Below are 125,168 nucleotides of genomic sequence, written 5' to 3'. Positions count from 1 at the left end.
TCTCTGGACACGACCAGCACTTTGAGAGTCAGAATAGAAGGCAGCTCCTCCAAAGTCCACTGTGGGAGGCCACACTTGGATCCTACTGTTTCGACTCCACTGGGATTGTTGTCCAGTTGCTCAGTCGCATCTGACTCTGTGACTCCATGGACTGCGGCATGCCAGGCTTCTCTGTCCATCACCAACTCCTGGAGCTTGCTCAAACACATATCCATTGAGTCAGTGATGCCATCCAACCATCTCATCCTCTGTCATCCCCTTCTCCTCCTGCCCTCAATCTTTCCCAGTATCAGGGTCTTTTCCAATGAGTCAGTTCTTCGCATTAGGTGGCCAAAGTATTGGAGCTTCAGCTTCAGCAGCAGTCCTACCAATGAATATTCAGGATTGATTTCCTTTAGGATGGACTGGTTGGATCTCCTTGCAGTCCAAGGGACTCTCAAGAGTCTTCTCCAACACCACAGTTCAAAAGCACCAGTTCTCTGGCACTCAGCCTTCTTTATGGTCCAGCTCTCACATCTATACATGACTACTGGAAAAACCATAACTTTGACTAGACAGACCTTTGTTGGCAAAGTAACATCTCTAATTTTTAATATGCTGTCTAGGTTTGTCATAGCTTTTCTTCCAAGGAGCAAGTATCTTTTATTTCATGGTAGCAGTCACCATCTGCAGTGATTTTGGAGCTCAGGAAAATAAAGTCTGTCACTGTTTCCATTGTTTCCCCATCTATTTGCCAGGAAGTGATAGGACTGGATGCTGGTCTTCTTTTTTTGAATGTTGAGTTTTAAACCAGCTTTTTCACTCTCCTCTTTCACCTTCATCAAGAGGCTCTTTAGTTCCTCTTTGCTTTCTTCCATAAGGGTGGTGTCATCTGTATATCTGAGGTTATTGATACGTGTTCCAGCAGTCTTGATTCCAGCTTGTGCTTCATCCAGTCCAGCATTTCTCACGATGTACTCTGATGCTGCTGCTAAGTCGCTTCAGTCGTGTCCGACTCCTAGTGACCCCGTGGACTGAAGCCTATCAGGCTCCTCCGTCCATGGGATTTGCCAGGCAAGAGTATTGGAGTGGGTTGCCATTGCCTTCTCCACTATGTACTGTGCATATAAGTTAAACAAGCAAGGTGACAATATGTAGCCTTGATGTACCCCTTTCCCAATTTGGAACTAGTTCATTGTTCCGTGTCTGTTTCTAACTGTTGCCTCTGTAGCGGGTCCTGTTTGTGCCCCACACCACATCCTGTGCCTCATCTGACTTTGAATAGAACTCTGCAGCTTTTGGTCTTCAGGGCCTTCTCCAAAGCCACTTTTCCCCACACAGACATTGCAGCCCAGAAGTGCAGAGGGAAGAGGAGATGTTGACAACCTCAAGGACAATCCTCAACCAATGCAAGAATGCAGGATTTGGAAGATAAATTAATATCCTAGCCTCCCAAGCTGTGGAGGAACAATTCTGAATCAAGTTTCTTGCAGAATCAATAGAAAGTCTGAGTCCTCATGTAGGGCTAGTCTTTCGCAATCCTGAAAGTAAGGGCCTCCTTACCTTTCTACTTAGGTGACTCTGTGGTCTCACCCTGACCCTGCCCTGCCCAGCTGCCCACAGCACTAACCAGCTTTGAGGGGAATTTCTCCATTCCTTAGCTAATTGTCTCTCTGCTTCTTTACTTTTGCCTCCTGGAATCACCTTGGAATGCCTCCTAAGCAACGCACTCCAATATTCTTGCCTAGAGAATTCCATGGAAGGAGGAGCATGGGGGGCTACAGTCCATGGAGTCGCAGAGTCGGACACGACTGAGTGACTAACACACACACCCAAATCCTTGTCTCAGCTCCTGATTTGGGGGAATACAAATTATGACAAACTCCCAGATAGCCCCCTGCTCAGAGTTAGGAAGCTGTTTTCTCATGCTGTCCACATATCCATCATCCCGTCTGCAGGCTTTTTATATATTGCTGCTGGACCAAGGTCTGCAGGAAAGGAATCACTTCCTCAAGGTTATATGAGGTGTGCAAAGGGTCCCACCCAGAAGTGAGATTGTCATCTCTTCTCGTAGCTCTCTACTCATCACCCAGCTGCTTCTGACTGATGAGATGGTTAAAGCTCCTATTCCCTATTCAATAGTGCTCTGAAGCACTATTGAAGATTTGATTGGTGATAACTGTCCTAAGACCAAGTAGATCCTTGCCTCTGCTTCAAAATTGTTCTATGATGAATAGAAGTTTAATTACAAGCTTGAGTTTCAGTTTCCCACCACATCTTATAAACGGACAAAGATTCCTGACAAGTCTACAACCTTTTATGGCCCCCTTTTCCATCGGTTTATTGTATTAGGCTACTTTGGCATTCCACTATTTGCAATAAGACTCTCCAAACTGGGACTTTACCCAGAAGTTGTCATGGTGCCTTTTTCTGGCACACAGCATTATACTAAGTGACCGTCAGTTAACAAGGAACTCAGCTGGTGCCACTCAGAGCAACAGAGAACTATGGGAGAAACTTCCTGGATTCCCCCTTGTTGTCTGCCCCAGAAAGAAATCAATGAGCAGCCAAAGCTGTCTCCAGAACACTGACAAATAAGGAGTCAGACTGGTGGCTTCATTCCAGTGGCATCGTGTATGTGGACTGTGGTGCTCACCTGAGTCACCCATTGTGCACTGTGGACTGGGTGACTTCTCTGGACTGAGCCTGCACCATGTTTTACCTTGGTCTAAATGTCTCTGGATAGAGATCTCTTTGAGGATAATAGTGAGCACTTCTACATATGTTTATTCGGCCAGTTGCAACACTTCCTGCAGCCACTAGTTCTCAAAATCCCTCCCAGGATCTCTCCCAAAGAGAACTTACAGACGAAGACAGACTTCACCCACAACACTCTGCCACGGTGTGGAAAGGATTACTGTGCCCATCCTGGTCCCCCAAGAGCTGATGTCCAGTCAGAACTAGACATGCAAGGGATTGATCAGGAGAAACATTAATGATGAATAAAAGGGAAGGAGCAGGAGTCAGGAGAGACAGCCATAGGCTGTGATGCAGGTCTCCCACTGTGAAAGGAGAGAGGGAAGGAAGGAAGATGAGACAAGAAGAACCTCAGACCATACTGCAGCTCTGAGAAAGTCACAGTCAAGTTGGAGGAGACTCCCAGGAAAAAGACTGCCCAGTGGAGGACTCTGTTGGGCAAGAATTACCCAGCTCTTGTTCCTGCCTCCTTATCTTTAGTCATGCATGGGAGCAGCACAGGAAGAGCATAGCTTCTGCATGAACATTGCCATAGATCATGAAGATGCTACAGCTGGAGGTCACTAGAGCACATTTTCCGAATATATTGTCTAAGAATCCTGAGCTATATTGGACCATAAGAGATGTTTTCTGGTTAGATCTAGCAACACCTCCTCCCTGAGTCCCCACGGTCATCATGGATTGCTCTGAAGCAGAGGCCCCATTCAAGAAGACTCCACACAATAATTTTTATATTTTCCAGATCAGTACAGAGGAGGAAGCTTACCTCCTCCCCTCCTGCAGGGATGGTCCCTTCTCTTCTAGTACCGTCTACCAGGGCAGGGACTAGAGTGAGGAAAGCAAGGTGTCCTGGGCAGAAAATTTCAGGAAATCACTCATTTTCAAGTGCTGATCTTGCACTTGCATAAAACCAAGAGTTAAATTTTGCATCCTGACACCTTTCTGGCCTCATCTGGGTTTGTCCCATGACCACTGATTCTAATTCATCAACTGAACTCTGGAGTATCATCAGCAATATCATCGGCCGGAGGTTATTCTCCACCACTCAGCCATGCCACAGCCTCTGGCTCACTGTCCACAACCCTATTCCTGTCCTCAGTTCCAGAGTGATTGGCCCAATACACAGGTTTCTCAGATCCAGTGATCATATCCCTCACCCTGCATTCGCTACTGAGACAGTGGTCTATCCCGAACCTTGTCATCACTATCAACACCACACTTTGGCCAACTGTCCCCTCACCAGTACACTTACCTTATTACCTCCACTGAAATATAATTCTCCAAAGGCTGTAGGTCTTCCATCCTTTGCCTTTTCATCACTCCCACTCTCCCCTTGCCCACTCTGATGTCATGGTCTAGCTTGATAATCACATGCTTCAAAACACTTTCAAATCTTTTGCCACCTTCCCCTTGTCTATGTCCAGTAAATCCTTAAACAGACTTCCCTGGTGGCTCAGATGGTAAAGTGTCTGCCTACAATGTGGGAGACCAGGGTTCAATCCTTGAGTCAGGAAGATCCCCTGCAGAAGGAAATGGCAACCCACTCCAGTATTTTTATTTGGAAAATCCCATGGTCAGAGGTGCTTGGTAGGCTACAGTCCATGGGGTCGCAAAGAGTCGGACATGACTGAGTGACTTCACTTTCACTTTCACTCCAATTAAACCCAAATCTCTACCCTCTCTGTTCCTACTCCAGACAGTTGCTGGCCTTACTTCAGTTTCATAACCACAAACCTTAGATGGGCTCTAAATATTGTCCAATGACCCTGTTGCATTTCCCTAGAAAGTTCATTTTCCTACCCACCAAAATGACGCTTTTGTGTCTCTTCTCAAGCCTCCAACCCTTCTAACCCCTGACTTCTCCCCTCATTCATTCTCAGTTTATGCTCCCAACTCTTACTTCCTTGTTCAGTGATGCAGCTTCATTTTTGCTGTTCACTGTTTCATAAATTTCTATTTTTTATTGAAGTGTAGTTGATGCACAATATTATATGTTACAGGTATAAAATATAGTGATTCAAAAATTTTAAGGGTTTATCCTCCATTTATATTTACTGCAAGATATTGGCTATATCCCCTGTGTTGTACAATATATCCTTATACTTTATTTTATACATAATAGTTTGCACCTCTTAATCCCCCACCCTAATATTTCCCCTCTTCCCTTAACTCTCTCTACTGGTAACCACTAGTTTGTTTTCTATATCTGGTGAGTCTGCTTCTTTTTTGTGAGATTCACTAATTCGTTGTAATTTTTAGACTCCATAGATAAGAGATATTACACAGTCTTTGTCTGACTTCCTTCACATAGCATAATGACCTTCCATGTTGCTCCAAATGAGAAAATTTCATTCCTTTTCTTATGGCTGAGTAGTAGTCCAATGTACGTGTGTGTGTGTGTGTGTGTGTGCATGCACACACACACCACATCTTCTCTATCCATTCACCTGTTGATAGAGACTTGGGTTGCTCCCATATCTTGGCATTTGTAAATAATGTTGCTATGAACAGTGAGTACATGCATGTTTTTGAATATGTGTTTTTTCTTTTTCACATACATACCCAGAAGTGGAGTTGCTGGGTCATATAGTAGTTCTAGTTTTAGTTTTTTGAGAAACCTCCATACTGTTTTCCACAGTGGTTGCATCAATTTACAACCCCAGCAACAGAGTACGAGAGTCCCCTTTTCTTGACATCCTCGCCAACAATTTTTGTGTTCTTTTTGATGACAGCCATTCTGACAGGAGTGTGATGATATCTCATTGTGGTTTTGATTTGCATTTCCTTGACTATTAGCGATGTCGAACATCTTTCAAGCACCCGTTGGCTATCTGCATTTCCTCTTGGGAATACAAGATGGAACACTTCTGAATGAAATCTTGGATTATCCCAGAACTTTTCTAACTACTCTTATGTAATAAGAAGTCCATTGGTCACTTTAAGTCCCCAGCTGATGTGATACTTGGCGTGTCAGTCCTGTGTAACAGCCGAAGTTTCCAACTTCATTCAAGGTTCTGGCTCTCCCTCCTCCTCAGCTAGGGCGGGCTGCAGCAGGCTGCCGGCTTCCTGGGAAGGGGTGTTGGTCATGTCGAATGCTTTCTCCCTCACTTGCCTGCTCCTGCTCTCCTAGGTGCTGTCTCTGATTCCAACAGGGTTTGGCGGTTGGAGAGAGAAGGGCACTGGAAAATTCTCCCGCTTTCTGAGCCAGGCCAACATTTAAAGATAACTCTCTGGGAGTTTTTGTGAATTCATAAAAGCTCTGATTCCTGGAGATCTCTCACCTGCAGGTCCTTTGTTTGGAGTAATACCCTCCCCTCCAGCTCATCCTCCTACTCACTTCCTTCTGTAGCCCTGAGAAGCCCTGAGGTGGTCCACCTCCAGGTGCTGTCTGCTGAGGGGCCCTGATAGATTCATAGACTCACTCTTTTTTTCTCTCTCTCTCATACCCCACATCTGGTGCCTGGGAACAGTCACAGGTCTGACAAATAGTCTGCCAAATTCTGGGAGGGCATCTCCATCACAACAAAGCCTCCTCTCCTTCAGCTTCTCTGCCAACAGCTAGGTCAGCCCACTTTTAGCTGATTAATGTCCCAGGCAGGAGCAAACACCAACCACTGCATCTCCCATTTGCAAGGATCCCAAAGCTGGCCTCTTAAAATCCTCCTCACAGGGTTCGGATATAAAGGCAGGCACCCCACCCACAATACCTCACCAGTGGATGTGGGGATGGGTCTCTGTACACTGTCTCAGCCCACTCTTGCCCCTTCCATCAAGAATCATCCTTAAAAATCCTTCTACCTTCAGGCAGATTGCCTATCTCCACTTCACTTAGTTTTCTTCTGGATTTCGCCTTGTTCCTTCCTCTGAATATATATATTTTATGGTGTCTAACTTTCTGTGTTTGCGGTCTCCATTCTGCAGGCTGCAGGGCTATAGCTCCTCTCACTTCTGGTGTCTACCCTCAGGTGGGTGGGGTTGGTCCAGGGGCCTGTGCAGGCTTCCTGGTGGGAGGGCCGGTTGCCTGTCCCCTGGAGGGTAGAGCTGGGTTTGTCTTCCTGGTGGGCAAGGCCACGTCAAGGGGTGTGTGTGTTTAGAGGTGGCTGTGGGCAGACTGTCTGCTGGTGGGTGGGCCTGCATTCCACCCTGTTGGCTGTTTGGCCTGAGAGGTCCCAATACTGGAGCTTGTGGGCTATTGGGTGGGGTCAAGTCTTGGCACCAAAAGGGCAGCCTTCGGGAGAGCTTGCAGAGAGGACTATTCGCTGAGGCGAATAGTGAGGCCCCCAGTGAGAGCTACAGCCGCCCCCACCTTCCCAGGAGACCCACCAAGACATGCAGGTGGGTCTGGCCCAGGCTCCTACAGAGTCACTGCCCTGCCCCGAGTCCCAGTGCTGTGGCATCTCGTGTGCGCCCTCCAGCAGTGGAGTCTCTGTTTCTCCCAGTCCTGAGCAGCTCCTGCACTCAAGTCCCGCTGGCCTTCAAAGCCAGATGCTCTGGGGGCTCCTCCTCCCTATGCCAGACCCCAAGCTGGGGAGCCTGATGTGGGGTTCAGAACTCTCACTCCTGTGGGAGAACCCCTGTGCAGAATTACTTACCAGTTTGTGGGAGACAGTGGGTATGGAAATTGATTATATACCAAAAGCTCCCATCCTACCATTTCGCTGTGGCTTCTTCTTTAACTTCGAATGTATAATATCTTTTTTGGTAGGTTCAAGTCTTTTTTGTCAATAGTTGTTCAGCAGTTAGTTGTGATTTTGGTATTTTCGAGAGAGACAGTAAGCTCAAATCCTTCTACTCTGCCATCTTGTCTCCTCTGTCTCTGAAGTGTTGGCATAGGTCTGTTCAACAATATGTTCAACTTTTAGGGTAGTTGCAGGGCTTCCAGGGGAAAAAAAAAAAAAAAGCATGTCTCATAGCATATATAGGTGATCCACGGTTTCAGGATTCCTCTAGCCCCAAGGATGGAGAAGGTGATGGCACCCCACTCCAGTACTCTTGCCTGGAAAATCCCATGGATGGAGGAGCCTGGTAGGCTGCAGTCCATGGGGTCGCTGAGGGTCGGACACGACTGAGCGACTTCACTTTCACTTTTCACTTTCATGCATTGGAGAAAGAAATGGCAACCCACTCCAGTGTTCTTGCCTGGAGAATCCCAGGGACAGTGGAGCCTGGTGGGCTGCGGTCCGTGGGGTTGCACAGAGTCGGACACAACTGAAGCGACTTAGTAGCAGCAGCAGCAGCAGCCCCAAGGAATCCTGGAAGACTCTCACCCAGGATTCAGGTGGCCCTTTCTCACCTGGACCTCGAAAAATCCTTCCATCATCATCCTGACAGTCTTACTCCTGCATCCCTCAGTGTAGGTGGAGTTTTAAGAGTCATGTCAGTATTTCTTCAAAAATTTGCATCTTGGTCTAGCACCTTACTTTAACATGTCAGATGTATTATATTTTGGTGTCTCAATCAACACTTACAATTTAACATCCTTTTACACTTCATTGAAAGAATAAAGTTATCAGACAACTTCCCACCAGCAAATAGACCAATTCACCCGCCTCAGTGAGTATATTCTCTGTGTTCCCTACTCCTAAAATGGAAAAACGTTTCTGCTGAAATCAAAAGTCAGTCTGTCCTCCGGACCACATACATCCTCATCCACCCTCCTTCTTTATCGTCAATGTCTTCATTCCCATCAGCCTTCAAATATGTTCTTTATCCCCCACCTTAAAACACACATACCTCCTTCCCCCTCCTCCTGAGGTCTTCCTCCTGTCCATCTCCCTGCTCTCCTTCACTGCAAAACTTGACTGAACAATGATCTAGACTCTCTCCACTCACTTAACTCTTGTTTGTTGATTTATTTGGTTTGAATAGAATTTCTTTCTTGCTAATTTTTATTCTAACTTTAAAATAAAGAGAAAAGCAGAAAAGGACAATTCCACGAGCAAACCCTCATTGAGCCATTACCTAGGGGTTAAGGGTATTGAACATCTTTTCATGTCCTTATTTGTCATCTGTAAATCCTCTTCAGTGAAACATCTGTTCATGTCTTTGGTCCATTTTTCAATGTTATTGTTTGGGTTAGTGTTACTGTTGAGATTAGAGAATTTTGTGTATATTCTAGATAGGAGTCCTTTGTCAGGTATGTGGGCTGCAAGTATCTTGTCCCTGACTGTAGCTTGTCTTTTCATACTTTTAACAGTATCTTTTGCAGAGCAAAAGTTTTTTAATTTTGGTGAGATGCAGTTGGCCAAGTTTTCCTTTTATGGATCATGTTTTTTATGTCAGGTTTAAATCCTGAAATCTTTCACCTACATATTTTTCTAAAAGTTTTTTAGTTTTACGTTTACATTTACGTATGTGATCTATTTTGAGTTAACTTTGAGGTTTGGGTTTCGGTTCATATTTTTGCCTGGAGATATCCAGTTGCTCCTACACCATTTATTCAAAAGTCTTGGGCTTCCCTGCAATCCGCCTGCAATGCAGGAGACCTGGGTTCGATCCCTGGGTTGGGAAGATCCCCTGGAGAAGGGAAAGACTCCCCACTCCAGTATTCTGGCATGGAGAATTCCATGGACTGTGTAGTCCATGGGGTCACAAAGAGTCAGACATGACTGAGCAAGTTTCACTTCACTTTCATCCTTACTCTATTGAATTGCTTTTGCACCTCTGTCAAAAATCAGCGGGACATTTTGTGTGGGTTTTTTCTGGGTTCTCTCTTCCATTCCAGGGATTTTTGTGCTTAGCCCCTCATTGGTGCTCCACTGTCTTGATTGCTGTGGATATGTAGTAAGCCTGAACATTGAGGAGAGTGATTCCTCCCACTTTTTATTTTCAAAATTATTTTAGCTATTGTAAATCCTGGGCCTTTCCATATAGAATTTAGAATAAGCTTGTCAATGTCTCCAAAAACTATTACTGAGATTTTTGACAAGAATTGCAATAACTCTGTAGGTTAATTTGGGAAGAATTGACATAGTCACTATAATGAGTCTTACAATTCATTAACATGGTATGTATCTCTATTTATTTAGGTATTCTTGAATTTTTAAAATCCACATCTTTTAATTTTTAGCATTTAGATCCTAATCATGTTTTACTAGCTTTACATGTCAGTATTTCATTTTCCCTGGAGTAATTATAATGATAGTTGTGTTTTAATTTTGGCTCACTGTTAGTATATAGAAATGTGATTATATTTTGTGTGTTGATCTTGTATCCTGGGATCTTGCTCAACTCATCAGTTAGTTATAGGAGTTTGCTTTTGTAGATTCCTTGGGATTTTCTAATAGATAATGTTATCTGCAGATAGGGAGCTTTCTTTCTTTTTAATAGGTATGCTTTTACTTATTTTTCTACTTGCCTGGCTAGAACTTCCAGTACTATGGTGAATAAGACTGATGAGAATAGTCATCCTTGCCTTGCTTCCCAGTCTTAGAGGGAAAGCATCCTGTTTTTCACCATTAAATATGATGTCAGTTGTAGGTTTTTTATAGATGCTCTTTCTCAAGTTGAGGAAGTTCCCCTCTATTCCTAACCGAGTGAGAGGTTGTATCATGATAGGTGCTGGGTTTGCCAAATGCTTTATTCTGTATCAGTTAATATGGACTGAATATAGCATGGGCTGCTTTAGCAGCAGCTTAGACAGTCAGAGGTTCATTACTCTGTCACATAAAAGTCCAGATGAGAAGTCTAGGACTGAAAAGCAGCTCCAGAACCATCCTTCTATTGAGCTACTCTGACAGCTTCACCATGAAGCTTTTATCTCATGGTTCAAGAGGGCTTTCCTGACTCCCACTGCTGTACCCATATTCTAGCCAGTAGGAAGTGGGAAAGGGGAGGGCGCATTCTTTCTTTCTGAAGGTATGAGTGGAAGTTGCCCACATTTCTTTTCTCACAGCCCCCCTCATGACTAGGTGTTTCCACGTGACTAAGTTCTAACAAGAACACAATCCCTTCTAGGTTCTGGTCCTCCACTCTAACTATGCACACAGCTTTGGCTGCACCCTCAGGGAATGGCACACCACCCACCATGGAAAGGGTTCTCTTTCCACCTTTTCAGTTACCTAATTGACAACTTAATACCTCATTAACAATCTTTATGCTAAATTACTCTCTATCTAAATAAGTGATAAGGACTTCTAGAAGGCAATGGCACCCCACTCCAGTACTCTTGCCTGGAAAATCCCATGGACGAAGGAGCCTGGTAGGCTGCAGACCATGGGGTCGCGAAGAGTCGGACATGACTGAGCGACTTCACTTTCACTTTTCCTTTTCATGCATTGGAGAAGGAAATGGCAACCCACTCCAGTGTTCTTGCCTGGAGAATCCCAGGGATGGGGGAGCCTGGTGGGCCGCCGTCTATGGGGTCACACAGAGTCAGACACGACTGAAGCGACTTAGCAGCAGCAGCAGCAGCAGCTTCAGCTTGGAGATACAGATAGCTAAAAGCTGAAGCCTAGCTCCCTGGGAAGCAAGGCTGATCTGGTGCCTGACACTCCTTTCCAGTATGGGGGCCTCTGGGATCCTGTTCTCTGCACCTCTCAGAAATTACGAATCCAGAGCAGCTCCATACTCCCACAGTGCACATTGAAGATGCCAGGGCCCCAGATTCACCCCTAGGAACCCCAGCAACAACAGCCACTGCCACTTCCAGGCCTGAGGCAGGCCACTCCTTGTCCCGGGACCATCCCCTCCCTTGAGAGCAGTGATGGAGCTGGCATGGTTGATGTCCCCACCCCGGCAGCCCCGATGCTATGAGCGGGCGAGAGTGGGAGGCAGCTCCTCTGTTCTCCTGTCAGCCTTCTCTTGAGAAGCCTGCACTCCAGCCCCTGCCTCTTATCTCTTCAAAAGCTGATATACTCGCAGACAAGAGGCGGCTTTTGTCAGCTGCTGCCAGTTCTAAGCATTTTCTGGCCCAAAGCAATGACTTGCAGTGAAAAAACCAATTTCCCTACAAAGTCTTCTGAAGTCTCTTGTCAGGCCTGGGCACCCTGGTTCACCCTCTTCTCTCAGGAGTGTGAAGGTGGGGGAGAGGGGGTTGGGTGATCTGCCAGCCATGGCGCCCCAGGACACATGTCAGCGTGTGGACAGAGTCCTTCCTTGGGTGCCTGTGGCCTTGTGGGCTTCCTTCCTTCATTGCTACAGCACTCTTGCGAAATGTCAGAGAATATCATAATCCCCACAGGCTTTTTGTCTTAGAGATGGGGAAACTGAGGCCCAGAGGATTCTGGGAGTTGGTCTGCCCAGCACCAGGGCTTGAGTCACTGGGGCTGCTGACCCCATATTCTCTTTCTGTATCTGTGACGCTTTTCCTCTTAGGACGCTGTGGATGCTGGAGAGGGGCAGGAGCTGAGAAAGCTCCGAGGCTCTCTAGGTGTGGAGCCAGGACTCACTCACTGGCCCCCTCCCTTGCTCTCTACCATGGCAGCACTAGGGAGGAAGTGTCTGGAAAAAAAAAAAAGAACCAACAAACAAACCAAAAAAAAAAATCCAGGCTTTCGTTTTAAAGTCCACAACCCCTGTTTCTGGGCAACCAGAGCCTTCGATTCAAGCTCACATACAGAGCAGTGGAGAGTGAATGCCTGCAGTCCGCAGACCCTGTTCTCCAGCTCTCTGGGGCCCGGAACAGCAGCTCTGACCATTGTCTCTTCAAGAACCACACACACCTCTTCTTTCTCTTCCACACACACCCACACCCACACCCACACGCTCACACATTCCTGAAGGAAATACCACTTCTGTTCAAAAAGGTAAAGATGCCTCCTTTTTTCTTTTTAAATTTTGTATTTATATTTTAATTTACATTCAGGCAAACCCATCCCTTTTAGTGCACAGTTCTGAGTTTTTGCCAAGTGCAGAGTCATGTAACCACCACCACGGTCACGACCCAGACCTTGAAACACTCCCTCCCTCATGCTGCCCTCCAACGCCACACCTCCCTCCACACCAGCCCCTGGCGACCCCACATCTGCTTCCTGTTCCTTTAATTTTGCCTTCCCCAGAATGCCGTATAGATGGAATCTTCCAGTATATGTAACCTCTTGAGGCTGACTCCCTTCACCCAGCGTGACACATTTGAGATTCACTCAAGTTATGCGTATCAATAAAAATGCTTCACGAAGGCAGAAAAATCAAACCGTGATAGGAGCTCTGTGAGTAAGCATGGTGCCCATCTGGCGGGGGCCTCTGGCTCTGAGCACAGCTCCCCAGCTCCCCTGTAACCAGCCTCACCCTCCATCAGCCTCATTCCATTCCTGCCCTGAACCGCTTCCCTACCCAGAGTCCAGAATTTCCATCCCTCCCATCAGCACCCACCTACTTCTGATCCTCGTTCACGTGACCACATGGGGTGCTCCAGAGTCCTCGTGGGGTGCTGGGCCCTCATCCAGAAGAGGAGAACCCTCTTCTTGTATTGTATTATAATATTGTATTATATATTGTATTATAATACATAATAGAACGTAAAACATGATAGAGAAAGAAATGGTGGGAACCAAAGAGGACAGTGCATGTCCTCCCTAAAGACATTTGTAGCACCACAAACTGTCAGACACGCTGAGCTGCCCCTCAACATCCCCTCCCACAAGCACACCTGTGGGCTGCACTCAGGAGCCCAGACTCTGGTTCCCAGCCTCGAGTCTCTCATACTGAACCTCTTCCTCGAATCCACGACTGTGTTGATACAAGCTGTGGCACAGGGCAACCACGTCACAGTTACGAAGGTGGCAGGACTCGGGGTGACCACGTGTCCTTTGTGGAGTGGGACAGAACAGGAAGCAGGCTGCCCTATGTGGACCTGGGATGCACCTATGGAATATGCTTCACACAGGTGAAGCTGGGAGCAAGGGCAGCTGAGCGGAAGAAACAAAGCCCGGGAGATCTGACCCTGGCCACAGCAGGCTAGTGCTTCTTATTCTACAAAACCCAGACCCAGGACGGTTCTTCTGTGCACAGAATCCATCTTTGGCTCTTTTCCAGCACCTGCCATATCACATCTGCTGAGACCAACACCCTCCCCCACATATACGACCCAGGGAAGGGGGATGCTGCGGCAAATTGCCCAGAGCCCCTCTTAGGATCGAGGTACCGTTGTTCCTCCAGCTGCCGGGAGTATGGCTGCTGACAGCTCAAAGCTGCACCCACTCTGAGCACTGCCCCTGCCTTGCAGGAGCTGCCTCACCATGATACCACCGATGGCTGAAGTTCAGGTAGAAAAGGTTGCTCACTCTCCCCAGTCTCAACTGGGGACAGCTCCACGGGATCACCCCGCTCCAGAGTCTCCTGTGGCCTTTGGCTGAAGCCTCTGTTGCAGCTGCATTGGAGATCAATGTCTCCTCTGCCCAAAGCTGCTCCCTCACATCCTCACAGACATTGAACCCCAGTCCGCTCCCTAGAAACCTCATACATGAAAACCTCCATCTCAGAGTGTTTCCAGGGAACCCAACTGAAGGCAAAGGGTGAACAGGCTTCAGTCAGTACGAATGCCAAGTTCAGCCTGTAAAATATTTATTGTAGTTCTCACGTGTTATTTCATTTGATCCTCTCAACGACTCAGTCAGGTGGGTATATAGTTATTCCACTCTGTATATGAGTAAAGTCTGGAAAGGCTATATGTGTCATCCAAGTTCACGTGGACAATAGTAATTGATCCCATCTGAGCTTCCCACCCTCCAAGCCTGGATCTCTACTTCACTACACTGGTCAGAGATGATGTGTGAGGGACAACAGTTTATGAGGAAGAGATGGTCGAGGTGAAGGCAGGAGCAGTCAGCCACATACAGCTGTGCTTCACACAATTTGGGGGCAAAATGCACATTCTTAGCCATCAGAGATTTACATCTATTTTCTCTCAACTCTCCAGCAGATGGCAGTCGAGTGTCTGGAGGAAGGGGTGGCTCTTCATTTGAAGACCGGCATCATTTGTGCTGGGAGCTGGCAGAGGTAAGGGGTTGGGTGTGACTAGGGCTGAAGGTGCATATAGGACACAGCAGGTCCCAGCTGGCAATGGTCCCTCAATAAGTGTTAGCCTGTCCTTCATCTAGGTATAAAGGGGGCATCAGGTCACCATCCCCTGGTAGCTCAACTGGTAAAGAATCTGCCTGCAATGCAGGAGACCCCCGTTCGATTTCTGGATCAGGAAGATGCCCTGGAGAAGGGATAGGCTACCCACTCCAGTATACTTGGGCTTCCCTGGTGGCTAAGACGGTAAAGAATCTCCCTGCAATGTGGTAGACCTGGGTTCGATCCCTGGGTCGGGAAGACCCCCTGGAGAAGGGAACGGCAAGCCACTCCAGTATTCTTGTCTGGAGAATCCCCATGGACAGAGGAGCCTGGTGGGCTGCAGTCCATGGAGCTGCCAAGTGTCAGACATGACTAAGCAACTTAGCACACATGTCCTTGGCCTTGACCATGAGCAAAGCCCCCTCTGAGGAGAACACTGACAACCCACAAGGGTACCGTGTGATTGCTACTTAAACTTACCTGGAGGAGAAACTGATATGGAGGACTTCCTTCAAAATATAGTGGACTGAAGACAACTCTTAAAATTTCACTAAAATTATACCAAAACAAGACATAAACCCTCCCTACAAGGACAAAACGTCTGGAAGAGGAAGCAACAGTAGATATGATGACAACTTTTTGAAAGTTTGAATGGTAACTGACTTCAGAGCGGGGAAGGTTGGATTCAAAGAGCCCACCGAGGGACGTGTGCCAAGGAGTGCAAAGAACTCCTCCACCTCAAAACCCCAGGACATTTCTGGAACTCAGACACTGGGTACCTCTGGAAGTGGGGAGGCAAGGTGAGGCCAAAAACAAGAGAGCTGGTGTACAGTTTGTATTAGAGCACCTGGGTTTCCAGACCCCTCCCCATCCAACACCACCTGGTTGCAAATAACAGAGAATCTGGTTTCGTCTGTTTGCACGAGGGGTGAAAGAAAGTATGAAGGGGGGGCTCTGGGGATCATGGTCATTGGGGCCAACCCTCCAAATCTCCTGGCCTTCCCTGCATGGCCACGTGATGGCTTCATCAGCTCCAAGCATCGTGCCCTCATTCAAGGCAGGAGGAAGGGGAAGAAGGAAGACAGCTCACCCCACTGCTCCTGTCCTCTTTTATCAGGAGAGGAAATGCTTTCCCAGAATCCACCCTTCCCCAGCAAAGCTTTGCTTATGACTCCAGGCCGTTCAAGAATCACGTGGCCAGCCCCAGCTACAGGGAAAATTGGACAGGCAAATACTCAGCTTGTCCAGCCTCCAGAGGGGAGCAGACAAAGGAGAAATAAGATGGCAATGCATGTGGAGGGAGCACAGTTCCCAGGCGGCAGGGCTTCCAGTGGACAAGACTGGGTAGGTGCCCAGGATCAGAGGTCTTTTCTCTTGGGCTGGTCATTTTCTCCACGCAGAATTCCTCAGTCTTTTGCCAGAGTTATGGCACCTACAGAGAGAACCAGAGCTCTCAGTAGATCCCTTTACTCACAGGAAGTCTTCCCACTCCTGCCAGATGCCCGCTCCCAGAGCCAGAGGTAGTCGAGTAGATGGGGAAGGACCGGCCCTTAGCTTGGGGAGGTAGGGAGGAGGCATCTGCCTGGGGCTGTGGGTTTTTATGTGCGGTTTTCCCCACACCTCCTGTTTTTAGCCCCAACCTGCACCTCTACCTTCTAAGATGCCTGGTGCTCAGTGCCAGTGGATTCTGAACCCTGAATCAGCTTGCTTCTTCACCTCCCCCCACCCCGCCTCAGGCATCAGCAGAATGAAGCCAACAGAAACACAAGCCAGTTACTACTCTTCCATCCTCAACCCTACCTAGCATCCCTCTCGAGGGGACTGGATAAATAAAACTCGGTGGGTGCATAACACAGAACACTCTGCAGCTATCAGAAGCCAAGAACTAGCTGCCCACACCAAAACATGGATAGAGCTCAAAATCACAGCACTAAGGGAGAAACATAAGAAAAAGAATGCAAGTTAGAACAATGCCCATTTTATATAAATGGAAAGCACATACACACAAATGGCCAATAAACCATGAAAAACGCTCTGTTTCATTAGTCATCAGGGGAATGCCAATTAAAACCACAATATGAAACCTCTTCTCCACCCACTCAAGTGGCTAAAATGAAAAAGACAAAAATACCAAGTGCTAGAGGATGCAGATGAACCAGAATTCTCTATACATTCATCACTGGTGGAGTATGTTGGTAGAACCACTTTGGAAAACTATTTGGCCGTGCCTTCTAAAAGTGAGCACACTCCCTCCCATGGCCCAGCAACGCCACTCCCAGGTATGCCCCTGGCAGAAACACACACAGATGGCCACTGAAATTCACACCCCGGCACGGTCATAGCAGTGCTAGTCATAGTAACCCCCAGCTAGAACCAGCAAATGCCCGTCAGCCAAAGAATAGATAAATAAAGTGTGAGGTATTCACACAGTGGAACTCTATGCAATGACGACAAATGAATTCTATATATATGACTACAAGCAGCCACAGGGATGAGGCTCACAAACCTAATCAGAAGAACCAGACACAAGCATTTGTACTATCTGATGCTAGTTAAATAAATATCAGAACTGGACAAAACTAACCTAGGGAGTTGGCTGTGAGTGTAGTAGTTAATCCCAGGGGAGAAGTGCTGGTGACAGGAAGAGGGCAGGAAGGGGAGGTCTGGGTGCCGTTGCCGTTTAGTTTCTTGACCTGTGTGCTGGCTATAGGGATGGGTTCAACTAACAGGGTTAAACAACTCTTGCACTGAACACTTCGGGTTTGTGCACTTTTCCGTATGTAGTTTCAATAGAAGTAAAACAACAACAACAAAAATGCTGGGGCAGTAAACACACATATGAAAATCCATAGGCACAAACAACAATACTGCATATTTTACAAAGATGTGTACATATTTAAAGACCTGCCTATAAGGAAGGGCTCCTGTGTGGGGAGGGAGCTGGCAGCAAGGTGGTGGTAGCAGGGAGGAGAAATAAAAGGAAGTAATACAGGAGGGGGAGGAATCCTCTGTGCATGCACAAAGCGCTTAACCCAACTGCGAACCTCAGCTAGGGGGAAGAGCAGAAAAAAGGCAACAGTTTTTAAAACCTTGGATGTTCCAGCTTTCATTAAATGGGGTCTGACAAAGAGAAGGGAGTCTCCCAGATCTTGACAAGGGCTCCTTGTGGGAGGTGCCCTGTCTCTGGTCCATTAACCTTTCCCGCCCTCTGCCGCCACTCTCAGACCACCAGATATGTTTGCTGAATCTCTGAATCCGAACCGAATCAGAGCTTTTGTTCCTCCTTCTAATGAGCTTCTTTGCCCTTGTTTAAATCTGGGGTGCATACCTCTCCTGTGAGCAAAATCCAGGTGCCCACCATAAGGAGTGTGAGAAGCCCACCTCTGCTAGATGTAGATGAAGCACAAAGTCTCTCTGAGCCCGCCCACCCCTCCCCCAGAAGCCTCCGTTCTGAGTCTCCTTCTTGGCCCGACGTTCGTTTGCAAGTTTGAATCTTCATTCTGGGGCTCCAGAAGCCTGGTGGAAAACCTCAGGGAGAACCTAGGTTCTGCTGCTCTCTCCTCCCACCTAAGAGGCATGGGGTCAGGTGGTGCTAAAAATGGACATTGCCTGCACTTCCCTCTCTGGCCGCTAGTGGGAGATGCTGGCCTACCTGAGACCCATCAGGGGACCAGAAGCAGGAGGCGGGAATGTGGTTTATCTGGCGCCAGCCACTCTATCAGACCCCGGGCCAGAAAGGGTCCTGTGTCCTGAACTTTCCTACAGACTGGCCTTCTGTAGGGACAGATAGCTCCTCAGTATATAGGTAAGGCACCCAGTGATCCCTGGAGCGCCACACCCAGGTCCCAAATGGAGGATGGCCCCCTGGTGATGTCTCCAAGATCCCGAAAAAGGAGAGGCAAGTCACAGCTTCCAAACTGCCAAACACAGCACCTGGGTGCCCTCTGAAAGCGCTATTTACATTTAGGAGCGTTGAAAAAAAATGTCAGGAGAGATTAGAAGGCTGCAGGGGAAGAAGACAAAGGCTGTGTATCCCTGTGTGTGTTTTTATGTGTGTGCTCCTGTGTTGACTCTGGGCAATAGCCCATCCCTTCCAAAGATGTTTCTGGCCTGTGGGCAAAAACTGGTGGCCTGTTTCTTTTAAAGAAGGATGTGTGTTCCTGGGTATGTCTCCCAGTGGGTCAGCCTGTGTGTGAATGACTGTACCAGTCAGTGTGCGGGTCTCTGCATCCGTGTGTCAGAGACAGTCTGTTCCAGGGCCAGCAGGTGAGTGCCTACGGGTGTGTCAAGGTGTAAGTTTCCTGTAGATCAACAGGGTGAAGTGAGTGTGTATGTTTCAATGTGGGTGTCCCCGTGTTGGTTGTGTCTGTTGTGTTGGTTGTTTCTGGTCTGGGTGTGTTTCTGTCAGTACCAATGTGTCAGTATGAAAGTGTCCACCATTGTGCAGACTTCTGTGCTGTGTGTGTGCATGTGTCTCTAGGAGACAGTGGTTTTCTGTGCGTGTGTCTCTGTGTCAGTGTGTCAGTGGATGTGTGTCTCTGAGTCATGTAGGTGTCCCTGAGTTTGTCACAGTATGTCTGCCTCAGTGTGTGTGTGTGTCAGTGATGTGTCTGCCTGTGTCCGTGTGGGTGTCTGTGTGTGTCTATGACAGCAGGTGTCTGCGAATGTCAGTGTTTGTCCGTGTCCACAGAGGTGAGGGCTGTGGTAGGGTCCCCAAGTCAGTGAGCATGTGTGAGTGTGTACCCCGCGTGTGCCAGGGTGTTTGCCTGTCCGCGTAGGCGTAGGTGGCTGTAGCAAAGCTTCTCCGGGTGGCTATGTGTGTACCCCCGCGTATGCCGGGTCTGCGCGCGTCTGTCGTGTCCGCGTGGGCCGCTTTCTGTGGCGGGGCGCCCCCAGGTCAGCGCGGGGGTGTGCGCCCCGGCGGGTGCCCAGGACTTCACCCTGAGAGCGGGCGGAGCGCCACGTGCGGAGTCCGGGGCGCGTCGCTCTGGGGCGGAGCCAGCCTGGGGCCCCAAGCCCCAGGCCGAGCCCAGGCGGGGCCCGCCCCCGACCCCGCCCCCAGCCCGAGCCCGCGCCGCCCGCCGAGCCCCGGAGCCCGAGCCGAGCGGCGGAGCCGAGACGGCGGCGGAGCCCGTGGGATGCGGGGATCGCGCCCCCGGGGCCGCTGAGCCTGCGCCCGGTGCCCGGAGCCCCGCGCGGAGCCAATCCGTGCCGAGCCGCTGCTGCCCATCCCGGGACCCGGGCCGGGGGACCAGCAGGTGAGCGAGCGCCTTCTTCAGCAGCCCCGGCCCGGCCGGAATCCCCTCTGCCTGCCGCCGCCCAACTTTCCTCCCCGAGGGTTGGAGCCTCCAACCCCTGCGCGCCCCCTCCCCAGCCCCGGGTCCACCCGCAGGCTCCCTCCCCCATCTCTGCCCCCGAGGGTAGGGGAGGGAGAGGAGGGGGCGCAGAGCTGCCTGGCTGGAGGGTATCCCCGGGAGGGGGGGCGTCTCTAGCCGGCGCGCGCCCCCTCCCCTTCCCTTTCCTTCCGGGTTTCCCAGTTCGCTGTCGAGGGCCGGGGGAGGGGGAGCTGCGGCCCCGGCTTCCCGGCCGATCCTGGCGCAGACTCGGGGAGGGTCTGGGGTTGGGACCCGGATACCGGAGGCCGGAGACCCCAAGGTCAGAACAGCGACTAGGAGCGCAGTGAGTGTGACTCCAGAGAGCGGGGGAACTGACCGAGCAGGGCTGGGAATGAAGGGGCCATGCACCCTCCTTTCTCTGGGCCCTGTGGAGCAGTCCGCCGGGGCTGTCCTCTCTGGGGTGAGATCTCTGCGTGTCCTGACCGGGGATAGATCTCTGTGCACCCCGAAAGGAAAAGATGTATGTCGTGTGTCCTGTCTCTGCGCGCTCCGACCATAAAGAGAGCTCTGTGCCCTCTTGACGTCCTAACGGGGACACATCTGGTCTCTGTGAGCCCTGGCTGCGGAGGGATCTCCGTGGGCTCTCTCCAGGGGAGACTGTGCGCTGAGATCAGGCGAGTTCTTTGCCCTCTTCGCTCTGACGGGGCAGATCCAAGCGCCCTGACGAAGGCCGTTTTCTACTTGTTATTTGATCGCCTTTGGTGGCGCCCTGGGAGGAAGCAGAGGTTCCTAACCTTGTGGGGGCTGGATATGTGGAGAGTGCTCGTGGTGAGGGGAATGCTGGGGACCAGGCGCTGGCCTTAGGCCCGCCTTGCAAACACCTGTTGGAGGTCAGCGCACAGCCGAATCCGGAAGCCATGGTCGAGGTTGTGGCAGGAGTCATCTTCTCTCCTTAGTGCTTAAGACCAGTGGGAGTGATGGGATCAGTCTCCTCTTGGGGTTCTGGGCTGGTATTCCATTCCCCCAGCTGTATCCTCCCAATCCTGCTGAGACCCCAGGCATCTCCACAGACAGCTTAGACATTGTGATGGAGACAGGCGCTGCATATGAGCCCACTATGCAGCAGCACGGCTCCCCTTCTCCCTGATTCCCACAGCCCTTCAGGATCCAGAGGGTCCCTGAGTGGCAGAGGCCCCGCCATCAGAAGCCCAGGCCCCTACTGCTGCCATCAGCCTTTCGCCTTAGAACTGGGCAGGTGCAGGAGAGTGGGCCGTAATGGAGCTGGAAGGTGGGCTGAGAGTGGCATGGGCTGATGGCTCAAGCATTGCTGCACTCACAGGAGTGAGGGTCGGGTTGGGTCAGAGAACTGCCAGAGTCGGGAACATAGCTTTTATACCAGAATGTCCAGTCCTGTGCTGAAATGAACCTCAGTGAATTTTTAATCCAACCCTATCATCATCACCACATCATGCCAGGGTGGGGAGAAACTGAGGCTGAGAGTGGGTCAAGGACTAATCCAAGGTCACCTGAGAAGTCAGTGGATTGGGGGCCCCACTCAGGGTGAAGATGCTTTGAGATCTACTTTCTGAGAGCTGAATTGACCTAGGACTTATCCCAGAGAACCTGAGCAGAAAGGGAACTGGCCCTGGGGTGCCAAGAGCCAGCATTCAGCCCAGTGTGGTACAGCCAGCTGCTGTGCCTTTGGGGGACTTGGTACAGACTCTGTGGTGCTTGAAGGTCCTCTAGAAGATTTCCGGGATTGACTCACTCAACATGAAGATGGAACTCGGAGTAGTGGTGGGGAGCGCCAGAGAGGGCTGGGAGTTGGGGAGCACAGGAGCTGGTGTTTAGGGAATCCAAGGAGAAGGGAGTTCTGGGGCCAGCCTGGGACAGTGGTAAACAGCAGACTCAGTTCTGTTCATAGGAAGCTGATTCCTGCTGACCCTTGGGAAGCTTATTGGAAAAGTGTGCAGCCGTAGAAGCGTATCCCCACTCCACTCAAAAGAGGAGTGATTATCTTTGGCCAGCAAAGTCAAGAGTATCTATCTAACAAAAATAACTTTCCTGCTGGATTTTGAAGGATGAATAGGAGTTTTCTAGGTGGGGAAGGTGCAGCCTAGCCATCAGGTCTAGCAGGTACAAAAGCATAGAGATGTGAAACAGTACAATTGTTCAGTGACCCGACGGGTCCCATGGTATGAGGAAGAGAAGAGTGGAAGCTAAAGCCAAGGTCACAGTCACGGGGGCCCTTGTGAGCTCCGCTCAGGAATTGGGAATTTATCCTCAGTAATGGTACTAAAAATAGCGAACATTCACTGAGTGCTTTCTGCCAGCCAGGCACAGCACTAAGCACTTTATAAGACTCATCTTGCTGAATCGTTGAGCCAACCCTGGAGGCAGAGACCATAATAAGGTCCAATTTGCAGATGGTGAAACTGAAGGCCCAGAAAGGTTAAGTAACTTGCACACCATCACACATCTACCAAGTAGCAGGACTTGAGTGTGAGCCCAGGTGTCAATCTAACAGCTTTGCATTGTACTACCTGTCCAGTGCAGACCATGGGCTCCGCCAGAAGTTTTTCAGCTGAAGGAGAGGGACAGGGAGATGACCACAGGTGATAGAACTTGTGGTGTTCCCACTTCCTTCCCTGTTAAGGGATATGCCACTCCTCCACCCCTAGCTTCAGTTGCTCACTAGTGAGGTTCACTGCTGCCATATCACACTGTGAGGGGAGGATGGACGAGTGGAATCTGGGTTGATCAGCTTGATGTAGAACCAAGGAGAAGTTGATGAATGTTTCAGGGTCCTGATCTGAACCTGTAGTACTTCCAGGGAGATGCCAACACCTTACAGTCAGTTGGAGGGAAAGGTCGAGGGTCTAGGAAGGAGATTTGGGCTGGAGGCAGAAACTTTGAATCATCCACAGAGGCTGGTCGTTGGGGCCATGACTGTATTAATTATATTTTGTTCAATGAGAATGCAGAACAGTGGTTCTTAACCCTGATGATATTAGCATCACTTTGAAAGCTTTTTAAACAAAATCAATCTATGCCCAGGCTCCACCCCCAGAAATTTTAGTTCATTCGACTTAGAGGTGAGGCCCAGGCATCAGTAGTTTTGGAAGCACCAGGGCAATCCTAATGTGGAGAAGAGGGTGGGAGAAAAGAGAGTTGAGTCCAGAGAGCCCTGAGACACTGCAACAGTTGAGGCTGGAGAAGTCTGCAGAGAAGGCTGGGACGGAGCAGTCAGAGAGGTGGGAGGAGAGCCAGCAGTGGGAGGTGTCACAGAAAGCACGGAGGGCACATGTCCCGGGAGTCTCCTGATTCTTCCAGGGAGAGTTAAGATACATTCTGAGAAGCTCGTGGATAGATGAAAAAGAATGCATAATTTTAAAACGAGTGTCCATTGGATTGAACGACTGTGAGTGTGCTGGTGACCTTGACCACAGAAATTTCCCTCTTGACACCCACCGAATATGGTGCTGGGTGTGTTGTTGAATGAATGAATGAATGAATGAATTGGTGAGAATGGAATTTCAGTCTGGAGTAGGTTAAGGAGCAAGCAGAAGGTGAGGACGTGCAGAGAGCATGTGTAGACAGCTCTTTCAAAGAGTTTGATGGTTTAAGAGGGAGGAGATAGAGGGGAGCTGGCCAGGGGGAGGTGGGCTCAAGGGGGTGCTGTAGGAGGGCCTGGGGTGGACAGGCAGGCGTGTGTGTCCGTGCGGTATGTCCACATGCGCGAGCTTATGGGGAAGATGCCTCTCCCTCCCAGGGAGGGCGGGAGATCTGGGAGGTGAAAGCGTGCCCATGGTGTTCTCAGATGCTCTGGTTTGTCCAGTGGGCTGGTCAGAAAGGCCTAGGGTGAAGTGACTCTTCCCATGCAGCTCTGAGAGGGTGATTTTGATGGCAGGAACTGTGATTCCTGCTGGGGGCGAGGGGCAGGAAGGAGAGGAAGATTTGCTCTGAGGAGAGAAAAGGGTTCCAGAAAGCCGATGTCTGGGGGATAAGATGAGGTTGTCAAGAGCAGGTTTCCAGAAGTAGAGGGGCTGGGCCAAAAGTCCTATGGCTAAATGCACAAAGGAGACAGAGTCAAGAAGATGAAGCCAGGGCAGCCCGTGGAGAGAGGCTGGATGATGCAGGGACACCCGGGCTTCGATGCCCACTGCCCTCTGCCAGCCCAGACTTGCCTGTGGTGGTGGTCTGAGGCTGAATTCAGCCTTAGGTGGTTGGAGAGCACCTGGTTTGGGTGTCCAACACATAATCTCTGCCAGGGAACATTCTAGAAGCTGTACAGCTCAGATATAATACCTGCTCTCATAAAATTTACATACTGTTGGAAAAGACAGGCTAGGTGCCATGAAACAAATAGACACCAAAGAGAACTTTAGATTTTGACCAGTGCTGTGTGTGTGTGTTAGTCACTCAGTCGTGTCCAATTCTTTGCAACCCTATGGGTTAGTCGTTCAGTTGTGTCTGATTTTTTGTGACCCTATGGAGCCCGCCAGGCTCCTCTGTCCATGGAATTCTCTAGGCGAGAATACTGGAGTGGGGAGTCATTCCTTTTTCCAGGGGATCTTCCCAACTCAAGGATCGAACCCAGGTCCCCTGCATTGCAGGCAGATTCTTTACTGTCTGAGCCACCAGGGAAGCCCAACCAGCGCTACAAAGGAAATAAAACAGGATGAAGTGGTGGAGAGATGGGAGTGACTCTAGACGGGCTGGTCAGGGAAGGCATCTTGAAGGAGGAGACTAAACTGAGACCTGAATAACACGAAAGAAGCAATCCTGAGGAGATCTGGGGCAAGAGTGTCTTGTAAAGAGAAGACTCCCAGGGCAAAGGCCTGGGGCAGGACCAAACTTCTGAGCAGGGTTGGCTGCTGTGCTGGAGCAGAGGGACTGGTGTGGGGATGGAGAGGTCCCTTGTGTCTGTACCCCACCTCCCAGTTCTCAGCCCCCTCAGACCACCCTTCGCTTATGTACTGCTTATACCACTCACCTCAGACAGGCAGCAGTTCCTGGGGATGACACTATATTTAGACTTTTCTCCTCTCTGTGGGCCTGGAACATACTGTGTGTTTTTAAGATGATCAATATGGGATGGGTGCTATTTATAGAGACCCCAAGTCAATTCCGGGGACCTGGGGCCCTTAAACGGTGGAGGAAATCCAGGACTAGGCTTTTTAGGGGCAGCCGCCACAGCTGGCAGAGCGCTGGAGCCATCTGATCCACGGACTCGGAAAGTGGCATCACCTCTCCTGGCAGGCCCGCCTCACCCTTCTCTGCAGAGTCACCACGGCCTTGGTGTGGGGAGCTGGGATGTCCATAGTCTATCCATCTCCAACTCTGTTTTCTTAAAAAAAAAAAAAAAAGGAACGCTTCATGAATTTGGGTGTCATCCTTGGGCAGGGGCCATGCTAATTTTCTCTGTAGCATTCCAATTTTAGTATGTGTGCTACCGAAGCAAGCACTCCACCTCTGTTTTCTGGAGGGGTACCTGGTGTGCCCCAGGCCCAGCAGAAAATTTCATTGTGATTGTCGAAACCAGAGTCTGGTGGGACAGCCTGTCCATCTCTTGTTCATTCCTCACTCTGTTTACTACTCTGGGAGAGCAGAAAAGGACCTCAGGGCCTCCCAGGTTCACCCCACAAGCCAGAGAGAGGTCTGCCCAGGAGTAAATGCGAGGTTAGAGTTGGGAGCTTAGTCTCTCCAGCCGGAGGTCATTGTGGCCAGGAACAGCCAGGGGAGGCTGCCTGGAGGAGGTGGAATGGGAGCCCAGCCATGGAAAGCACACAGCATTTGGAGAGGCAAAAGAGAGCAGGTCAAGTTTTCAGCCTGTTTTTGGAAGAATGTTTATGATCTGAGGCTGGAGTTCTTTCTCTTTCTCTCCTCTTCCGTTCTTCTGATTAAATCTCCCAGGGAGACAGTGGAAAGTCACGTCCCCACAGAGATATTAGCTGAGTAGAAGGACAAAGGTGCTCTCACGGAGTCTGTGTGGGCTCGAGAAGATGCCTCACCCACTTGGAGATCCCGCTGCCCGTCATCTCCAAGGGCATTCACTTCCCTCCTGAGAGCCCCAGGAGGCCAGGGCCGCTGCTGGTTGCCCCCTAGACTCAAGGTCACACGGGCACGCAACTGGCACTAGGCCCAGAGCGGTGTCTCCCTGGCCCCACCCAGGCCTTGCCCAGGCAGTCCCCGGGCTTTCTGGGAATGGATTTTGAACAGTAGAAAGGCTCTTGCTGGCATCAGGAGGGTAGTAAACACCTTTCTGGCTGGTATTGATTCCTCGAAGGCCTGTGTAAAGGAAGAACCTGGCTCAGGAGGCAGTTTTCAGAGGGACAGCAGGGTGGGGGGCAGGGTAATCTGGCTTGAAGTACCAACTCAGTTCTCAGGCTACATTAGCATCCCTCCATCTGGACTGGGAGGTGCCCAAGAGGATCTAAGATGGGGGCAGGGGGCGATCAGACCATGGGAGGGACCAGCCCATCCCATTCAATACCTCTCGTGCGGCCATCAAAGCCCCATCCTCATCGACCTGGGCTGAGAGCAGGGAAGTGGTCCAGAGAGCCTCTAAGAGCCAAGGTGCCTGCTCTCTGCTGCCCAGCACTGCTGCCTGCTTCTGGGCCTCTTCCTGGGAAAAATCCCAGCCCTGGGCCCATTCCCTTTAGGGCCCAGGGCCCCACCCATGGGACACCCAACTGGTGTAGTAGTGCAGAGAGGGTGAACAACAGAGGCCTGCCCACCATGGCCAGACTTGAGCAGGAGAAGGCCCAGGAGCTCAGAAGCCCATTCCGGTGCCAACCCTGCCACCGTACTGGGTCACAGGCAGTGCAGACTGCCAGTTACATAAAGCGACAGCTAGTTGATAACGAAACTGGAAATGCAGGGGAAACCCCCACTCACTTGCTGGGCCTGGGTGCCTATTAGATGTATAATTGCTGAGCTTCCATTTCAGGAAATGTCTGAGGGAAGAAGGAAAAAAAAAAACTCCATAAGAATCCCCCGGGGCCGATCGTCCCCAGAGACGGCTGGACTTCGGGTCCCTTCCAGCCCTGTGCTTTATGATTGAATTAAGGACTTGTCCCCAGATGGGTCACTTGTGTTCCTGTGAATTGCACAAGTAATTTAAATGGCACTCACCAACAAATAAAACATAGAAGTCTCAAAAGCATTATGTTAAGCAAGAACACAACACACAAGAGCCCATACGTTGTGATTCCATGTATAAGAGGTTCTAGAACAGGCAAAGCTAATCTGCGGTGATAGAAGTCAGAGAAGTTGACTGGAAAGGGACAGTGGGGAGCCATCATAATTGGGGTAGTCGTTACATGCGCATGCCTGCTAACTCTCTTCAGTCGTGTCTGACTTTACAACTCTATGGACTGTAGCCCGCCAGGCTCCTCTGTTCATGGGATTCTCCAGGCAAGAATCCTGGAGTGGGTTGCCATTTCCTTCTCCAAGGGATCTTCCTGACCAAGGGATCAAACCCAGGTCTCCTGCGTTGGAGAAAGATTCTTTACCACTAGCGCCACCCGGGAAGCCCCAGTAGTTACACAGACGTATATATACATTTGTTAAAACTCAACCAACTGTACACCTAAAATCTGTGCATTTTTAGGTGTACATTATGCCTCAATTTAAAAGAGTGTTAAGGCTCAAGGGCCCCACATTTGGCTCTGCTGTGTTCTGGACAGTTCTGTGGCGTGAACTCTGTGGATTAGTGGACTGGCTTCTCCCTCTGTGGACTGCTAGGTTTCTCGGGGGGATCTGTGTCTTCAGTGCACACAGTAGGTGCCCCCATAAATGCCTCGGTTGCCATGGCATCTGTACACAGTTCCCCTGTGGAGGCTTTTTTTTGACCCAGGGATTGAGGAAAGTGAGTCGGAAGGAACCGGGTCAGAGAAAGACTTGGGTTGCTGATTGCTGTCTTGGGGGCACCTCTATGCCAGGAGGGCGTTTCCTGAGCCACAGTGGGGCACCTTTCTGGCCCGGTTGTATGTATTGTGTGGGTATAGCTGCCACAGGGTCTGGGGCCGAAGTGCCCAGGGTGACTGAGCCAGCTCTCCAACTTCTGGTCTCTGAATAGTGGATGATCCAGGTCTCCACCCAGGAGACCCAGGGCCAGAGGCAGCGCTGGGCCTTGACTGACAGCTCAGAGCTGCTCAGCACATTATAGATCCTTAGTCATGGGCATTGGAGGGGAGTGGAGGAGGAGACTTGAGCTTGGGGCGAGGGGGTGCCGTGTGCCCAGTGGAGGGTTTGCACTTCCCCTGACCTGCCACCGAAACACCACAGAACACTCAGATGAGATGACCTGCCACTTCCTAGCCCCCAGGCCCTACCCTTACTTTGGGGAAGCGGAGATGAAAAGGCAGGAGGCTTGGGCTGAGTCCAGGGCTCGGCTCAAAAGTGCCCCTTTTGGACCTGAGCTCTGCCCACAGCTCCCAGTCCAGAAGGGGGCCTGGTTTCAAGGATCCCCTTTTCTTCCCTGCCTGGGGAATCACTTGAGCAGAGCAAGCCAGTGAGGTTTTGCCGTCAGCTGAATTAGCCTCAGCTTCTGCCTGAGTGTTGGAATAAATGAGATGCAAATGCATGTAAATGAGGGCATCCCCGGCTTCTGGGGTGGGCGTGTTCACCTCAGAGAGAGATGAAGATGATTCTGCAGGACTTCCCCAGATTGCTGGGGGCTGGGAGGGCGGCTGGGGAAGGAAAGCCCCTTCGTGACACGGCTCCCCCCTTCCCAAGGACCCGGCTCCAGACTGGACAGGGTTAATGCCTGTGCAGCCTCAAAGGAGTGGAGCCTGCAGGGAGCCGGTTAGCTGAAGCCCCTGCACAGCACAAGGACGTGCCAATGTGCCTTTGATCTGGGAGCAGGGACCTGAATGCACAGGCCACGAGCACCAGCTGACACTCCCGCTGAGCCTTTGTCCAAGCTGTTACCCTGGGAGAGCCAGGACTGTGCAGATAATTGCCCGGGCAGGAGGGCTGGCCCGAAACACGCTGTTGACCCCTCCCCTTCCCCCCGCCCCCTCCCATCGCAACCTGTGGCTGGAGCCAGCACAGCCACCCACAGCCAAGACCAGAAACCCGGGTGGCCACTTTCTAGTCCGCTGAGGACGGCTCGCTTCCCACCCATCCCCCGCCCCTCCATCCCGCCTCCCCTTCATTTTCTGCTCCCTCCCCTCCCCCACCCCCAGGCCAGCCAGAGGCCCAGCCCCGAAGCAGGTGGAGTTCTGTAAGGGTTTAGGGTCCAGTGGCTGGAACTCTAAGACAGTGCCACCCAATAGAGATATAATTCGAGCTACAAATGCGAAGTCCCAGAGGCAATTAAAAATGTTCTAGTAGCCACATTTTCAAGAGTAAACAAGTGAAATTAATTTTAATATGTTTTACTTCCCCCAGTACATATATGCAAAATATGATCAGTTTAAGTTGTAATCGATGTTTTAAAGTTAATAATGGAATAGTTGGCTTTCTTTATCGTGCCAAGCAGCTTTCCGTGCTGGTGTGGATGTAACAACAGCGCATCTGGACGGGCACCAGCCACATGCCAGGTGCTCACGAGCCGCGGGTTGGGGTGGCTTCACCCTGGTACCAAGCAGCTCCACGAGCCTGAGCTGGAGAGAAAATTGCTGTCAGAGAAAATGCCGACTCTGGGCAGGGGCAGAAATCAGCCAGGTCTCCCTGGCCGCGCATGGGCACCTAGGGGTGGTCCTGGCCAGCTGGGCTGTGCTGGAGGAGGACCAGCCTCCATGGAGGCTGATGGGCTGCTCTTAGCTTTGGAGCCAGGATCACAGACATGCTCAGTCCAGAGGGGCAGGCCGCAGGTAACCCTGACCCTTCCTCCTTGCTCTCCGTGCCGGCAGAGGCGGGAGGCAGTGTCGTGCAGTGGTTGGTCTCACGGGCCTGGCTTCACCACGGATGCTGGCAGCAGGTCTCCCATCTGTAAAATGGGCATAATAACCTCCCTTCGTCCTGGGATTGTTGTGTGAGGTTACTCCCAGGCAGGCAGTTAGCAGGTGACGCTGCTGGGCTGACCCACCTCAGCTCATGGCTGGGGAAACTGAGGTCCAGAAAGGACGAGGTGGGTGGTAATAACATTGTCCAAGGTCACGGTGTGGTTAGTGGCTGGGGAATAGGAAGGTTAAGCTGGCACTTATTCATTCACGCATCCACTCCTTCATTCACCAGACCCTTATAGGCTCCTCTTGGGGGCCAGACTGTGCTTTGGGAGAGGGAGAGGCAGAGGTGGAAGCAAATTGTGATAAAGCCACGTATGGGAATGCAGTATGCCAGGAACAGCAGGGAAGGGAAGGACCAGCCAGGCAGGGAGGACAGGTGTGGGCCACCAGAAGATTTTTCAGAGAAGGGTCTTCTGAGCTGGACTTCTTGGGAGAAAAAAGAATGGCAACGATACCCACAATGATTATAGCAAATGACACTCACTGAACGCTTTCTGTGTGCTGAGCACGTGCAAATGTTAACATACTTGTGCCTCAGAACAGCCCCATGAAATAGGTACTGTTATTAACCCCGTTTTACCTGTGGGAAAAGTGAGGTAGAGAACCATCAATTGATGGTTGCCCAAGAACACACAAGTGGCCAGGACCCAGGATCACACAGCCAGTCTTGCTTCCAAGCCACAGCCCTGACTTTGCCGCTGTCCTGCATTGGACTTGGGAGTCTTTTAGAGACAGAGAGGCAAGCAGACCTGGGCACAAGTCTGGGTTCTCTGGTGCAGGGCATTTCCTCATGCCAGTCTCAACAATACCCAGTGGAAGTATCCTTACAAGCTACCACAGTCTCTTTGCTGGTGACTCTTCTCCCTCTCCTATCATTGCACCTGTTGATTTGGAATCCGTCATCTGAGAAAGAAGAGTATTCTAAGAAATCATTTGTAGGGCTGTGTACAGTGGGTGCTGATTAAATGTTCACTGAGTCATTCAGTTAATAAAATGAGTCTATGTGTTGAGGTATTGATTAATCCAACGGATCCTCCTCAAGGAAGAAATGAAGTGGCTCCTGGTACCCTTACCTCTGCCTATGGGGAGTGAGCTCCTACTTCCTGAGCTCCCTGAGCTCCCTGAGCCCCCGGGACTGAGGGGGCAGGGGTAGATCAGGGGTGAAACTAGTGCCCAGGGCAATGGGTGCTCCAGCCCGAGGTCACCTGGGCTGCAGGGCAGGAAGGAGGCGCCCAGAGCCAAGGAAGCCAGCGGAGATTTTCTAGGAAGCCAGGGAACCACTTCCACAGAGCGCTTTGCATAAATTTACATGGCAAAGAATATTCTTTGCCTGTTGTGTTCCAGAGGCTCCAATTCCAAGGCGACCAAAATGCCAGACGTGACTCAGAAACTGCCTTCAGGATCCGGGAGGAGAGTGGGCAGGAAGGGGCTGCAAGGAGGGGTTAGGCTGGAGTCAGGTCCCTCCTCACTGCAGGGAACGGCCAGCTGGCCTAATTTTCCCAGGACTGAAGGGCATTTGGGGATTCAGGAATTTCAGTGCTGACACCCGGGATGTCTGCATGTCCCTCCTCCACCCCGACACTACGCGGCTGCACTGCGGGCTGCCAGGCTGTCGTGTCCCATGTCCCGGCATCATAACCACCACCATTGGCTGAGCACCAGCTGTGTGCCCTGTGCATTCAGGAAGTCTTCTTTCAGGAAGATGTAAAAAGATGAGACAGTCTAGGGAGGTCGAGTTTCTGGTGTGAACAGTCAATACTCTCCCCCTACAGCATCTCCACCCAGATGTGAATTCCTGTACCTACAGGCCAGTGACTCAGAGGAGGGAGCCTTGCCCTAAGAAGAGGTTTCCAACATGTCTGGGGAGACCAGACCCACTCCACCAACTGTCAGAGGGCAACTGAGGCCAGAAAGGGATCCAGGATGGGATGCGGGCTCAGCCTCCTGGCCCAGAGGAGGGAGGTCAGTGTGGGCGGGGGCAGTCAGAGAGGGTCTCCTGGAGGAGGTGGGGCAGTGAGAGGAGCCTGCAGCAACTCATGCTCAGGCCATCGCACAGGCCAGCGGCGGTGCTGGGAATGTCTGAGCCAGGGAGTGGTGGGAGCCGCATGTGGCGGGCGGAAGGAATGAGGGAGGAGGCGGTGGCAGTGGGCTCAGACTAGTCCCAGTTGGAGCCAGGAAGCCCATCCCAGGGCAGTGGCTGTGGAGATGGAGGCCTGATGTTTGGTGGAGTTGGGGGACTGTAGCCAGTGTCCGAGGAGACGATGTCAGGAGGAGCCAGTTTGAAAAGGAGGGCTCACCGTTTGCTCCCAAGAACTCTCAGGAGCCAGCAGAACTTAGGGAGAGATGCACGTGGTAATCCGCTGATGGACCTGGGACAGGATGGAGTAAGGGCTCCTTAGAGCTTAAGTGACAGAACAGGGGAAACTGGCCCAGGAAGGGATCAGCTGGAAGAAGCTGACCCAGCCTAGGGGGCAGGTGAAGATGCTGGTGCAGATGGAGAATTTGGTACAAATGGAGAAGCCGGTATAAACGGAATTGTTGTTATTGTTTAGTCACTCAGTTGTGTCCGGCTCTTGGAGACCCCATGAGCTACAGCATGGCAGGCCTCCCTGTCCTTTACCATCTCCCAGAGTTTGCTCAAACTCATGTCCATTGACTTGGTGGTGCCGTCCAACCATCTCATCCTCTGTCGTCATCCCCTTCCTCTTGCCTTCAGTCTTTCCCAGCATCAGGGTCTTTTCCAATTGAGTCGGCTCTTTGTATCGGGTGGCCAAAGTATTGGAGCTTCAGCTTCAGTCCTTCCAGTGAATATTCAGGATTGATTTCCTTTAGAATTGACTGATTTGATCTCCTGACAGTCCAAAATGGAGAGACTGGTTCAAGTAGAGAGACTGGTACAGGTGGAGAGACTGTTGCCAGTGGAGAAGTTGGTGCAGATGGAGAGGCTGTCCGGGGTGAGGGCAAGAGTCATGAAATGCTGGCATCTAGAAGAGTATGATCTTTGTGTGATCTCTGAATCAAATCTGGCACCGGCTCCCCCACATGATGGAGTTGTGAGAGACAGAGGCCCCCTGTACTTCCCCAGCCAGAGGTGGGTTCTTCCCACAAAGCTGAGGGCCTGTGCACCTATGCCAGAAGGGTATGGAGTCTGGAGTGTCCTCAGATCTATGCGGACGTCTCCTTACCCCGCTGTCACTGGAAAGCTTGCAGCCAGGGCTCAGCCAGTCTCAGCCTCAGCCTCAGCCTCAGCAGGGCGTGGGCCCGGAGCTTCTGAGGGAAGGGCAGGGCCAGAGCCAGGTGCAGGCAGCGGAGAACAAGGGAGAAAACGGATCTCACCCGCCCACAGTGGGCCACCTGTGGGGACCCAGAGACAAAGCACGCTCATGGCAGGTTTACTTTGGAACCTGAAGCTGCCCTGCTGCTGGGGAGCCGGGAACTTCCTCTGGAATCTGGTTTCACAAACCACCAAGCCCCAGGGGTTTGGTTCCCTGCTGGAAGCCAGCTGCGGAAAGACCCTTCCCAGGACCCAGGGCCCCGTTGTTGGGGCTTCATGATTACTTTATTAGATAATATCTAACAGTGGTTCTAATACATGTGCATGCTCAGTTGCTCAGTTGTGTCTGACTCTTTGCGACCCCATGGACTGTAGCCCACCAGGCTTTCTGTCCATGGGATTGCCCAAGCAAGAATACTGGAGTGGATTTGCCATATCCTCCTCCAGGGGATCTTCCCGACCCAGGGATCGAACCCGCGTCTCTTGCATTGCAGGCGAATTCTTTACCACTGAACCACCTGGGAAGCCCCAGGTTTAAAGTAGCCATGGCATTAATGACATTCGCGATATTGCAGCCCCTGTCGTGGGACAGGGAAATAGCTGCATTTCTGTTGGTCACCGGTAATGCTGGCCCTTCCGTCTTGCTGCCTACATTCATAATGGAAGGAGATGTTAAGTTTCAGGTAGACAATTTGTTAGATTTCAGGTAGGTAATTTGAGAATGAGATGCAATCCCCTCCCCTGAATTTTTTTCCCATCGCTCCAAGAGGTCTGTTAGGTGCCTCTGAACTGCAGAGACAGAGCTGGTCTCCTGACTGTTAACAGTCAGGAGAATGGTTATTCAGTTGGGGAGTGAAGGGGAACTGGAAATTACCTATTTCCCAACCTGGATGCTAGATACTGGGTGAGTTCAGTTTGTGGAAATTAATCCACGTGTGTACACTTAGGATATGGGCGCCAATCTGTACGAAAAGTTGATTTCAGTACACATTTTACAAACACTTTTACTGGAACAGATGCATATGCAGGTGCAAGCTTGCATGCACACACACACATGCACGGGTATATACCAGTAAAGACTCCATAGGTCCATGGGCGTCCACGTGTCTCCAGAAACCTTGCAGGCGTATGGACACAGATGGATACAGTGAGACAGAGAACACTATTTTTAGGAAATAATTCCAAGCAAAAGAGGAGGTTTCCTGATTTACGGGGCTAGTGATTGCTCAGAGTGAAGAGGATTGCCCTGCAAGGAAGGGGCTGCTGGCATCCAGGCTGGCTTCTTCTTTAAAAAATAAAAAATAAAAAAGAATAATGAGTTTATTGTTTTTGTAAAAGTAACACAAAATCATCATAAATCATTCAAGAATTGAAGAAGAGCACAAAGAAGAAAGTTTAAAATTACCTAAATTCCCAGCCCGGGGGAAAAAAATCACCATTCACATTTGGTCATAAGTATTACAGTTGCCTGTCTTTGTGCATGCAAAGATGGAGGTAGAGAGGGACAGCCTTTGATTAAACCGGGACCTACTCCTTCAGCTGCTGTTTTCAACAAGGATGTTCCTTTAACTTTACTGGAGGGAAAGAGAAGCGCAAGAGGCTGAAGCACGGGTGGTTCTGACAGTGTCCTGGGACCTCTCTCCTCTGGCTTCCCTTCACACGTTCCGTGCCATGCCTCCCCTGGGACCAGGGGCGCCCTTTTGAGACCTGGCTGTGTTGTGTTTGCTCACTGTTTACCTGTCACCTGGCCAGGTGCCTACTTCGCGGTGCTCGGGGCCCCAGCCCTCGGCGGGGTATGCGCAGGGGTCAGGGTGGCGGCTGCTTGTTGGGGTCAGCAGTGACGTGTGTCAGGAGTCAGATCAAGGCCAAGCCGATCTTTGACGGAAAGGGATTTTGTCCTGGCAGAGACCTCCAACAGGTGCCCGGCCCTGCCTGGGTTTGATGTGGTAATTAGCAACACGGCCTTCCCCTCCCATTGGCTGAGGTGTCCCACTGGGGAGCTGGGCTGACCACATCCTGTTTTGGTGGGGCAGTCGGGCACACATTCTCCAGGCTCCGTGTCAGAGTCAGAGCCTGTTCACACCAGGTCCTGGATCATCTGAGGCCACTGGGGGCCACATTCTCCCCGTATGGCGTCACGCGCGGGCGCCTGGCTGGACGTCCTAGCGGAGGCGGGGTCACCATTTTCTGGTTCTGCTATCTCTCGGGGTTTGTTCAGACTCAGGGGGAGGGGAGCGAGTGGAGGCGTGGGGGAGTCTGGGATGCTCCGTCAGCATTTCCCATCTCTGGAAGGCTGTCTCCCTCGGGGATTTCCTTGAGATCCTCTGGGGGGTGGCCTCTGAGGCAGCTGTGTACGCCAGGTTACCAACATCTGGATGGCAGCTGCCAAATTGTTACCCAGCTGTTTCCCCAAACCTGCAGGACTTTCCTGGGCCTTGGTCAGCAGATCCAGATGCCCCAGCCATTGCCAGATGTTGGTACCTCCGTGCCCCAGGTGAAGTCTGGGCACCCTCCCCCGCACAGGTACACGGTGGGAAGACCAGACAGACTGTCCCCCGCCCTCTGGTCCCACCACTCAGGTCAGAGAGCTGCCTGGAAAAGAAGCCCAGAGTTCATACATTGGCCCGGGAGGCCTCTGATCACCCTCCTAGGGTCCCAGGGTGTCCTGTAGAGGAGGCAAATGAGAGGAAGGGCAGCATCGGGTACCTTCTAATGCGCCTGCCCCTCACCTACGTAGTCACCATTCATTCCCTCACTCATGGGTTCAGGACCAGCCCTGCCAGAGATCTAGGATGAAAAGACGACCAGCCCCTTTCCTGCCCCTTCCCGTGGAGTGTCCCCCTCAGCCCAGGGTGTTGGGGGGGCACCAGTTATGAGAAGTGTGTCAAAGTGGGCTTGGTCAGGAAACTCACAGGTGTGAGGGTTTCCTTTTGTATTGAATAGGGTAGAATGAAGGTTCACTGGTGACCCAGTTTCTCATGCGTACTTGCTTTCAAAGTTGCTCCTTGGGATGGGGAAGGGACGAGTGCCCCTCTTGCAGATCCCCTTGCATTCCCCGCAGCCCGGAGAATTCCAGGTTTCCCCTGGGTCGGTATCTGCCGGGCGTGCCTCTGGAGAGGTGGGGACATCTCTGCAGGGATGTGGGTCCTTCCTCCACCAGGCCCAGCCGCTCCCCCCAGGTCTGACCAGCCCGCCCCCCGGCCCCGGATGCAGCCTCAGCCCCGTGTCTGCGTGTCTTTCAGCTTCCCTTCAGGCAGCGTGAGGACAGCCTGTGCCCCAGAAGCAGGATGAGAAGATGGCAGCCTTCCTGTTACCTCGGGGCACCAGCAGCTTCCGCAGGTTCACCCGGGAGTCTCTGGCAGCCATTGAGAAGCGCATGGCGGAGAAGCAGGCCCGGAGCTCGGCCGCCTCGCAGGAGAGCCGTGACGGGCTGCCCGAGGAGGAGGCGCCCCGGCCCCAGCTGGACCTGCAGGCCTCCAAAAAGCTGCCGGATCTCTACGGCAACCCACCCCGAGAGCTCATTGGGGAGCCCCTGGAGGACCTGGACCCCTTCTATAGCACTCAAAAGGTGACTGCCACCCACTCCCACCCTGCCTCCCCGCAGCATCTCAGTCGACCAGGCAGACAGGGAGAGGGTCTCGCCTCCATACGGGGCTCTCTTTGGGGCTGGCTCCCTTGGGCCTCGGGGAAGTGAGTCATTAGTAATCTATATTCCAATCACCTTAACTTTGGAGTTCCAGAAAAAAAGCCCAGAATTATGCAGCCTGAGATAGTTCAGTGCAGTGAAGGAAAGAACAGGCAGCCACTCTGGAAATCTTGCCTCCTGGTGGAGCATGTACTCAGGAAATAATCTGTGGTCAGATTTCCACCCCTGGAGGACTCCTGATCCTGTGGTGTGTATGTCAGTCAGAGTCGGGCCCTGAGTCCTATCCTGAGTTGAGTTTTGGACCCAGAGCACAGCATGGGATCCCTCCCCCAAGTAGGGACAGCATGTAGCCTCCGCCCCCCACCCCAGAGAATTTGCTGGGCATTGGCTGTGCCATCACGGCTTGGGCTGGGGGCCACAGCAGCAGCATCTGGGCCTTGTGGGCTGGTGATGGGACTGTGACGGCTCGTGGGAAATCTGAGAGGAGTGGGAAGCCGGTGGCTCTGCCATTGTCCCTTCAGAGTGTGGGGAGAGGAACGGACTTTGGCCCACTGTTTGTGTGTCTTAGTCACGGCCGTTTCCGACTCCACGACTGTAGCCCACCAGGTTCCTCTGTTCATGGGATTCTCTAGGCAAGAATACCAGAGTGGGTTGCCATTCTGTTCTCCAGGGGATCTGCCCGACCCAGGGACTAAACCTGGGTCTCCCACACTGCAGGTAGATTCTTCTACCATCAGAGCCACCAGGGAAGCCCCTTGGCCACTTGGATGGGGTAACTCAAGCTTCCTCCAGCATGAATTTCTACCCAGGAGATAAATGCCCCCATCTGGGGCCCCTGCGCTGTCCTCACCTTCAGGACCGTGTGCCCAGGCCTGCACCCGGCCAGACCCCGGGCACACAGGACTCCTGCAGAGGCCTGAGTCCCCACCCCAGCTGCCCACACTTTGGGCTGCATGACCAGGGGAAGGTGGGTTTCAATTTGGTGGAGGCCTCTCCCCAGGAGGCTGGGTGCCAAGCAAGACAGGTCCTGTCCACATCCCTGCTGTCAGTGCCCGGGCTGAGGAGGCACTGAGGGCTGACAGGCTGGCGTTGCCAGGGCAGGGCCAGCACCTGGCGTTCCTGAGTGTGTGTCAGTGTTACCAGGTGCCCGAGCGGCGTGTCACACTGCGCTGAGACTGCATCCAGCAGACCAGGGGTCTGAGAGTGGGAGTGATGCGCAGTTGTCTCCCTGTGTGCACGCACGTGTGCATGGGTGGAGGTCAAGCCCACCCAGGCTATGCACACATCTGGGAGAAGAGACCGTGAATTTGGCCTCACCCCCCACCCCCCAATTCAGGTGACTCAGGCTGGGTGAAGGTGAGGGCTCTGGCTATATTGGGATTAGTCAGGGTGGGTGGGCCTAGATCCTGGTTGGTCAGAGCTGGAATTAGGGCTGGGGTTAAGGCCACGGCTGGGACAAGTCATGGTTTGAGGGGTACATCAAAGTGGTGATGGGGTCGGAGTTCACAGACTGGAGTCATGGCAAAGGGACCCAACTGAGAGTGGGCCAGAGCTGGGCTGGGCTTTGGGGGCTGGTGGTAGCTGAGCCTGGGGGCGGTCAGGGACACTCTCCTGTCCCTGTGACTTGTGACACTTGAGCAGTGGCCCCAGGTAGGATTCTGGTCTCTAACCTCCTGTCTTGCCTTGCTGACCCCTGGTCACACTGCCTGCAACCCCATGGGGTGACGCAGGTACCACAGCAGAACTTTCAGTCCCGATCTTTCTGGACAACTTGTCTCCCTGGCCCAGATTAAATAGAACCTTATCTCACCAGCTCAGCCCTGGGAGAAGCCCAGCCCCAGGCCTTGCCATCTCAGCAGTGCCTGCTGTAGCCAACGGGGATGGACCGCTGTCCTAAAAGACGGCACTGGACGCAGATGCCCACTCCATGTGCTATGGCGCAGCCTCCAGCACCCACTGTCCACTCCTATGCCTCACTGTGCTGTGTAGATAGAATCTTCCGGAAGCGTGAAGAGCAGGTTTACCCTGGGCAACACATGACCCTAGTGAGGAAGACACCAGGTCATGGCCTCTGGTGTCAGCTGGGGCTGCCATCTGTCTGGACTCCAGGAGACAGGGTCCCAGGGAAAGTTTCTGTCTCCTGGGCTGAGTTCTGCATTTTCCTCATCCCTATTTGGTTGTTCCTGCTGACCCAGCTCCCTCCTCACACCCTCAGTCTTTGGTGGGCCCAGTGGGGAAGCACAGAGGGGTCAGAGGGAGAGGGGAACCAGGGGGGCATCAGCTGGGCCCTGGCCTCTGCTATGATAACAGCTCAGCTAGGATCATGAAAGGCCCCTTCTCACTGAAACGAAACTAAATCTACCCAACCTGACAATCCCCTGAACTTGCTCTTGTCCCAGCCCAGCCATGGGTGACCGTATGAGGATCCACTCACCTGCCAGCTCCCGGTACCCCCACCACTCTGTCAGGCCCCCTCCTCTTCTTCTCACCCTACCCCTCTGCCAGAGTTCTAGACCTCTGAGCCCACAACTGCCCCCCAGGAGCCCCTCCATAAGGACCTAGGGCTGCCACCCTACCTAAAGTGGCTCTCTGTCCACAGACCTTCATCGTCCTGAACAAAGGCAAGACCATCTTCCGGTTCAGCGCCACCAACGCCTTGCATGTCCTCAGCCCCTTCCACCCCATCCGGAGAGCGGCTGTGAAGATCTTGGTGCATTCATATCCTTTGCGATTGATCCCTGCTGGGTGGGCCCCACCCGGGGGAAGAGGGTGGACAGGGCATTTAGGACTAAGGGCGATGCTGATTCCTGGTCGGTCCTCAAACAAGCAAGCACACAGTCGTCACCTGGGAGCCGGCTGGACATCAGTCTCTCAGACCCCACCCCAAGACCTGCCGATTCGGCATCTGCATTTTAACAAGATCCTGGGGGTTAGTGGACACATGAAGGCTTGGGAGATTCAGCTGATTCTTCAGGAGAGAAGCGTCCTAGAAGCTGAGCTACCAAGGAAAGCATAAGAAATGAGGCCGGTCAGTGTCCCCTGATTCTGGTCTTGGCTCCCCATGTCCCCTTCGCATTGCAGCGCCCCCCACCCTGCCATGCCCTGCACCTCCCCACCCACTGGCAGGGACCTCCGGCAGGTCACCAGGGCTCAGCCAAGGAGAAACTGCTTCCCAATCAGGAAGCCTCTGGTTTAGTCATACGTGGGCCTCTTTCGAGGGAGGCAACACTTGCTTTTTGATTAGGTGTTGACAAAACGTTTGCAGTTTCAGAGTATCTCAAAGAACTCTGGTTAGCATTAAATTATGTAAACCACAGCCTGAAAAAGCTTCAGGCTGTGGAGGAGACCGATGGGTGGGCTGTGGTGTGATGAGGGATGGGTACTGGTCTTTGGGTCCTAGAAGGATCCCATTCAGACCGAGCATGGAACAGGGAAATGGCTGTTCTTTGGATTTCAGAAAAGGGACCCCATATGCAGAGCCTCTTGGGGAGGGCGGGTGTCTGGCCATGGAGTCAGAGGTGCCTGTGTTTCAGCGTGAGGGCCTGCGCAGCTTTGCTTCAGCTGCAGCTGGCTTGGCTGTTAATTGATCAACACTGCTGGGCTCAGCAGTGTGATTAGTTGTGGGGTTGGCAGGTTGGGCCCAAGGGAGCTCCCTAAAGTCTCCTCTCTGTTCGCCTTCTGGTTGGAAGGCCAAGGCCTGTGGTCAGGGCAGGAGGCTTGGTGAAAATGGCTGTCCAGTGAGGAACTGAGTAACCGAATGCTGACCACTCAGGGGGCCTTTCCTATCCAGGCAGAGATGAGAGGTGCCCATTCCTGGCTCCATGGTCTGCCCACCTGTGACCCAGCACTGATCCCAAACCCGGGGCCACTCAGAGGGCCTTAGGGCCCATTCCTTTTCTGCATGCTGATGCTCTCTGGCCCCCTCCAGCTTGCTCTGGCCTGTCTCCTGGGGATCCTGAGACGTGTACATCCAGGGAACACCGCTCCCCCCTATTTAGGCCATAACTGTGGCATCAGCAGGGTGGTCTCCAGGGTGGGCAGACACTGTGGGGAGGGACTGTGTTCATGGAGCAGCTTACTATTCACAGCTGCATCCTACTTTGTGAGGCATGGGTGGTTCTGGATTTAATTTTGAGCCATTCCCAAGCTCCCTGTAGGTGCTACACACTTTGCCTGGCACTCTGGGGTGCTTATCAAACTGGATAAGTCCCTGTCCTTGCCCCCTTGGGAATTTTACAGCACCCCACCCCCCTGCCCAAGAGTGATTAGACAGCCACATGAGGAGTTGTCATTTTGCTGGCGTGTGGGCATAGCCTGGTGAGAGCAGTGCAGTAGGAGGAAAGGCCAGCCTTCTTCTTGCTCTGAGCCTCTCTCCGGACTCAATGCGAGGGCGTGGCCTCACTGAAAGTACGCTCTGGCTCCCACCTGGGGCTTCTCCTCCAGGTATCTAACCAACCAGCTCTGTTTAGCAGTCAGCTCAGCCCCTGGGGATGCACCTGCAGCCCCGGGGTTCCTGCAAGGCTGGGCCACGGGGCGGCTGAGGCCAGGGAGGCAGGTGGGCCAGGGGGAGCAGGGCCAACAGAGTCCCCAGCCTGGCCAGAGGGTCCACCAAAAGTGGTGGATCTCAGGCTCTGAGGAGCTGGTTCTGCCTCGCAGGACCGGCCCTGAGGACCCTGATGTGGACCTTGTCTCCCAGGGCAGCTGCCCCAGGGAGAGGCTCAGCGTCTGGGAGGCCCTGCGCTGGGCTCTTGATGGCTCTGGGAGGCTCCTTGATGCTCCGCTACCCGGGGATGGAAGAGCACGGCGGGCCTCCCACAGCGCCCCCTAGCGGGCTCGGGAGGCACTGAGGGAGAGGAGGGGCCTGGATTGTGCGGTTGGGGACAGCCCTTCTGTGTCCTTGGGTCTTGCCCTCAAAGTGGGGTATGCTGATCAGCAGCAGCAGCATCACAAGGATCTTACAGGAACTGCTGAATCTCGGGTCCAGAACCTGTGTTTTAGGAAAGTCTCCGTGATTGGTAGCTTCCCTGGTGGCTCACTGGTAAAGAATCCGCCAGCCAGTGCAGAAGATGTGGGTTCAATCCCTGGATCAGGAAGATCTCCTGGAGAGGGAAGTGGCAATCCACTTCCAGTAATCTTGCTTGGGAAAGCCGTGGACGGAGGAGCCTGGCGGGCTACAGTCCATGGGGTTGCAAAGGGTCAGGCACGACAGCGATAAACAACGACTATGATTTGTGCACTCACTGCTCGAAGGCAGTCACTTCTAAATGTCAGTCTGAGTGGCACCAGGGAAGTTTGCTAAAAATGAAGACTCCTAGCCCCTTCCAGACCAGAACCACCAGTGTGAGGCCTCAAATCTACAAGTTCTTCATGCATTTTTCAATCAAGATAAAATTCACATACCATAAAATTTACCATTTAAAGTGTACAGTTCAGTACACTTATATTCAGTACAGTATATTCATAAGGCTGTGCAACCATTACCAGTCTCTAATTCCAAAACATTTTTATCACGAAGAAGGAGTCCCATGCCAATCAGCAGTCACCATGCATTTCTAAAGCATACAGATTTCAAGTCTTGAATTACAAAAGTTTCCTCTCTCTCTCTCTCTCTGTGTATAGATAGATAGATAGATAGATAGAGATATATGACTATATATAGATAGGCTTCCCTGGTAGCTCAGCTGGTAAAGAATCCACCTGCAATGCCAAAGACCCTGATTCTATTCCTGGGTGGGGAAGATACCCTAGAGAAGGGATAAGCTACCCACTCCAGTATTCTTGAGCTTCCCTGGTGACTCAGATGGTTAAGAATCCACCTACAATGCGGGACCTGGGTTCAGTCCCTGAGTTGGGAAGATCCCCTGGAGGAGGGCATGGCAACCCACTCCAGTATTCTTGGCTGGAGAATCCCCAAGGACAGAGGAGCCTGGTGGGCTACAGTCCATGGGGTCACAAAGAGTCGGACATGACTGAGTGACTAAGAGTAACACAGAATATACATATGTATACACACACGTGCCCCGGCTTCCCTGGTGGCTCAGCAGTAAAGAATCCGCCTGCAGTGCAAGAGACACGGGAGATGTGGGATCGATCCCTGGGTTGGGAAGATCCCCTGGAGAAGGAAATGGCAACCCACTCCAGTATTCTTGGCTGGAGAATCGTCATGGACAGAGGAACCTGGTGGGCTACGTCCATAGGGTAACAGAGAGTCAGACAGGACTGAAGTGATTGAGCACACACACACATTTTGTGTGGTATAAAACATATAAAATTGACCATCTTAACCATTTTTAAGTGTCCAGAACAGTCATGCTAACATCGCTGTGCCACAGATCTTTAGTAACTTTTTCATGTTGCAAAACTGAAGCTAATTGTCTGCTTACATTTCTGCTGCTGCTGCTGCTGCTGCTAGGTCGCTTCAGTCGTGTCCGACTCTGTGCGACCCCATAGACGGCAGCCCACCAGGCTCCGCCATCCCTGGGATTCTCCAGGCAAGAACACTGGAGTGGGTTGCCATTTCCTTCTCCAATGCATGAAAGTAAAAAGTGAAAGTGAAGTCGCTCAGTCGTGTCCGACCCTCAGCGACCCCATGGACTGCAGCCTACCAGGCTCCTCCGTCCATGGGATTTTCCAGGCAAGAGTACTGGAGTGGGGTGCCGTCACCTTCTCTGGCTTACATTTCTACAGATATTCAAACATCTCATCCCCCAATGTGCAAAGTTTTGTGCCAGGCCCTTTGGAAAGGGCAGTAGGAACAAAGACTGACTTGAAAGCGGGCAGGAACACAGGCCCTGCTCTCCAGAAAGAAATTCCTCTCACTTGTGACAATCCAGGCATTCCCAGGGACCGGCTCACAAGCACACGATAACACTGTTCAGCTTTGCTCTGGGCTCCATGCTCGCGGTGCGTCCCTGGGAAGTTGCCTAAAAAGTAAATATGTGCATGGAGAACTTTTTTTCCCGATGTATTTTTGTTATAATCCTGCAGAATGTGTTCCTGCCAGGATTAAATAAAAGAAACCAACAGAACTCCAAATTCCACTGCAGTCACATTCAGAGACGCTGCACATTCATGGCGAGCAGCATTTTGCCTTCCTGGGTGCACAGGATCTGTTCACAAAATCCTCCCACGTTCTTCTAGATTCAAATGGGCAATCAAACCGTGTGTGTGTGTGTGTGTGTGTGTGTGTGGTGTGTGTGTTCATTTAATAGAACAAATATATGAAAATACGCTGACTGTTAATTCCCTTCTCATTGGGAGTTTTTTGACTCCTTAGCATCTGAAGACAGGCAGCCCCAGTTTCAGGCATTCCCCACAACCCAGGCTGGCAGTCCTTGCTGGCATTTTAATTACGAGGCTGGGAGTGGGTGTTTAGGGACAATGACATGACAGGATTGAAGATGTTCGGCTCGGCTCAGCCCTGGAGAGCTGACCCCTGCCGCTGCCCACGCACGAAACCCACCCAGTCGTCGGCCTGCAGCCACCAGGCAGCGCAAACAGGTGCGCTCCGGCCGGGAGCGCGCCTGGCTTCTCTCTCTGGTATTGGCTGTGTGGTGGCTCCATGGGAACTCAGGGATGCTTGGGCAGAGTCACGTGGATGAGAGGCTCAGTCTATGTAGGAAAAGGTCACACGCTCATACACCTACCCAACAACGACTGAGAGTAACGGCAGGGCCGTCCTCAAGAACTGGAGAGCCAGGCAGGGTTTTGAGCAGTCAAGTGGCAGAGACTGGAGTCTCGGCAACTCATGCTAGGGCATTGCTGCGTCTGGAGAAGCCAAAATTCATTCAGATGGCGCCTTTCCTTTCCCCTGTGCAGCGCAGGCCATGGCTGGCAGGGCTCAGAAGGGCTGTCCGCTCTGGCTCTTCCCTAAGTCTTGATGTCAGACTGCAGTTCACCTCTGTCTGTGTCCAGCCGAGTCCTCTGGTCCAAGGCAGCCTGTCCGCAATGCTGCTGTCTGCCAAGCAGCCTTTTCTCCACACTGATGAGAGCCGTGAGTGCTGTGACCACAGCGGGGAGAGGCTCGGCTCCTCAGACAGGCGTCTCTCTAGTCCTGAGCTTCCCCAGGACCAGCTGGGCTGTTTGCTGGAGGAACCCTAACCAGCCTGCAGAGCCTATGTGAATGCCTCCTCCAGGAAGCCTTCCTGCCCAGCCTCACTGGAGACAAGTCTGATTTCTCATTATCTCCTTTCTTGGAGCAGTTCAATGGCTTGGAGGTCTCCCTGTCCCCCACACAGAGCCACGCCTATGTTCTCACATGAGATGGGTTCTTAAAAATGACAAATAATTCAGTTCATCTTCCTGGGTGGCTGTCTGCACACACTTTACAGAGCTCTCCACCCCATGGTTTTCAGCGTGCCTGTGGGTGTCAGAGTCCAAGTGTGGGATGGCACTCCCACTTGGTGACTGAGGGCCTGAAACAATGTGATTCCCACAGGCCCTTCAGTTTGGAGGTGAGGGAAGGGACCAGGGGACTTTGCTGTCATTGTGTAGAGATGGTGAGGCCGCAGCGGAGTTCAGAGTGGAGCCTGCATAAGGACGGCCAGGTCTCAGATCTGGGCTCTGCTATTGACCAGGGTTGGACCCACAGTCATTTTCTGCAGCTGCTACAACAAATTACCAGAGGCTTAGCAGCTTGAAACAATGCAGACTTGTCATCTTCTGGTTCTGGAGGTCAGAAGTCCAAAAAAGATCTCACTGGGCTAAAAACAAGGTATCCGCAGGGCCGAAGTTCTTTCTGGAGGTTCTCAGAGAGAATCTGTTTTCTAGGTTTTTCTGTTTTCCAGGGGCTGCGGAAAATCCTCGGCTCTGGCCTCCTTCCATTTCCAAAGTCAGCAACAGCTGGTGGAGTCTTTCTCGCGAACATCATGCTGACGCCTGATGGTCCTCTTTTATAAGGACCCTGTGATGACATTGGACCCACCCAGATAATCCAGGATAATCACCCGATCCTTAATTTAATCACATCTGCAAAGTCCCCTTTGCCATCTACATGAACGGTTATCGTTTCCAGGGATTAGGACGTGATTGTCTTTGCTGGGGGGCATTTTTCTACCTACTAGAGTATCCTTCAAGGTAACCTCTTTGTGCCTCAGTCTCCTCATCTCTAGAAGGGAGAAGAAGTCTCCACCTCCTGCATTCTTGGGAGGAGAGAAATAGTCAATGGGTGCAGACAGCAGAGCCTGGCACCTAGGAAGGGCTCAATAAATACTTGCGGTTAGCATCATTACTTTCATATTTCAGGAGTCATCTGATCCTCAGTAGACAGTTAAGCAATGTACCTTTGGGGATGAATAAAGGCTGGTTAAGGGGGCTTGTTAACTCCCTGCCCAGTGAGGAAAGCCTTGGCAGGGAGCCGGGGTGTGAGGAATGTGTGTGTGTGTGTGTGTGTGTGTGTAGGGGAGAAGGGCTATTGAGATGGTTATATAATCTGCCCTTGAATGCTGGAGAAGGAGCTAGGCCCAGTGGTGGAGACCTTCCCTCAGGCAGAGGGAGGGACAGATACCAAGCTGAGGGAAGGACCCCAGTGTCTGGGAGGTGCCCCCTAGCTCTGGGGAGAAATCAAGGCTCCTTGCAGTCCTGGCCTCTGAGCTGAGCTACCAGCTTTCCAGTAGTCATATGACTTTCCAGTGGTCATGTATGGATGTGAGAGTTGGACTATAAAGAAAGCTGAGCGCCAAAGAATTGATGCTTTTGAACTGTGGTATTGAAGAAGACTCTTGAGAGTCCCTTGGACTGCAAAGAGATCCAACCAGTCAATCCTAAAGGAAGTCAGTCCAGAATATTCATTGGAAGGACTGATGCTGAAGCTGAAACTCCAGTACTTTGGCCACCTGATGTGAAGAACTGACTCACTGGAAAAGACCCTGATGCTGGGAAAGATTGAGGGCAGGAGGAGAAGGGGATGACAGAGGATGAGATGGTTGGATGGCATCACCAACTCAATGGACATGAGTTTGAGCAAGCTCCGGGAGTTGGTGATGGACAAGGAAGCCTGATGTTCTACAGTCCATGGGGTCGCAAAGAATCGGACACAACTGAGTAACTGAACTGAACTGAACCCTGTTTTAACTAGGGGTGAGGGTCCCCAAATCTGACCCCTGTCATCTCAGATGAGAAATTGGAGAATTCTCTATAAAGCTGCAGGCTGGATCTAACATGCTATCGCCTGATTCCCTGGATTCTCTCCAAGAAGCACTGGAGGTGTGGAAGACATCCCACCTCTCTCCCCCGCTGGGCCAGCCCTCTTCCAGAAATCAAAACCCTAGCTCAGCCCCCTCTCCAGTCTGACTGCACTGGACTCCGCGTTGGGCCTGAGGTTGGGCAGGCCATGGGAAAGGGTGGAACTGTGATGGGGAGGGAAAAGGCAGGCCCCCAGAGTTCAGTTACTGCAGCACCTGGGGCGTCCATGTGAATCACCCTGCGGGACGATGCCATGGCAAGATGGTGACCGTGGGAGCAGCTGCAGGGGCGGGAAGACGTTTCTTCAGTCAGACTCGGGGGAGGATTCCTGAGGGCAGCAGAGTGTCCTTGTTCTGGGCCGGGACCCTCGGGTGTCCCCACCCACAGGAGGCCCAGGGTCTGGCCTTTGTTCCTCTGCAGTCCTGGTAGAGGTGAGAGAGGCCATGGCGGTCAGGCAGAGCTTCATCCAGTCTGAGGCAGCGTCTGGGACTTGGAGCCAAGGAGTCAGGGATCAGACAAGGCCTGGAGCAGTTCGGTTCGAGGCCAAGTGCCCAAGGATGCCCAAGACACAGTCGTGGCATTTAAAGAGCTCCCCTTCTGGTGGGAACAGAGGAAAGCTGTCATTCAGGGAGGCAGACATGCTAACAGAGGGGTGCCCGGTGCCCTGGGGATGCAATAAGCAAGGAGTCAGGGCAGACCGCCCTGAGGAGGAGCTCCTTGAAGGAGAGAAGCAGGGTACCAGGTGGAGCAGAGGCCAAGAGAGAAAAGCCTGTGCAAAAGAAGCAACAGCCAGAGAAGCCGTCTCCTGCTTCCCCCCAGGACAGTGTGTCCTGACAAGGCATATAGGTTTTGGCAGAAGTCCTGATTCAAAGGTCAGCCTGGGCCACTCCCATAGAAGTGGAGGAGGGCACTCAGAGCCCTGCCATCGTGGCTTCCCTCCCCCCAAAACAGTGGCCTCCGAGCAGCCGTTTATAAAGGTAAAAACCTCTGAGGTCTGGGAGGTTCCTTCCATCCATCCCTCTGGGATGGGCCCTACAAGGGACTCTGCTAATAGCTCAAATTCAAGGGTCTGGTCCCTGTCAGAGGCTGTGGAGCAGGGCAGGTGTCCAGCCTCAGAGGGGAGGGATTGGCAAGGACTGGGCAGAGCCCCGGTGTGTCTCCTGGGAGCCCTCGTCTCGTCGACCTGGCAGCCTTGGCCTGGTGGGGTGGGGCCCGGGGGCGGGCCCGCTGGTGGTGGCGGCAGGTCGGCCCCTGCAGGGATCTTCCTTGACACTGCGCCACGCTCTTCAACATGCTCATCATGTGTACCATCCTGACCAACTGCGTGTTCATGGCCCAGCACGACCCTCCGCCCTGGACCAAATATGTCGAGTGAGTATCCCCAGGGCCTCTCCAGCAGGCCCTGCCCCCTTTGCCTTTCCCTTTCGAGACTCCTGGCCTCAAGGTCACCTGAGCAGAGGCCCACGACTCACCCACCTGGGGCGCCCTTGGCCCAGCCCTTCCCTCTCTTGCTGCTTCCAGTCCTGCCAAATTTGTGCTTTGATTTGTGTCCTCAGGAGAGGAAGCTCTCTGCGTTGGCAAAAGGAGGGCTTTCTCCCTGACCCACCCGATGGTTTTGGAGAATGCACAGAGGCAATACTAACTAATAATTGAATGAACACTTAGTGCAAGCCAGGCACTGTCCTAGAACTGGAAGCATCATGTCCCGTAACCCTCACGACAACCCAGTAGGGCAGGTACAGCCGCTGGGCCCGTTTGACAGATGAGAGAGAACTGGAGAAGTAACCCCTTCAAACTGTGCAGCTAGGGGGAGTGGGCACCACGAAAAGGCCCCCGGCTCTCCCTAGCTCAGCACCACACGCTGCTGCCTCTTTTCCCTAAGTCCTACTTCCTATAACCAGTTTTAGAAAGCTGCCTGGTTCTTCCTTCCCAGATGAAAGTACCTGCCTGATGGGCTCTAAGAGGACCCAACACCCCTGGTGCATTTGGCTCTTGTTTTCAGGGGACCACCAAAAGGCTGGGGAAGCCTCTCTTCCCTAGGCGGCTTGCCTTGTTCACACAGGGCCCAGCAGCATCACTGACGCTGTGCTCCGCATCCAGCTGCTAAGACCCAGGGACCAGCAGGGCCGTGGCCCTTTCCTCGTGGGGCCCTGTGGGCCGCAGCCCCGGCATCCGAGCCTTTGGGGTTGCTCCACTGGCCCCGAGCTCGGAGAACAGCCGTCTTCTAGTCCCAGGTGTTAGAACATCAACCCGCTTTCAAAGCCCAAGGCAGACCCCTGTTCCCACCTACCCGCAAGTGGTTGACGATAGACCAGGCTGTCCACTGAGAATCCACAAACAGAAGCGCGGGGCCATGGCTCTGAGTGTCCTGACAGCCCGACAGTGGCCACAGTGGGTACCTCAACCCCCAGGGCTGCGGTGAGGAGACAGGTGAAGGGTCTTCTTACATCAAGACAACTGAGAGAAGATAGAGAGTTCACACGGGAACGTGGGAGGCCTGTGCACGATGCTGAGTAAACAGGATGATGCATTAGCCGACCAGGTTTTTGGAACAAAGCTCCAACTCCCAACTCCAGCTCTGCCCGGGGGGCTTTGCAGAGAGCCTGGTCTGAGGGCCCTCGCCGAGGGGGAAAGATGCACAGGGCTCATGCCAACCTGGCCTGCAGGCTTCACCCTCCCGCTGATCTCTCCTCCCCAGGTACACCTTCACTGCCATCTACACCTTTGAGTCTCTGGTCAAGATTCTGGCTCGAGGCTTCTGCCTGCACGCGTTCACCTTCCTTCGGGACCCGTGGAACTGGCTGGACTTCAGCGTGATCATCATGGCGTAAGTACCTTGTCGCTGCACTTTCTGGGAGAGGCCACACTGAGGGGCGTGGGCGCCATGGAGGCCCTTGGCTCATCCTGGTGGGGAGAGACGGGCTCAGGGTAGCTCAGGCTTCCTTCGGGCTCGGGGCCACTGGCTCATCTGTGGCTCCGTGGCAGCCTTGTGCTCAAGGGGTTTCATTAAGATTCAGGTTTCGCATCCTCTGTGCTTTCCGTCAAGGGAAACCAGTGTTACAACCTGAAATCTCTGGACCACTATGAAAAGTGACCTGGATTCCAAGGTGACTTAAACTGCAGAAGAGAGATCAAAGGAGCCCAAAGAAGTGGCCAGACATCCCCAGGAGCTCCTGCCAGGCACCCTGGCATGGCTTCAATCTCCATTCACAGACCCCACGTCTGGCACATTGCGAGACCCCTAAGTCACCGATATGATCCACTAGGTCCTCACACCAGCCAGAGAGGTAGACGGGATTGGGGTTCCTTATCTCCAGTTTACAGATGAGCAGTCTGACGCCAGGGACGCAGTGAGCAAATGCGACCCTGGGCCTGCTGCTCCACCAGCTGAAGCCGCACTTCCTTGCCTGGGAGGAGACCTCTTGCTGAGGGGCTGGATTGAGGCATGCCGCTCTGGATAGCTCAGACAACGGAGGCTGGGTTCTGGCAGGGTGGAGGGATCAGGGCAGGCCTCTCATGCAGGAGTCGTGATCAGGGGCTTAGCCATCAAACCCATTCCGAAAGACTGATGTGTGTGGAGAACCCAGTGGGTGCAGGGCTGGGCGCTGCACCTTGGCAACAGCAGAGCCGGTGAGGGTTATACTCCCTGCCCTTTCGAGCCTCGCCTTCCCCACTGGTGAAGGGGTGGTGTTGAGCTGGGTGTTATCCAACATGCAGTTCCGCTGCTGCTTTCTAGGTTTCTCAGATTGACTAAATCGGCCTGTTCATGACGAAGTCTTTATTGGCCCTTGGATGTGAGTGGCTCTGAGCTCAGCCATGCAGTGGAGGAGAGAGGGAAAGAGAGAGGCTGGACCTTGATGGTGGGGTGCTCTCTGTCTTCCGGTCAGAACAGGCAGCAGAGCCCCCGTTTCTAGGCACGCTACTGGTCAGCTGACTCCAGCCCACCCTTTTATAGCTGGGGAAACCGAGGCTCGGAGAGGGGCCATCAGTCGCCCGGAATCCAGTATCGATTTAGGCCTAGACAGAGCTGAGCAAACAAGGGCAAGAGTCCTGGGCTGTGGGAGACAGACTTCAACCCTACAGGCTGAGAAAAGAGCCTGTGATGAGAGCTGATGGGGGTTAAAAGCAGGGAGGGACGCACTCTGCTTTACCTTTGAGGAGGTGGCCCTGGCTGCTCTGTGGGTGCGACTCTGGGGAAGGATAAGCACAGAGGCTGTATTGGGGGCCAGGAGAGAGAGGGTGGCGGCTGGGACCAGGGTCCCAGTGGAGAAGGTGTGAGATATGCTCAGATCCTGAGGGTGTTTGAAAGTAGGGCTGACAGGAGGCCTCGAGGCAGCTCTTGGCTTCAGCAGCTGGGTGGCCGGTGTGACCATGTGTCGGCCTGGAGAACGCAGGGAGGAGAAGACTCGAATATCCGGTCTGGAATATATTAGGTCTGAAAGCATCCAGGGTGAGATACCGAGTCAGCAACTGGATCTTCCAGCCTGGAGTTCAGGAAAGAGGTCCACTCGGAGGTATAAATTTAGAAGCCATCGGGATATGGATGGTATTTAAAACCAGGAGACCAGATGAGATCATCTGGGAGAGTCGCCAGGGATGGGAAGCCGCCTGGGGACTGTACCCTGGGACGCTCCGACATCCTGAAGTCAGGAAGAAGGAGGATGGAGCAAAGAGACTGGAAGGAACCCCTGGGGAAGGCTGAGGAAAACCAGGAGAGAGCAGTGTCCTGAAAGCCAGCGAGGGGACATGACTCGAAAGGAACCACAAGGAGGCTCGTGAGAACCGACATGCACTGTTGGAGTCGACAACGTAAAAAGGGCAGATGACCTTGACCTTGACAAGACGGGGGACACGCAGCTGATTAGAGGGGGCTCGAGGCGGGGTGGGAGGAGAGTGGAGCAGGGCAAGTGTACCCATGTGGTCTGTGGGGTTTACTCTAAAAGAGGACCCAAGGTAGGATGGTGATCAGAGGGGAGGATGGGTGAAGGGAGAACCCTTAAAGAAGGGAGCGTCTGTGCAGGTTGATGGGAACGATCCGGGAGAGAGGGCAAGTTGGTGATGGTGGGAAGGGGCCAACTGCAGGAGCAAAGCCCTTGAGCTGGCCCTGAGGGTCAGGAATCCAGGGTCTCGGGGGAGTGTTGGCCATAAGAGCAGGGAAGACAGAATTCCCAGGGGCAGTGGGGGTGGATTGATAGATCCGATGATGAGGGAAGGAATTTCTCTTCTGATTGCTTCAGTTTTCTCTGTGGTAAGAAGCAGGGTCATCAACTGAGAACACAGAGCTGGGAGGCAAGTCCAAGGTGTGAGAAGGGAGGTAGCGTTCTCTGTGTCTGAGCCACGACTGATGAGAGTGGAGTAGGATCCCCAGGCCCAGGCTCTCAGGTGCCCTGCGGGAGGTGGGCGGTGATCCACAGACCCCTGAGGGCCTGAAGTCACAGGAGGAGGATACCGCGTCTGCCTGAGCCTTCCCTACCTTCCTATCCTGGAGCCTGAGCAGAGAACTGGGTTATGGCAACAACACGCCCAGAACCCTGGGCCCCTTGTCTGATGTCAGGAGCCAGGCTTTGCCTTGTCTTCAGCCTGTGGCTCTGGGCGGTGCTCCGAGTCCTCTCCATCTAGCTCTTAGGAAGTCCTCCTGCCTGTCTCGTGAGAGGATCCAGGTCAGCGCCCACCCCCTCCACAGAACCCCAAGGGAAACTACTCCCTTCGTTCAGAATCGCAGAGCAGGAGTGCCTTGCTCACCAAGGCCTCCTGCCCTCATTCTACACTGACCCTGGGCTGAAAAAGCAGAGCGAACCTCCACGGCGACCAGACAATTTCCACGTTTCTGAATGTCTCACAAGAAATGGCCTGCTCACTTCCCCTGGGGCTGCCCGGGCCCATTGGAATGCTGGATTTGCTCTCTGGGCTAGACTGGCCCAGCACTTCGATTGACGGTGCTCCTGCTTTGCAAAAACAGTGAATTACTGCCGTGGTGATGCAGTGAAAAGCATTCTGCTAGAACCAAAGCGATTCAGTAATGTGGGCTCCTAGAATAATCAGAGTGGCAGGAAAGCTCTGTTCAGTGACATTCCCCCGCCTCCCCTCCGTTTTAATGATGGAGAAACTGAGGCTCAAAGAGAGCCTACCCCTTGCCTCAAATTGTAGGATGAATCAGCAGCAACACAGGGACTCAAACCAGGTCTCCTAACTTGTAACCTTGAGAAGCACCCCAATCTGATGTTTCTGACTTAGGCTTGCACCTGATCCCCAGTCCCACCCACTTTAGAGTGGAGGGTCAGAGGAGGGTGCCAGGAAGCCTGTCAGGCTCCACTTGCAACCCTCCAGCCGGAGCTCTTCCTGTGGCCCCCCTTTCAGCTGGGCATTACCAGCTGCCTCCCACCTTCTGAAGTTGTTATGGAAACCAAACCTGGAAGGGAAGGCAGGGAGGGCAGAGAGGAGAGGGTGGCAATCACCGCAGCAGCTAACGTGCCGGCTGTACCTCTGCCTCGCAGCCCAGGAGGGGCCGTCTGCCTGGAATGGGAGGGCCGCCTGACCGGATGGGGGCTGAGCAGGAGCAAAGCCGGGCTCTGCCCTCCTCGTGGCTCCTCAGCTTCCAAAAGCGTCTCGCACTGGGGCTGGTGTGATGGGGTAGAACTCTCACCCACCACCGTCTGCTCTTTCTGTGTCAGGGCCCGTGATCCCACCCCAGCTGTCTGCCCCTGCCCTGAGGCTCGGCCCCCGCAGAAAGAGTGGAATGGCTCGATGGAGCATCTGGGCAGCACAGATCTCTGCTCCCCCCTGCTCTGGGGCACTGTTGAAGCTGCCCCTTTGCTAGATATAGGGTCTCTCCTGCCTTGCCGTACTCCAGGGCCCCAGGAGAGGCTTTGGTGAGGGTCTAGGGCCCCGAGATGGGAAGTAGTCAGGCACCAGGTTCTGGGTCGAGTAAAAGAGGCAGTAGCCCCCCGTGTCACAGACGTGCTCACAGACATACCTTGCCCTCACCCTGCCCTGCACCCTGCCTTCCAGGCTTCTTCCTCCTCAGTATTTTGGCTGCTGGCCCCGCCCCATTCTCAGCCACGCCGCTGGCCTTGAAGGCTATGGGGAGCACACCCCTTGGGGTCCTGGCTTCCCTGTGCCCAGCAGGTGCTGACCAGAGGGCAAGCGCTGCTGCTGCTAGGGACCCTTAGGGGGTGGGGAGGCAGGGTCTACACTGGGACAGGCACAGACTGGCTAAATCCAAGCAGGACATGGGCAGGGCTTCCCTGGAGACCCGAGGGGACAGGCAGGGTCTGGAAGGGACAAGAGACTGAAGTAGTTGGCTCCCTCTCTGGCACAGCTCTCTGCCCATTCCCTATACCCAGGAGACACAGCCTTGAAGCCCGTGTCCTCAGCAAGAAAACTCAGTTCTGGGGCACACCCACTGGAGTAGCCGCAGAAAATGGACCCAGAGCCACCTGCAGGCCGGAACGGTGGCTTCCATGTAACAGCGACCTTGGCAGTGGTTCAGGTTCATCCTGACAGTCCCCTGGCCACACCTCATCAGGACAGAGTCCAAGCCTGAGAGGAGAATGTGCGACCCTCAGAGGCCTGAGGGTCAGAGCCCTCACAGAAAGTGGACTAGCCATCCAAAGTGGAGAGGGAGCTTCAACCAAATCAGCAGATGAGGTGATGCTTACCTCCCGTCGGGAGCCAGGGCTGTATCTGACTAACGCACCCAAGAAAGATTTGCAGGCTGCTGTGAGTCCAGTGGAAGAAATGGAAGCCACACCATAGAAAGGACCTGGTACAGACAGAAGGAAAGCTCTGCTGAGAATGAGTCTGCTGACTTCCCATCTCTGAAGGGATATGGAGAGTGAGGAGGGAGCAGGCTTGGTCCACAGAGCCCCATGAGGATGGAGGAGCCCTGTGAGTGGACGGACAGGAAGCTGGTGTCAGCGCTGGTCAGGCTGGACCCGACCAACCTCAGGACACTGAGTCCCTTGGCGCAGCCTGCCACGTCCCTCCCTGCAGACCCCCAGAGCTTGAAGGCACACGCAGAAGCTCTAAGCAGAGTGGAAGGGCCTGGAGGGCCACATTGACTGGCAGAGTGAGTCCATCAGCCCTGTCAACCCACCCTCGACACTCACCCAGCGTCGCTGGGCTGATGTCACTCAGACACCGGGTCGGACACACTTGGTTACACATGAGCCATCCAGAGTCCGCTGTTCTTTGTCAAACATCAGACACCTTCGGTTAAATGTCAGACACCTTGGATGTGAAACCTTTGATTAAATATCACCAGTCACTTGCCACTCTCCCAACGGCCCCGGGCACACACTATCCATCCATGCTCAGACATCCTGGTCATGGGACCCATCCACGCGTGTCCTTGTGTTCTGCTTGGGTGGGCCCAGCCCCCCAGAGACTGACACCTTCCTTCTGGGGCTATGGAATGAATCTGTTGTCCAAGTTGCGCCCATGGCCACTCAGCCCAGCTAAACACTACTCAGGCCCGAGCAGGACATATCCCCAGGAGGGCTGCTCACTTCCCGAGGTGACTCCTCCCATGGAGACCCATCGGAAGGGGACACCAAGACAGAGGTGGCCTCATGAGAGAGGGGTTGGCACATCCCTAGGACTCCACAACCTGCTTTTTTCCTCTTCTTTTGTTGGCCATTGCCCGTAGTCAAAGAGCGCACCATCTGGGCAACCTCCCATCTCGCCTTCCAAAGCATCCTCTTGGCAAGTCTTCTCCCTCTGAGTTCTCAGGTCACCGCCACCTTCTGACTTTAGGGACTCCTGAACCAGCCCGTGCACAGAGATCTGTGGTTGAAAGGAGCAAGCAGACTAACTTCAGACACCTCAGCCATGCCTCTACAGTGGTTTCTAGGGTTTCTGGGTCCCACAGGTCAGAGCTTCAAGGCATGAGCCATGACACTGCAGAAGACACAGGGCACAAATGGGGCCAGACAGCCGCTTGCTTCCTTTATCACTTTCCCCCTGGAAAATGGAGTCTCCCTCTTGGCCGTGTCCCCAGCCCCAGACCCCACCGTGTGGCCGTGCGTCGGTCTCCAGTGGCATGGAGCATGTGGCAGAGTAGCCGCCTCCTAGCGCCGTCACCAAGAGAGTTGCCTGGGAGCTTGCCCTGTGGACACTCTTACGGCATCCTCGCTGAGGTCCCCATGGCAGGAGGGATGAGAGCAGGAAAAAGACCTGGGGGAGGCCGCGGGTCAAGCCCAGCCTTTCCTGTGGGAGCGGGAGAAGAGAGAGGGCTGGTCGGGGAGGGTGGGCTGAGCTGCCGCTTTGTAATTCCCAATAACTGTGGTTTGATTCTGCAGGTATGTATCAGAAAATATAAAACTAGGCAATTTGTCGGCTCTTCGAACTTTCAGAGTCCTGAGAGCTCTAAAAACTATTTCAGTTATCCCAGGTAAGATGCCCAGCTTTGCTCCCGGATCTCAGCTGCAAGTGACTCTCTCTCTGTCTCCCCACCCCCACCCCGACGTGTGTCCCCCTGGTGTGTTGTCGCTGTCTTGTGTGTGACTCTCCCCTGTTACAGATACACCACTGAATTTGTGGACCTGGGCAATGTCTCAGCTTTACGTACCTTCCGAGTCCTCCGGGCCCTGAAAACTATATCAGTCATTTCAGGTGAAAATCAGGTTAAACGCCAAGGCTGGAGGGGTTCGCTTGGGCCTTTCCAGCCACCTGGGGGCCAAGGCGACCCTCGGGAAGGTCCCCCCGAATGTGCCTGTCCCCAGAGTACCTTTCCCAGAGCTCAGATGTGGGGGCTATCGGCAGTGGACACGGTTGTCCCTTCGGTGCCTCAAAGGGGCTCCAGACCCACCCCAGCAAAGCCCAGCACCACAGATCCCCGGGGGCCCAGAGTATACCATGGAAGGTCCTGGGTTGAACCCAAATTCTCCCCAGGACAGTGATCGCTTTCCCAGACTGAACTCAACTATCGGAAGAGGTCAAAGCTTATGTGTGTGTTGCTTCCCCTCGAAGCATCGTCCTGCGATCAGGACACTAAAAGAGCTGTTTGCAGGGAAACCACACCCAGAGCCCAGAAAGACAGCATGGGCATGGCCTTTCGCAGCTGAGCGCCCCGTTCCTGCCCTGAGCCCCCTGGGGTGATACACACACAGCTGGCACCCCGCCCCATTCTGTGATCAGAGCGTACTCTGTGGACAGGTGTCACCGGGCCTTGGCGTCTAACAGCCCTCGCTGCACGTGCGGTAGACGTTTAGCAAACCGTGCATGGTAGCCTCGGGAAGAAATTCTCCTTGACAACATGTTGGCAATTGTCCCCGGGAAAGCTGCTAAGGCCCAGGTGGCCTCTCCAGAAAGCCAGTCAACCCCATCCATCTAAGAACATTCTCTAAGACTTCTGACGATGTCAGAGCCCAGAGGCGCCTCCCAGCTTGTCCACACTCAGAACCGGAGCAGGCGCTTCTTTTGAGCAGGCAGCTGAAAACAGTTTGTATGCCACCGATCTGGAGAGACGGCAGAACCAGATGGTGGTATCCACTCCTGAATTGGAAAGCAGATGGGTCCTGGGCCCTTGGCCTGCTTTTGGCTGTTGCTGCCTCCAGGGAGCCAGGGGCCCTGGTCTGAGCTCCCTGAAGTTCGGTCTCCCCTGGCGGGGCTCATTTATCATATAAGGGGAGCCCCCACTCATGCTGACTTCACACTGAGCCTCAGAATGCTCCTTCTGGCTCTGATCCCACCATGGGCTGAGCACAGGAGCCACTTGCCCCCACACTCCCCACAAGTGGCCCAGGCATGCTAAGAGCTCATAGTGAGTGGGACAGGCTGCTCCAACTCCCACGAAGCCTCCCCCACCCCACCGTCGTAACAGGTGTCATTGGCCTTGGTACACACACATCCTCAGATACTTCGGAGTCTGTCCTGTAGGGCCCCGGGAACTTCATAGCACACACCCGGCAAAGGTAGGAAAGCACGCTGACCAGAGCCATTAAGAAAAGGCGTGCCCCAGTTTGTTTTATTAGAAAAGGGTGACAAGAAACTGTTTCTCTGCCTGGGGTTAAAGGAGAGGGAGCCCACCATTCCCAACCCGGCCCCACTGCATCTCTAAAAAGCTGCCAGACAGCAGCTCCTGAAAGTGAGCATCAGGAAAATGCTGTGGTCAGCATTATGGAAGTCTCCTTGGAGGAGCTGTCCCCTGCGCTGAGGCTTAATAGCCGTGGCTGTCTCCAGACCTCAGTCTCCTTTGCTTTAAAATGGGAAGGAATCAGAATGGTTGGTTTTCTAAGGCTCTTCAGCCAGCCTGTTAGAACTTTAGTGGAGGGAGACTTTCCCATTTGATCCGCCAGGACCCATCCCTTCCTGGGTCTTTTCAGAGAGAACCCCTGTCCCTGGTTGGAATCCTCCTGGCCAGAAGTGGACTCTCATCAATCTGAGAAGTGGTTAAAGGGATGGGTCGCCAACTGACTGTTCCCAAGAACACTGTCTCCATAGACTAGGAGGTGTTCAGAGCCTTGAACTGAGTGCTTTAGGCCAAAGATGCTGTGGAGGCAGAGTCCAGTTTGGAAATGTGGGCTGCTGCCCACTGCCGCTCACTTTGCCCCCTTCCCCGTGCCTCTTTCAGTGGGCATGGCGAGAAGCAGACGCCCACCACAGGGTCCCAGAAGCTCCGCTAGAGATGAAGCATAGTCCCGGACTACAGAGGGCTCATGAATCCCATCACCACCACCACTCCGGGCCCAGACCCCTCTGAGGTCCACTCCCTGCCCAGGCAGTTGCCAACATCTGCCAGGACGATTTCCCAGAGGACGCTGAGTGCCTCCGAGCCCCGGGCAGGCAGCAGCGTTGCTGGCACTATGGGGAGGACTTCCTCTCCCCTCTCCCGTGTTTGCCCATGGCTGCCTCCTTGTCTCTGAGTCATGGGCACTGCCACACGGGTGCTCCTAACACATTAACCGGCTGGACGATGGATGGTTGGGGCTTAATCTGAGATCTGGCCGCTTTGATGGAGGGCTAGGGAGGAGGGGTGGAGGGGGTGAGTCCCCGCTGCTGGCAGAAAAGCTCCCTCGCTGCCTGTGCTCTGCTCGAACTTGTGAACTTGCCACAGGCCCACAGCCAAGTGTCACACCAAAGGCGTCCACACGTGCTGGCTTCTGCAGGGAACGGGCCGTGCAACTAACACATCAGGCCTTTCAGCTTTGGGGAGCAGGGTGGACGGGGACAAGTCCCCAGGGCGCAGGGCATAGGAGGAAAACACAAAACAGGCGCCCCTGAGCCTTTCCCAAAAAGTGTGACCTGAGGCAGAACAGGCTCCTTGGGACATCCCCCACCACGGCCTTGCCGGATCCCACACCCCCACACGCACCTGCCTGGCATACACGTTCCCCTGCTGAGAATGGCTGTGTCTCTTCCCATCTCAGGGTCAAGGCCAAGGCTCTCCATTGCCCTGCAATGGGCCTGGCCCTCTGTCTCCTTCCCAGGGACTACATTTAAAGGGACCAGAGAGAGGGACAGGCTTCGAGTGTTTTCTCCTTCAAGGAAACAGCACTTTCCATGCTTATATCGGGTATCTGGCTATGGGAGAGCAAAGAGAACGAGGCCCCTCTGAAGACACACAGAGGCACTCCAGGCTGGGCTCCCGCTGCAGGGGATCAGGACAGAATCTCGGCAGCAGAGGAAGGGGGGAGCTTTGGTCTGAAAAACCCAAAAGAGGCCTCCCTCCCGTGCCCACACCTCATGATCGCCTGCCCGGCCCAGCGCCCCTCGGGCCCGGCCCCTGCTCACTGGGGCAGGGGGCGTGGCACCGCGGGTAACCCCGCGTTCTGCCTGCCTCCCCCAGGCCTGAAGACCATCGTGGGGGCCCTGATCCAGTCTGTGAAGAAGCTGGCCGACGTGATGGTCCTCACGGTCTTCTGCCTCAGCGTCTTCGCCCTCATCGGCCTTCAGCTCTTCATGGGCAACCTGAGGCACAAGTGTGTCCGCAACTTCACGGTGCTCAACGGCACCAACGGCACCAACGGCTCCGTGGAGGCCGACGGCCTGATCTGGGCATCGCTGGACGACTACCTCAACGCCCCAGGTGCCGACTTGGCTCTGTGACCCCCTGGCAGGGTTCTGACGCCCCCACCAGAGCTGAGCATCTCCCACCCAGGGCCAGGCATCTCCCATACAGGCCTCCTTCTGGGGACATCCAAGCTCTACTCGCCCCCCCAGAGACCTGGCTGGGTGTCAGGGATCCCCACCCCTGCCCTCTGGGGCTCCGGGAGAGAGGACGGCAGAGGAGCAGTCTTCGCACTGAGTTCTCGGGCTGCACGGGGACATGACCCTTGAAGAGCAGGAGGATGGAGAGGTAGATAGGAGAACAGCAGTTACGATGTTTGCAGGGTCGGGAATGGTGAAGAAACCAGCCTGCCTGCAGGGGGAGGGTTTTCTTTTGGGAAGGGGTCGGGGAACAGAGCTGGGACAGTTTTTGAGGCTTCAGAGTGGAGACCCCATCTGCTTGGCATGGGCTTTGTCACTTGAGGTCAGTAATCCTTGTCAGGATGTTAATTCCATCCGCGTGCAGCCCAGGACAAGCTCTGTGATGCTGCAAAGCCATGCGGGCCCCTCCGGTTGTCTCACTGCCGTGTGGGTTACACCTCCATCCTCCATGCTGATGGCCAGAACCCCCCTTGTCTAGAGCCATCAGTCTGGACCAAAGGTTGATGGTAGATGCTGGTACAAGGTAGATGCTCATCTACAAGGGCCCCAAGGGCCATTCTGAAGTCAAGGCCTCTAACCTACACCAGCAGTCCACTTTGGAAAAATGAAATAGATGGAAGCTCTGTGAGTGAATCTGCTTGTGATGCAGCTGTGGCCATGTAGCAGCAGTTCCAAAACTTTTTTCATGCATGCAAGAGTCACCGGGAAGGTTCCGGGAAACAGACTGCTGGGCCCCACCTCCTGAGTTTCTGAGTTGGTATCTCTGGGAAGTTGCCTTTCTCCCAGTTGGTGCTTGATGCTGCTGGTCTTGGAAAACTGCTGCCTAAGACCGAGGCAGGTAGTGGGGCGGGAGGGGGACTGATAGATGGCCCCAGAGTGGAGGCAATGGGATTGGTGTCCCATGTCTTACCTGGTCCAACCTTAGCCCTGTCTGAACAGACCCCTGCCTCCTAGTTCGTGGCCTGTCATGACCAAGGTTGGCCCCTGAGTGATTGGAGCAGGTGTAGAAGTTCCCTGTGGGGACTGCCTGAGTCCACTGGGGACACTGACAGGTGACTGAGGAGGAGCAAGCAGAAGGCCAGAGAAGCAGCCAGCATTGCCTCAGACCTCGCCAGAGGGCAGAGGTCAGGGCGGGAGCAGAGAAGCAGACGGAAGACACCCAGCGGTGCCTCTGTACCCCTCCCCACACCCAGGACGTAAGTTGGAAACCCCAGGAGTCTGGACCCCACACGCCCCTCCTTATCAGATGCTTCTCTTCCAGAAAATTACCTACTCAAGAATGGCACCTCTGACGTGTTACTGTGTGGGAACAGCTCCGACGCTGGGTATGTACCACCCACCCCTCAGGGCCACCTCACCCAGCCAGGGGACTCTCCTTCCAGTGCTTTCTGTTTATGCCCTTGACGCCAGGGACAGCAAGACCTTTCCCTGGTTCTCTTCCCAGCCAGGTCTGAAAGATTCCCCCCACCCCCACAGGGAGACATCCGGGAGAGGTAAAGAAAGAGAAGGGGGCTCACCTCTGCAGGGAGGGCAGACAGAATGCTGAAGAGAGGACCCAGGAAGCACTGCAGGGCCCCCCACCAGTCCAACGCTGGCTCCATTCCCTTCCCAAAGCCCCCCAGGGTGGCACCCTCCCCTTCCAGTCTTCACTTTCTCTGTCTTGAACTGTCCATCAGGTTAAGAGTAAGTATGGCCTCCCCTGGCAGCCTAGACTCTCCTCCAGGGCAAGCAGGGTGTGGCTCCCAGAGACACCCGGTGCCACATGAATCTTCCGGGGCCCGATGTGCCCCTGCACCTCGGGCAGGTAACTGCTCCACAGGGCCACACAGCCTCACCAAGGGGAGTGCTCTGTGGGGCAGTAGGCCTGTTCGTCTGACTGTGGAGTTCCAGAGCCCTTCTTGTTGCCAAAGAGAAAGTCTTCTTTTCTTAGTTTAGCACATTAGCAAGGCGCAGAGGCCCCTTGGTTGCATCCTCCTACTTGCCAAGTTTCCCTTGTCCCCATCCTGTCTCACAGTCCACTCATGGCTCCAGACCAGTGCTCCCTTTTGGGAGAGAGACTGTCCCCTCCAGACATGGCCGGGCCCCAGCCTGTCCAGCCTGGAGTCGTCCCGCAACCCCATGGTCTGGCCTTTGCCCGGGTCTGGCCTATTCAGCTCAGCCTCAGTGCTCCCCCTGAGTGTCTGCCCTGTGCCCAGCTCCCCTGGGGTGGGCAGGCAGGGAAGAAACCTGAGCCAGGCCCTGGACACTTCCTCTGGGAGGGGAGAGGCAATGCAGACACCAGCTGGGATGGCATGTCGTGTGGACAGAGGGAGCTGGATTTAGGCCTGGCAGCAGACAGATGAAGAGAAAAGGAGAAGCCTGTCCCGGGTGGGAGGCACAGTGTGAAAAATCAGGAAGGCAGGACCCCGCTGTGTGGAACTAGAGTCTTGGGGACAGAGGCCCCCTCACAACATGGAACAGAGTTGGTGCGTCTGGCCACAGGACATGTCCCGAGGGCTACAGGTGCCTGAAGGCAGGCGAGAACCCTGACCATGGCTACACCAGCTTCGACTCCTTCGCCTGGGCCTTCCTCGCACTCTTCCGACTGATGACACAGGACTGCTGGGAGCGCCTCTACCAGCAGGTACGTGGGTGCGCAAGGCCGCCAGGATGGGCTGAGCGCCCAGCAGCAGGGCCCAGGCCGCACAAGTGACTAGCCACAGGCGGCCCTGCAGCTTCCCCACTGGCCAGAACAGAGTGGGGACAGAGGGCTCTGAGGGGCGGGGCTCAGCAGGCAGAGAAACTTGCCTTCTGTGTGACCAAGGACCCAGCCCTCTGTATAAGACACTCTGTGCTCTGTGAGTGGGACGCTAGTTCACCCTATGTGATGTAACACTTGCTCTGTCAACTGGAGCATTCTGCCTCCTCCCACGAGTGGGGCAGCGCCCCATGTATGTAGGTCCCTCTCTGTAGGTTAAGATGCTTCTGTCTTTAGGCGGGACATGTTCTACTGCCTCCCCATGCTGTGGCCGTTTGAACCCCTGGCACAGCCAGGCTGGGCAACTTGGAGTTTACGCCCATGACCCAGATGGAGCCCCAGTGAAGATGACCTCTGCCCCCTTGCTCCTCCAGACCCTGAGGTCTGCAGGGAAGATCTACATGATCTTCTTCATGCTGGTCATCTTCCTGGGCTCCTTCTACTTGGTGAACTTGATCCTGGCTGTGGTCGCCATGGCCTACGAGGAGCAAAACCAAGCCACTATCGCGGAAACAGAGGAGAAGGAAAAGCGATTCCAGGAAGCCATCGAGTTGCTCAAGAAAGAGCAGGAGGTGAGTGAGCAGTGCAGCCAAGGAACCTCCAGCCCAAGCCTTCACCTGACCATGGGTGCCTACAAGCGTGATACCTGCTGGGTCATACTGGTATCTGGGGGTGTGATGCATGTTGGGTAAAGCTGGTGGCTGTAAGTGATGCATGCTGGGTAAAGCTGGTACCTGCTGGATAAAGCAAGTGTCTGGTGGGTATAGATATTTCCTGTGAATGTGGTGTCTGCTGAATAAAAATTTGTTAGCTGCTGAGTGAAGACAGAGCCTGTTCATGAGGTGGGTGTAAGTGGTGCCTGCTGAGTAAAGGTGGGCCTTGTGAGGATGGTGCCTGCTGGGGGAAAGCTCTTCCCTATGACCATGGTATCTTCCGGGTGAAGTGGTGCCAGGTGGATGAAGGTGGTGGCTCCAGGCTAAAAGCGGTCACTGTGAGCCCAGTGCATGCTGGGTAAAAGCGAATCTTGTGTCCATAGACATAGTTTATCCTGGTCAAGGGATACCTTCTGTTGGGATAGGAAGATCCAAGGTCAAAGGCTCAGGCTCAGCAAATGAGGACTGGTAATGCTGACGTGGCTGTCCCCACAGTCCCACACATGGGTGCTGGCAGCTAACTGCAGAACAAGCCTTTTAGAAGCCAGGCCAAGGACATCCAGAAACTGCCCTATTCCACCTCCTCCAGCACCCATTTTGGCCAGCCAAACCTTCTAGAAGATCCCCTGCCCTCCAGTTCTGTCACTTCTGCTCATCAACACCCCCAGTCGCACCTGCCCAACACTCTACTCTTTCATGAGCTGTCCACTTTCGCCACTACTCTCCTCCTCCCTGGATCTGGATCTTTCTCAAAACATCCTGGGTCTGTCTTTGCATACCTCTCCATAATGCCCCCCTTTTGGGGTGAGTGGGCAAGTGCACTTACTGTTGGGGAAAACCAAGGTGCTGATAGTTGCCTGGCCTACCTTGGCTTGAGTCTGCACCCTGTCTCCATGACCATGACATCCCTTCTTCCACCGTTTTTCAGGCCCTCGCCATCAGGGGTGTGGACACCGTGTCCCGCAGCTCCTTGGAGATGTCCCCATTGGCCCCAGTAACCACCCACGAGAGAAGGAGCAAGAGAAGAAAACGAATGTCTTCAGGGACGGAAGAGTGTGGGGATGACAAGTTCCCCAAGTCCGACTCAGAGGATGGTCCCCGAGCAGTGGTAACCCCCAGCTGCGGCTCTGCCCCTTTCAGGATGGATCTGGTATCCAAAAGCCATCATGCTAAGCCTAGTGCTATCAGAGCCCCCACGGTTGCTCCCCAAGGAAAATATTCCTTGAGCCCCCTCCCAGTCCCTCCTGTTTCCCATGGCCACTCTTAGAGTGGAGAAGCCCTGGGCAGAGGGATAGGGTAGGTTTGGGTGTTAGCGTATCCCCAACCTCAGCTAAGTCCCCAGCACTGGAGCTGGGGGGCACCCCCATTGTGTGGATTGGTAGGAGCTCACAGACATGCCCAGATGAGCAAGGGACGTGGCTGATTGCCAAGGTCCTGCTCCGGCCAGGCCTGTCTATACCATCAGGAGCCTTCTGCTGCTTCTTTCCCATATGAGCTTCAGTCTCAGAGCCCCAGCAGCCCAGGCCTCAGGTGAGCAGAGACCCCAGAAAATGCAGGGTTGCCTGTAATCCTGCACCCCTCCTCAGAGCACCCCTAGTTCAGCCCACTCGGCTCCTATGTGGCAGACAGAAGCCCTCAGTGCTCCAAGTTGAGCCGGGGCCAATACCGCGAGTGACAGGCCGGGAGCACGTGAAACGCTGTCCCAGCCATGTCCTCTCTCCATGCCTTCAGAATCGTTTCAGCATCACCCATGGCCTCAGCAGGACCTCCATGAAGCCGCACTCCAGCCGCGGGAGCATTTTCACCTTCTGCCGACGGGACCTGGGCTCCGAGGCAGATTTTGCGGACGATGAGAGCAGCACCGCCGGGGACAGCGCAAGCCACCGCACATCACTGCTGGTGCCTTGGCCCCCGCGGCGGCCTAGTACCCAGGGACAGCCCAGTCCTGGGACCTCAACTCCCGGCCACGTGCTCAACGGCAAAAGGAACAGCACTGTGGACTGTAATGGGGTGGTCTCCTTGCTGGGGGCAGGAGACCCCGAGGCCACCTCCCCAGGGAGTCACCTCCTCCACCCTATGAAGCTGGAGCGCCCCCCGGACACGGTGAGCCCGCCCCACGGCGCAGCACCAGGCACATCCCATCTCCCAGACTGCTCACCACAGCCAGGTCTAAAAGTACTTGCCAAGTATTTACTGAGCACCTACTGTGTGCTGGGCTACCAAAAAAAAATCTCTCCTTCCTAGACTTTCCAGACAGACACAAATCAAAGAAAGAAGAAGAAGAAAAAAAAAAAAAAAAATATATATATATATATATATATATATATGTGTGCATATCAGGGCTTCCCTGATGGCTCAGTGGTAAAGAATCTGCCTGCCAAAGCATGAGACCTGGGTTCGATCCCTGGGTCAGGAAGATCCCTTGGAGGAGGAAATGGCAACCCACTCCAGTGTTCTTGCCTGGACAATCCCATGGACAGAGGAGCCTGGTGGGCTACAGTCCATGGGGTCGTGAAAGAGTCGGACACAACTTAGCAACTAAACAACAAATGAACGAATATGTGCATATAATGGTGATAAACAGGGATGAGAGTTAAACATTTAGCAACTAGCCAGGCACCGAGACACCGCAGTGGCAAGACCGGTGCTCTGGAGGCCCTGTGTGTGCCCGGGGTGGGCCCGGGAGGGCTGTGGACCCTGGACAATCTGGAGAAGGGCCAGAGTGGCAAGGGGACATTTCCTAGGTTCTGGGCAACAAGAACCTCATCAAGTTTGAAGTATTTCAGAGCTTTACAAACTGGTAAATGTCGGGGAATACTAGCCCAAACTCTAAGTATTATGGAAGAACAAAAGTAGGAAAGAGAGAAAGGGAAACCTCCTTACTGCAGGGTATTAAAACAACAACTTAATGGAGGCAAGTGGGGGGGGTGGTTATGGCAGACAGGTTAGCACTCAGATTCTAGAGACAAACTGGATTTGAATCTCGCCTCATCGCTTACCAGCTGGATGGCTGTGAGCAAGTTCTTTTATTTCTCTGCGCCTCAGATCTCTTGTCTGTAAAATGGATTTAAAACAGCCACCTCAGGGACTTCCCTGGTGGTCCAGTGGTTAAGACTGCAGGCTTCCATTGCAGGGGGAATGAGTTTGATTCCTGCTGGGGGACTAAGGTCCTCATGCTGCACAGTTTGGCCAAAAATAAATAAAACACCCACCTCAGGATTGACGTCAGGATGAAGGGCTAATGTGCATAAAGTACTCAGGACATGCACACATATGTTGATGTGGTGATAACAACGTAGTAACGGACTGTCTTTGCATCATCTGGGGGAAGCATGTTCTAGGCCTAAAGAACAGCAAGTGCCAAGGCCCTGAGGCAGAAGCATGCCTCCTATACAGGAGGACACACCATGAGGGCAGGGTGCAGGAAACCAGGGAGGGAAGGGGAGAGGTGTTGGAGCGACTGTCAGAGAGGTGACGGGGACAGAGGTGCCAGATAGTGAGAGCTAGTCAGAGCTTTGATCACTCAGTCAGCCGATCCCATGACGGGCTGGTGACCGCCCAGCCGGTCATCAAGTGCCCTTGCTGACCACTGCCCCCCAGCAAAGGCCTCGGAGCAGCCCACCGGGAGAAGGGCAAATGTGCGGCTCAGACCCTGAGGCCGGCAGGAGGTGGAGAAGGGCAGACTTTCTGAGGAAGCGGGACAAGACAGGGAAACCGGAGCAGGAAGGTGGAGGCAGGCTGGAGAGAGAGCCTGTTGCTCCGGCTCAGATGGGCGCTGCAGCTGTGGGACTTTGCGCGGGTTAGCGAATTTCTCTGTGCCTCCGTGTCCTCACCTGCTGGTGGTGATGGTTTAGTCGCTAAGGCATGTCCGACTCTTGCGACCCCATGGACTATAGCCTGCCAGGCTCCTCTGTCCATGGTATTCTCCGGGCAATAATACTGGAGTGGGTTGCCATTTCCTCCTCCAGGGAATCTTCCCAACCTAGGAATCAAACCGGGCTCTCCTGCATTACAGGCAGATTCTTTACCGACTGAGCTACAAGGGAAGCCCTGTCACCTGTTAAGTAGAAATAAAATTAATATCCACATCAGCAGGTTGTGGTGAGCCAAGCATGTACCATCTGATGCAGAAATGAAAACTTGGCCAGCACCTCAGATGCTCCCCCAGCGTCCCTTTTCCCAGTTTCCTCCCTCCTTCCCACCCAAAGTTAACCATTATCCCAGTGTCTAACACCAGAATTTCATTTGGCCTGTTTTTTGTATGTTATATAAATGGAATCATAGAGCATTAAAAAAAAAAAGTTGTGGCAAGGACTGAAAGAGTTAAAACCTGTCTGGTGCTTAGACCAGTACTTGCCTCATGTTCAAGGGATCATTACTATTAGCTATTATTGTTATTAGAGAGCAAGAAGGTGTGACAAGTCCAGGAGCACCCCCCGAGCGCCTGGGGCCCTCACACTGCTCTGGAGTGGGGAGTCAAGGAGAGGGTCCTGGGAACACACTGGGGGAGACCGTAGCTCCTGGGTGGGTCTGGGGAGGCCCCTGGCCATCACCTGGAGGGTGGGGTGTCCAACTTCCCAGGAACACAGATTTCCAGGGCTGCAGGTCCAGCCCTGGAGCCTCAGCCTTGTGGAATCAGGTCAGCAGCTGGAGCACTAATAGAATTTCCTAATCTCATTAGGGAGAAAATCATCTCATTGTACTGCACATGTCGGGAGGAATCCAAGTTCAAACACTTCATTACCAGGAACTCTGACTTCACCCATTCTCACTTCGGTGGGGCCCATTTGTAACCTTAAAGGGATTAGCAGGCCAAGGGGGTTATTTGAAAAGTTAAAGAGATTAGCGGGCTGTAGTCCCCTGAGGAGGCCTTCCCTGTGTCTGCGGGGCCCTTGGAGACACTCCTGCCCAGTTCTAGTCTGAAAAAAAGGCACAGTGTCGGGCACAAAGTGGGTGCTTCATCAACAGGGAGAGAGCTGACCCGACCGACAGCTGGCTTTAATTGGGAACAGAGGGTGAAGGTTTGCTTTGCTTGATATCTGAATATGTGCCTGGCCCCAAAGGCAGAGGAGGTGTTAGAGGCACCTTGAACAGATTCTTCTCCCTTCCCTCCCCCACCCCCACAGTCATCTCAAGGACAGAGCTAGAGTTTAACCCAGGGCCCTGGCTGCTGCGTGTTTATCCATCCATCCAACATCTACCCAGGACCAGCCCTCTGTGTTGAGTGCCAGCCAGTGTTTAAGGCACCAAGGATATGGACAGATGAGCACTCTGACCTCGTGGAGTTGGCATCATAGTCAGGAAGACAGTAAACTGATCAATATTTCTAGGGACCAATAAGGATCATGTGATAGAAAGTTGCTAGGGGGAGGGCTGGGAGTGGGGAGCTATTGGTTAGAATACACGGGGAAGTCCTCCCCGTGAAGGTAACATTAAAATTGACCAGTAGAAGATTTTAGGGAGCCAGCCACACATATGTCGAAGAATAGTGCTTTAGGCAGAGGGAACGGAAAGTGTAAAGGCATTGAAGGAAATAAGCTTGACATATTTAAGGGATGAGAGGGCTGGGGAGGGCTCGGTGTGGCGGAAACAGGAATAGAAAATGAGTTGGAGCAGTTAGGGTCTAGACTGTGCAGGGCCTTGTAAGCTATAGAGAAGTTTGGATTTGCTATGAATAAGATGGGGGAGAGTTGTTATTCAAAGGATTATCATGAACTGATTTACTTTTTAAGGGTATCTTTTTCAGCTGTGTAGAGAATAGAGGAGAGAGAAGAGGCCAGTTAGGAGACGGTTGTAGTATTTTTGGGAAAGAGATAATGAGAGCATGCCCTAGAACAGTGTATTAGTCATTTCCACAATACTGCTGCGAAACAAACTACCCCCAAAGCCAATGGCTAACAACAAATGAGAATTCACGCTCACTTCTCTGCAGGTTGACAATGGTTTGCCTGGCCTAGGTTGACCTTGGCCAGGCAGCTGTGCCTCAGACTGCACGTGGCTGGCTCCATACTATAGGTTAGGCTCAGGGATGCTCCCCTGGTGTTTGTCCTGAGCTGAAAGGGTGGCAGCTACTTGGGGAAGCTCTTTTCCTGGAGGATTGCTGGAACACAAGGTGAATGTCACAAGGACAGTTAAAGCTTCTGTTCACAGCGTGTCCACTGACATTCCCTTGGCCAAAAGCAAGCGTGTCACCAACAGGACAGGGAATTTTGCTTCAGTCACAGTGGGAGACGAAAGAGTAAAATTTGCTGAATGAAAACCCAAACTATCACAGATGTTAGAGGAGAGAAGTTGGGAAGATTTAAGACATGCTTGTGAGTTAAGCTGGCCTGATTTGTGGATGCACTGGACCCAGGGTACTGCTGTTCCACCAGCTATGTATCCCTCTCAGGCACCTCTGCTTGAAGACTTCCATGACTGGGAGCTCACTACCTCCCTAGGCAACACTTTAGGGCAATTCCACGGATCACAAAAGCTGACCTTAACTTGAGCCCAGATCAGTGTATTACCCCACCCCAGGCCCTGACCCTCCCACCCTGCATTGCCTAGCCCCATCTCCCCTCTGACCCACAGAGATTATAGTGCCTCACTCTTGCACGCTGAAGAGCCCAGTGCCTTCATCAGCCCCACCTTGGGCTCACAGACTGTGGCCATGACGACATGAAGCCTCTGTGGGCCCCGCTTGGTTCTGTGGGAGGCTCTGAGTAAGCCCAGGGAATGTATGTTTTGCCCCCTCTTTTCATCAGGACTCACGCCGTCTCCATTCACAGGCCTGGTTCTTTTACTTACAAAATTGGTGCAAGCTTGTTGAAAACAAATCTAACAGTGCAGAAGTCAAAGGCCCTGCCCTCCCCACACAGTCCCACTCCCCGGATATAGCCACTTTAACAATTTAGTGTGTTATCTTCCAGATCTTTTTCCTGTTTTCTCATCACACTGTCCTGGAAGTGCTCCCATGGGAACACACGTGCAACAGCCTTGCTCTCCTTACTGTCTGTGTCAGAGTCCAGAGTTGGATTGTATCCATAACTGATTTTAACATTCTTCCTATTGATCAGTTGTTTTGTTTTTATGGTATTAGGGACAATGCTGCAGTGAGCGGCGTTGCGTGCATATTTTTGATTGCATGTGTATAATTATTTATGAAGTTCGATTATTAGGCAAGGAACTCAGAGCCAATTGAAAATTTTCTTAGTAGATACAGCTAAGTTACCTCCACAAAAGCTCCGACCAGCTATGTCAAAGCATTGTGCTTTATGCTTCTATTCATGTCACTTTAGAGCATGGTACATATTTTTTTTTTTCAGCTTCTGTATGCTCATGACTCTAGGGAGCTTGGGATCAATTAAGACTCCCAGATCGTTTTTATATGTCCTAATGTATATGACAGCATCTGGTTAAAGAACTCAGTACATGTCGTTTCCCACCCAGGAATCACCACTAATGAGAGATGTGCAGGAAAAGAAAACAAAGGGGATAATGATTGTCGAGAGGGGAAGTGTTAACTGGGAGGGAGCTGGGAGCAGAGAAGCCCAGTGCCAGGTGTCACATCAAGACCCCTATGGTGGCCCCCTGGGACCTCCCCAGCCTGAGTCTGGGGCAACTGCCCCAGGTCCAGGTGGACCCCCATCCATCCCCAGGCTGATGCAGATCTCCCGGTTACACCCAGACCACACCATCGGAGGAGCCGGGCAGGCCCCAGACGCTGACGCCCCAGGCTCCGTGTGTGGACGGCTTCGAGGAGCCAGGAGAGCGGCAGCGAGCCCTCAGTGCAGTGAGCGTCCTCACCAGTGCCCTGGAAGGTCAGCACCCCGGCGTCATCCAAACACCGCCCCTTCCCCGCCCCCCGCTTCTGGTCTGAGCCATTATCCAGACCGGAGCCGGGCTTGCCCTAGCTGCTGAGCCTGCCTTGGACATCCCCACAGCTGTCCCAGACTTTTCAGTCTCTGTAGCCTGTCCTGAGTGTCTTTTCATCTGTGCCAGCTTGTTTTGTCCTGGGCATCCTCAGGAGTCATGCCTGTGTTTCTTCCAAACGTCCTTGCAGCCGCCCTGCCCCATCCCAGGTGATCACTGATCTCATCCTGTCCTCTGCCGAGTATCCCCAGGTCTGCTGGGGTCGTCCCACCCCAAGCAGACCTGTTCTAGCCTATTCCCCATCATTCCCCATCTAGCCCAGGCTAGTCCAAGCATCCCACATCTGTCTCAGCTAGTCCCACTTTAGGCAATGCCACATCTCATTCATTCTGAGCTTGGTACCAGCCCCCTGATTTGTTCCCTCCTGTCCCATATGACTCCTGTCCCAGGCACCACCACCACCCCCACATCTCTCCTGACATGTCCCAGATATCCACATCTGTTCCTACCTCTTGGGTCCTGAGTGTCCTTATATCTGCACTTGCCCATCTCAGATGTTGTCTCTGCCTGTCCTCCCCCGAGGGGCCCCACATCTGTGTGGGAGTATTGTATCCAGAGAGCCCACACCTGTCCTCATCTGTCTTGTCCCCATTTTCCCCGTACCCATGCTGGCTTTCTGTCCCTGTGGCCCTCTTTTCCCACACTCCAAGAGTAAGAAGTCAGGATGCAGGCCCCTCTTCCCCTTAGCCTTCCCTGGCCTGCTTTCTGTCCCCCTGTTATGCAGCAGCCCTGTCATCTGCTGGGTGCATCATACAGCTTTTCTGGAAAGTTATGTGACGCAGTCAACAGAAACAAGCCAGCTCACTGGCTCTCCCCACTCCCTGCCCCCAGAGCTGGAGGAGTCTCAGCGCAGGTGTCCACCGTGCTGGATTCGTTTCGCCCAGCACTACCTGATCTGGGAGTGCTGCCCGCTGTGGATGTCCATTAAGCAGAAAGTGAAGTTCATGGTCATGGACCCATTTGCTGACCTCACCATCACCATGTGCATCGTGCTTAACACGCTCTTCATGGCACTGGAGCACTACAACATGACGACCGAATTTGAGGAGATGCTGCAGGTCGGAAACCTGGTAAGTGCCGCTGGCAGCTAATTCTTAAATGGGCATTGTGGTGTGAAGGGCTCTTGGCCAGCTGGCACAGCCTTCATGGGTGAGGGAGGAGGGACTCAGAGCACTAAAGGGTCTTCTGAAGATAGGCATCTTTATGGAAGATGTTCTGGTAGGAGCCTCAGGATCAGCTTTCAAGGAGCTGGGCGATGCAGTTGGGAAAGCGAGTTAGGGATAAAGATGCCCAAAGGCTAGAAAACAAAAGTGAGTTGAGGGGATCCTGATGTGTGGGGACATTGGGCGTGGCAGTAATGGAGGAGGAGAATATGCCAAAAAGGGGCAGTTCTCTTAGGGAAAGGATGGATGGACGGTAGGATGGAGAGAAAGGAGGAAGGGAAGGACACAGAGATGGATGGATGGATGACTGGGTGAATGAGTGAGTGACTAAATCAGACAGAGACAGATTTGAATTCTGACTCAGTCTTACTATATGACCTCAAGCAAATTACTTAGTCTCAGTAATTGGTACAGTAAGTATTTGTTGAATGTAATAAATGTAAAATTAGTATGACAATATCAAACTCAGGAAGCTAATGAGGATTGAATAAGATAATGTGTGTAATGTGCTTGGCTCAGAGTTTGATAAACAATAAACACTCAAAATAAATGATAGCTGTGGTTATTATCTTTGTTGTTGTTGTTGAAGAGACTATCCCTGGAAGTCAGAATGTGTCAGTTCTAATTCTGGTTTTTTTTTTCTTGACACCAAATCAAGTCCTAGCTCTTCACCCTAAACATGGAAAACTGAGGCCAGAGAGGTGACATACTGGGCTGGCGTGTGGCTCTTGTCTCCTGACCCTAGGGGACAGGGTCCTGCTGGTCCTGCTGCAGCAGATCCCAGGGCAGGGCTGCAGAGAGCCCACTGGCTTCTGGAAGGAGCTCCTGGGGTCATTGCTGAGGTTGAGTGGGCAGAGGGCTCATTCAGTCCAAGCCGTCTCCTCTTGCAGACCCAGCCCAGTCTGTCTCAGTCCCAGCTCCACAGTGGCCCCCACGGGCGGGCAGGTCTCCTACACTGTGGAGTGTGAGGATCGTTTTCCCTTATTACTTTCCATATCCAGAGCTCTAGGTAATTCTCTACAGGGTCTGTTCACATTTTTTCACAAATGTGAGTCTATTTTGCTGTGGTTCTACTTTTCTTTCTTTCTTCTGTATACAAACAGAAGGAAAAGCTAGCTCTCAGTCTGTAGGAGTCTCGTTGCACTATTGTGCTGGCCTTGTGTTGGGTGGTCTCCAAGTGGTGGTTATGTAGGGTTTCAGCTGAATGCAGTCTTAATGGAATGTGACCATTGGGTTGGACGGAGCCATTAGTCAAGGTGATGAAGAGCACAGGTGGCTTCCCTGGACCACTAAGTTGTGACTGAATTGCGATTGTGTTAAACTTGTGGTTAAATTATTAGTAATAGGTCATGTTGTTGGATTACAGCTCTTCTTTCCTGTTTGGATAGCTTTATTGTTAGTATGTAAGATTTTAATTGTCTTGCAGTTAATATATTCTAGATGGTTTAAATATTCAATGTAAAGAAACAAAACCACAAAAATAAGCATGGGTAAATAATCTTGGTGTGAAAAGAACCTTTCTAAGCATGTCGCTAAAGACAAATTCCATAAAGGAGAAGATTGATAGACTTAACTAGCCCATTACATAAACAAAGGTAAAAGGCAAATGAAATACCTGCTTTTAGCAATACTGTGGACAAGAAAACCTGACATGTCTCCAACTACAAAACAATTAAAAATATAGCAAAATTATAGCAAATTATGGCAAAATATAGCAAATATTCTTTGATACACATAGCAAAGTTCATGAGAAGGAAACAAAACAAAAATCCCCAAGTGCCAAAAACAAAGAGGGACTTAAAAACCGTAGCAGTAAACGTGGGAAATCGTTCTGTAGTTGTTTTAGGGGGTGGGACAGGTGCTGATCGAGTAATTTGGGGGGCTTGGATTTCAGTGATCATGCAGAGACAAGACTTGTGTTTGGGACAGTGCAAGTAGGGTTTGGAACGGAGGAGCCCCATAAGAATATGACCCTACATTCAATACAGTGGTGAACTAAAAAAATTCACACGCTGGCCCTGGGAAATGATAAAGAAGGAAGGTTGTCAGTCTCAGTCAGGGCTGGAGAGAGGGGCTGAAAAAAAGTAAGCCTTGGAAGCTTGTGTCTGTGAATTGGCTTTATACAGGTTTGGAGTTCGAATTTATACCTGACTGTTCCTGGAACCTGTTTTAAAAATTAATACACAAAGAGATTCTAATAAGCATAGTTAACACTTGTTGAACACCTAATTTTTTATAACAACCAGTAAGGGAAATGCTATTATTATGACCCCTATTTTGCTGATGGGGCTTCCCAAGTGGCTCAGTGGTAAAGAACCCGCCTGCCAATGCAGGAGACACGGGTTCAATCCCTGGGTTAGGAAGATCCCCTGGAGAAGAAAATGGCACCCCACTCCAGTATTCTTGCCTGGGAAATCCCATGGACAGAGGGCCTGGCAGGATACAGTCCATGGGGTCGCAAAAGAATCGGACACGACTCAGTGATTAAACAAAAACAACATTTTACTGATAAGGTAACAGAGGCAGAGTGGTCACACAACCAGGAAGTGAAAGACCCAAGATTAAAGTCCATGCCTTTTGTTTCTAGAGCCATGCTCTTCGCTAGTGGCTTACACAGCTGTGCCACAGCTCGAGCTTTGTTTCCGTCTGCCTGCTTCCAGTCCAAGTTATACTGGAGCCCTTATCGGTGTAGTTAGAGAAGAAAAAGAAGGAAGAAAGAAGGAAAACAGATCCAATGTTATTTTCTAGATTATGTTGTTGTCTAGAGAAATAATCCAAGAAAATCTACAGAAGGAATATTAGAACTAGTAAGAGAGTTCAGGAATGCTGGTAGGTACAGGCTCAATATATTAAAATTAATTCTGCTCCAAGCCACCATGAGTGATCATTTGGAGAGAGGAATTTATAAGTTAACACAATAGCAATAAAAACTGAGGAATATAGGAATAAACATAGCAGAAGATTATAAATTTGATATGAAAAATTATAAAAGCATTGAAAAACAGTTAATTTAGTGCAGCAATATGCCATTTTCATGGACGAAAGTCTGAATATTGTAGAAATATCAGTTCTGATCAAATTACACCTAGATGTTTGGTGTAATTCTGATAAAAATCCTAACATACTTTTTACCCATGGGATTTGACAAGGCAGTCCTGTAATTCATATGGAAAAGTAAAGTCTGTCAAGACAAATTAAGGAATTAGGTGAGGAGCTTACCCTGCATGTGTGCATGCTAAGTTGCTTCAGTCCGACTCTTCTATGACCCTATGGACTGTAGCCTGCTAGGCTCCTCTGTCTATAGGGATTCTCCATGCAAGAATACTGGAGTGGGTTGCTGTGCCCTCCTCCAGGGGATCTTCCCAACCCAGGTATCGAACCCACGTCTCCCACATTGCAGGTGGATTCTTTATCGCTGAGCTCCTGGGGAAGCCGGAGCTTACCCTCCTGTGTATAAAATATGTCGTGGTATTTTCATGTAGTGAAACACTATGCACAATTAGAAGGAATGCATATATATCTTTCAGTATGGATAAATCTCATAAACATGATGTGAAGAATAAAAGGAACTTGCAAAAAAAAGAATACATATGGCATGGCCCCTTTATATAAACCTTAAAACCAGGCAAAAATACTATATATCAAAACTGTAGAAACATGCATGATAGCAATTACCTTGGAGTCAATGTAGTTCTGTGGAGTGGGTTGCCATTTCCTTCTCCAGGGGATCTTCCCGACCCAGGGATTGAACCAGGTTCTCCCGCGTTGCAGGCAGACACTTTACCATCTGAGCCACCAGGGAAGCCCAAATAGGTACCTGCAAGACTCGGTCAGGTATTTGGCTATGTTCCTCTAGAAGTGAGGTGAAGTCACTCAGTCGTGTCCGACTCTTTGCGACCCCATGGACTGTAGCCTACCAGGCTTCTTAGCTTTACCATCTGAGCCACCAGGGAAGCCCTTCCCGTGACTAACGATGCAGCGAAGAGAGCTTCCTTGGACATGCCTCCTTGTGCAGACATGTGAGACTTTCTGAAGAATATTCATATCTGACATTGTTACAGCTTAGGGTATGCATAGCTGTGACTTACCAGATACTGTACAACTGTTCCCTGAAAGGGTTGCACCAAATCCACGCTCTTACAGAGTGTGAGTTCCCAGTTTCATGTCATTGCCAACACAGAGAAGTTCATTTTTGATTCTCTTATGGGTGAGAAATAGTAACTCAGTGTTGATTTAATTTGCACTCTCTGTGTGTCATTTGTTTATGAAGTTCCTCTTCTGTCATTTCCCGCATCCATTCTTGTGGTTGTGTTTTTGCCACTGAGTTGTCCCTCTTCTCCATACAGATGTGTAAGCATTCAGTATATATTCTGGATTCCATGTCTTTCCAGTTAAATACTTTTCCTAACTTCAATTTCCAGTTTGTGGTAGTGATTTCACTTTGTTTACCGTATCACTTATCATACAGATATAAATTTTAATGTATGTAAATTTAGCAATCTTTTCTTTCATGGTACAAACTTTCTGTGTTGTTAGAGAAAGCCTTCCCGACCTCCAAATTTTAAATATTTCCCCCCATTTTTATTCTAGACAGTTTAAATGTTTATTGTATTTGGGTATTGAATCCATTTCCCTGCAACTAATTAATGAATATAGTGTGGGGTAGGAATCTAAACTCATTTTCCTCCATAGAGGTAACCATTCTTCTCAGCATTGTTTACTGAATAGTCTGTCCTTTTCTTCCTGATTTAAAATGCCATCTCTGTTATTTATCAAGTCTCCAAATATGCATTTCCTATTTCTGAGTTCTTAATTCTGTAGCTCTAGTCTGTTTTCCTGTATTTGCACCAATATTATAAGAAAATCACAATGTATACAGTGCGTTTATTGCAAGGCATAAACTACATTTATTTATGAACAACACCCAAAAAAAGGCAAACACCCTAACAGGAAAATAAGTAAAGGATATGAAGAGGCAACTTTACAAAAGGAGAAATTTAAAAAATTGAAGAAATGTCCAACAAAACAACAATAAAAAATGGCCTTTGTCCTGTTGGACTGGAGAGGTGAGTGAGACAGGCATTAGCATCTTTATGAGGAAAACAGTTTTCCCATGTGGTTCATGGAATTGGTTAAAACCTATCTCTGAGGATCATTTAGGACCTAGGTGTCAGAATCTCTGAAAGTGCTTGTTGACTGTGCAATTCCGTTTCCAGAAATTTATAATAAGAAATGAATTGGACCAAGGGTCATCACTGGCATTGTAAGGGCATGAGAGCAAAGCTGGATAGTTTAAGATGTGCAGAGTACAGCAGCCAGACCTGGGTTCCAGAGCCGGGTCTGCCTTGGGGGAATCTTGGGCCAGTTTCTCCATCTCTCTGAGCCTTGAGTGTCCTCATATGTAAAATGGAGACAATAATAACTCCATAAGGTGTTTGTAAGAGTTAGAGTTCAAGGATGTCAAGTGGGTGAGAGAGTGGTTATTGTTCTCTTTGGCCTCATTTATTATGCCTGCTGAGATCTCCAGCCCAAGCAGGGGCTTCAGATACAAACAGCTCTTCGTGTTTTACAAGCTCACTGGGATCTGACAGACAGGCTGTGAGTGTGGGCACCCACCTCCCCTGACTCCCAGCAGATGGTTCACAGAGCCCTGAGCCCTAATAGTGGCTTCCCAGGAAGCGGGAAGGTTTTGCCTGCAAAGGTCCGTCTAGTCAAAGCTATGGTTTTTCCAGTAGCCATGTAAGGATGTGAGAGCTGGACAATAAAAAAGACTGAGAGCTGAAGAACTGAGGCCTTCAAACTGTGGTGCTGGAGAAGACTCTTGAGAGACCCTTGGACAGCAAGGAGATCCAACCAGTCAACTCTAAAGGAAATCAACCCTGAATATTCATTAGAAGAACTGATACTGAAGCAGAAGCTCCAATACTTTGGCCACCTGATATGAAGAGCCGACTCATTGGAAAAGACCCTGATGCTGGGAAAGATTGAAAGCAGGAAGAGAAGCAGATGACAGAGAATGAGATGGTGGGATGGCATCACTGATTCAATGGACATGAGTTTGAGCAAAGTCTGGGAGATGGTGAAGGACAGGGAAGCCTGGCATTCTGCATTCATGGGGTTGCAAAGAATCAGACACGACTGAGTGACTGAACAACAACAAAACTCTCTAACCTTGGCTTATGTCTATAATGGGATCATACTGTACACATTATAAACTTGCTTTTGAAACATAACACCTTGTGACTGTCCTTCCATACTAATTAGACATCATCTGCTGCTGCTGCTAAGTCGCTTCAGTCGTGTCCGACTCTTTGCAAGCCCATAGATGGCAGCCCACCACGTTCCACCATCCCTGGGATTCTCCAGGCAAGAACACTGGAGTGGGTTGCCATTTCCTTCTCCTACAGCATCTTTTTTTTTTTTTTTCCCGTAAGAAAAATAGTTATGGAATATTCTACTGTACAGATGAGCCATAAATCAGATCAGATCAGTCGCTCAGTCGTGTCCGACTCTTTGCAACCCCATGAATCGCAGCACGCCAGGCCTCCCTGTCCATCACCAACTCCCAGAGTTCACTGAGACTCACGTCCATCGAGTCAGTGATGCCATCCAGCCATCTCATCCTCTGTCGTCCCCTTCTCCTCCTGCCCCCAATCCCTCCCAGCATCAGAGTCTTTTCCAATGAGTCAGCTCTTCACATGAGGTGGCCAAAGTACTGGAGTTTCAGCTTCAGCATCAGTCCTTCCAAAGAAATCCCAGGGCTGATGTCCTTCAGAATGGACTGGTTGGATCTCCTTGCGGTCCAAGGGACTCTCAAGAGTCTTCTCCAACACCACAGTTCAAAAGCATCAATTCTTCGGCGCTCAGCCTTCTTCACAGTCCAACTCTCACATTCATACATGACCACGGGAAAAACCATAGCCTTGACTAGACAGACCTTTGTTGGCAAAGTAATGTCTCTGCTTTTGAATATGCTATCTAGGTTGGTCATAACTTCCCTTCCAAGGAGTAAGCGTCTTTTAATTTCATGGCTGCAGTCACCATCTGTAGTGATTTTGGAACCCAGAAAAATAAAGTCGGACACTATTTCCACTGATGGGCCCTCTTTTGTCCCTATTAAAAACATTGCCATAATGTTCTTCTCCTGGTTCTCAAATTTATGAGCTACTTGACTCCAAGCACATTACTTAACCTCTCAGTGCCTCAATTTCCTTATCTGTAAAATGGGCTTAATGCTACTTTTCTTGCCAGGTTGTTAGGCAGGTTAAAAGAAACGACTTATTCTAAGCATTCTAGCCCAGCTCTAGGCACACAGTTAAGCCTCAAGAAATGGTGGCTGATTGTTGTTACAGTGAGAAAAGTCATCACACGGACAGGGAGGAAGTGGGAACAGCATGGGCAAAGGGGCTGAGCCATGGAAGCACGAGTGTTTGTGGAAATGTGTGAATTTGGTGTGTGTGAAGCAGGGAAAATTTCCTGTGGCAACATGGGCTTGAACGAGTCTGGAGCTGGGTGGTGTCGAGGTCCGCCCCAGCCTCCCCTGACCCCAGGTGCCTCCCCGAACTGTCAGTCTTTAGAGCCTGCAGTGGGCTTGGTTGTTTTTGAGGCCCAAGCTGGTGGGTCATGTCTGGGAAACAGCAGAGTTGGCTGGAGTTATCGGGTTGGAGGTGTCCCCAGGGAAGTGGGCCAGGGCCGAGCAAGCACCCACTGGGATTCTGGGCACAGTCAGAGCTGGCAGCCCTGGAGGGGGACCCTCCCGGAGCAAGAGTCAGGAGGTAGGGAGACCCTGCTGCCAGAGGCTCTTTCCAGCCTAAATGTTGGGAACTCCTCATTCCCACTCCTTCCCAGGTCTTCACAGGGATCTTCACAGCAGAGATGACCTTCAAGATCATTGCCTTGGACCCCTACTACTACTTCCAGCAGGGCTGGAACATCTTCGACAGCATCATCGTCATCCTCAGCCTCATGGAGCTGGGCCTGTCCCGCATGGGCAACCTGTCGGTGCTTCGCTCCTTCCGCCTGGTACCCGGCTGGGCCTGGCAGGGATGGGTGGGTGGGGGCCTGGGGCCACTGAGGCATGCCCTCTCTGAGGCCATCACTCAGTCACCCCTGCTCTGATCTTTCATACCTTCACCCAGAAGCTGTTTGCTAGGTACAGCCTAGGCTAGTATGGGCAATGTGGGGGACACAGAGGTGGGCAAGGGAGCTATCCCTCCCTCCAGAGGGCCATTTGGGGTGGTATCCATCCTGATGATTTGCAAAGCCCTTTACGGTCCACCATGCCGCCTTCAGTCCTCACAGTATCCCAGGAGAGGAGCTAGTGTTACTGCATTCCCATCCTACACACGAGGAGACTAGGTCTGAAAGAGGTGAAACGGTTTTCCAAAGCCACATGGCAGGTAACAGGTGGAGCCAAGTCTCCTGACAGCTCACCTGGGGCTCTACCTGCTGGTTTTAGAATCTGCATTTTTGAGACTTTACTGTACACACAAATTGCCTGGCGATCTTGCTGAAGTTCCTATGTGGATTCAGCAGGTCTCAGACAATGTCATAGCCATGAGTCTGTGGACCATGCTCTGAGTTCATTCACACTGTCTCAGAGGTCCAGGCATGGGGCCGGAAGTAGGTCAGGGAAGGCTTTCTGGAGGAGGTGGCTTCAACTTGGGCTAGGAAAGCAGAATGGTTGGGGCAAAAGAGAAAGCCCAGGCTGTGGATTCTAATCCCAACTGCACGGCCAAGATCCAAGGGATTTAGACAAGTTACTCCAGGCTTCTTCATCTGTCAAATAAGGTAATAACAGTGCCACCCTCGTGTAGTTATTTGGAGTTCCTAATTAGCTGATCCAAGCATAAGGCCTGACACAGTAGGTGTTCAATAAATGCTAAGCACTGGCTACCTTTCTCTATGATGACTGAGAGGAGGGAAGTATGGAGTTGACTGGGCAAGTCAGGGATGGCTTGGGCCTACCTGGAAGGACCCCTGATGAGGAAAGGTCTGGAAAAGGGATGTGCCATGATGGGGGAATCCACTGGGCAGTTCCTAGAAGTGAGACCAAGGTGAGTAGCAGGCTGGTGTGGGGACAATTAGAAGGGGTGGTTGGGGAGAGGAGTCTGGTGCTGTCGGCCTGACTCCCAGATCAGAGCCCAGTGAAAACTACCCTCAGGTTCTGGAGAGAAACAGTAGTGTGTGCTCTTGGAGAAAGGGGAGAAACAGGTGTTGGTGACCTCCAAGGGCGCCCTGGGTTTTCAGGCAGGAGCTAGGGGCATGAGGGTGTCCGTGGGCAGTGGGAGCCAGAGGCCCTCACAAGGACCCCTCCCTCCCTAGCTTCGGGTCTTCAAGCTGGCCAAGTCCTGGCCCACCCTGAACACACTCATCAAGATCATCGGGAACTCAGTGGGCGCTCTGGGCAACCTGACGCTGGTGCTGGCCATCATTGTGTTCATCTTTGCTGTGGTGGGCATGCAGCTGTTTGGCAAGAACTACTCAGAGCTGAGGCACCGCATCAGTGACTCGGGCCTCCTGCCCCGCTGGCACATGATGGACTTCTTCCATGCCTTCCTCATCATCTTCCGCATCCTCTGTGGAGAGTGGATCGAGACCATGTGGGACTGCATGGAGGTGTCTGGGCAGTCACTATGCCTGCTGGTCTTCCTGCTTGTTATGGTCATTGGTAACCTCGTGGTAAGTTGACCAGAGGCCTCGCTCGTACTCACTCACCTGCCCATCCATTCATCTGCCTAGCTACCCATCCACCCAGTCATCCATCTGTCCATTCACTTACCCTTCCTTCCATCCATCCACTCCCTCCGTCAGTCATCTATTAACTCACCCATCTACCCGTCAATCTCATCCATCCATCCACTTGTTTACCCATCCTTCCACCTATTCATTCATTCATGGGCTTCCTTGGTGGCTCAGCGGTAAAGAATCTGCCTGCCAATGCAGGAGACACACAATCAATCCCTGGGTTAGGAAGATCCCCTGGAGAAGGAAATGGCAACCCACTCCAGAATTCTTGCCTGGGAAATCCTAGGACAAGAGAGCCTGGTGGGCTATAGTCCATGTGGTCACAAAAGAGTCAGACATGACTTAGCAACTAAACAACAACAGCAATATTCATTCATTCACCCATTTACCCATCCATTCATATATCTATCTATTACCCATTCATTCTTTTCACCTCTGTACTCATCCATCTACTCTACCTATCCAGCTATCTATCCACTCATCAATAACCCACCCATCCATTTGTCTACCTCTGTCTCTATCAATCTATTAAGTTATCAATCTGCCTATCCATTTATCTACCCCTTCACCCAGCCATCCACCCATCAATGCCATCTACTCATTCTCTTACCCATCCATTCATCTATCCATCAACTATCCATCTATCAATCCCCATTTATTCACACACACGTGCACCTGTTCACCCATCCATTTGTCCATCTATCTACACATCCATTCACTCACCCACGAATCCATCCATTCACTCATCCATCACTCATCTGTCCAGTCAGTCATCTATCCCTCTGCTCATTCATCCATCTCTACATCCATCTCTCAGTCCGCTCATCTATTTATTCATTCGTCAATCCCATCCATCTACTCATTTATCCAGCCAGTTATCACTCGTTAAGCTATCCATTCATCCACATCACTCTTTATTTGCTCATTCATTCATTTACCCATCTATTTACCTATTTATTCTTTATGTGTTCAGTTTATATCCATTAATTAATTATTTGCTCAGCTACTCATTACTTTATTAGCTGTTCACTGTCTGATTTATCACCTGATTCAATTCAGCTTAACAAACATTTGCTGAGCCCCTGGTACATGCAAAACATTGTGCCAGATGCTATTGGGTATACAGAGGTGAATGTGGCCCTGACTTTGCTCACTACCTTGAGAGAGTGAGCAGGTGGAGAGTTCAAACAGGCCTGAATGAAGCTGGTCAGAATGATCAGAACCATTAGGGGGGAGACCATGGGTACTGATCCCTTTCAGCTACGTAAATCAAGGCCTTTCTGGTAGAGGGGACTTGTTGCTGACCTGATAGACAAGTGCTCCTAGAGAGGGAAGAAACAGGTTAAGCAAAGCACAGGTGCAGGCAGGGGGTGGTCCAGGAGGTGGGGCCTGAGGGAGCCCTGTATGTCACCCTGGGTAGCTGTGGTGAGAGGCCCTGCTGCCCTGTCAGAAGGAGCCCAGGTCTTTGCCCTCTTGGTCACCTGTCTGTCCCAGGGCGAGTGCATCTTGCCTTGTGTCTTTACAATGTGGGAAATTTTTGGAGTTGAGAGAGATCAAAATCTAAATGCCAGAGATGGAGCCTTTGGAAGAAGCAAGGTTGAGAGGGGTCAGTGGTTCAGGGAGAAGTCAGTGTCCGCTGTGGACATGCAGCCTTCTTCCTGGGTGTACAGGGGGACCACACACGTTCCGCAGTCACAGCTGCAGGGTCTGGCTCCCACTGCCTCTGCTGTGGGCAGTGCAGGCTCCACAGCATACAACGAGGTTTTGGGTGATGTGAGTACCATGGGCTGCAGATTCCAAAGCGCTTCTCAGACCTGCCTGCTTTCTCCTCCCACATGCCTTAAGCAGGCCAGGGTGGGCTCAGTCTGAGTTGAGGTCCATCTCCCTTGGTCTCCAAGGATGGAGCCCAGAGAGGAAGCAGGGTGCTCAGTGCCCATGGAGTCCAGCTCTTTCTTTGGCTGGCCCTGCAACCCCCTCCCATCCCTTCAAACACTCAGGGTGCCCCTCAGTCAGCCCCCCGGCCCAGCAGACTCTTATGTGTTCCGAGGAGGATGTGAGTGCACAGAGCTCTCAGCCCAGGGCCAGGCTGAGCTGCTCTCACGCACACACAGCCTGCGATTTCCAAGCGGATCTGCCTGGGGATGAGAAGATTAGAGGCTGCTGGAGGAGGGAAGCAAACGCAGCCCACGCAGCCCCCTCCCTGGCCGCCTCAGGAATTGGGCCGCTGCCGGGCGTGGGTGGAAGCAAGATTGCCATTGAAATGGGAAGTGATGATCAGGCAGGGGCCAGGGAGCAGCAGCGTGTGATTGACGGGGAAAGCACCGGAAGCCGCCGAACTTCCGAAGCCGGCGGCAAGGAAGGCCCTGGCACACTCTGTGGGCAGACGAGGCTGCCCAGGCACCCCCTGCCCTACCCCCAGCCTGGCCCTGGATGCCTGGTGATCAGATGTTAAGCCAGGGGTGAACAAGGGCTGTGGTGGGCGTATCCAGGGTGGGCTACCAGGAACAGAGGCAGGTCAGGCCCAGGCCAGTGTGGACAGAGGCCAGGGGCCTGGCCAGGGGCCAGTGTAGACAGCAGCTCTGAATCCCATCACATGCTTCACCCCTCCAGTGACGACATAAAAAAAAAAAAAAAAAAAGGCTGCCAGGTGTCACAAGCGATCATCTCTCTGTGGATATAGGACAGGAGAGCCCACTTCTTAACCTTTCCATACTGTCCACATGAATGAGTGTTACTTCTGAAACCAAAGGCAGGTTTCTGAGGCCCGGCACGCCAATCTTGCCCACTGCCTTCGTCAGAATTCTCCTTCCCAGCTTGCTGACAGACGTGTCTCAGGGGCTTGTAAGAAGCCAGGGCAGGAAGGATTCAAATTGGGTGTCCACCTTCACACACCACCCTGATGTAGAGGCCCCCATCTGGCTGGACTCCCTCCTGGGAGTAGCTGTGGGGGAAGAACAAGCCCAAAGTGGGGGAGGTTGCTTCTCTAGCCCATCGGCCTGGTGGTGCCCGGAAGCCAGTCTGCCCCCTGTGTGGAGCAAGCCCGCTGCCATCTTCAGTTACCCTCCCCAAGACCCAAGCCCAGTCCCTTGTCACTCAACAGAAGTTCGCTTTTTTAACCAAAACGAAAGCTTCAGACTTGCAGGATGGTTTAGCAACAAGCTAATGGACTTCCCTGGTGGCTCAGATGGTAAAGCGTCTGTCTACAATGTGGGAGACCCGGGTTCTATCCCTGGGTTGGGAAGATCCCCTGGAGAAGAAATGGCAATCCACTCCAGGACTATTGCCTGGAAAATCCTATGGACAGAGGAGCCTGGTAGGCTACAGTCCATGGGGTCGCAAAGAGTCGGACACGACTGAGTGACTTCGCTTCACTTCACTTAGCAACAAGCAGTAGTCAAGAACCATCCAAAGACAGGAGGATTTTGCAACCCCTCCTTAGGGGTCTCAAATCCATAATAGTAAGTCTGTGTCTTCTGGCCCCTCTGAGACCTCAGCCCCTCCCCTGACTCCCTGCAGCATATGGGCACTGGAGCCAAGGCTGGCCCCTGGCACCAGCCCCAGGTCTCTCTACTCCATCCCAGCTGTCTAGTGTTACACAGCACCCACCCAAGCACCCTGCAGCACCTGGTCACAACAACCCCCTCTCAGTGGCTTGACCCTGCAGTCAGTCCCCAGAGCTGCCACCTGGCCTCTTCTCCTGCCATCGCCCTCTTCTGTGCTCAGTATCCCATGTCCTTCACCTGGGGAGCATAGTAACATCTGGGGACACTGGTGGAGTGTGCTGCACAGCAGGAGCCTCCAGATGTTTGAGTGGGGAACTAGCTTCAGTGGGGAACTTAGAGGCACATCACTGTCCCTCCTTCACCAACAGATGCACAGGCCCCTTCCCAGGAGGTCCCCAAGAGCAGATGAGCGATGGATGGGTGGGCCGATGAATGGATGCTCTGGGTTGCTTCTGGGTGGGAGGCTGTCTTTTCCCTGGTACTCCCAGCTTGGATCCCACTTCCCAGGAAGCAGTCCTGTGCTCACCATGACTGCATGTGTACATGCTAAGTTGCTTCAGTCGTGTCTGACTCTTTGCAACCCCTGGACTGTAGCCCGCCAGACTCCTCTGTCCATGGGATTTTCCAGGCAAGAATACTGGAGTGGGTTGCAATGCCCTCCTCTATGGGATCCCAACCCATAGATCGAACCCCTGTCTCCTGTACCGCAGGCGGGTTCTTTACTGCTGAGCCACCAGTGAAGCCTTCACCGTGCTACAGGGCCCCCCATTACTCCCAAGACAGCATGGCAGTATCTGCAGGCCTTGACATCGGAGGAACCCACGGTTCTCCCATTGAATGTGCACCAACACCCAAGATACCTGGGTCTGCACGCCCTCAATTCAGACTACCTGAACCCTTGGGAGGAGGGGTTGATTCTGGTGGTGAAAAGCTGGAAGAAGGACCTCGATTCTTCTTTGAAGAAAGGATTCAGCAAAGAGACCAAGACTGTGAAAAAGATAAAAGCGTTTATTAGAAGCAGAGTACATGTGGAAGAGCAGACAGGCAGGTTAGGAGGGAGCAGTTTAGGTTGCTTAAATCGGGCGGTTTTCCATTGTTGTGTTTTTTTCTAGCCAGTCATCTCCATATCTGTTCCTAGTGTGGACATGCATCTCTCAGCCAAGATGGATTCTAGCTGGCCTATTCTCACTCCTTTGTCCTTCCCTTAGATTGAGGGCCTTCTCTGCACACGTGTTGGCCCGGGAAACCCATGAGAACACACCCAATCGGGACCCAGCGCTCCCGCTGGTCTCCCATCTCGAAGCATCAGCAGGAGACCAGCTGCAGCTGCTCAGTCCAGGGCCTGTGTATCTCCTATCTCAGGATGAGAGCTCGCCTTTCCTTTTAGAGCTAAACTCTTTATATTGAAGGGAGTGAGAGCTTAGAATAAAGCCCCACGGTCCAAGCCTTGCACTCTTTGCTTCTGGCCCTCCTCAAGCGTTCTCCATCCTGAGCACCCAGGGCTTGGCGTTGTCTCCACAGGTCCTGAACCTCTTCCTGGCTTTACTGCTCAGCTCCTTCAGCGCAGACAACCTCACAGCTCCCGAGGAGGATGGCGAGATGAACAACCTCCAGCTGGCCCTGGCCCGCATCCAGCGGGGCCTGCGCTTCATCAAGCGGACCACCTGGGACTTCTGCTGCGGGCTCCTGCAGCGGCCGCCTCAGAAGCCCGCGGCCCTCGCCTCCCAGGGCCAGCTGCCAGGCTGTATCGCCACCTCCAGCCCCCCACCCCCACCAGAGAGCGAGAAGGCGCCCCCAGCCCGCAAGGAGACGCGGTTTGAGGAAGGCCAACGGCCAGGTCAGGGCGCACCTGGGGATGCCGAGCCTGTGTGTGTGCCCATCGCCCTGGCCGAGTCAGACACGGATGACCCCGAGGAGGATGAGGAGAACAGCCTAAGCACAGAGGAAGAGTCCAGCAAGCAGGTGAGCCCCCGAACCCTGGCCCTTGTGTGCGTGAGGGGACCCAGCTTCACTCGGAGCAGTTGCCCCAGTAGGGATTGGCCTGGAGGGGGAACACAGGCCACCCCCACCCCCAGAACCAGCCTCTTGGAGGCATGCTGAGGCCAGCCGTCAACCCTCTCTCCCCAGCCCAGCCCAGGAGGGCATCTTCAAGGGACCGCTGTCTATCATTCATCCCCTGGCTGGACACGGGCAGCCAGTTGTTCAGAGAGGGAAACCGAGGCACGACAAGAGAGACAGACTTGCTAGGAGTTCCTTACAGGTCTAGGACAGAGCCAGGAAGCCTGGCTCCCAGACCCAACCCTGACCTTATCCCCTCCAAGACTAACAAGGAGGAATGTCTTGGTGAGGGGGGAGAGCGGCCTCCTGACCTCTCCACTGCCCCTTCCCCTCCCCCCAGGCCCAGGGCTCATTCTAAGGTTTAAAAATAAGCATCCCTAAGATGGCAGGTGTCAGAGACAGCACTATCTTATCTCCCAACCTGTTATTTTTAACACTTAGGACTGGAGTCTGAACAAAAGGGACCGTACACCCTACCCCCACCCCGGCTCCCTCAGTGTTCTCACAGCCTGAGCTCGGCTCAGGTGGCTTCTCCCAAGGTCCTTGGTCAGACAGTGAGGACTGGGTCTCGGTTTCGTTGGGCCCACGCTGGCCACCTCTCTGGGGCCTGCACTGGGTGGGTCTGGCTGAGAAGAGCAGCTGCTCCCCTGCACGGAATTTGATCTGTGGCTCCAGGCTTGATTCCACAAACTCCTGCCTTCCTGTGGTCCCTGAGGCCAGCTCCTGCCCTTTCAGGCAGGCGGCAGGACAGCCACAGAGTCGGTTGGGGGAGGGGAAGGGTTGGTGTTGCCAGAACTGCAGCTTAGAATTAGCTCCAGGACGCTTCCAGCACAGGAGTAGGATTCCGGCTGTCCCTGCTTTTCCTCTGCTCCTTTTCTTGACCCTGTTGGCCCTGAGACGTGTGTGTGTGCGTGTGTGTGCGTGTGTGTGCATGGGTGTGTGTGTGCGTGCGTGTGTGCGTGTGTGTGTGTGCAAGCCGAGCTGCCATGGGAACTCCTGGGGAAAGCCTGTCCTTCCTAAGTGGAGCTGCCAGCTGGGCATCAGGGCGCACCGACACCCTTCAAGAAGTGGGAGGAGGGGAGATTTGTGCCAGCCAGGCCAGGGGCTTTGTTCAGCTTTAGGCCCTTTGCCTGGTCCTCTCAGGAGCTTTCGTCAGCCTTAGAATGAATGCCTGAGGGAGGGGTCTTCAGGGAGATGATGCCTCATGAAGAGGGTAGTGAAGCAGAGCCAGGATCCTGGAAACACTGGCTGGGTAGCTCATGAGCTGGGGGGGTCTCTTCAGCAGGAATCCCAGCCTGCGTCCGGCAGCCCAGAGGCCCTCCCAGAGCCGAGGGTCTGGAGCCAGGTGTCGGAGACCACCTCCTCTGGGGCCGAGGCCATTGAGGTTCAGGCAGACTTGCGGCGGCAGCGGCGAGCAGAGGCCCCGGCCCCAGGGTGCAGTGAGGTAACGCACACCTTTGTCCCCGAAGCCAGTGGGGCACTGCCGCTGGGGCCGGAGGCCGTGAGAGGCCCCCAGACACCAACCTTCTGGTGGGAGCCACGGCCGCTATCACAGCCAGTGTGTGAGACCCGTTTGCGGAGTGGCCCCAGACAGGGGAGGGATGGCCTGGGGCCCAGAGCCATGCGGAAATTAGGAAGCAGCCCCCCAGGAGCACGCCACAGGACTAACCCTAAACCCCTGCGTGTTCACCCCTTCCTCACTGGGTTCCTGTGCTTTGGTCCTGTTGGCAAACGTCTGTCCTGTGAGTCAGCCCATCCTGGGGGACTGGGGGAGCTCTGAGCACAGGCTCTCAACACACGAGCCACTAGCCGCTTCTCACCTGGATGGAGGCTGAGGCGGCGAATACAAGGTCTGTCAGGGGAATTTGTTCTGGACACAAAAGAGTTTTAATTTGAGCTCATTACCAATACTTTGGCCACCTGATACGAAGAGCCGACTCATTGGAAAAGACCCTGATGCTGGGAAAGATTGAAGGCAGGACAAGGGGATGACAGAGGATGAGATGGTTGGATGGCATCACTGATTCAATGGGTATGAGTTTGAGCAAGCTCCAGGAGATGGTGAAGGACAGGGAAGCCTGGCGTGCTGCAGTCCATGGGGTCGCTAAGAGTCAGACACAACTGAGCTACTGAACAACAAAATAACAATGACCAACATTTAAAATCCAGAGGCTTTTCTGTAAAAAGTCTGCATTCTGGCTTCTCTTGAAAAAAAAAAAAAACATTGGAAGAAGAGCCTCCCTGCTGAAGATTCTAACCGCCTCCTTGACTGGCCAGAACGCCGCGATTGGCCAGATCTCACCTGCCTGCCTTCATTCCATCACCTGCCTGGCCCCATAAGCATTTGGGTTTGCAGCCCCTGAGCTAACTGGACTGGCGCTACTGGCTACACCCCACCCCTGCTCTGCCAAGCACCCAGGAAGGTGGAGGTCATGTGCTCAGAGACCATGCCCAGGGCCCTTGTCCTGCAGCCTGACCTCAGCCTCAGTCTGGCAGCTGTGACTTGCTCCAAGGCGACATTTCTCCTTTGTCTTGTTCCTTTCATGGGATGGGCCCATGGGAAGCTTTGTTTTCATGGCCAGTTTGGGAGTACAAGGGCCTAATGGAATCATTGCCCTGACTGTACATGTCACACTTGTCCTCCTGGATGGTCTGACACACCAAGGCGCGGGGAACAGGAAGACACGGGAGGGACAGAAGGTCATGGAGAGAAGGGGCTCCCATACTGGAATGCTGACCTTTGAGCAAGTCTGGTACCTTCATCACCTCTTCAGATCAAGTCCCAGTGGAAATGAGGAGACAGCCAGGTGGGCTGGGACTTTTCTAGAAGGACCCCTCATCTCACTTGCCCAGGAAATCCTGAGAACTTGTCGTCCCACGTGAAAGCTCTAGTGTCTGAAAAGAAAAGGCGCACAAAGTCCCTCGACTGTGCCTTTCCCAGCTCAGCACTGCACAACGAAGCTGGAGTAAGGACGCGACCCTCAGAGCCACAGAAACCACCCTGCACCCAAGGGCACTCCCTACATTTTCACCAGGATCCAGTTACTCCTTACAGCCAATCTCAAGGTTAAAGAGGACTTTGAGACAGCAGTGGACTGAGTTGTGGAAGGAAGAGAAAAGAAGGCAGCTTTGAGAGCCAAGGCTGCCCAAGAACTCAAACCAGCTCTCCCCAGAGGAGCGGAGCCTGAGCAGTGTGAGGTGGACAACTGAGCTGGGTGTTGTAGATGTGATCTGAAGCAAATGAAGGCTGCCCTCCTCCCCAGAACCCTCTTCCCTGCCATACTTGTCATTAAGGTGGATTCCCAGAGGCAGAGCCAGAGCCCAGCTTCCTGTGCAAATGATTCATTGAGAAGGTTCCCTCAGGAGAGACCCATAAGGAAGTGAGAAAAGCAGGCTAAGGCAAAAGAAGCAGCTCCAGATGTTATGCTGGCTGGACTCCAGCCTCAGCTGGGTCTCTTCCATATCAGTCACTGGGTGTCAGCCACCCTGGACTTGGGTTGTAACCCCCAAGCTATTTCCAAGGATGGCAGGTCCCTGGCTAAAGACACTTTTCTGGAGATGGGGTCGGCTAAACAGTATTTGCAGCAGCTGGAGACAGGTGCACTGGCCCAAAGAGGGGAATTGGGCAGAACTACAGCACACCTGTACAGGTGCCCGCACGTGACACACACAGGTGCTCCTAGGGCAGCGGCACACACCTGTCGTCATCAGGTTATGCGGGATCAGGGCCACAGAAGCCTGCGTGACCAGGCAGGGAAGGTTCCGGCACCTTCTTGCTCTAGGCTGTATGCCTCACACTGGCACCCGTATGAACTGAGTGAGAAATGTGGGCTGGGGTCCCTGGCCTGCTCTTTGCATGTCTGACCCGGTGCCTGTGTGTGCCTCTGACCCTGGCGCTGACTGTTCTGGGCGTGGCCTGCCTGTTTCCTGCGTGTGTGCTGGGCTGCCACTGTGTCCACATCCCAGTGTGTGTCCCTGTTGCTCCTCATGCCTGTTTCACTTCCACCTGGATGCCTTCCCCATTCCTGGGGTTTTCCCAGAACCCTTGTCCCACCCCTGCACCCCTGCCCTAGACACCAGCAGCCCAGAATCACAGACCCAGGGGCCCTAAGGCCCAGCCTTGATGACCTTCGTGGCAGATTCCCACCCCCTTGGGCTCAGATTCCCCAGGTGTGCCATGGGGGGGATGGCCTAGGCACCTCCACTCTGGGAGCCCCAGGCTGGAGGCTGCTACAGAGCCCACACTCATGCGCTCACCCTCCCCACCTCACAATCCTGCCTGCAGCTTCCCGAAGACAGTTACTCTGAGGGGAGCACAGCAGATATGACCAACACTGCTGACCTCCTGGAGCAGATCCCTGACCTCGGAGAGGATGTCAAAGATCCAGAGGACTGCTTCACTGAAGGTACGGCCCCGGCTGGCACTACGGCCCAGCCTCAGCCCTGCGCAGAGGGGCAGGAGGACCCACAGCTGCTGTGTCACATCCCGCTCTGACCCGGATGCCTGTTATCCTTTCCCCATTCCTCAAGACCCTGGGGGCCTCCCCACCTGCCCGTGACGTGACTTACGGCAGGTGTGCCTTCAGATGTGTTTGGCTGGACCGCTGTGGGTCGGCTGCGTTTGTGGCGTGGTGGTATGACTGGGAGCCCCCGTAGCAGCGGGGACTGGTCTAATTCCCCCATCCCCTCAGGCTGTGGCACAGTGCTTGGCACGTAGTAGGCCCTCTGTAAACATTCAAGGTGGGTGTGACACGTGGCCATGTTGGTGACAGCATCTGGAGCTTTTATGAATCCATGGTATATTTGGAGGGCAGCTGGGGATAAAATGAGGGTTTGTCTTCCATGTGGCACACCCTTTGGGACTGTCAGTGAGAGGTCTGCCCTTCCCAAGGCTCAGAAACTGCAAACATAGAGAAAGTCCAGGGACCGAGCACCCCAGGGGATTCTGGAACATTCCCCCAGGGGGTGAGTTGCCCGGGTGAGCACGGGACAAGCTGGAGCCCAACCCAACCCCAGCCTTGCCCCAGCCCAGACCTGCCAGGCCCTTCATCTACTTACTGGTAGCCTAGTCCATCCACCCTCTCCATGGAGTACCTGCTGCCTGCAGCCTCCTGAGGGCAGTTCCCACAGTCATCACCCCCCACCATGGCCCCGCCCACCACGTGGCCCAGTTCGTTATCCATCACTGTAACCACTTTCAGTCATTCTTTCAAGTGTCCAACTTCCTGCTATCAGATGTGGGCGTTCGCAGGTGCCGGGCTGGGTCTGAGCCCTCTCCCTCCCCCAGGCTGTGTCCGCCGCTGTCCCTGCTGCACCGTGGACACCACACAGGCCCACGGGAAGGTCTGGTGGAGGCTGCGCAAGACCTGCTACCGCATCGTGGAGCACAGCTGGTTCGAGACGTTCATCATCTTCATGATCCTGCTCAGCAGTGGCGCGCTGGTACCCTCCTGGGGGTAGAGGGTGGGCAGGGAGGCATGAAGGAGAAGGGGTAGGCAGAGAAAGGACATCTCCAGCTGGAAAGCCAGGTTAGAAACTGGGGCAGAGCCCTCTGCTGAAAATGAAACCCCCCAGGGCCCCAGATGAGGACCAACTCACAAACTGTCAATACCCACAGCACATACAGAGGTTAGAGCAGAAAGGGATCATGGCAGAGGTCATCTGTCCAGGGGCCTCCTTGTTCCACAAAGGGAAGTGATTTTCCCAGATCCCAGTGCACAGCTGGCATAATCTCGGGTCACCAGTCACCTACACCTAAGCCCTGGTGACATACCCACCTGCGCACAGCATCAGACACGCCATCAGACTGGCTCAGTGCAGGTAATGCAGGCTGATGGTACACTGGTACCTCCACTCGTTCCATGTCTTCTAGGGCTAGAGGCCAAGCTATGTAGTTCACACATTATCACATTTAATCCCCATAGCAACCCTTTGTTGAAACATTAAGTAACTTGTCCAAAGCCCCACCACTCACAAGCAGCAGATGTGGCATTTGAGCCCAGAGAGTCAGATTCCAAGTCCTTTGTCTTGACTTTCCATTTGTTCAATAGATCTTTACTAAGCTCTCCTTGTATCTACTGGTCCTGTGATGTGTGGAGGGGCAATAGGAGGAAGAGACCCCGGCTCTGGCCTCAGGGACTCCTAGTCTAGTTGGGGAAACCAGATTCAGCAGGTTTGAGATAGTCAGAGATCAGCTCCAGAGAGAGGAGAACAAGAATGGAGTAGGTGATTCAGAGTGATGGAAGGTCAGGGGGAACTAGAACAATCAGGAAGACTCCTTAGAGGAACCAGATGGAGCTGGACTACGGAAAACAGGGAGGTTTGGTGAGATGAGGAGGAACAGTGAGGGCCTCTGGAGATGCCCCAACTGGTTCCCAAGCACCCTACTCATCTCTTGGAGCCCTTCTAGAAGGAGATGAAACATCCCTGGAGAGAGTTGTGAAAGGTACTCGTGAACAGGGAGAGGGGTGATCAAGAAGGCAGAGGAAACAGAAACTTCACTAGCGCAGAAGGAGCAAGAACCCAATATTGTTGGGGAGATGAGAGCCCCATGAATGAGCAACTAACAAGGAGTGCTTTGGACTTTAGATAGGGAGAGTGAGTGGTATACTCTGATCGCAGGCTGTTTACCTCCAGCTCATGCTGCTGCTGGCCTCTGAGACTTCCCTGTAGCTCAAATGGTAAAGAATCTGCCTGCGAGGCAGGAGACCAGGGTTCGATTCCTGGGTTGGGAAGTTCCTCTGGAGAAGGGAATGGCTACCCACTGCAGTATTCTTGCCTGGAGAACTCCATGGATAGAGAAGCCTGGCAGGCTACAGCCCATGGGGTCGCAAAGGGTCGGACACGACCAAGCGACTAACACAGTCCACATGCTGCCCACTATGGGGCCAGCCACGGGGAGACACTGCGGCCGTCACTTCTAAACCTCTGGGCCTCCTGCCCACCCTGTACTATCCTGTCGCTGTTCCAGAGTGGGCCTGGAGCCGCTGCTTGCTGGCTACATGCTGTTTTACCATCGGCTAGAGCCAAATCTCTGTAGGCTTCAGAGAAGGAGGATTTGACAATATGTTAACGAGTTTTGTTTTTAAACAGCCACAAACAAGGGCAGCCAGAGCCATTTAGTCTGGGCTGTGGAGGAAAAGCTCAGCCTGGCATAAGTGAGGAGGTGTTTTGGCAAGCAAATGGTGAATCTCATCAGGGTAGACAGCCAAGCACTGTTTTAAAAAAAAAAAAAACCACATCAATGATATATTGAGAAAAATAAGTCAGAGTGTGTTATTTAAAGTTATAAACTTGTTTAACAGAAAGCAGACTATGTATCACTTTGAAATTGCTGAAGGGAAAAAAAAATTTCTTTTGAGAACACAGATTTTACAGCAAAAAAGATATGGAGAAAAGAAGGAACCAGGAAGCATTAAATCAGGAAACAAAATAATATGGCAAAGATAAGATCAGACATGTGTTTCACTAATAAATGTAATTGGATAAAATTCATCATTTTAAAAGGAAAGGATTCTAAGTGGATCAGAAAAAAACAAAAAACTACAGCCGTGTGTTCTCAAAGTACAACCCGGAAACTCTGTGACTCGGAAATATTAAAAGTGAAATAGTAAGATATAGCAGGAAAGTGTAAACAAGGACAACAAAAATCAGAGTGCTTTTGTTTGTTTATGTTAAACAAGGTTGAACTCAAGGTGAAAATCTTGAGATAAAAAAAGAAGGTCCAATGGGGTCGCGAAGAGTCAAACACGACTGGGCGACTTCACTTTCCCTTTTCACTTTCATGCATTGGAGAAGGAAATGGCAACCCACTCCAGTGTTCTTGCCTGGAGAATCCCAGGGACGGAGGAGCCTGGTGGGCTGCCGTCTATGGGGTCGCACAGAGTCGGACACGACTAAAGCGACTTAGCAGCAGCAGCAGCAGCAGCAACCTATAATAAAAACATAACTATTATGAATATATTTATTTGGGGCACTTACATAAAGTAAAATCAGGAAAAAAGTGGCAACAGTACAATAATACAGTGAGCTCTTACCTCATTTGTTTAGTACTTGGCTAATCAAGTATTAATAGAAAGAACAAGACAATGAGATATCTTAAAAGATATAGTTAAGAAATTTGATCTAACCTAAATGGACAGGGAGGCCCAGCATGCTGCAGTCCATGGGGTCACAAAGAGTTGGACACAACTGAGGGACTGAACTGAGCTGAACTGAATAACAATAATAGCTAACACTTAAATAGTACTGACTATGTGCTAGGCTGTGTTGTAACATTTTACAAGCATTAATACATTTAGTTTGCATAATAGCCCTGTGAGGTAGGTACTATATTACAGATAAGAAAACTGCTAGATGTAGCAAAAACAGAAAGATTAAAAATAAACCTGTAGAAATATAAAGTGTTTTCTTAAACTGTGGATTAAACCAAATAGTTTCATGGAGGGTTCATGGGTGTTCATTATATTATTAATAAGATGTGCTATGATTCATGAGGTCGCAAAGAGTCGGACACGACTGAGCGACTGAACTGAAAGAAGTAAAGAAACTATTCATGAACCATATATGGGGGTGTGTCATAAAAGATTATGATTCAACCAGTTTTGTCCTCCTGATATCTAAAAAAATAAGAAAGGAAAAATAGAGGTAGAGAAAAAACTTTGACTTGGGGCAGGTGAAGAAACTAGAAAGTAACAATATTGCTAATACTTTATGTGGGATATAGCCAAAGGTGTAATGACTAAAATTCATAGACTTAAACATTTTCCTTGTTAAATAGAAAGAATAAATTTATTAACTCAAGAAATTAGAAATATAACAACAAAATAATTGTAAAGAAAGCAAAGGAAATAATTAATAAAGTAAAAACACAAATGAATGAATTAGAAAATAAATAGTAAAATTGATAAAATTCCAAAGCTGATTCCTTGAGAAATTAAAGTGATCAATAAACCACTAGCTTATCTAATCTCTTACATCTCCAAGAGTGGATTCTTTCATATTTTCAAGGAAGAAAATAATTTAAATTCTATTTAAAAATCTTCTGGAGTATGAAAAACAGATGGAAAATCTAGAAATTATTTTTATGAAAGCTAACAGTGCTGATTTTTAAAACCTTAAGTATTACCAAAAGTAAAACAATACACTAGTTTCCATGCTCCATACTTGTTAGTAGTGATGCAAAAATATTAAAATACATGCAAATAGGATTCAGTAAAATATTTAAAAGATTAAATGAGTCACAGTGAGGTATATCCTAAAAAGTCAGAAGGACGCCCTGTTAGGAAATCTATTTACATGAATCAGACAAAGATGAAAAGCCCTATAATTATCTCAGTGAATGCTTGATTTTTAAAACTTTGGTAAAAATAGAAATAAAATAGATTTCCTTTACTTAATGAAAAACTTAATTTCAAGTTAACTTCTACATCATCATTAGTAGTAAGTAAAGCACTAGAAACATTTTATTAAAGTCAAGGATAAAAAAAGATAATTTAACTACCTTTTAGCTGTTTTTCATTATTTAATAATGACTTTGAAGTACTAGCCAGTGCAGTTAATCAAGAAAACCAAACATGCAGCATAAAAATAGGAAAACAGAAGAATTGAAGTTAATAGAATCAAGTATAAAATGAGTTTAAAATAATACAAGCATATCATTACTTGTAGATAATGGTTGCTTAGAGAAAATTTAACACTCATTCAGTTCAGTTCAGTCACTCAGTCGTCTCCGACTCTTTGCGACCCCATGAATCGCAGCACGCCAGGCCCCCCTGTCCATCACCAGCTCCCGGAGTTCACCCAGACTCACGTCCATCGAGTCAGTGATGCCATCCAGCCATCCTCTGTCATCCCCTTCTCCTCCTGCCCCCAGTCCCTCCCAGCATCAGGATCTTTTCCAGTGAGTCAACTCTTCACATGAGGTGGCCAAAGTACTGGAGTTTCAGCTTTAGCATCATTCCTTCCAAAGAAATCCCAGGGCTGATCTCCTTCAGGATGGACTGGTTGGATCTCCTTGCAGTCCAAGGGACTCTCAAGAGTCTTCTCCAACACCACAGTTCAAAAGCATCAATTCTTCGGCGCTCAGCTTTCTTCACAGTCCAACTCTCACATCCATACATGACCATTGGAAAAACCATAGCCTTGACTAGACGAACCTTTGTTGGCAAAGTAATGCCTCCGCTTTTGAATATGCTATCTAGGTTGGTCATAACTTTTCTTCCAAGGAGTAAGCATCTTTTAATTTCATGGCTGCAGTCACCATCTGCAGTGATTTTGGAGGCCCCAAAAATAAAGTCTGACACTGTTTCCACTGTTTCCCCATCTATTTCCCATGAAGTGATGAGACCGGATGCCATGATCTTCGTTTTCTGAATGTTGAGCTTTAAACCAACTTTTTCACTCTCCACTTTCACTTTCATCAAGAGGCTTTTTAGTTCCTCTTCACTTTCTGCCATAAGGGTGGTGTCATCTGCATATCTGAAGTTATTGATATTTCTCCCAGCAATCTTGATTCCAGCTTGTGCTTCTTCCAGCCCAGCGTTTCTCATGATGTACTCTGCATATAAGTTAAATAAGCAGGGTGACAGTATACAGCCTTGACGTACTCCTTTTCCTATTTGGAACCAGTCTGCTGTTCCATGTCCAGTTCTAACTGTTGCTTCCTGACCTGCATATAGGTTTCTCAAGAGGCAGATCAGGTGGTCTGGTATTCCCATCTCTTTCAGAATTTTCCACAGTTTATTGTGATCCACACAGTCAAAGGCTTTGGCATAGTCAATAAAGCAGAAGTAAATGTTTTTCTGGAACTCGCTTGCTTTTTCGAAGGCTCGAGTATATTTGTAGTGTGTTTATCTGTTTGTCTTCCTTTACACTCCAAAGGAAAGTTTAATAGTTTTCTTCATGTATCTATTATACATTTCATGTTGTATTTATTCTCAGTTATTTTATGGTTACAATGCCTGGCATCTAAGGACTATTGGAGTAAATGTTACTTGTGACTAAATGTTTCTATTACAACAGCAACAATTATTTGTACATTTGTTTTATAACTAGCCATATAATATAATATAATATGGCTATATTATATATAATATATATAGCTATATATAATAATTATATATAATATATATTTATATTATATTTATAATATAAATATACATTATATATATAGCCATTATATATAATATAATATAATATGCTGCTGCTGCTGCTAAGTTGCTTCAGTTGTGTCTGACTCTGTGCGACCCCACAGACGGCAGCCCACCAGGCTCCTCTGTCCCTGGGATTCTCCAGGCAAGAGTACTGGAGTAGGTTGCCATTGCCTTCTCCATATAATATAATATATATAGCCATATAATCAGAGAAGGCAATGGAACCCCACTCCAGTACTCTTGCCTGGAAAATCCCATGGACGGAGGAGCCTGGTAGGCTGCAGTCCATGGGGTCGCTAAGAGTCGGACACAACTAGGCGACTTCACTTTCACTTTTCACTTTCATGCATTGGAGAAGGAAATGGCAACCCACTCCAGTGTTCTTGCCTGGAGAATCCCAGGGACGGGGGAGCCTGGTAGGCTACCGTCTATGGGGTCACACAGAGTCGGACACGACTGAAGTGACTTAGCTTAGCATAGCATAGCATAGCATAGCCATGTAATATGGCTAGTTATAAAACAAATGTACAAATAATTGTTGCTGTTGTAATAGAAACATTTAGTCACAAATAACATTTCTCCAATAGTCCTTAGATGCCAGGCATTGTAACCATAAAATAACTGAGAATAAATATAACATGAAATGTATAATAGATACATGAGGAAAACTATTAAACTTTCCTTTGGAGTGTAAAGGAAGACAAACAGATAAACACACTACAAATATACTCCAGCCTTGAGCAGAAAGACTGAATTAGTTCCTAAAACAGTTGATAAACTCAATGCATTAAAAATTTCTAATGTTTTAAAGGGAATTTGACAAAACGTTGTTTAAATGTATCTTAAAAATTATGAAAAGTAACCAGGAAAATTTGTGTGACACTAATTCAGGAATCGACCAGGAGAGCAATGGAACCACACAGAAGTCCTAAGCGAATATAGAAGTGTAGTAGATTATCGGAGAAGGCGATGGCACCCCACTCCAGTACTCTTGCCTGGAAAATCCCATGGACGGAGGAGCCTAGTAGGCTGCAGTCCATGGGGTCACTGAGGGTCGGACACAACTGAGCGATTTCACTTTCACTTTTCACTTTCACGCATTGGAGAAGGAAATAGCAACCCACTCCAGTGTTCTTGCCTGGAGAATCCCAGGGACGGGGAGCCTGGTGGGCTGCCGTCTATGGGGTCGCAGAGAGTCAGACACGACTGAAGTGACTTAGCAGCAGCAGCAGCAGATTATAGTGTTGACTTCTACTCTGTGGATTTAGAGTGGGTTCTTTAATAAAGTGTTAGGACACTTGACGAGTCACTCTGGAAAAAATATTAAAATAGATATTTACTCCTTACCAAAATATATTAGATTTTTAAAATTATGATACAAAACAATGAAACAAGAAGGAAAGAAATAGAAAGGTCATTTTTTTCTGGCCTTTGGAATAGGCAAGGGCTTTCTTTTACTTCCTTTTACACGTGTACCTCATTCTTTTTGTTTTTAACTTTTTGTGGTCTTTTTTAAATTAAATTTTTATTTTATATTGGAATATAGTTCATTTACAATGTTGTGTTAGTTTCAGATGTACAGCAAAGTGATTCAGCTCTAAATATACATATATCCATATTCTTTTTCAGATTCTCTTCTCATATAGCTTATTACAGAATATTGAGTAGAGTTCCCTGTGCTATACAGCTGGTTCTTATTGATTATCTGTTTTATATAGAATAGTATGTACATGTTAATCCCAAACTCCTAATTTATGCACCCCCCCCACCTTTCCCTTTGGCAACCGTAAGTTTTTTGTGTCTGAATCTGTTTCTGTTTTGTAAATATTTCATTTGTATCATTTTGTTGGGGTTTTTTTAGATTCCACATTTAAGTGATATCATATTTGTCTTTCTGTGCCTTAACCTGCTGTGATAATCTCCATGGCCCATCCATAGTGCAAATGGAATTTTTATTCTTTTTTATGGCTGAGTACTATTCCACTGTGTATATGCATTCCTCTGTCAGTTAACATTTAGGTCGTTTCCATGTCTTGGCTGTTGTAAATAGTGCTGCAGTGAACGCTGGGGTGCTTGCATCTTTTCAAATTATAGTTTTCTTCAGCTATATGCCCAAGAGTGGAATTGCTGGATTAGCTTTTACTTTTTAAGTAACCTCAATACTGAATACATAGTTGTTGTACCAATTTATATTCCCACCAACAGTGTGGGAGGGTTCCCTTTTCTCCACACCCTCTCCAGCATTTATCGTTTGTAGGCTTTTTGGTAATGGCCATTCTAACAGTGTGAGGTGATACTGGTTTCACTGTGGTTTCTATTTGCGTTACTCTAATAATTAGTGACGTGGAGCACCCTTTCATGTGCGTTCTGGCCATCTGTGTGCTTTGTTTGGAAGTGTCTATTCAGTCTTCTGCCCGTTTTCCTTTGGGGTGTTTGGCTTTTTGGGGGGGTATTGACTTGAATGAGCTGTTTGTATATTTTGGAGACGAATCCCTTGTTGGTCACTTTGTTTGCAAATATTTCCTCCCGTCCTGTAGGTTGCCTTTTTGCTTTGTTTATGGTTTCCTTTGCTGTGCAAATCCTTTTGTGTATAATTAGGTCCCATTTGTTTGTTTTTGTTTTATTCTCATTACTCTAAAAGGTGGATCCAGAAATATATTGCCACGATTTATGTCCAAGAGTGTTCTGCCTATGTTTTCCTCTAAGAGTTTTAAAGTATCTGATCTTACATTTAGGTATTTAATACATTTTTAGTTTATTTTTGTGTATGGTGTTACAGAATGTTCTAAATTTCATTCTTTGACGTGTAGCTGTCCGGTTTCCCAGCATCACTTATGGAAGAGACTGTCTTTTCTCCCTTGTATAGTATTGCCTCTTTTGTTGTAGATTAATTGAGCACAGGTGTGTGAGCTTATTCCTGGGCTGTCTTGTTCTATTGACCTATATTCCTATGTTTGTGCTAGTACCATACTGTTTTGATTTCTGTAGCTTTGTAATGGAGGCTGAAGCCAGGCAGCTTGATTGCACCAGCTGTTTTTCTTTCTTAAGACGGCTTTGGCTAGCTGTTTTACACATGGTAGTGTATATATGTCAATGCTATGTATGTGTATATGTCTCCCAGTTTGTTCCACCCTTCCCCTGTCCCCACCACCGCCTTTTCCACATGTCCATTCTCTACATCTGCATCTCTGTTACTGCACTACAAATAGTACTGGCCTGCACCATTTTTCTCGATTCCATATATATCGTTACTACATGATATTTATTTTTCTGATTTACTTCATTGTGTATGACAGACTCAAGGTCCATCCACATCACTACAAATGGCCCAATTTCATTCCTTTTTCTGTCTAATATTCCATTGTAAATAATGCACCGCATCTTCTTTATCCATTCGTCTGTTGATGGACATTTTTGTTTCCATGTCTTGGCTGTTGTGAATAGTGCTGCTATGAACATAGAGGGTACATTTACCTTTTTGAGTGAGAGTTTTGTCTGGGTCTTTGCCCAGGAGTGGGATTGCTGGATCGTATGACAGTTCTGTTTTTGGTTTTCTGAGGAACCTCTGCATTCTTTTCCACAGTGGCTGCGCCAACTTACAGTTCCACCAAGCATGGAGGAGGGTTTCCTTTTCTCCATACTCTCTCCAGCATTTGTTATTGGTACACTTTTTAATGATGGCCATTCTGATTGGCGTGAGGTGGTACCTCACTGTAGTTTTAATTTGCATTTCTCTAATAATGAGTGATGTTGAGCATCTTTTCATGTATTTGTTAGCCATCTGTATGTCTTCTTTGGAGAAATGTCTATTTATATCTTCTGCCCATTTTTCGATTGGGTTGTTTGTGGGGATGGAGGTTGTTGTTATTGTTGTTTATTCTCTTTTTTATAATTTCTGTATTATTTCATTTTTTTATAAAAGACACATTTTTATAATCAGAAAAAAAAAAATGCCTACTTTTTATCTCGAAGAATCCGCAAACCCCACCTGGGGACCTGAATTATCCTTTTGTCCCACCTACACAGACCAGGTTAACCATGTGTTGCCTGGGCAGTGCCTCCTTGGGCACTGCTGACGGTTCTGGGCCCCTGGATCACTGTAGCTCACAGAGGCCCTGCAGTCGCACAGGGAGGCCCAGAGCGAAAGATGGAGGCACTCCCCAGGGCCCTCAGTGACGCGTTCAGTTGCCTAGACTGGGAGCCTCAGAGCACATCCTGGGGGAGGGGCAGATACATAGCAGAAGCCTGGAGTTGGAAGAGGGCAGCAGAGGCCATCCAAGTCTCTCTCGGCCCAGGGATTTGGGTTGAGGCCGGAGTGAGGAAGTGGGGAAAGACCAACAGCTAGCTTGTTAGACACACTGACTCCCAGATTCTGACGATTGCAGAAGGTCTGACTTTGTCTAGTCCTGTGTTTCCTAATCTTCATATCTATAGACTGCCTTCACTATCACTTCTGTGAAATTTTGCATTAGATATAAACACTCACTGGTTTTTTGTTTGTTTAAATAAATTTATTGTAAAGGGCAACTTTGAATGATTGTTGTCATTGGAAACCAATATTGTTTCCTATGAAAAGTAGGTAAGTGCCCAAAGTGAAGAGAGTAAAAACACAGTGGAGGGGGGCAGGGGGGAGATAGATGTATGCTGTTTCCGACAATAGGCTGTGAGCTGTTTTAGAGAGATCTTAATGATGGATGCACTAGCCTTGAACTGAGACTTGCTCTTCAAAGTGAAGGTGGAAGCATTCTCTTTGCACATTCTTCCTTGTTGTCCATACACCACGTAACACCATTTCCTGACCCCCACGGGGCTCAGAGAGCATGCCGCGGAAGCCCCTCCACTGCGCGGCCTCCTCCGCCCTGGCCTCCTAGGGGAGGGATGCCGTCAGGGATGAAGGCTCATGTGGGCTGGGACCGGCTGGGTCAGGACGCCATGTCTGCCTTGCCCACCCTGGTCTGCAGGCCTTTGAGGACATCTACCTGGAGGAGCGGAAGACCATCAAGGTCCTGCTGGAGTACGCCGACAAGATGTTCACCTACGTCTTCGTGCTGGAGATGCTCCTCAAGTGGGTGGCCTACGGCTTCAAGAAGTACTTCACCAACGCCTGGTGCTGGCTTGATTTCCTCATCGTGGACGTGAGTGTGGCCCCTGAGGGAAGAGAGGGGAGGGGGCGCCCTTTGCCAGTGCGAGAAGGAGCTGAGGCTGAGGGATTGGAGGACAGGACAGGTGGCGGGAGTTCAGCAGGCTGACGTGGAGGCTCTTGGCTGTGCTGCAAGGCAGGCGGAGGGGCAGGAGATCTGAGTCTGAAGTCACGGAGGGGAGGCAATCAGAACCCCCAGCCAGGGACACAGGGAAGTCTAGGCCCTGCTCCTGGGAGAAACTGGACTCACCGTGGGGGTCAGTGCATACAGTCCTGGCAGGGCTGTGAGCCAGGGCGGGGGTGAGTTCTCACCCTCTCAGGACTGCCAGAAGCAGGGTGCTGACCAGCCTGTATTACAGCCCTCACCACGGCACCTTGTGAAGTGTCCGTCAGGACCACTACACACATGGCCAGTTAAGAGCCTACATGTCTACACACCAGAGGGGATGAAGTGAACCAAAGGCCAGAGGGCATGGGGTTGGGGAAGGGGTGCTGGGCAGGTGGGAGATCGTCCTGGCTCAGGTAGAAGGTACCACAACGGGGAGGATGAGTCGGGGTGGAGTTACCTGCAAGGAGGAAAGCCATGAACATGGGCTGGGTGAGGGGTTCTGGCCAGCTGCCCTGGGTTATCTGGTAGCTGGCAGGCCATGCCAGTCTCTGATGTGTCCAGAGGGGCCTGGGGTAGGAGGCTGGCATGTCCTCTGGGCACCCGGTGGGCAGATGGAATGCAGCCCCTTCCCCACAGCTCCCCAGGCCCCGGAACCTTGTTGGGTGCAAGCAGGGTAAGTTTGGGGTCCTGTGGGGCTCCTGAGTACAGTCAAGTGGGAGAGTAACCAGAGGGTGACGGGGGGAGAATTGAGGCTCAGGCTGCGGGGCAGCCTTGGATCTGTGCTCCCTGAGGGCAGAGGGAACACGGTGAAGGGCCCAAGTGAGGGCTCACCATCTGGCTGTGGCGCTTCTCCCACAACAGAATGTGGGTCAGGATGTGCGAGCTGGGAAGAGCTTTCCACAAGACGCCCATGGCTTCTGGGCTTGGCGTCAGGCTCTGCCCACCTGCAGGGGCTGTGCTTCCTAGAGTTCTAGCTTAGGCCTGTGCTCAGTCCTTACAGCAGCCCCAGAGGCCCAAAGCGGGGCTCGACGGCCAGTGGACCTGGCCAGGGTCAGGCCTCGGTGGGTCAAGCTTGAGTGGCCCCCTGAGCTAAAGCACGTGTGTGGACACAGAGCCTCACGGGTGGGCCTCCTCACAGGTGACTCCAAGCCACCACAAGTGGCTGAAAAGATGCCAATGCTGGGGTAAGGGGTGCTGGGGTGGCAGTCAGGGAGGGGCTCTGGGTGCACTTATAGCCCGGGGCCCTCAGAGCCTCCCTGAGGTGACGGAAAGGACCGTGAGGCCTCCCTGCTAAGGGGCTGTGGGAAGCCCTGGGAGCCTGGCAGCTCCGCCCTGGCCCCCTCACCCACCTGTTCCTGCAGCTTCGTGGGACTGACTCCCCCAGGGCAGGCCAGATAGAGTCTACAAAGATGTCTGGGGAAGCCCACACCCCTCCCACCCGCCTCTCACCCCCTGCCACTTTGGAGAACTTAGCTGAGGCCAGGCCTCAGGGCCTGAAATTCCCAAGATTGGAGAATCAGCCTGTGGAGAGGAAAACTGAGGGTCCCAGCAGAGAAGGGCCTGGCCCAAGAAAAAGAAGGAAGTAGTGCTGGAATCCAGCTTTCCTGACACTGGCCATGCCCCCTGACCCCCATTCCCACACCCCATGGAAATGGTGGACTTGAGGCCTCAAGATCTGGAGAAAGGTGTTTCCATGTTCAATTCATGCAGTTTTTAAAAACTGCCGAGCATCTACCATGTGCAGGCGCTATAGCAGACGCTGCGGACCTCAGGGAACAAAATAGACAAAGTCACTGCCTGCTGGGAGCCAGAAGCATAATACATGAGCCGGCTTTATATAATATTACACTGGGATGTACACATGGAGAAAAAGAAGTGGAAAGGGAAGGGGATTAGGAGGGCCCGGACTCAGAAGACCAGAGCCAGATTACAACTTTAAACAAGCTGGCTGAAAGCAGGCCAACTGTGGCGATGTTTGAAGGACGTTGGGGCTAGCCAGGCAGATGTCTGCAGAACATTCCAAGCAGAGGTTGGAGTAGAGTGCACAGGTCCTGTGGTGGGAGAGTGCCTGGGACACTTGAGGAACCACAAGGAGCGCAGAGTGGCTGGAGCAGAGGAGAGGGGACGGGAAGTGCAGGAGTTGAGGCCAGACTGCATGGGGTAGAACGCATGCAGCCTTTGAAAAACCATGGGCCTTTATTTAGAATGAAATGGGAGGTGCTGGAGGGCTTTGGACAGAAGAGTGACATCATCTGACCCATTATGAAAGGATCACCCTGTCCAGGGGAGGGGAAGTGCAAGCAGGGGGAAGGTTGGCAGGCTGTGGCAGTAATCCAGGGGAGAGATGACGGTGGCCTGGCCAGGATGGCGGCAGTGGAAGTGGTGAGAAATATTTGGTCTTCTGAGGTATTTTGAAGGCAGAGCCAACAGGAAATCCTGATGGGTTGGATGTCGGGCGTGTGAGACAGAGAAGGCAGGGATGATGCCAAGGCTTGTGGCTTGGGCAGCTGGAAGGATGGAGCTGCCATCCGCTGAGATCGGGTGGAAAGGTGGGGCAAGCTTGGGAAGGAACAGACAAGGGCGGCCTGCTGGGGACTAGCTAGGGAGCCTGGCCAGACCTGGTCCCTGGGACCCTGGCCTCAGCAGCAGGTCCCTGAGAGAGGCCCCTCATCCTCTCCAGAGTGGGGACCAGCATCCTTGAGGGGTGAGTCGGGGCAGCACAGAAGTCCATCCTGGGAGTCCCTGGAGGAGGCAGCTCCTCCAAGCTCTTCTGCCCAGCCTTCTCCCAACCTGCACTTCCAAGCCTGGAGCAGGCTATGGGGGTCACACCTACCCCCCACTCCCCACGGCCCCTCACCACCCCCAGGCTGCCCTCAGAGCCCGGATGGCGGTAATGGTGATAGCCAGTGAGGTCAGGCAGGAGGCCACTTCCAACCTGTGATCACTGGCCAGCAGTGACATAAGAAAGGATTGGATGCCCATGGAGCTTTAGAAGGATAAAGTCTGAGGGGTAGAAATGTCCCAGTCGGGGCAGGGCAGAGGAAGCAGAAAGCAGTCCACAGGGGCTCCATCTGAGCCTCTCTTCCGTGAAGATGATAGAATGTTGCAAGGTTCAGCCTTGAGGAAATGCCCCAGGATGGTCTGTCTGCTCTTATTCAACTCAGGATGGTCCTTCTTCCCCCAAAGAGTTTACTCTGGGGGAGGGGATGGGCCAGCCCAAGAATCTGATTTTGAAGGAAAGCACACGGGGACCTAAAGCCACCCAGGCTTTGTGGCCCTGCTCTTCCACACTAGCAGGTGGCTTTGGAACTCCATTTTCTCATCTGTAGAATGGGGAGATGCATTCCAAGGCCTGGGGTGAGTGGAGCTATCACAGACATGTGTATGAAGTGCACACAGCAGGCCCTTGGTGAAGGCCTGAAAGCTGGGACATGCCTGGCCTTGTCCCCAGCCTCTTGGGCCCGGGCAAGGCTGACCCAGCACAGGACAGCCTGTGAAGACGATCCAGCCGGAAATCATAAAGCCTGGACACGGGGAGGCCTGCTGGCTCTCTCACTGAACCCAGCCTGAGTTCGGTAGGCCAAGAGCCCTGCCACCGGTCTCAAGCTGGCCTCATGGCCTCACCGCCCTGTCTCCCACAGGTCTCGCTGATCAGCCTGGTGGCCAACGCCCTGGGCTTTGCTGAGATGGGCCCCATCAAGTCACTGCGGACCTTGCGTGCGCTCAGACCCCTGCGAGCCCTGTCACGATTTGAGGGCATGAGGGTAAGAGGGGTGGCTCCGTAAAGGGGACCCCCAGACTCACTTGCTGACCTGCTGCAAACATGTGTGAGATCTCCAGGAGGTACGGCTGGGCTTAGAGGTGCCCGGAGGTGGAGAGCTGTAAGAACCTCCCCCCAGGCCTGACATCCCAGCCCTGTGGGCTCCACGAGTGCCAGAGAGCACTGGACAAAGGAAAGGAAGCAAGGGCTGGACCACGGGTGTCTCAGCTGCAGCCCAGCCCCACCAGCCCGGGGCCCCTTCAGTTTCTGCTGTCCCCTGGGGCCTCGTGTCTGTGTGCCCTGGCTCCATGTGCCCGTCTGTGTCCCCCGCCTCCTGACAGACACAGGTTGCCTCCCCTCTAGGATGGGCAGTAAGGCAGGGCTAGTGAGGATAAAGCAAGCAAGCAAGCAGCCAGTTGTAGTCCTACCAATCAGAGAGCAGTTTGATTTGCTTAGTAAACTCTTTGGCACTATTTCCTAAGTGCAGAGAGCTCTGCCTTTTTTCCAGTCACTAAGTTTTACCAAAGAATGTGCACATTTAAGGCAAATTTAAAAGCCCAGCAAGAAAAAACATTACCCATGATATATAGCAAGAAAACAAGCCTATGTGTTTGAGTATTTTATTGTTTTTTATAACAATGGCAACCCACTCCAGTACTCTTGCCTGGAAAATCCCATGGACGGAAGAGCCTGGTAGGCTGCAGTCCATGGGGTCACTAAGAGTCGGGCATGACTGAGAGACTTCACTTTCACTTTTCACTTTCATGCATTGGAGAAGGAAATGGCAACCCACTCCAGTGTTCTTGCCTGGAGAATCCCAGGGACGGCAGAGCCTGGTGGGCTGCTGTCTATGGGGTCGCACAGAGTCAGACATGACTGAAGTGACTTAGCAGCAGCAGCAGCATAACAGTATGAGTTTTATTGAGTTTTTTATTGTTTGTACGAAATGTGCACGGTTCTGTTGTGACTTTAGCAGACAGCTCTGTGTGTCTCTCACTGACCCAGAAGACGCCACTCTGCAGCCCCATTCGGTTGACAGTTTTGAACTTCGCCCACATCCCCGATCCATGGAGAAACAAACTGCTTATTTCTGGTGGGAAGCCACTCACAAGTGAATAATCCGATCTAAGTTAGATGCTCCCAAATGTCCAATGGGAGAAAAAAACACTTGGTTCTGGGGCGCGGGGAGATGAGGGAGACACTAGTTACCAGGATTGCCTCTGCTGTGGCTACTGGCCACAAAGCCAGCCAAAGGCAAGTGCGAGAGTTGGTTTCCACCCTGTTCGCATGTTCATTGCATGCTGGGCCAGGGGCACCCCCCTCCCACTTCCTCTGCACGTGTCAGCATGACCCATCCTGGCACCATACCCACCACCCAGCCCCACGCCAGCTCTGCCTCCAGTTTGTATGGCAAACAAACATGTTCCTGGCTCACAGACAGCTGGGGACTAGGTCCCTCCCTGGAGTGAAGTCCCCAGTGCTTTTTGCCAAGGATGCCTCTCCTGGGTGCTGTGAGTTTAAATGAAGAGAGCACGGGGCCGTGGCTCCACAGGGTCAGAGGGCCACTCCCTGGAGCGGGCAGAGGCACAGTGCGTGCACACTGCCCCGCCGGCCCTGATCCCATCACAGCGAGGGACGGCTGTCAGAGCACCCTCCACACACACCACCCGGAGAGCCCCCGGGCACACTTTCAGGAAAACACCCATCCATCTCAGGGGCAGCAGCCCCCAAATGAACCAGAAACTCAGCCCAGAGAATGTGTCTCCAGAGACCCTTTCTTCCCATCAGATTTCTGGCGTACTATCTAGCAGAGACTGTGTTGAAAGTTAAGTTTGAAGGTCATGGATTCCGGGCAGGGCTATGAAGATAAGACAGAGGGCTCTGAACTGTGTGAGTGTGGGATGCAGAGCAGAAGGCACGTGTGTTCTCTCTCACTGCCCACCAGAGCTTCCAGCCATGGGCTGTCCTTCCTTGGTGACAGGAAATGTTCCCCACCCGTACTCCCACAGGGACCTATACCCAGGGAGTTCAGTAGGTTTGGGGGGACGTCTTACAAAGGGGGTGCATTCTGAGCACTCCCAGAAACTGAGTCTGTTCTCTGCCCACTTGAGGTTGTGGTCAACGCCCTGGTGGGCGCCATCCCATCCATCATGAACGTCCTCCTCGTCTGCCTCATCTTCTGGCTCATCTTCAGCATCATGGGCGTGAACCTCTTTGCGGGGAAGTTTGGGAGATGCATCAACCAGACCGAGGGAGACCTGCCCTTGAACTATACCATTGTGAACAACAAGAGCGACTGTGAGTCTTTCAACGTGACTGGCGAATTGTACTGGACCAAGGTGAAGGTCAACTTTGACAACGTGGGGGCCGGGTACCTGGCCCTTCTGCAGGTGGTGAGTTGGCGGGCGGTGGCGGGGGGGGCGGAGGGGGGCTGTCTTCCTCTCCCTGCTTGTCCAGCAACAGGCACCTTCCCCGAGGCTGTGGGCAGGAGGGGGACAGCGGGGCCACTCTGGATCCTCACAAGAGGGTCAGGATTCTCCAGAGACGACTTGTCTGTTTGGGAAGGTGCCAGATGTTCCTTTCTAAGGAAGATGCTACACTCTCCAAATATGGCGTGGGACTCCACGCTGGGGCATTTCACCCGGCTGTCCAGCCAGCAGTCAGGTGGACTCCTCACACTATCAGTTTGGCAGTGCGAGAGCACAGGTTGCAAATGAATGACCACAGACACCCAGGGACTGAACTGTTGGCAAAATTGTGACTCAGGCCGCCCCTCGTTATACAAGGTGGTGATTCCTCCTGCCTTGTTTAAAAGAATATGTTTACTTTCATCTTTAATGTGCAAGATGTTCAAACACTCACAGCCCTACCAAAGTTTCTATTGATTTGTGAGGACGATGGCTTCAGTGACTCTAACGCACAGCATACAAATAGCCTTGACAGCAGAACCGCAAACAGAACTGTAACACGTAAAGCTGCAGCTTTTTCTTCTTGTCCCAGTGCGAAGCCCAGACACCTGTCTCCAGTGCTGAGCAGAGGGAAACTCACACATCCCCTCTCACCTCCGTTGTTGTTTTTGTTGTTTAGTCGCTCAGTCGTGTCCGACTCTTTGTGACCCCGTGGACTGTAGCCCACAAGGCTCCTCTGTCCATGGGATTTCCTAGGCAAGATTACTGGAGTGGGTTGCCATTTCCTTCATCAGGGGATATTCCTGACCCAGGGATCAAATCTTAGCCTCCTGCACATTTTCTGCATTGGCAGGTGGGTTCTTTACTGCTGAGCCACCAGGGAAGCAACCCCACCCATCTCTTAAATCCCAGGAGTAGCTTTCTCCAGAGTCCCTGAAATACTTCATGAGGAACAGGATTAGAGGCCAACCCAGAGAGCCTTCCCTTCTGAATGTCAACACTCGGAAGGAAAGCCCCCGTTGTAGTCTGAGAGCTGCCTGCTGTTGCAGACACACCCACACGGTGGCTAGAAAGAATCCAGTCATGGGTACCTCGTAACCTTGGGTGGTCCCCAGCAGGTCCCACTGCATCTCCAGGCCTCTGTGCGGGTGAGGCCCCATGGCACAGGAAGCTGAAGCAGTTGCCTTCTCTATGGCTGCTTTGGTTTCCCCATCCACCCTCCCTGACTCATAAAAACTCTCAGATGTAGGAAATCTGTGTAGACAAGTTTACACCCTGAAAAGACTCATAAAAACTCTCAGATGTGGGAAATCTGTGTAGACCAGCTTACACCCTGAAAAGAGGCTCAGGACACGGTAGGATTATGCCGAGGACACAAATGAGATCCGCTAGGTAGTCAGTCTCACCACCAAGCATGTCCCTCAGCTCTGAATCATCCTAGCAGCCCAGACTGGGGCCATCCATGCAACCGGCACCAGGACCCTGTCCTGTTCGGCCTCCTCTTTCCTGCCATGCCAGAACCAGTGAGTGTGGACTTCCAAGAGCCAGTTGTTATATTTTCCACTATTCTGTGAGCCATTATTAAAAATTAGATTTATAAACTTGTAATTAACTCAACAATATTGAAACAAAATAAAAACTTACCATTACCGCTTGTTATCATCTATGCTCTTGAGGTTACGCACGCCTATTATAGTCATACCATGGAAACACTGCAATGCTGTGGTCCTGTGCATCTCTTCCCAGCACTGAGTTCAGTAACGACACTTTGGCAACTTGAGTTTGGCCATGATGGGAATGTTTACACAGAGAAGCTGGCCCACACAGTCAGGGCTTTTTTTATGTATAATTTTATGGTGTTTACTTTTGGCTGTGCTGGGTCTTCACTGCTGCCCGGCTTTTTCTCTAGTTGCAGCAAGCGGGAGCTACTCTCTAGTTGCCGCGTGTGGCTTCCCATCGGCTTCTCTTGTTGCAGAGCACAGCCTCTAGGGTTCAAGGGCTTCCGTAGCTGTGGCTCCTGGGCTCTAGAGCACAGGTTCAATAGCTGTGGCAAATGGGCTTAGTTGCTCCTCGGCATATGGGATCTTCCTGGGTCAGGAATCGGACCTGTGTCTCCTGCATTGGCAGGCGAATTCTTTACCACTGAGCCACCAGGGAAGCCCAATCAGGGCTTTTATTTTTCCTTCTGGAAAGCCATTTGTTGTTAGTCATTTGCCAACACACCACTAGCAAAAGGACCCCCTTAAGTGTGAGGGAACATTAGGATTCTTGAGGGATGTCCTTGAAAAGCTGTGGAGCAGAAGCCCCAAGGCTTATGACAGAGAGGACCAGGTCAGCACTGAGGCCCGCCTTAAACCAGAGCAGAGAACCCCAGTGCCCACTCTGTGTTCCTGACACCCCTGTAGGCCTCTGTGTCATTTTAGAATCTGAAATGAATGCAGATCTGAAGGGTAGTCTCTTGGCCAACATCAGAATGCTTTTTCCCCCACTAAATGACCTTCCTGGAGTGTCTGCTTGGCTGGCTTCCCCTCTGCCTCAGCCCTGAACAAAAAGGCCTTTCCCTGACTGCCCAGCCACTTGGACACCGCTGAAAGGGTGGAGCAGGCTGCCTACTTCTAGTGGGAGGTTACTTCCTGGTCCCATCTGTCCAGATAGGAGCCCGGAGTAGCTCCATAGACGCAGAATTAAATTTCCTTACTCTTGTCTCTTTCTTCCAGGCAACGTTTAAAGGCTGGATGGACATCATGTATGCAGCTGTAGACTCCAGGGGGGTAGGTTGTCACACTGGTCTCTCTCCTTGAATCAGTCAAGGTTCCAAGCACCCAAGGTTCCCAGCTGCTTAGCCGCCACAGAAACAGGGTCTGCATCCCATAAGGGCCAGGTCTCTTGTGTCAGCCCAGAGTTGAGCCTCTCTGGAATGCGCTTGGCTTCCCCTGGGACATGGCTGTATGGTCTCCCGGGGACTCCCCAGATTCTCAGATATCTTGTGAGTTGCATTCACTGTAATTTAGTTGAACAAAAATCCTACCTCTGGAAGGTGGGGTGGGAGCAACAGAGACCCAAATCAAGTTTCTCTGTGGTCCTGTCCCCGCCCCACATACATACACCAGCCACCATATCACATGGACAGCTGAATGCTGCGAGACGCCCCCATATACTCAAACCTCCCAGTGGCCCAGGGGCAGGAGCCACACAGGAACACAGTGCCAGCTCTGAGCCCAGCGTGCCTGCCCTCCTCACCTGCCACCACCCACCTTCCTCAACTCCATCCCCGCCTGCCCCTCATGCACACAGACACACACCCCGGGTGGTCACCTTCCTCTGACACACCCGGCCAGCCCATCCCCCGATCCTGCCTGCCTGACCTCCTGTCTGCTTTCTCCCCTCTAGTACGAGGAGCAGCCCCAGTGGGAATACAACCTCTACATGTATATCTATTTTGTCATCTTCATCATCTTTGGGTCTTTCTTCACCCTGAACCTGTTCATCGGTGTCATCATTGACAACTTCAACCAGCAGAAGAAAAAGATACGTAGAGCACGGGCCCACCAGGCTGCAGGGCAGGGCTAGGTGCCAGGCACCTGGCAGCCTCTCTGGCTCCTGGCCCCATTCCTCCTTCCTGTTGGGGACTAAGCTCCCATCGGGATGGGGTGGGAGAGGGGTGTATCCATGATGTGACCTGCTTAGGCCCGTAAGTGTGTAACAAGGGGCCCTTAGTCTGAGAGATGAGGCTCCTGAGAGGAGCTGGGGTGAGAGTTGGGACTGTTCACCTGGCCCATGATCGAGGATCATGGGGGTGGGGCTGGGGAGCCACTGCACAGAGGCCTGGGTCTTCCCAGAGTTCCATCATAGAAGCTACAATTGGGTGGCAGGCAAGCCAGGTGGGCAGAGGGAACTTCCAGGGTGGCTGAGCTGGGCAGGGGAGAGGATGGAGGCCGGGGCTACATTTGCAAGTCCCAAAGTCAGAGAGAGCTCAAGGTGAATGGGGAAAGGCACCCTGGAGAAGCAGGTCCGGGGTGGTGGTTGAGGGGGACTCTCTGATGTAGGATAAGGCATACTTTTCTCTCCCAGGAGAGGCAGTGAGGAGGAGGGCCACCCTGGCAACCTCACCAAGGAGGCTAGATCCCTGAGAACCCCCAGATGAGGCTGGTGCCTGTGTCTCTGCACTTAGGGGGCCAGGACATCTTCATGACAGAGGAGCAGAAGAAGTACTACAACGCCATGAAGAAGCTGGGCTCCAAGAAGCCCCAGAAGCCCATCCCACGGCCCCTGGTGAGCCAGGCTCTCAATTCGGTGGGCATGGGGAAGATCTGCCCAAAGAGGGCCCTGGGAAGCCCCCACACCACAAGACCAGCTATCGGGACCTCTTCACAGTCTTTTGGTGCAACCTGGGGCCTTTGGCCTGTCCAGGGAAGGAGGGACCTCCAATCACGCACAGGGGCCTCAGTCTCATGGAGGTACAGGGGAAGGCATGAGACAGCTGTGGAAGCCCAGGGATGATCCCCTCCCACAGGAACTTCTGAGTGAGGCCCCTCCTCCCCGATAGCACTGCAGGCTTTCCCCAGGGAGGGCTGGGCAGCCCCTGTGTAACCTCATCCTTGCAACTCCCTGGGCCACAGAGTCCCCAGGTGGGTGGGGCCTGCTGAGTTCTCTGCTAGGCTGACTCCCTTGGCCAAATCAGGCCAACACACACCCATGTGTGTGTATGTGTGTGTGTGTATTGGAGCAGGATGGGGGCAATACTTAGGTAACTCAGGTGAAAGTGTTAGTCACTCAGTCATGTCTGACTCTTTGTGACCCTGCAGACTATAGCCCACCAGGCTCCTCTGTCCATGGGATTCTCCAGGCAAGAACACTGGAGTGGGTTGCCATTTTCTCCTCCAGGGGATCTTCCTGACCCAGGGATCAAACCCAGGTCTCCTGCATAGCAGACAGATTCTTTACCAGCCAAGCCACCAGGAAAGCCCAGGTTATGCAGGTGATGGTACCTACATCATTAGCTTGTAGGTGGCAGCCCCAGTTTTTGCATCCAATTCATCCATGTCATCTGACTCTTTCCTGTTCTCCATGCTCTGGTCTAGGTTAGGAGTGTGTGTGTGTTTTCAATTATTTATAGTCATCTCTCTTCCCCAAAATGGGGCTCCCCTGGTGGATCAGATGGTAAAGAATCTGCCTGCAATGCGGGAGACCGGGGTTCAACCCCTGGGTTGGGACTATTCCCTAGAGAAGAACATGGCAACCCACTCCAGTAGTCTTTCCTGGAGAATCCCATGGACAGAGGAGCCTGGCGGGCTACAGTTCATGAGGTCGCAAAGAGTCAGACATGATTGAGCGACTTACACTTTCCCCAAAATAATCTTGCAATTCAAGACATGTATAAATACAGTTTCAGTGGAATAAATAAATTCCACAGAAAGAATGGAGAAATTTTGTTAACCTGAGGGCTGAGACAGTTTCTAGAGCTGAACTTTAGATCTGACCTTGAGCCTTCAGACAGTGGGAACAAAAAGAGAAGCTTGATGAACAACGGGCACCATGAGAGATGGTGTCTGGGACAAGGGGCCCGGGGCTGGGCCTGGAAGCCCAGGGAGCTTTCAGCAGGGAGCCAGACTGTCCAGCATCCTGCCTTTTTCCTCTCCCCATGACAGTCTGTGAGCACTGGACGCCCCTGCCCCAGAGGGTGGAGTCGGAGGGTGGGTGGTCTGAGCTGAGGGGCAGCAAAGGAGGCCTGCTAGCCTGTCTGAGGCCCCTGCTGAGCCCTTCCTTTGCCCTTCCTTTCAGAACAAGTACCAGGGCTTCATATTCGACATTGTGACCAAGCAGGCCTTCGACGTCACCATCATGTTTCTCATCTGCTTAAACATGGTGACCATGATGGTGGAGACAGACGACCAGAGCCCCGAGAAGGTCAACATCTTGGCCAAGATCAACCTGCTGTTCGTGGGCATCTTCACAGCCGAGTGCATCTTCAAGATGGTTGCCCTGCGCCACTATTACTTCACCAACAGCTGGAACATCTTCGACTTCGTGGTTGTCATCCTCTCCATCGTGGGTGGGTATGCACGTCAGCTGGGCAGAGAAGGCCTCCCCCAGCCCCTGATCTGTGCTCCATGCCAAGTACACCAGCGTCCTGCATTCTTTGCTCCCTACAGTCCTTCCTACCCCCACCCCCCACAATCACACACACACATCTGGGAAGGCCACTCAGGCCAAGGGGCCAGCTTGGTAGAGGACCCAACACCCCCTCCTGGTCCCACCGTCCCTGAGACCCTGGAACACAGCTCTCTGTTTGGAGAACTTCGAGGGTGAGTCTTGGAAAGGGAATGGGGCCTGTGGGGGTTCCCTGCCTTCCCAAGGGAAAGCCTTCAAGCCCAAGGAAGAGTCTCCAGAGTTGGGAGGCAGGTGGCCCTCTAAAGTAGACGTTAACCCTGGAGATGGACCTTCTGGAGTTGAGAATTGCCACCTGCACACACCATGGAGCACACCCTGGTGTGTGCCAGGCTTCTTCAGACATCACTTGCCTCATGCAATTCACCATATAAAGTCAGCACCAAGGCAGGGAAATCGTTCAGCTAGGGAGAAGCTGAGATAGGAATCACACATAGTCTACTCAGGCTGATACAACAAAAATAGCAGACTGGGTAACTCATAAACAACAGAAATCTACTTCTCACAGATCTGGGTGCTGGGAGTCCAAGAGGAAAGCACCGCATGATAGGTTTCCTGCTGAGGGTCCTTTTCCTGGTTCATAACCCACACCTTGCTGTGTCCTCACAGACTGGAAGGGGCTAGGGAGCTCCCTGAACCTCTTCAATAAGGGCACTAAGCCCATTCATTCGGGCTCCACCCTCATGAAATTAAGCCCCTCCCAAGGCCCCACCTCCAAATACCATCATCTTTGAGAGGGGGAATTTCAACATACGAATTTAGAGAGAGGCAGAAACATTGAAAACAGAGCACACGCCTGTATCTGTTTGACCTGAGCCCAAATTCCTTCTTTAAAGAACAGTTTTATTAAGATATACTTTACATAACACAAAACCCACCTTTTCAAGTGTACAATTCAGTACTTTTAAGTATATTCACATGCCTGTGCAACCATCATTATGCTCTAATTTTAGAATATTTTCCTTACCCCCAAAAGAGACTCTGCACCCACTGAGCTCACCATTTCCCCTCTCCCTGCCCTCTGGCAGCTCAGCTGGTAAAGAATCCACCTGCAATTCAGGAGACCCCGGTTCAATCCCTGGGTCGGGTAGATCCACTGGAGAAGGGACAGGCTACCCACTCCAGTATTCTTGGACTTCCCTTATGGCTCAGCTGGTAAAGAATCTGCCCACAATGCAGGAGACCTGGGTTCAATCCCTGGGTTGTGAAGATCCCCTGGAGAAGGGAAAGGCTACCCACTCCAGTATTCTGGCCTGGAGAATTCCATGGACTATACAGTCCATGGAGTTGGAAAGAGCTGGACATGACTGAGCAACTTTCACAGCCACAGCCAGCCACCCCCTGGCAGCCACTAATCTAAAATTTTGAGGGACTGCCAAACTATTTTCCAAAGTGACGGAACCACGTTACAACCCCAAATTCAATGTAGGAGGGTTGCAGTTACTCCGTATCCTCACCAACACTTGTTCTTGTCTGTATATTTTAATTACAGCCTTGCTAACTGGTATGGAGTGACATCTCATTGAGGTTTTGCTTTGCATTTCCCTGATGACTAATGATGATGAACATCTTTTCATGTGTTTATTGGTCATTTTCCTTGGTATATCTTGGTATATAACAGGAGAACTATCTTGGAGGAATGTCTGTTCCAATCCTTTGCTTGATTTTTTAATTGGCGTATTTGTGTTTTTATTGAGTTGTAAGAATTCTTTATATATTCCAGAGGCTAGTCCCTTATCAGATACAAGATTTGCAGATGTTTTCTCCCATTCTGTAGGTTGTCTTTTCACTTTCTTGGTTGTCACCTCTTGGAGCACAGAGGTTTTAAGTCCAATTTATCAATACTTTCTTTTGTCACTTGTGTTCAGAGCCCAATCTGGACCCTGCCCCCAGAGACCTCTGCCATGGGATAACTGGCTTTCATCTTTCTTCCGGGTATAGCCTCTTCAGTGACTCAGAGGGAAAGGCAGGGGCCAAGAGAGGGGCTGCTGTGGCTATAGTGATGCCCAGATGCTTAGAAGCTAGAAGTGGGCTCAGGAAATGCTCCAGGAGGTCTCAGGCAGGGATGAGGGTGAGGCCATGCCTGGTGGGGCTAGAGAGGAGCTTCTCTCTAAAGCAGGTGTCAGGAGCTGGAACAGAGCCCTGAGGGACAGTCTCCAAGATTCCAGGAAGTGTAGACTATATTCAGGAACTACTGGTTCCAGAGCTTGTGTACCAGAGAGGCATGGTTAACAGCTCAACTTGGAGCCAGAGCGTCTGAGTCAAATCCCCACTTCTCACTGACTAGGTGGCAACTTGGATAAGTTACCTCACCTCTCAGTTTCCTCTTCTGGAAAAGGAGGATGATAGTATCAGCTTCCCTCCTAGGGTAACTGGAAGGGGTAAATGGATGTGTGAATTGCTCAGCCCAGTGCTTTATTGACAGTGGACACTTGACACATGTTCGTGAGTGACATTATCATTAGGTTGGTACAAAAGTAATTGCGGTTTTGGACCATGAATTCTAAACCATTATAACTAGGCTCAGACACATCTTTATTCATCAACATAGGAGCCATTACAATCAACCCATTTTTGCCAATGAGAAATAAGTGTTTATTCCTATAGCACAAAAATCCATGCTTTTGGATTCGATGAACTGTTGGAAAGCATTTTCTGCTTCCTGCTGGTTGTGGAAGCGTTTTCCCTGCAAAAAGTTGTCGAGATGCTTGAAGAAGTGATAGGGGGTTGGCGAGAGGTCAGGTGAATACGGCAGATGAGGCAAAACTCCGTAGCCCAAATCGTTCGACTTCTGAAGTGTTGGTTGTTCAGTGTGTGGCCGAGCATGTCATGGAGATGCACTGGGCCCTTTCTGGTGACTAGTGCTGGCTGTGGGTGGTGCCGTTTTCAGTGCATCTCATCCATCAGCTGCGCATACTTCTCATAGGTAATGGTTTCGCAGGGATTCCGAAAGCTGTAGTGGATCAGATGAGCAGCAGACCTCCAAACAGTGACCATGACCTTTTTTGGTATAGGTTTAGCTTTGAGGAGTGCTTTGGAGTTTCTTCTTTTTCCAGCCACTGAGCTGGTCATCACTGGTCGTGGTATATAATCCACTTTTCATCGCATGTCACAATCCAATTGAGAAATGGCTCATTGTTGTTGCATACAATAAGAGAAAATGACTTTTCAAAAGGATGCTTTTTTTGATTTGCGGTCAGCTGAAGAGGTACCCACTTATCAAGCGTTTTCAGCTTTCCAATTTGCTTCAAATGCTGAAAGACTGTAGAATGGTCAACGTTGAGTTTTGGCAACTTCTCATGTAAGAGGATCAGCTTCAGTGATCCTCTCAGTTGGTCGGCCACTGTGCTCCTCATCTTCAAGGCTCTCATGTCCTTTGCAAAATTCCTTGAACCACCCCTGCCCTGTGCATTTGTTAGCAGCTCCTGGGCCAAATGTGTTGTTGATGTTGCAAGTTATCTGTGCTGTTTTACAACCCATTTTGAACTCAAAAAAGAAAATTGCTCAAACTCGTTTTTTGTCTAACATCATCTCCATAGTCTAAAATAAATATAAAATAAACAGCAAGTAATAAGTCATTAGCAAAAAAAAAAAAAACATAAAGCAAGAAATGCACACTAAAGTGATGTAGAACCTAGCTACATTTACTTAAAATGTATTCCAATATCAAACAGCAGATTTCAACAATACAAAAACCACCATTTCTTTTGCACCAACCTAATATATGAGAAGTCTGGAAAGTTCACTTGGGCCAATACGAGGCAAGTATATTCCATTCTTTCTTCTATAACTTACATCCATGCTCCTTGAAACTCCAAACTCAGAGTAGTCAGTAGAGACGGAGTGGGCAGGCCTGGCAGCTAGCAGGGGTGGGAAGGTCATAGGAAGTACCTCGGAGAGGCTGACTTGTGACAGGTGAGGTGTGAGGAGTGTGCCAACTGCCTGGTCGGGGCCTCTTGTATTTCAGTGTGCACACGGACCACCTGGACTTGTTAAAACACAAGGGGTGTGGGTGCAGAGCTGAGATTCTGCATTTCTGATAAGTGCCCAGGAAATCCCAAGGCTGTTGGTCCACAGACCACACTCTGAGCAGCAAGGAGCTAAAAGTTCTAGAGTTCTGGTCCAAGCTAGGCCATCAGGGATGCTGAGCACGTCTGCTGAGGCCCCTGAACCACAGTCTGGATAATGGGCCTCGTATGTGCAGGTAGGCTCAGGAGACTAAGGAGCGGAGGGCTGAGAAGGCACTTTGCAAAGGATGCAGGAACTGTGGGTCCTTTTCTGGACTATAAATGCAGAAATGGAGACTCAGGTGGGTGGAGGCAGGGTCCTTACAGGCCCCAGGTGACCCAGGCCTCCACTCCCAGGCTCCTTGCTGTGCAGAGACCCCTCCCAGCGAGGCTGGGCTGGAGGGAGGACAGTGATCCACCGGTGGCCACAGTCTCCATTGTTTCCCACAGGCACTGTGCTCTCAGACATCATCCAGAAGTACTTCTTCTCCCCGACGCTCTTCCGTGTCATCCGCCTGGCCCGCATCGGCCGCATCCTCAGGCTGATCCGCGGGGCAAAGGGCATCCGCACACTGCTCTTCGCCCTCATGATGTCCCTGCCCGCGCTCTTCAACATCGGGCTGCTGCTCTTCCTCGTCATGTTCATCTACTCCATCTTCGGCATGGCCAACTTCGCCTACGTCAAGTGGGAGGCCGGTATCGACGACATGTTCAACTTCCAGACCTTCGCCAACAGCATGCTGTGCCTCTTCCAGATCACCACGTCAGCGGGCTGGGACGGGCTCCTCAGCCCCATCCTCAACACGGGGCCCCCCTACTGCGACCCCAACCTGCCCAACAGCAACGGCTCCCGGGGCAACTGTGGGAGCCCCGCGGTGGGCATCCTCTTCTTCACCACCTACATCATCATCTCCTTCCTCATCGTGGTCAACATGTACATCGCCATCATCCTAGAGAACTTCAGCGTGGCCACAGAGGAGAGCACGGAGCCCCTGAGTGAGGACGACTTCGACATGTTCTACGAGATCTGGGAGAAGTTCGACCCGGAGGCCACCCAGTTCATCGAGTATTCGGCCCTGTCCGACTTCGCTGACGCCCTGTCGGAGCCACTCCGGATCCCGAAGCCCAACCAGATAAGCCTCATCAATATGGACCTGCCCATGGTGAGCGGAGACCGCATCCACTGCATGGATATTCTCTTTGCCTTCACCAAGAGGGTCCTGGGCGAATCTGGGGAGATGGACGCCCTGAAGATCCAGATGGAGGAGAAGTTCATGGCGGCCAACCCGTCCAAGATCTCCTACGAGCCCATCACCACCACGCTGCGGCGGAAGCACGAGGAGGTGTCGGCCACCATCATCCAGCGGGCCTTCCGCCGGCACCTGCTGCAGCGCTCAGTCAAGCACGCCTCCTTCCTCTACCGCCAGCAGGCCGGCAGCAGCGGCCTCTCGGAGGAGGACGCCCCCGAGCAGGAGGGCCTCATCGCCTACATGATGAACGAGAACTTCTCCCGCCGCCCCGGCCCGCCCTCCAGCTCCTCCATTTCCTCCACGTCCTTCCCGCCCTCCTATGACAGCGTCACCAGGGCCACCAGCGACAACCCCCAGGTGCGGGCGTCCGACTACAGCCCAAGCGAGGATCTCGCCGACTTCCCCCCAACCCCCGACAGGGACCGTGAGTCAGTCGTGTGAGCGCAGCCCAGGGAGGGGGGCGCCAGCGCAGAGCATCGCGGCAAACCCAAAGGCAGCCCCAGCCCAGCAGCCGCTGGGCCGTCCGACCTTTGCTTTGGGCTTCGGGAGTGAGAGAGGAGCCTCGGCCCCGTGGACCGACAAGGCAGAGTCCTGTGCACCGTGCTGATGGCTGGAAGCACTTGGCCGAGCTGTCTGTCTGGGGTTACCGGTCCTGGGGGCTGGGGCTGGTCCGGCAACGCCCTGGGGCTCTGACCACCACCTCCATCCCAGCTGCTGAGACAAAATGCGAAACCGAGACTGTGTATGTTGTGAATGGGCTTTCATAAATTTATTATATTTGATATTTTTTTACTTGAACAAAGAACTAACATTTTTTTTTTCATGGATGGATCGGCAGCGGTTCACACTGCCTCTTCCTAACTCTGAACAAGAGTGTGGAGCTGCTGCGGCTCTGCTGTCAATGCAAAAGTGAGATCCGGTGTGGGTCCCACGGGCCTTCACTGCCTAGGGGCAGAAAGGGGGCCCCCCGCCGCTTGGGCTGAGGTGCCAGGAGGGCTGACCCCCTTCCCATACACACATGCGCACACTCTCACACTCACAGAGGCCAGACACAAGCCACATGTGGCCTGGACTCCCCGAGGCGAGCGAAGTGACCGGCCTTTCCCCCCGGCCGCCCACAGGTGGGATTATTGTCAGCCAGGGCTCACTCATTGCCCCATTTCCCCCCTGTATGTTTATGCAGGCCACCCTGGAGTCAGGCCTATAAATACAACAAGCTTCCAGAAGAGAGTGGCCTGGCTCCCAGGGCTTGTCCTTGGCACTGACGTTGCCTTTCTTCCCTGTGGAGCTTGGCCTCTGTTAGAGTATTAACATTAAGGGAAGGGCCTGAGGGAGGCACATATGTCCTGCCACCCAGCTTGTCCGCGCTGTCCAGCCTGGCTGGCCCTGCCCCACAGGCCAGGAAGAGAAGGCTGAGCCCATGGGGTTGGGGTGAAGAACCCACTCCACAGCCCCCAGCATGGTACCCCCCGCCCGCCTGGAGAATGGAATCCGCTGTCATCACCCAGGCTCGCTCTCCAGACCTTTTCTGCCTCTGCCCGGGGCTGAGGGGGTGCCTGTGTGGACCCCAGCTCCTCTCCAGCTGCGAAAGCACGGAGAATGGGGAGGGCTGCCCAGGCCCTGTGCAGGGAAGGGGCTGCAGGATGCTCAGCCCAGTCCCAGGGCCCTAGGAGGGGAATGGACCCCAGGTCTCCTGGGAAAGGGAGTCGAGTGACCCTGGACCAGCGCCCCCTTGCTCAGCCCAGGGTCCCGGGGACACCACACACGGGACCTCCTGGGGCAGGGTCCAGGCTGCCCATGGGTCTTGTGAGCAGGCCTTTTCAGGGAAAAATACTTTTTTCTAGTCCAATTACCACCACCCTCCCCACCCCACCCCGCACCCTGCCACAGGGCCTCTTCAGCTGCTGACAATCCTACTGAGCATATGCAAATCTTTCAACGTAGAGAACTGTCACCCTGAGGGACAGTGGCGGCTGGTGGAGGCTGTGCAGGCAGGGGCTCGGCTGCCAAGTCCACTCTCCAGCAAAGCCGCCCTCCACTCGGCGGCCACCTCACAGGCCGCCTCTCAGGGCAGCCCCGGAAGCCAGAAGCTGGCTGTCCTAACCTACCTCGCCGAGCCGTCGGGGGGGCCGGCCGTGGGGAGCTGAGGGGGAACCGCCAGCGGCGAGTCAAGTATTAACATTTCTTCTTGTCACTCGAGTTCCCTTGGTGGCAGCCCCAGCCGCCCGCCGCCCCCAGTGCTTTCCCTTCTCTCATGTTCCCTGGAAGTCTGCGTGGGACGTGGTTTTAACTATCCCAGCACCACTTCTCTGAGTGGAAATCTTATTTTTGTAGCTCTCTGTGCTGTGCTCTCAAGGCTTGGAGAGGTGTATGCCCTCCACGACACCTGGCACCCTGCGTGGGCAGGGAGGCAGCGGGCAGGCCGGCCGGGCTGCAGGCCCAGCTGACCGGAAGGAGACCGGGGTTCTGTGTGTGGGGACAGCCCGGGAGCCTGAGACAGGTGCCGGGGCTGGCCACTGACTGCAGACCGGGTGGCCGAGGGCAGGGCCGAGCGAAGCCAACTCCTTAGCTTTTAGCGTGTCTCTCGTTGCTTTTTTTCCAGAACTGCACAGTGACCAGCAGGAGGGGAGGACACAGGAGGGAGGGACAAGCACCAAGTGCCAGCCGTTGTCGGAACTACCCAAGCACTTCGCACCAAACTTCGTGCATAAATAAGATACATATTTTTAAAACAAACCAATAAATGGCTTACATGACCTGGTCTGGACTCTGTCCATTTTTTTTTAAATAGAGTTGATTTACAAATTGATAATATTGTGTTTGTTTCTGGTGTACAGAAAAGTAATTCAGTTGTGCACACACACACATATATTTGGGGGGGAACAGATGCCTGTAAAGATGGTGTCTGAAGAGACATGGCCCCAATGTCATCAAATCCAGCCTTTGTTTTTGCCTCTCCCTGTCCCCTTCAACTTTATTCAGTGGAGATAAACTTCCTTGGCCCCAGATGAAAACCAGGCCAGCCCTGGGGCTTTTCCACTCAGTCTTGGTGAAACAGCAGCCTTCAGCCACCCTGTGTTGTAAATACCACCTTAGCTTCCTTCTGAGCATGTCCAGTC

The 125,168-nt window shown here is 52.0% G+C and overlaps 1 protein-coding gene and 1 non-coding gene across 2 annotated transcripts; one reads left to right on the top strand and one right to left on the bottom strand.

The window, feature by feature from the left end:
- Nucleotides 1–25,430: 25,430 nt before the first annotated feature.
- LOC129635651 (U6 spliceosomal RNA) lies at nucleotides 25,431–25,537 on the bottom strand. Its single transcript, XR_008706409.1, has one exon. It is a non-coding gene; the product is annotated as a U6 spliceosomal RNA (small nuclear RNA).
- An 11,060-nt stretch (nucleotides 25,538–36,597) lies between these two features.
- Nucleotides 36,598–124,810, top strand: SCN5A (sodium voltage-gated channel alpha subunit 5). The gene is made up of 28 exons (XM_055557404.1): nucleotides 36,598–36,870; nucleotides 39,548–39,666; nucleotides 48,412–48,501; nucleotides 49,829–49,957; nucleotides 56,651–56,742; nucleotides 59,918–60,157; nucleotides 61,541–61,604; nucleotides 62,761–62,902; nucleotides 63,391–63,588; nucleotides 64,598–64,777; nucleotides 65,401–65,772; nucleotides 71,339–71,471; nucleotides 72,415–72,653; nucleotides 80,595–80,768; nucleotides 82,071–82,427; nucleotides 87,518–87,958; nucleotides 89,337–89,498; nucleotides 92,340–92,460; nucleotides 93,342–93,496; nucleotides 104,169–104,342; nucleotides 108,098–108,220; nucleotides 110,328–110,609; nucleotides 113,342–113,395; nucleotides 114,015–114,152; nucleotides 114,792–114,896; nucleotides 116,406–116,676; nucleotides 121,250–122,958; nucleotides 124,652–124,810. The coding sequence occupies exons 1-27, from the start codon at nucleotides 36,598–36,600 to the stop codon at nucleotides 122,488–122,490; spliced, it is 6,069 nt and encodes a 2,022-aa protein (XP_055413379.1). The 3' UTR covers nucleotides 122,491–122,958; nucleotides 124,652–124,810.
- The last annotated feature ends 358 nt before the right edge of the window (nucleotides 124,811–125,168 follow it).

This window comes from Bubalus kerabau, chromosome 20 (genome assembly GCF_029407905.1).
Source record: "Bubalus kerabau isolate K-KA32 ecotype Philippines breed swamp buffalo chromosome 20, PCC_UOA_SB_1v2, whole genome shotgun sequence".
Taxonomy (NCBI): domain Eukaryota; kingdom Metazoa; phylum Chordata; class Mammalia; order Artiodactyla; family Bovidae; genus Bubalus; species Bubalus kerabau.
The sequence above is the reverse complement of the archived record's forward strand: the minus strand, read 5'-3'. Positions and strand labels throughout refer to the sequence as shown.

Coding starts and splice junctions, on each gene's coding strand:
- SCN5A (XM_055557404.1), top strand. CDS start 36,598: ATGGCAGCCTTCCTGTTACCTCGGGGCACCAGCAGCTTCCGCAGGTTC. Junction 36,871..39,547: donor CCTTCTATAGCACTCAAAAG/GTGACTGCCACC, acceptor CTCTGTCCACAG/ACCTTCATCGTCCTGAACAA. Junction 108,221..110,327: donor CACGATTTGAGGGCATGAGG/GTAAGAGGGGTG, acceptor TGCCCACTTGAG/GTTGTGGTCAACGCCCTGGT.